At 48.2% G+C, this 144179-nt stretch overlaps 1 protein-coding gene across 1 annotated transcript; it reads left to right on the forward strand.

Annotated features, from left to right (window-relative positions):
• The first annotated feature begins 3004 nt into the window (after positions 1–3004).
• On the forward strand, positions 3005–96233 carry Tgfa (transforming growth factor alpha). Its single transcript, XM_041635581.1, is given in 8 exon segments — positions 3005–3016; positions 3136–3282; positions 3400–3646; positions 38912–38965; positions 80509–80626; positions 89943–90092; positions 91377–91486; positions 91929–96233. Coding segments are annotated over 8 exon segments (846 nt in total). The 3' UTR covers positions 91937–96233.
• The last annotated feature ends 47946 nt before the right edge of the window (positions 96234–144179 follow it).

The following is a 144179-nucleotide window of genomic DNA, read 5'->3' on the forward strand; positions in this document are numbered from 1 at the left end:
TGTTTCCAACATCACTCTTGCCCTTTGCTTCCCAAACCTCATTATCTAGTCATAAAAATAAACTGGAAGGAGTCATTGTTTAAAGAACTTGTCACTCAAGCATAAGGACTGGAGTTCAGAGCCCCAGAATCCACATAAACACTGGGTGATGTAATAGCCTACCTGAAATTCCAACCTTGGGAGGCAAAGAGGTATCTCAAGAGCAAGCTAGCTACAGGCCAGCCCAATCACTGAGCTCTGTGTTTGATTAAGACACCTTACCTCAGTGAACAAATGAATTAGAAGGACAGTGGATGATGATTTCACCTCTGGCCTCCACATGCATGCACAAATGTGCACAGACACCCACACACATGCACACACAATACACACAAAAGCATACCACACACACACACACACACACACACACACACACACACGCAAGAATGAAAAATAAACCTGAATGTTCTAAAACCTCATTGCACCAGCTCAAGAAAATCTTGGGGGATAAGGAGTGATTTTCATGTATTGGAGCACACTCTAAGCAAGGCACCATAACATGCTTCTGTTGTCCCAGCACTACAGAGGCTGGGGCAGGAGAACTGAAAATTCCTGGCTGTGTAACAAGATCCAGGCCCAGAAGAGAAAGACAGAGAGGGAAAGGGAAGAAGGGAGAGTTGGAAGAAGGAAGGGAGGGACAGGGGGATGGAAGGACAGAAGGAAGGAAGGAAAGAAGGAAGGAGGGAGGGAGGGAAGGAAGGAGGGAGAGAAGGAGTAAAAACAGAAAGAATATGCCTGGCGTTGTGTACTTTTGAGTTTGCAAGCTAGCAAATTATCTTTTTTTTTTGTTAAAGAACTTTTCAAATTATATTTATTCATTTTATTGCATGTGTGCTTTGCCGCATTTATGCATATGTACCATGTGCATGCTTAATGCCCACAGAAGTATTAGATCCCCTGAAATTGGAGTATGGATGGTTTTGAGCCACCATGTGGGTGCTGGATACTGAACTCTGGTCCTCTGCAAAAGTAACAAGCGTTCTTACCCTCTGAGCCATCTCTACATCCCTACAAATTATCTTTTGATTAAAAACACTTTCCAGCCCTTCAGGGTACCAGCCCACTTGCTTGGTTCTGCCAGCCCCAGCATTGTGTAGGCAGCGGGCAGAGGACCAGGATAGACCGATTCCCAGACAGCCACAGCCAACCACAGCCTTCGCCTCTCTGCGCATGCTTCAGGGAGGAGACAACCAGTCCCCAGCCCCGATTCTTTCCTTGCCTCTTGTGGCCAAAAACACCAGGCAAGCTCCAGGGCAGGTTCAGGTCAAGTCGAAGAAAGCGAGCCCCTATGCTGAAGACCTCAGAAAGGAGCTATGCGGTGGGTGGAGGGATTGACTGACAGGCGGACCCTCAGCAGTCACAGCATAAAGCGGTGACGGAAGCAGCACAATATTGTCTGTCAACGTAGGGAAGGGATGGTTTTCTATGTGAGTTCACGTCCTTTTTTTTCTTTTCTTTTCTTTTTTGATTTTTCAAGACAAGACTTCTTTGTGTAGCTTTGGAGCCTGTCCTGGAACTTACTCTGTCGATCAGGCTGACCTCAAACTCACAGAGATCTGCCTGTCTCTGCCTCCCGAGTGCTGGAATTAAAAGTGTGCACCACCACCGCCCAGCAAGTTCACATCCCTTTCAAAGTACCTTTTTATAATAGAATAGTCTGTATCTTATGGTTCAGATCTTAAATGCCCGCCTGCCTCTGAAACCTTTTATGACTGGAAAGCTGGCTCAGTGGTTAAGAGCGCTTGTTCCTCTTGCAGAGATTATGGGTTCAGTTCCCCCCCTCCACACACACACACATGCTATGCATCACCATCTGTAATTCCAGTTCCAGGGATCAGACGCTGGCCAGATACACACGTACAGTGAGAACCCTTATACAAATAGTATTAACAATTTTTTTTTTCAAAAGAGGCGCTTGGAGCTGGGTCTGGCCATGCAGGCCTTATAATCTCAGTACTTTGGAGGTAGAAGCAGGTAGATCTCTGTGAGTTCAATGAGACCCAGTCTCCAAAAGAAAAAATCAATCAAACAACCAGTCAATCAATTAATTAAAACAAAAGAGATGCTTGGATTTAACACCCTTTCTCATAAAAAAAACTTGTTTGTTGCTCGCTTGGACCCCCCCAGTGGGCGGCGCTAGTGAGAGATGGAGGAAACTCCAGTAGGTGGGACCCTATTGGAGGAAGTTAGATCAATGAGAGTGTATCCTTGAAGGGGATATTGGGACCCCCTTCCTTGTTTTGGGGCTGCCGAATAATGCTCCCCACTGTGACGTCATTCCTCTTGACAGGCCCAAACCTATAGGGCAAGTGACGATGAACTACAACAGAAGCCCAACTCTTCATTTTACATTCCTTAACTGAAGGATGGTTAACACAATAGCCACACGTTGGGTCCAATGGCTTGGGCCTCCTTTTGGAATAGTGGTCCCTCTGTCCTTACAATAAACTGGAATTTTTAACCCTGAGACCTTTGAGCATCCAGCTAAGCAGACAGCAAGCGAATTCCAAGACAAACATGCCCTAGCACCAATGTTCCACCCCCAAGGAGCGTGAGGCCTCTCTGGGGCAGTGAGGCGCAGGAAACAGAGGGGGTCAGTCTGACAACTGTGGCTAGTCTCTTTGGGGCTATTGTCCCTCATGGATGGTCCCCCAAACACACATGAGCCATCCTTTCTCCACCCAGAAAGTCTTCCCTTCCTGTGTTCCCCTCTCCTAGTCCAGTATCGAGGGCCAGGTCAAAGTTATATAAACCTTGAAAGGGTCAGCTAGCTGACCCCCACCACCCACTCCCACTTTGTCCTGCACTGAACTGCATGCCGTGTTCCGGCTCCCGCACCCCTGAGACAGTAGGGTTGAAACGTGATTAAGTTCGTGGTAGACTGAGTCCCTGATCTTCACAATGTATCTGGGAGTGAAGGGTGGTTTTGCCCCTGGTTGGTGCAGACGTCCCAGAGCCAGCAAGGATGGAGGAGCAGGTGGGAATTCACGTTTAATTAGTGTTCGGCTGCCTATGAAGAGAGCGCTTTTCTTGGGTCAGTCCCTGTAGGGTGACTGGCCCTGTTCAGGAGTTGTCTTGGAGCAACCTCTGGCGCAGGTGACTAGATCCTGGGCGACTCCGCTCCGCCGCCTACAGCCTAGACGCAGCTACTGCGCAGGGGACTCGGGCGGCGACCCTGGGCACGAGCACCGCGGGGAGGTGTCTGAAGCCCAGCGCTTCCTGCCTGGCCCTTGGCCCAGGGTGGTGACTGGCTGTCGCGAACGGGGCGCGGGTCCCCGCCCCCGGCTCCCAGTCCCCACCCCTGCGCCCTCCGGGGCGCCCCATCTCGGGAGGGTGGTCCGCCGCGCCCCGGTCGCCTAGGGGCGGAGAGGTGGCGGGAACCTCCTTCCCGTTTCCGCCGCGGGCAGCGTGCCGGCCAGTGCCACCGGGAGGCGCGGTCGTCCCTCCGCCCGCGCGCCGGGGGCCGGCCCTGCCGCCTGCGCCTTTTTCCCCGCGCTCACCGCGGCGGCGCGCGGTCACTAGCCAACCGCAGGGAGTGCGGTGGCTGCAGCGCCCTGCGCTCGGAAGATGGTCCCCGCGGCCGGACAGCTCGCTCTGCTAGCGCTGGGTACGTAGATGACACCCGGTGTTCCCGGGCCCACTCCAGACTGCTCTCTGTGGTGCTCCAGAGTCCGCTTGAGAGAGGGGGATGTTTGAAGTGGGTGGGAGCGTGCGAACGACCGGGAGTCACTGTGAACTGTGAAACGGGGGACAGTCCTGGCGAGGTGGCCACCGGGCGGTGAGATCCGGCTTGAACTTTACTCTACGCGACGTCGGCTCGCCGGTGCCCACGCCCTCCTGCCTACCTGCTTGTCACGGAGCCGGGCTTCTCCGGAGCCGCCTGAGAGCAGGGTGTTTGAGTGCGACCCTCTGGGTGGCCCTGGCTTGAGCCCCTTTCTTTTCCCCGGGGTGGGAGTCCACGTTCCGGGGCGCCCTCCGCCTTCGACTTCAAGCTCTCCTAGGCGTTGGGGTGGGTTTGGGCTTTTTGTGCGGATTAATTGTTCTGTTAATGAGCTTCCCTGGAAGCCATAATGTCCCTGTCAGAAGAGGCCGAAGTGACACCTGAGCGTGACCAGTTTCCTCAGAGTTGGTTCTTGGACATAAACGGGGGTGGGGGAGGGGACACGCGTCCCGGCGTGTCTGGGAGGCGGGAGAGCTTTCCCGCTCGCAGGTGTGTGCTTTGGTAACCGGTCTGTCCTTGACATGTGTGTTCCCCAAGCGCAGTGTGCACTTTCATCTGTCTGGTGCAGGGTCTGTGATGTTTGACAGGGTGGACAGAGGCACCCAGGTGTCCCGGTCATTGCTGCCGCCTTGTGAATATTTTCTGGTATCTTCAGCATTTAAAAACCCTGTAAAGTGGCTGAGGCTGTAGGTCAGTGGGCCTTGGGAAGGATCCCCAGCACCATGTAAAGCCAGCTTTTAACCCCAGCGCTCCGAAGGGAGAGGCAGTGGGATCATAAGTTCAATACCATTCTTATCTACATAGCGAGTTTGAGATCGCCTGAGCTCGTGAGAATCCGGTTCTAATTATTAATAATTAAAGCCCTGTAAAGTGAGATACTCGCTCCTGGGTCAATAGAGCCCAAAGGGAAGCTTGGAACTCCCCTCCCCAAAATATGCGCAGAGTTGCAGCCTGTCCCAGCCAAGGAGAGGAATGGCTCACAAGTCCCCCCTCAATCCTGCCCTGGGAAGTCTAGTCCTGCTCTGGGGCAGGAGGGAACACATCGAGAAGTTTCTAGGTGCTCCCTCACCTGAAGCGACAGATAAGGGCAGATTTCTTCACTTGTTCGGTTGTATGCTAACACCAGTTTTCCCTTCAAATACATCTATTTAAAGCTGTGAAAGTGGGGGTGTTGGGAAGCTGGTAGGTGTTTCCCATCCCCCTCCCACCCTGCCCAATAGTATTTACTAGCTAGAGCACCATGAGTGTTGCCAAGCAGTTCTGATTCCTTCACTCATTTGGCTTCTGCACCCATCTGATGAAAGAAGGGGCCATCCTTGTTCCCATTTTATAGAGGAAGGAAGGACAGGGCAAAGAGCCGCTGTCCTAGGTGGACCAAGAAGTGGAACGTCACCTCACTGTGGTCAGCAGACCAGTCCCATCTCAGGGATTTTGATGTGGCTTTGAGAGGGTGTAGAAAACTCTAGAACTCACTGTTCGGTGTCTTTGTGGTTGAGCTCTAGGGTGGCAAGGCTGTTTTGATTCAGTGAGAACTGAGGCAGAGGCGCCTGCCAGCAGCTGGTGACAGCTCCCCAGCCCCTAGCACTCCATGGAGCCGCATTCACACCGTGCATGTTCTGCGTGTTCTGTTCAGCGCCCTCTCTGCTTCTCTGAGAGAGAGAAAAACAATTATAAACCTGAGATTGACCAATCTATAAAAACCAGCTTGTACTGTTCCAGAATGAGTAGTTAAAAAAATGCGTACTGGCTTTGTGGGAGCCTAGGCAGTTTGGATGCTCACCTTACTAGACCTGGATGGAGGTGGGGGGTTCCTTGGACTTCCCACAGGACAGGGAACCCTGATTGCTTTTCGGGCTGAGGGGGGGGGGACTTAATTAGGGGAGGGGGAGGGAAATGGGAGGCGGTGGCTGGGAAGAGACAGAAATCTTTAATAAATAAATAAATTAAAAAAAATAAAATAAAAAAATAAATCTTTAAAAAAAAATGTGTGTGAAAGGGAATTAATTTACACCAGTGAGGATTTCTTTTTATTTAACACTCTTTAAAAGAAAAAAAAAATCACAGCCCTTAGGTGTATGCCTTTATTCAAAAGGCTGCCTCCCACATGTCTTTAATTTGTGGTATTTCCTCTGAAGCTGCGCTTTCTCTGATTTTTCTTAGACAGCTCCAGGCAAATCAGGCAGTATTTCATTGATAAACACGGTCTAGAAAACCCTCAATTGTCCTGAGAGAGGCCTGGATGTTAGTAGAGGCTCAGGCTTATATTCCAACACTTATCCATGTTCTGGGGGACAGAGTGTGGGCAGTGTGGCCCAAATGGCAACTTTAGAAACATGACCCAGGTTCCTGTGATAATGTCCACCCCAGGCAGGGTTCTCCTCCTGGGCATGGCACCTCCTTTGTGTCCAGGGAACAAGAGGTTAAGTTGTGAGCATTACATAGTATTTCTGTGCCTTGTTTTTCCTCTCTGTGAAATGGGCTACTGGATAGACTTGATGCCTGCAGACTAATGTCTGGTATGCAGTAAGAGCTTAATTAATCTCAATGCCACCCATCCCCTTGTTGTTGGTACTCGGAGCGCCCGAGAATTCTAGATGTCGGGGCAGGTTACGTGGGTTCTATGACCCACAGGTCACCACCTGAACTTGCCTCAAGCTCCGCACCCTGTCTCTGCCAGAAAACCTGCCCGAGTGATTTCTAGTTGGTGCCACCTGGCAGGCGACACACTCAAGTAAGCCTCGGCGTTCTTCCGTTCGTTACAAACCAACAAGTTTTCCTGGTCAGGGTCTGTGCCTGCTCCTTAGTGCTCAACCAACAGTCGTTTCCCTTCTGTGAAGCAGGAATAATAAAACCGGGACCTGGCGGCCCAGAGCCCCAGGCTCCGCCTCTGCCACCGCAAAGGCGCTAAATAAACGCTGCACTGGAAACCAACCCGATTCTGTGACAGTGAGGGGCTTTCCAACTCAGAGATAAAGCCTGTTTCTGCGGCACTTTCCCTAGGTGAAGATTGGACTGCAGAGAAGGCGGTCGTGGAGGTGAGCAGGGCTGTGACCTTGTTTAGGGTTCGTGCTGAAGGTTCATCAGGGAAATGTCCTCTTTCAGGCCTCCACTGTCCACCCTTCACAAGTCCTGAAAGACTCATGCCTTCCGTACCGGGCAGTTAGGGTGTGCTCGCTGGCAGCGAGGCCTGGAGAGGGGGGTAGATAGATGCTGGTATGGTGCTCTCCCAGCATTTGGTTTCCTCGAGACAAGGTGATCTTTTAAGTAATGTGTCTTGCAAGGGAGACTTTTCTTATAGGAGTAAATGATGCTTTGCACTCTTGTTACTATGGTAACCCATGACAAACAGATGACTTTTCCATGGGATGGATCTCCAAGGACCTTTGCAATATGTGTTTGGAACAAGGCCCCCGTCACCACACTGCCCTCTAAAGCAGGCAGGCATCAGGTCATCCCACACTAAAAACCTTTCTAGCATCTTCTACAGCAATATGCTTCGGTCAGAACCATCTGGAATCCTGGGGAGCACAGGTGGAGGGGTTTGCAAGCTCCGCACGACCTCACATGTGATCTGTGTGCCCGGATCCTCAGACAGGTGCTGTGAGGACCTTCTGCCTTCACCCACTGCCCTGTGCGTCAAAGCCATCCTCACGATTGTAAGTGTGTTTGGCGACTCACGAGCTGTCATTAAAGCTGCTTCCGCCTGTGCTGCTGGCCACGACAGAGTTGGAACCTTGCTGAGAGTTCACAGTTCTGCTTTGCCTATGGCCTGTGTTAGTGAACATCAGCTTGCAACACTAACCATTTCATGCCTTCTCTTTTTAAATTTTGACTTACTTTTAGCATATGAGTGTCTTGCCTGTGTGGACGCCTGAGCACCGCATGCACACAATCCCAAGGAGGCCACAAGGGTGTCAGGTGCCTTGGGACTGGAGTTACAGTGGACTGTGTGCCACCAGATAGGTGCTGGGAACTGAACCGATATCCTCTGCAAGAGCAGTCAGTGCTCTTAATCTCTGAGCCATCTTTCCAGCCCCATGCCACACCTGGTTGCTAATTGCAAAAGTGACTTGATGTATAGCTTTTTCAAATATTCTAATCATATAATTTTAAGATATAAACTTAAATATATATATTTCTAGATAGAGAGGGCTTGGGAGACTTTTCTGCTGACTTTGGTTTGCATTATATTTTTGTTAAGATTTTTTAAAATTGTGTCTCTGTGTGTGTTTGTGCGTGTGTGTGTGTAGATTTGTGCACATGGGTAAAAGGCCCATGGAGGCCGGAACACAGTATCAAATCCCCTGAGCTGAAGTCACAGGTGGTTGTGGGCCACTCATGTGGTTACTAGAAACTAAACTAAACTCATGTGCCCTGTAAGAGCAGTGGGCTCCCTTAACTGCTAAGCCATCTCTCCAGCCCCTTGGTTAGTTTTATAATGTCTCCTAGGGCAAATGGCAAATACAAAAATCTTCCCTAAAGTCAGGAAAGCCAGAAATCTAGCTGGCAGAACCACCTCTGAGCGTCAGCTCAAACACAAAGGGGTGTGCTTCTTTAATCCACATGCTCAGGTCTAGGCACCCCTACCTCTCTCCAGGGTGGAACTCACTGAGTAGACATGGCTGGCCTTGAACTCACAGAGATCTGCCCGTTTAAAGGCATGTGCCACCACCGTGGCTAGGCTAATTCTTTTGAAGCATCATGAATATGACCTAAGAAATAAAGACTGTTACCTGGGATTACGAAAAGCCAGAAGCTTATGGGAACCTAATTGTGCTCCATCTAATACTGGTTGGTCTTAAGCCTGAGGAAGCTTTTTCTAAAAAACAAAACAAAATACCAGCACGGAGTCATCTCCTGGTCTACTGAATTCTGTGTGTTGCTGTATCTATTATTTTTGGAGCGGTAGACTGAGGCAGGATTTTTCCGCATAGCCCAGGAATGCACCATCCTCCTGCCTCTGCCTCTTGGGGGCCAGAGTTACAAACGCATGCTGCCTGAAAGAACTACTTTCCTCACTTGGACCTTTAGCTTCTCAGTTTCACAAAGGCGGAGGAGTCTGCCCCAGGAAGGACTCTGACATGGCGCTCCTTCAGCTCGCTGGCGCTTGGCTGTTGGTTTAATCTTCCAGCGCTCACCTTTCCTGCCTGGGAAACAAATGGCAGCGCCTCAGCCTCAGAGTCTGGCTCATGTCAGCCAGCTCATTCCTCTTCTCTACAGGTTTCAGGCTCCTTGTTCTTCATCCCTGCCTTGGGAACCTGTCAGCATGACCTCCGGAGTGTCTACCTGGGACACTCTAAATATGCCTCGGCTGCCAAACACCAGCCAGGGCTGTCAGCATCCATCCCAGACAGCTCTTTGATAATCAAGGGTAGGGTGGTTGCAGGCAAATTCCCATGTCACCAATGTCGCTCTTCTTTGGATGTTTCTTGTTGTTTTCAAAAAATTGATTATGGGGCCAATGAGATGGATCAATAGGTCAAAGTGATTGCTGCAAAAGCTTGATGAACTGAGTTCAATTCCCCAAACCCACACAAAGATGGAAGGAGAGAACCGACTTTTGAAAGTTTTCTTTTTGGTTTGCATGCATGCATGCACACATGCAGTAATAAATAATTTTTTAAAAAATATGAAAAGTAGATTTGAGACTAGGGGGATGACTCAGTCAGTAAGAAAAGTTCTTGTCTTCTGAGAGCCCAATTGGGTTCAGTCCCCACATCTTATGTAGCATGAACAGAATAAACTCGTAACTGTAGTCTGGTGAGGCTGAACTAGGTGGTTCCTGTGGGCTCCGTGGCCAGCCACCCTTGCTAACTGGGTAAATGCCAGGCCAATGAGAGACCCTGTCTGATGGAGATATGTGGTATCCTGGAGATAACACTTAAGGCTGCCCTCTGGCATCCACATGCTCATACACACACACACGCACACACACACACGCACACACACACACACACGCACACACACACACACGCACACACACACGCACACACACATGCACACGCACACATGCACACACACACACTCACTCATGCACTCACATGTGCATAAAAACAAATTCTGACATGCCTTTATGATAGCAAAAACCTATTTTACTCTTCTGGAATATTTGGAATATTATAGGAAGATGAGCAGTGTTTGGGTAACCACACAACATAACTACAATTAACACTGCATTAGAGCCAGTGGGGGAGTGTGGGTCAGTGTTAAGATGGATATGAATCCCAATGGGTTCATGATGTGTTTATTAGTTTGAGTAGCTCAATCATTTATAATAAACACTTTTATATGACTCCTGGGTAATATATACCAATGTCTAGTGGCTGAGACTTTCTTTCTATTTTTCACACACACACACACACACACACAAAACACACACATGTCTATGCATGTACGCACACATACATTCATAGTACAACATAGCCAGCTTTCAAGGGCTTTGACCTCGTGGCTTGCCTCCAATCACTCTGCTAACAAAGAATCCACATGTTTTGTCTTGGGAATATCAACTGCTACAACACCTTCCGGAAGTCACTGTAGCCATAGCGTTCGATCAGGTACCAGCAGGCCTAGCTTGGTAATGCACCCGGCCCACGTTCCCACCTATGCTACAGAAATGCTTGTAGAGATGCAGGCAAAGAAAAGCGAACGATGCTGCTTGCTGAACTGTCTTGATGCTGGAGTTATTTGAGTGAGTGAGTTCTCCCTGTCATCACCACGGTGATTCACTAGGCAACTATTTGATGAGAGTTTTCATAATACACTCAAACTTGAAAGGTGAGTTCCTAGGCTGAACGTGCTGCGCAGTGCTCTGGTTTCAAACAGTCTTTTAAATTTTTTTGTGGTAGTGAGGGTTGGACCCAGGGCCTCATGCATGCTTCCTCAAGCACTGGTTCACTTTCTTTTGTAACAATCATATACTAAAATTATTAAACTGACAATGTCTACAATCTGCAGAGTCAGAGCTACAGAGGTGACTAGGTGGTTAAGATCATTCGTGGCTCTTCCAGAGGACCAGAGTGCCGTTCCCAGCACACACGTCACACAGCTCACAGCCATCTACAATTCCAGCTCCTACAGACCCTGCTCAAGGGGCTCCAGCATCCTCTCCTGACCTCTATGCACATAGCCACACAGAAATATACACATTGCATAAGCAAATAATAATCAGAGTCAAGAAACTCACCTTACAACAGACATATTTATACAGAAATGCTGGATTCCTCTTTGATTATTTAAGATAAGTTCCCAGAAACTGGCCTTGCTTCCACCTCGTTCCCGCATGCCTCCAGTCTTCTACAACACCACACCTTAGATCTCACATCTGACAGGTTTGTTGGAAGGAAAAGATCTCAGCCAAATTCTCAGCTTGGCCCTTTAGTGGGGTAAGTTCATGCATTCATACACCAGGATCCACATCTTAACACTTTTAAAGTGTCTTTGAGTTGATCCATAACCCTTTCTTGGGGGCTCTAGGAGAAATCATGTCTCTCCACAGCCTTTCCCAGCCACGTATCAGAGCGTTCTCCTCCATTATGTATCCCTTACTGTTTTGGCAGGGGCATCTTTGTGAATCTATAGTCTCGGCTTTCCCTGTGATGCTTGGGTTAAATATTTAGGAAAAAAACCTTCCTGAATTCTAAGATAAAACAAGTATTTTCTTACTTTTCCCTTCCAGGTCTGTAGTAAAATCATACATTTGGTTGAGATATTTGATATAGAACTTATTCTATGGTAGAGAATATGGCGTAAGAGTGTGACTCATCTTCCATTTATTTGTTTGTTTGTTTTTTGTTTGTTGTTGAGACAAGCTCTCATGTAGCCCAGGCTAGCTTCAAACTCAACTGTAGCCAAGGATGACCTTGAACTCCTGACCCTCCAACCTCCACCTCCCAAGGGTCTGGGATTACCTCTGCCCACCACCACACCTGATTTCATATTCCACCCTTTACAGACAGCCTAGCAGTTGTTTTGGTTTATCCTTTGTACCATAATATCCCTTGAAAGATCATTATTTAAACCATTTGCTAAGTGCTTTCAAGCACACGCATCAAGCTAGAATTTCAGTTTGACTCCATAATTGTGCATTCTTGCCCTAACTGCAAACATTTTCTGTTTCCCAGCATGGATTCTGATGGGGCCCGAGGTCAGCCATGAGAAAGGCAGTCCCCATCTTCCCATCCCTGAGTTAGCAGCGAGGCATCTATCTCCCTGCTGCCGACTCCGACACATGAGGGCTTTCGGTCCCTCCATATTTCTGTTTCAATGCGCTCTGCCAACTCTAAGCTGCCTGCAGTTGATTCCCTTCGTGTTTCAAGAGAGGAGACTGTGTTCCTGAACAAAGCCTCCAGCATTCTTTGTGTTTTGTCTGTCCCCTTTTTTACATGGTGCCAACTAGAATTTTAAGAAATTTAATTTTTTTATTTACACGTATTTAGTTGATTTATTTATGCTCACCTGGCAGATGCGAGTGTGGAGGTCAGAGGACAGCTTGTGGGAGTCAGCTCTCTCCACTGCATGGCTTCTGCAGATCAAACTTAACTCTCCAGGCTTGGTAGCAAGGACCTTTGCCCACTGAGCCATCTCTCCAACCCTGAAAAGCAATGTCTTTTTTTTTTTAAGCAGTAGATATTCTTGGGTATATTTTCCATGGATTTACTAAAAGTATTTATGGGGTTAGCTTTTTGTTTCATGTAGGCTTATGTGTACATTTAAAATACACTTTATAACTCATTGAGAGTCAGCATTTTTTCCCTTGGTTTCCAAAGCAAGAGGAGATAATTTGAGGTGAAGTTCAAGTGTCTTTAGGACACTTGACTCAATTGTGTTAAGACAATCTTTCAAATCTTGAAATAAGCATTGCCATCAGTATGACATTATTTTCTGTAAATGCTGCTAGGTTTGATCCACTGCAAAACGTCTGTGCATATAGCTTCATTCTTTTAAAGATTTTTTTTTTGTGTTTTTATTAGTGTGTATGTGTGTGTGCGTGCCATATATGCAGTACTCATAGAGACCAGACAAGGGAGTCCGACACCCTGACCCTGGAGTTACAGCACCCTTAACACCCTTTCTTTTCTTAGGTTTTGGCACTTGCTTTAAGTGAGCTTCATAAAACAATGTTTTAACGATTCCATGATTTTATGTTGAAGGTTGAAATGATGTAGAAGTCACAATCTCATGAAAGAGGGATGTGAATGGCAGGTGTGGCTCTGGACCTTTTTAGTGATTGGTTCCAGGTTCCGATTGGTGGGAGCTAGAATAGGAATGGCCACCATAAGTTCATATATTTGAATGCTTAGTCACCTGGGCGTGGAGCTGTTTGAAAGGACTACAAGGATTAGAAGGTACAGCCTTGTTAGAGGAAGTGTGTCAGTGTGTGTGTGTGTGGGGGGGGGTGTTTCTAAAACCCATGCCAGGCCTAGTGTCTCTCTCTCTCTCCTTCCCTCCCTCCCTCCCTCCCTTCCTCCTTCCCTCCCTCCTTACTTCTCCTTCTCCCTTCCCCTCCCACCATGCCACCCCACGACAGGAAGCAGCTCTTAGTTACTGCTCCAACACCATGAGTCTCACCATCTTTCCCACTAAGATGATATTGGACTAAGCCTCTGAAACTGTAAGCAAGCCCCAGTTAAATGCTTTCTTTGATAAGAGTTGCCTTGGTTGTGGCGTCTCTCCACAGCAACAGAACAGTGACAAAGACATTTTTTCCTAAGTCAGTTTTGATAATTATGACTTTTTCTTAGAATCTGTTCATCTCAGGTTTTCAAACTTTAGGGTAGATTTAGAAATAGTTTTTTTTTTATTTTAAATGTTTCCCTTAGAAGCTACCCTTTAGCAGAGTAAATAACAAGTGAGCACCAGGGCCCCCAAATAAAATAGATTTTAAAATTTGTTTCTCTTGATGATATTGAGTAGAAAAATCTTTTAAATTATTAAATAAAATTCAAGAAAAATTTTCATAGTTGATGCTGTTCCCATAAGTCCAGGAAAATGATTTTGTTTGTAGAAAGTACTTAGTGGGTTTGTTATCAGACACTGTTTCTGATTTGGGGAGTGTCTGATGTAATGATTTCCAGAGGCTTTTAGAAGCCTATGTGTCTATGTGGAGATCAGAGGTCACCTTTGGTGTCATTTCTTAGGTGCCATCTACCCTTTTTTTAAGTTCTTTTTTTAAAGACTTTATTTTTATCTTTTATGTATGAGTGTGTGCCTACCTGAATGTATGTTTATCATATGTGTGCAGTACCTGCCAAGGCCAGAAGAGGGCATTATATCCCCTGGAACTGGATTTATAGATGGTTATGAGCTGTCATTTTGGTGTTGTGATCTGAGTCCTCTGGAAGAAAATGAATATTCTTAATTACTGAGCTGTCTCTCTAGCCCTTATCCTATAATTTGAGACAGGGTCTCCGTCACTGTCCTGATGCTCACTGATTACATTGGGCTGACTAGCCAATAAACTCCAAGGATCTTTCTGCCTTTACCTCTCCATCACTAGAATCACAAGAGTGCATTACCATGCCTGACTGTTTTTCAGTGGGTGTTCTGGATTGAACTTGAGTTTTCATGACTGCAAGGCAGGCACTTTGCCAACTAAGCCATCTTCTCAGTCCCACCATAAGCTTTAAAAAGCTTGATACCCTCCCCAAATGCTGCTGCATCTATTAGATGCCACTATTACACAGACAGGGCTAGGGTGTGGACTTGTTGCTTGTTTGTTTGTTTAATTTCTTTTATTTTTCTCATCAGTACCTCCAGACACAAATATTTGGTTCTTGAAGCAAGAGCCTGTCTTCAGTTTGGGTTCTCTGGGTGCTTTAACCCAAGTCTGAATGACGTAAATCAGCAGTTGTCTGGGCACCAAGAGGATAACTGTGTCTTCATCAGCTACCAGCCATCATGTCCAAACTAAAGCATTTTCTGTCTCATTACTGTGCCTATAAAAGGTCCCAAGGATTAACCAGCTAAATAACACAGTGACGCGGGATCTACCATCACTGATGAATGAGGGGTTGGCAGAGGAACACCCCTCCTTTCCCACTCCTGGGCTTTGGCAACCAATAGGGAACATTCAGAGTTAGGGGACTTTGGTTGAGTTTAAAGAGAGAGCTTTAGTCCTGCATCTCCACAGCACTGGTAGCGAAACAGGACTGGTCCACTGACTGCCACCAAGCTTGACTGGAAGCTTCGGTTTGAAGCCTTCTTGCTAGTGCTGGTTTTGCGCTGGGGAATGACATCCGCAGGCCTGTTGGTGAGCTATACTTACTCCATGCAGCAGATTTAAACAATGACAGATGTTTTTTGGCACATTGCAGACTCGGGTGTTATAATTAAGGTTTAAGGGGATGAGTCATGGGTCCCTACACTGGGATGAAAGCTGGCCTGGAGCCTGAGTATTTCTCAGGGATGTGAGGTCAACTCATAGATCATACAGATGGAGACTCCTTCTGGGTTTGGACTCTCTGTGCCTCAGCCTCCACTTCAGTGCCCTCTAAAGGAAACCCCTCAAACACACACACCCCTGGTGCTATCTGTGTGTAGGCCACTTCCAATCTCTGGTCCTCATGTCCCTGTGGCTGTCACCTCCCAGGTGAGCTGGCCAGGACCTCCCCTCTGCCACTTCCGATCTCTGGTACGCATTCCCTGTGGCTGTCACCTCCCAGGTGGGCTGGCCAGGACCTCCCCTCTGCCACTTCCGATCTCTGGTACTCATGTCCCTGTGGCTGTCACCTCCCAGGTGGGCTGGCCAGGACCTCTCCTCTGCCGTCCTCATTAAGTCTGCTGAGTCTTTTTCCAAAAGGAAACAGAAACAAAAAATCCACAAACAAGGGGATCTAAAAACACCCCAACATGGCTCTCCAGAGACCCCCAGTTTCCTGCTCTTCACTGCATGCCCTTCTGCTGGACATGAATATAGAGATTTGTAATTTCATCTTTCACCAAAAATGGCACCTGGGAGATTCTATTTTAAAAATCTGTCACTCACAAGGCACGAGGACAATACTGCTACAGATGTATAAATACCTCTATACGTCCATTTGATGGGTAACAGGTATTCTACCACATCCGTCATTTAATTATCTGTCCCTATTGATGGGCATGGGTTGGCTTTTGGTTTGATTTGGTTTGGTTTTTTTGAAACTTTTAAATATGCAGACCCAAAAGTTCTTGCAGTTAAGTTGTGAGCCATCCAAGACGGGCACTGGGAACCCAAAAAGGTTTCTAACTGTTCAGCCATCTCTCCAGCCCCCAAGCATCACACGTTTTCCTCTTAATATGATTTGACACCTGGCTTCCTGAGACGCTGAGCAAAGCCACTTTCCCGTCCCTATGAGCGAGTGCCGCCACTCAGCAAACTCGCCTTGGTGAGCACTATCGTTTCAAACGTGAAATGCTGTTGTCATTCACACGCCACTGGGTGTTAGCACGGCCGAGGTGATTTTCTTGTGTCCATGGTGCAGTTGGTTAGTTGTTTCCTTGTTGACCTGTGAACAGTTTTCTAAACCATGCATTAAGTGTTGTTTGCATTTCCCCTTTTAGACTTGTGTTATCCTTAGATTTATAAAACGTGGCTTCACTTTTGCTTTGGTGTATGGAGGCGTGGAATCAGCTCATAATTTCTGGGTGCTTCTGCTTCGGCGAAGCCTAGGGCTAAGGGGAAAAGGGTGTTCTATGGCTATTTCGTGTGTCATTTTCTCTTGGACTTTTATGATGTTCATTTACATTCTTTTGGAGAATGTGCTTGGATCTGAGGTCAAAGTCTAATTTTTTTTATTTTTGTCAAATACTGTCTCCGCTGTTCTTTGGTTGCTGGATAATTTCTTCTGCATTTATTGGTTTCAAATTCCACCTTGCCAATTCATTCATAGGAGATGTGGGTCTGTCTGCGGTGTTTGTTCTGTCCCACAGTTCTAAGGACTGGGGCTATAATGCACCACCCTTGTAGGGACTAGAGTGGACGATTGCTCCCGGGGACTGGGACAGGGCTGAGAACTGGAAGGTCACAGTGTGTCACGAGGATGTCCTTCTTTTCTCACTCTGGTGACAAGAGTTTCATCTCCTGACACCCCTGTGGAGCTGGAGAGCTGCTTCCATTCTCCTCCCTGAGAGCGGAGGGTCGCTCCACCCTGTTACTTAGCTAGAGGCTGGTGGACATTGGGTCTCATTGCCCTGAGAGACCCAACAAGCCTGGTTGGATCCCTGATAATCTTTCTCAACTTTGGGCTTTCTGGGAATTGGAAGCCATGTGGCAGGCTTGCCATCCTCCATGGAACATTCTGGAGAACTGAGACTGTCTTCCTTCTCATTTCCCCCTCAGCTGAGAGCATATGGTGTCTGCCCTGGCCCACTTGGGACCCCAACCCCAACCTGGTACATCTCGTTGGGACATGGATAGATCGGGCATTCAAAGGGAACTTAAAAGACTTAAGTCATGACACTGATTCTCCACTAAAACAACCTCCGACAGGGTGGTAGCTGGGCACACCACTAATGCCAGGACTCAGGAGGCAGAGGCAGGCGGATCTCTGTGAGTTCAAGGCCAGCCTAGTCTACAAAGCAAGTTCCAACATAATCAGGGCTACACGGAGAAAGCCTGTCTCGAAAACAAAAGAAATAAATAAGTAAAATAAGATAAAATAAATCTGAAAATTATTAAAAACCAAAAACCTCAGGTACATTAGTGAAAGGAAAGCAAGACTGCAAACGCTAGGTTTTCAGTGTTTCCACTTGTCCTGGATTAAAACAAGACTTCAGAAAGATTGCCATCTCCCTCCTTAGCCAGTTAGTTAGAGGACTCGGGGACAGACACATCTCTTTGCAGTTTGGGGAGAGTTGGTGGAAACTTAGAAGACTTCCCATCCTACATGAGTGACTAATTTTCAGGAACTCAGAGGGGAACACTAACCAAAACGAGGTCATAATTCTTCTTTCTCCCTGTCTCTCTCCCCCTCTCCCCCTCCCCCTTCTTCCTATGAGATGCAAGCCCGGAGGGCAGCCCCACACCTTCCTTTGTGGGGTCTGCAGGCACCCTTCCCTCTGAGCTCCGCGTTCACTGTGTCCTACAGACTTCAGTGAGCCGAGTTCCCATTTGCTTCAGAAGCGACTTCGTTTCTCCATAGCCCTTCTTTGACCCAGGCTTTGTTTTGGAACGTGTTGTTCAAGCTCCAGGAATTTGGAGATGTCCAGCTATTTAAAAATTATTTTTATCATTTTTAATTATGAATATATGGGAGCATGTACACGTGAGTGTTATGCCCACAGAGGCTAGAGTGTAGGATCTTCTGGCGCTGGAGTTACAGGCGCCGGGAGCTGAACTTGGGTCCTCCGCGAGAGCGGCAGGCACTCTTAACCACTGAGCCATCTCTCCAGCCTCTAGCTGGTTTCTGTTGCTGACTTCTAGTTCCACTTGGTGTGGATTTCCATTCCTTTCCGTTGGTTGTGTTTAATGGCTCAGAATGTGGTCCATCTTGGCGAATGTTCCACATGAGCTGAGAAGATACTGTGTATATGGCAGCGTCTAAAGATGCTCATTCTATCCATTGATGGATGGTAACTTTTTTTGAGACAAAATCTCATGTAGCCCAGGCTAGCACTGAATTTGTTACGTAGCTGAGTGTGGGCTTGAACTTCTGATGCTCCTGCCTCCATCTCCCTCTCAAATTCTGAGATTACAGCAAGCACCTCCACAGCAGGCTTGTTCAGAGCTGGGAACACAAGCAAAGACTTCATCCGTGTTAGGCAAGCCCTCTGTCAACAGAGCTGCATCTCCAACCTGACTGAGGATGGTCTTTAGATAAACACTGTCTTTGTTGGTTTCTGGTCTAGATTTTTGAAATGTCCAACAGCCAACGGTAACGTCTATACCCTCTTTCAGTCCATGAATTTTGCTACACAGATTCTGCACAGCAATATTAGGGATTGTGTGACTTCATCCTTCAGATGATTGAGGGGCTGGGAATTCCAGTGAATCGAGTTCCCTCCTCTATTATATTTTTATGTTTATTGTGGAGAAAGAAAAAAAGAACAAAAGGTTTGATTCCGACTTCCTGGACTAAGGCTCTATTCAGGTTAAGGTAGAGGGATAACGGAGCAGTTCTGCACCAGTGAGCCACTTGAAAGCCGAGAGAGACGCACCCTTAGGAAAACAACATCAACCGGTTATGTAACGTGAGCATGGCTTCCTGGGAACGGCCCCTTTCCCATAGTGTGCAACCAGGGAAAATAAACAAAACAGCCCTTTCAACTAAATCGCCTTTTTTTCTGGACTTCAGATTAAAGGGAAGCAATGGGCTCGCACTGCTCCCACCCCAGGTGGGGTCATCTACATGATCAAGCAGCCCTGGTGATTGTCGTGGCCCAACTCTTATGTGCCACTGGGTACTTAATTTACCCAACAGAGCTGTTTCATCCATGGGATATTACAGAGCTAGTGAGGTAACAAGGAACACACCGTCAGTCAGCCATGATGCAAGGGAGGCATGTCTTCAGGTTATCTCACAGGTTATCAGTGCAGTTTGGCATATAACTGTGTTGAGCTGGACTTGGTGATGTTGCAAAGGGAACCATGACCTAGCCCTGGCCCCCAGCCATGAAATGTCTTGCAGAAAGCGACATAAGTGGACATGGGGGCTTTTACAAATGAGCATAAAGTATAGGATGGACCTTGGGCTCAGAAGAGTGTCACAAGAGTACCTAAGGAGACAACACCTGCCCTCTGAAGTCCCCAAAGTACCTTAGCTACAGAACCCTATGACCCCACCTAGCAGTACTGTGAGACATGGTGGGACCCCCAGTTTCATAGATGAGGGGACCGAGGCACAAAAATGTTAGATGACTTGCTCAAACTCCTGCAACCAGCAAGTGCCAGACCCAGAACCAGGGTTTGGATCAAGAACCCTTATCTGCTGTTCTGCCTCCTAACCTACTTCCAGTTCTCTGCATCAAGTCACAGACACCATGCAGGCTGAGGCACTGGGCACTGAAGGCTGTGCAGGCTGAGTTACTGGGTGTTGAAGGCTGTGGAGGCTGAGGTGCTGGGCACTGTAGGTTGTGGGGGCTGGGGACTGTCATAGAGAGCTGTGGCAGTCAAACCCCAGGTCGTATGTGAGGTGTCGGGCCTGTGTGAGGGGCCGTTGTTTGGCTGACCTCGGTCTGTGCTGTCAGGCTTCTTTCAGGCTGCCATTCCCACCTTTGCACCGAGTCAGACCAACCTCTCTGCAGGTCAGCATGCTAGCTCCGAAGGATAGCGAGCTGCCACTGCTCTAGACCGCAGAGTACTATAAACAAGCTAGGAGTTCAGGTTCAGATGGCGCATGCTCACCTGAGGTGCCATTGGATGTGTGTATTGTGCCCAGGAACTTAGAGTCAAATTGTTAGTGGGATCCTGTTTGCAGTTCTACTCTGAATTTTTCAAAAGGTGTTTGTCTGAAAGGGTGTTCTCTTCCACTGGTTTGTACAATCTGTCACCCATGAATGGCAACAAAATTCGCAGGGCGTGATGTGCAGGCCTTGTGCTGCAAGCCTGGCCTCCCCTCTCCTCCCCCAACCCCTAGAACTTTAGTCAGTGCTTCCTCAAATCATCCTGGAAGCCCCCGAAGCAGCTTTAACACCTTCACGTGAACACCTGCATGAACACCTGCGGTCCTTCACAGCCCAGCTAAAGATAAAACCTGCCCTAGCTGGTGTGTTAATAGCTGCCCTTCCTTTCAAACTCTGCACCCCCAGCCCAGGGATGCTGCGCTCCCTGAAAGCACAGGCGCTGCTGATGCCTTGAGCAGCCGATGAGAACAAAGGAACATTTGCTGCTCACGCCTACACGGGAGCCTGGTCCAGCTGGTGCATTTTTTTTTCTTTTTCCTTTTTTGACAGGCTTTGCGTATCAGAATAGACAGACACCACAGAATCTGATTCAGGTTAGGGCCCCATGAAGGCATTCTACAAATGTTTCTCAAAAGTGGTTAGGGTTTTGGTTTTTTCTTTGTTTTTTTTTTTTTTTTAAGTACACATTGGCACATTGATTATACTGGTGGGATGGACCCCTTCACAATGAGCAAGTGTCTGAAAAAAAACTAAAAGGTTTTTAAAAATCTGAATCTTGGGACAAGAGAGCTGGCTCAGCAGTCAAGAGTACATGCCGATGTTTAGATTTCTGGGCACCAACACCGGGTGGCCTTAACTCCAGTTCCAGGGGGATCTGAAACCCTCTTCTGGCTTCCACAGACAGTGCACTCGCATGCACACACACACACACACACGCACACACATTTAAAAATAAATCATTTTTCTTAAAGTATTGATCTTTGGACCTAGTAATCCATTTCTGGAGACTTAGCCATAGAAAAGTATTAGGACCTGCCAGTAATGAATCTCATACCTGCACATTGTCTCAGGGTTTCTATTGCTTCAACGAAACACCACGACCAAAAAAGCAAGTTGGAGAGAAAAGGGTTTATTTGGCTTATATTTCTACATCACTATTCACGACTGGAGGAAGTCAGGACAGGAACTCACACAGGGCAGGAACCTGGAGGCAGCTGATGCAGAGGCCGTGGAGGAGTGCTGCTTACTGGCTTGTTCCCGTGGCTTGTTAAGCCTGCCTTCTTATAGAACCCAGGACTATCAGCCCAGGGATGGCATCACCCATCATGGGTTGGGCCCTCCCCCATTGATCACTCATTGAGAAAATGCCTTATAGCTGGATTTCATTATAGATGTATTTCCACAACTGAGTCTCCTTCCTCTCTGATGACTCTTGTGTCAGGTTGACACCAGACTGGCTGGGACACACATTAAATCAATCAATCAATCTTTAAGATTCTAGTACTGTACGTGCCTGTCATCCTAGCGCGGGAAGGCTGAGAAAGGACCATTATCAGTTTAAGGCTAACCTGGGCTACGTAGTAAGACCTTCCATCTCGTACTAGAAAGGATCTGTATAGTGTGGCCTTAAGTGGCCTTATCAGAGCATCATTTTCCAGAACCATCTCTCTTTAAGTTATCCACTTAGTTAAGGTAGGCCAGGTCTACTGCAGAGGTATCTTGCTGGTGACTGTGGACAGAGCCCACTCTGCTGGTCTAGCCTGAGCACACATCCTTCTCAGATGCCACTCTGCCAGAGCAGGGATCTCCATCTCGGCGGGTTTGCCCCATGACTGCCAACATCCATGCTCTTCACCCTGTCACTTGTCCCTGACCTGACTGATACATCTTCCTGGAGGGAGATTCGACTATCTGGACTAGAGCCACTCTGATTAGTTGAAGCCTTTCATCATCTCAGCTGGGACTTTTGAGTCCGCACAGCACAGGGCTGCTGAGTACGAAGGAGAGAAGGCCTGGGGAAATAAGCCTCACTTTCCAATAGGAAGGAAAGCCACTGGCTTCGTAGCTGTGCAGTTCGAAAGATCAAGAACACGACTTTCCTGCTGGCTCCTGTCCTCTGTGGGGAATGCCCAAGGTCAGAGAGCAGCCTGCAGTCAGACACCCTGAGCAGGCCAAGGATAGAGACGGGATGTCCAAGGACAGACCTTTTTATCTGAACCCTCAGCCTTGAGAACTAGATTGCAGTCACGTGGGGTTCGTTTCTTATCCCTCGAATGTGATGTGATGCAAGCCTTCCCTTGTGTGTACTTCCTTACACGAGGCAGGCACAGTGTGTGCCTGGTGTCTAACTGGCAGTTCACCCCATCCTGACCAGTCTAGTCCTTTTCCCTGGGGTTGTCAATCATCCCCCACCCCAGGGACTGAGGCTGGCCTAGCCAAGGATGCTTTCTGGAGCCACGATGACCTCTGCCTCGGCTGAGGGTAGACCAGAAGTGGACAGTGGCCTTCCCCTTGGCCTTGAAGATAGAGTCATTTGCTGTGTAAAGCCATGCTTAGACTCCAAGAAGGTCGTTTCAAAGCACAGAGCGGTGGTTCTGCTCACTCGCTCAGAGTCTGCTTTCTCCGCTTTCATTTTGTGCATAAATCGTTCAGGTGCTGCTCCATCTCTGCAGATTGTCACCCGAGGAGCTATTTTCAGAGATCTCTAGAGCTTTGTTCCTATCTCAAAATCTTTGTTTTGGGGAGATCAGGGAGTCAGCATGAATGGCTATCGATATTCAGCCCAACAACCCCCTGTGTTGGGGCGGGATTAGAAGAATCCTCTTCCAGTTAGCAGTTACACGGACAGGTATCTGGGTGACCACGTCTGTCTGAGAATGGGAGGGACAGGTGGCTTTGCTTCTGCTTTTAGTCTCAACTTCCATGGTAATATTTCACTATTGGCCAGCATTTACCTCCAGAGACTCTCTTCATCTTCCTCTTCTTCCCACCCCACCATCTCTGACCCCATACCACTAGCATAGCAGCAGATGGGGGTATTTTTTGTTTTGTTTGTTTTGTTTTGTTTTGTCTTAGCACACCTGGGAAACAGTTTCTTAGAAGCAACTGTTTAGATGACTCTGAGAGCTGTAGTTGAATTCAGTAATTCTATGATTGATTAGTAATGTCTGCTGGGGATCCAGCATAGAGGTGGCTCTAAGCATGCAACCTATTTCTATTACTGCTCAATATTATGGTCCATTTTTACTAGCATGAGAAAAAGATGGATTTCCTAGAACTGAAAGTGTTGTTATTTATGCTTCTTATTTTTCATGTTTTCCTTATTTCTTTGCTGCTATGATGAAACATTGATAAAAACTTGGGGAGGAAGAGGTTTATTTGACCTACACTTCCTGATCATAGTCTATCACTGAGAGAAGTCAAGGCAGGAACTCAAGACCGAAACAATCATAGCTGACGAAGGAAATCTTTTTATTGGCTTGCTCCTCAAATATTGCTCAAATACCTTCTTCTATAGCCCAGGCCCACCTTTCCAGGGATGACACAGCCCACGGTGAGCTGGGCCCTCCCACATCAACCAGCAATCAAGAAAATTCTCCCCAGACATTCCTACGGGCCAGTCTGATGGAAGCAATTCCTCAGTTGAAATTACCTCTTACCAGACATGTGGAGGTTTGTGTCAAGTTGACAAAAACATACTAAGACACCTGCCTTGTTACTATTTTTTGATCAGTACTTGGATATTTTAAAAGATGGTTTCTAAATTAATACTTGAGCCATTTAGAGGTACTCCTGCCTATACAAGACTAGTATCCCAACAGGGCACAGAGCCTGTGAGGGCATGGCCTCACCTCTCACCTTCATGATGCTCTCAGGTACTTGCTGTCATCAAAGTCAGAAGCAGGAAAGGGCAGAATGTTGGGTACCAAGACTGGATTGATAAGACCTCAGGCCTTCCTGTGATACCAGCAGGAATGTTCTGATGGCCTCCTACCAGAAGGGACTCCGGACTCTACCGTCTCTATAGGGAAGGACTCCTTTCCCTTGAGGACATTAGCACTTCATCAGTAGGGACAGCTATCTGTTTCTCTCCACACGCATATTTCACAAGGGACAAAAGGAACTTGAGACTGCACTGGTACCCATGGTCCTGGGGGCTGCTTCAGAGCCAGTGTCTTTAGCACAGGGACACGCAAGGCAGAGCATCATCTCTGAGTCTTGTGTGTTTGCTGCTGACTGAACTCGGGCCTCAGGTTAGCCCTGGGCCTGTTTGCTGTGTCCTTCCCTCTGAGTCTCAAGTGCCAGCCCATGGTGGTGATGAGGTCACCACCAAGCAGGGAAATATTCGGAGTGAGCCTCCAAAAAGGCTTTGGGTTGGCATCATAGTTCAATGGGAACCTGGCCTGGTTGTCCCTGGGGATCTCACAGGGCAGAGAAGGTGGCAGATGCTTCCGTGGCTATAGTTCATATTATGACAGAGGCTGTGTAAGGTGCCCACTCAGGAGCCCTTCTCACGTAGCGGGAAGACCAAGAGGTTGACTGGCCACTATTCTTTGTCACATGGCAATGACAACAGATATAAAAGTGCTGGCCAGGCCCTGAGAAGGAATGTGTATGAGAGTCCCCAGGAACAAGGTTTGTTACCCTGGACCAGGATGCTGGATTCCCTTGGTGTATCCAAGGCTTCTAGCGTACCTGTCTGTGTCCATCAGCCTCCCCTCTAGAAGGCTTCTCTGGAAGGCTCCTTGCACACACATCTGCCCTATCATCCCTGATGCCTTTTCTGCACCCGCTGTCCCCAGGGATTGGAGCTTTCTTCTGCTCCCCCTTTGTTGACATGTTCTGTGATTAAGCATGGTGTGAGGATGGGTGGTCCCGACAATGGAACTGAGTCACCAGCTGAAGCTACCATTGCGTGTTTCCAGGATCCCCACAGCAGCAGCTTGCTAACACAGCATGAGTGGCCCAGGACTGACAGCAGGTGGCCGAGCCTTGCTCGCTGTTCACTGTCGGATGCCAGATAGAATCTAGGCATAGATAGGCTGGCCTGTCTCCACCTCCACAGTCAGGGAGCCAGGGGTCCAAGATGCTCGTGTCTCCCCCCCCCCCCCCAAGCACAGTAGAGGCTCTGCACGTTTGGAAAAGCCCACCCAGCTCTTCAGCCTGTAGCCTTTCGGAAAGGGGGGCCTTCTGCCTGAAGATGAGCGACTAGACAGTTAGAAGTCTAGTCATGCTGTCATTGCCCATGGATGTTTCTGCTTGGTCTGCTTTATAAATTAACAGGCTATTGTTTAGAAGCGTTTCAGGTGTAAAGAAAAACAGAGCAAGAATCCAGGTCTCCCATACGCTTGCTTGTGTCTCCTGCTCCTTCCATTGTCTGGTGTGTGTGACTGTCGACACGCCGATGCCGACACATTATTACCAAGTTAGTAGTGTCTAGCTAAAACTGCTTTAAAGATCTATTTTATTTTTAATTGTGCTGTGTTTGTGTGTGTGCATGCACATGTGGACGCAGTGCCCTCAGAGACCAGAAAAAGGCATTGGTTCCCAGGGAGAAGGAATTACAGACCGTTGTGAGCTGCCTGCTGGGGTGCTAAGAAACAAACCCAGGTCCTCTGTAAGATCAGTATGCACTAAGCCTCCTCTCCACTGTCAGTTTAACTACAATTAAATTTAAGTTACAAGTCCCTAGTTGACGTTAAGATTCACATGTGGTAGTGTATGTTACATGAGCTTGGAAAGATTTATCACGATGATTGCCATCTACCACTGAAGCACCATTCAGTGTGGGTTCAAGGCTTCACAAGTCCCCTGCCCCCTGCTCCCCTTCCTGACCTCCTAGCCACCGTGGATCCTTCCAGAACCCTGCACTCGTCTTTCCTGGTTCACGTAGGGATTCCCAGCCATTTCCAGCCCAGCTTCTTTTACTTCTGGACCCTTATGGTATTCAGACTCCTGTCTCTTGAGAGCATCGTGACCTGTTTGTCTCACTGCTCTAGAATACCACGATTTACCTCTCACCTGTGAGGGGCTTTGCAGCGGTGTCTAAGTTCCAGCAGTTAACGGACAGCTTCTCAGACACTCTGCTGAAGGCTCATTTTCAACTCTATGGCTTGGCCCCATGGCAGGAATCAGGTGCCCAGGTTGTCGTCTGGAGTGGCCTCATCGCCTCAGCTTCTCTGAGATGGGTCTGTCTGTTAGGCTGAACTTGAGGGCACTCCAAACAGGGGTGATCCAAGACCCTTGGCCTGTGCATGCTCCTCTGGGCTTCAACATGGAGTCCTATCTCCTTCCCTCCTTTTCCCCATGAACTCCCTGTTGTCATGAGATTTGAATCTTCCTCAGCAAACATCCTATGTTCCTATTCCTTCTTCTCTCCCTGTTCTTTCCCAACAGAAGCTGAAGGGGAGGGGGCATCAGGGAGTTCCTGCCTCACCCTCCATGGCGTCTTCCATAACCTGAAGGGTTCCAGCTATGACTCTGGTTTCCTTTGCAGTGTTCTAAACTACCATTAACAAAAGGCACATGGCATCGTCTGTCCACAAACTGAGTGGGCAGTGTGCCCAGTTCCTTGCCAGTCTCTCCAGGGTCCACAATGAGACTTGGGGAGCGTGAGTCAGAGCATGTAAGGCACCAAACGGCGTTGCCACATGTGGCCATGACAACCCAAGTGGCCTGAGGACAATACACCAGGGTCCCCAGGCTGGGCTGTGGACCAGCAGAGCAGAATGTTGTGTGCCTTGAGAATCCGATAGTCTCTGGAATGGCCTTTGTTTGTGACTAGCCAGCCTCAATGCTACACGGGCAGGCTTTGTGCCCTTAAACCCAGATGCTTTGGGTTCATGAAAAAAAAAGTGAGACAGACAGGTGCAGACAGTTGGACAGGGGATGGAGTCAATGCTGGGAAGACCAGGGGTGCCCCATGCTCTCCCAGGCGGGAACCCCATAGTCCCAGTATAACCCCTGGGAGACCATTTGCCAGGCTCTGATGAAGTAGGTACTCGTCAGCTCATGTGACTGTCCCTAGCTCCTTTCTACTATGTGCTGGCTCCTTCTGCTCAGGCACGGCTCTGGCTGAATGACCTGAAGTGAAGGCATCCTCCCCTTTGGGGTTGAGAATGTCTAGAAAGACCAATTACATCCTAAAAGCCACAAAGTCCAATGCACTACAGAAATTTGGTACTCTTGGCTCACCCACTAAATACCAAGAGTGGCCCTTGTCATTGCCACAGTAATGAAACCCATCCCCTGTGAGATTCAGAGGACCCTGGAGGGGTGTATTGCCCGTGGGAAGAAGCCCTGGCTGGAAGGGGAGGGGATTGCTAGTCAGAGTCTTCTAGCAAAAGGCAGTAAGCCAGATATACTCCTACCTCCCTCTTCCTTTCAGCGTGAGCTTTTCTCTCCTGTCCTTTCCTTTCCCTTCTGGGTCATTCCTGCTCCTCACCTCTGGGACCCTGCCAGTGTGCACTATAAAGTGGAACCAGCAGAGCTTCAGGGCGCTCCCCACAAGCTGGTGACCTTCTAAGGACTGCTTCTTCTTCTCTGTGACCATGCTTCCTAGTCAGCCACTTCACTCATCATCCCTTCCTCCCAGCTGCCTTCATACCCAGGCTAATACTGCATTGATCTTAATCCTGCCAAGTTATACTTGCATCTGTATTGGCCGAAAACTTCCGCAGGGTGGTGCCACGGTGTTCTGAGTCTCGGACAGTGGTGGCAAGAGATGTGTTTGCTGCTTACTTGGGGAAAAGGATTGTAAACAGTCCTTGAGGACTTCCACGCTCCTGGCCCGGTGGGATAGGTACACATGGGCTAGCCTCCGGAAAGAAAATATGCCCGGCTAGTTCAAATCTATCATCAGACTAATTTGCTGGGTGGTGTCAGGATTGAAGGATGGTTTGAACCACCACATGCCAGGGAGTCTGAGATGTCTCAGTGGACCTCACAGATGGGGAAGGAACTCATACCATCCATGTTGGACCTCGAAGACTGGAAATAGCTTCCGCATTTGCTGGCAGCAAGTGTCCTCTGTCTGTAGCAGCAGGAGCACAGAACAGTTCCACTCTTAGCAACCCAAGAGGTCCCTTCATTTTCCCACGCAGGTGAAGCCAGATCCTTGGCTTTGACATAGTAAAGATTTTCAGGGTGAGCCAGGATGAAGCAGAACTGAGGTTTTAAGTTATTTTCAAATATAGAATTTTTTAGGAAGCTCATAAAAAGATACATCTGAGCGTGGGGGGTGGGCTTCTCTGAGAGAGTCCCTTTCGTAGCTTTTACAATAGTCATATGCAGGATTTGGGTGTTTTTGAAGTTGTTATCATCAAAGGGTGGCTAAGGAACCAGAGTGAGGTCACACATGGTTGCTGAGGACAAGATCACACTTGATAAAGGAAAAGTCTAGATCATAGAGCTATGGGAAGGTAGGCTATCGCCAGGAAAAGTCTAGATCATAGAGCTACAGGAAGGTAGGCTATTGCCACTGTAAACAAACAGACTAGTTAGAGATTTCCAGAAAATGGAAGAGCGGTATGGCCCTGCCCAAAGTCCTACGTGTTCAGGCCATAAGCCTGGCTCACTGTTCTGCTTACTGATGTTTTAAAGCCTCCCAGCAGGTGTACACTGCGCTGGAATACTTGCTTCTTGCCTGGCGAGGGGCTTTAGACGCTGGAGTGAAGGGCTCCTTTCCCTGTCTTTCTAGGTTGCCCCATTCTCTGCCTATTTCAGGCTCCAAGGCCTTGGGCCCCATAGTTGGTACTATAACCTCGACCACTTGAGCCCCAACCCTGTGTCTGCCCACTCCCCCAGGCTTTTTCTCATCCTTCTAGGACCCTTTCCAGAGACGCCTTGAGGTCTGACTCAATGGCAGTCAGCTGGCATGGACTTTCAGAGCCCTCAGCCTGGCACAGTGTCTTTGCCATTCAGCCCTGGTAGAGTCTGTTGGTGACTCAAGATTTGGGGACCCCAGCCAGCCCTGATACCTCACCGTTCCAGGAACTCAGATGGGGGTGGCTGGAGGAGCCCCTGAGGAAGAGGAAACTTGACTCAGGACCCATCCCAGATCCAGAGATGGGCTCCCTCCTGGCAGAGAAGGGCATGGCACAGATCTTGCAGATAGGCCTTGCCAAGGGCCTTCCTTGCCCCAGGACACACACACAGCTCTGAATCCTGGCAAGTAACCGATGGAGCCGGAGCTGTGTTGTCAGGTGTGTTTTCTCTTCAGCCAGCACCAGTGAGCAGCATAGTTAGTTGTGCTCGTGAGCGGGTGAGGGGTCAGAACAAGGAGGGGGGTCTCTGTGGCAGTGCAATATGTCTCGGCTCACACATGTGGCCTTAGGAATGGAAGTGTCTCAGTAGGACAGGGTGGGTCTCCTGCAAGCACCTCTTCGGCTCTCTTGTTAGCCGATTCTCACTGTTTATTTACCTTGACCACTTTCCAGCACGTCAGGATGCACCAACTCCTCCTGCAACTGGGTCGACTCTCTGCCCAGCTCATGTCTGTGATGTCACTTTTAGGCATTTATTAATTAGGACCTAAACTGGAAACAGCTCAAAGTACTCGGCAAACATTTATGCTTGACCTTTGACACAGGGAAAGAAAATTACTAAGTAGCTTTTATAAATCTGAGACTATGAGGTCTGGGCTGTGAGAAACTGGGAGAGAGAAACTGGGAACCCCAGATGGTCCGTGTGTAAAATCCAAGTGGGATTCTTTGCTGGTCCTGGTCATGAGCAGCCGGTAGCTCAGGGAAGTCAAAGGACCTAGTATCAGGCATGTGTAAGAAGCAGGCATTGAGCTGGGCTTGGAAAACTGGATGGGATAACACGGGGAGCAAATGAGCTAGCATGTTTAGGCAACCTGGACCAGCTGGGTGCCATTGGGAAGAAAGAACAGGAAGAGTGAGAGCCTCATGGACCTGGCAGGAACTCCACTGATGCTTCAATGTGGCTCCCCTCTGTGGGGGTCCCTGGGCACACACTGGTCCCACTGGCTTCCATGGGCTTTGCTCAGGACTCCTTAAAGGCGTCCAAGTGAGCTGAGAAACTTCCCTGGGAAGATTGGGGGTCCCCGGGGAGAGAGGAGATCCTCTGCATCATGACTTGCTATGAGACAAGCTAACACCATTGAGTAGCAGATGCATTCATTTGAATTTTAACCCAATTATGGGTTTTGTCTGTGGCTGGTCAGCCTAGGCATTCGACAGGCAGGCTCTGTGCTTGCAACCCCAGTGCTCTGAGCTGGGGCAAAGAGTGAGATAGACAGGCACAGACAGATAGACAGGCACAGACGGACAGATGGGACATGGTGGGAAGAGCTGACAGGCACAGCTCCCTGGGGCAGGTCGATCTCCTTACTCCCCCTTGAGCTCTTTCTTCAGAGACCACTTCTAGAGTTCACTGTGATGGCTTTGAAAACTGGAAGGGTGGCTTCCTGCAGGAAAGGGACTGTAGGCTGTGAGCAATGGGCCTCTTTGTCCCCCATCTCTCCAGCCCCTAATTGGCCACCATAATAGATGCTCAGTCACCACTTGAATGAATAAATGGTCAGGATCTAAGCGTGCTCCATTTCCCCTGAAATCTGAATAAGAAAGAAAATCTAGAAACGTAAGAAGAAAGGAGTGTAAGCAGAGAATTCTGGGGAAGGGCAGTTTTCTGGACCCCCCCTCCCCCGGCATGTTCCCCATCATCACCTCCAGCTTCCTTCCCAATAGGGAGACAGACCTCTTAGAGAAACTCGGTCCAACCAAAGTGGGCGCCAGACGTTAGGCCAAGTATGGGGACAGTGGGCACAGGGAACACCACACCACTGGGACAGATGGGTAAGTGGGACAATCTCAAAGCCACAAGGGGATAGGAGGAGTGAACCAAAAAAGACATTAATGTTTGCCACAGGTGAGCCGGTCTTTGAGAGGCAGACGTGATTTCCACCGGGGTGAGGTGAGCCAAGATGAGAGAGCAGCACGTGAAAGACAGTGCTACTGTCCGTGCCCACATACGAGTCACGTGTAGTTCAGGGCACAGCGTGCTGTTCTGAAGCTTGTATCCGCTGTGACCCAGGTGATTGGCAAGCCATTGGCCTAAGCACCATTGATAAGAGCAGTCGAGTGTGGTGGGGCAAGCCCGAGATCCCAGCACCAGGGAGATGGAGACAGGAGTATCAGGAATGCAAGGTCTTCCTTGGTACATAGTAAGTTGAAGGTCGGTCTGGGCTACCTTAATTATTAAAACCCACCCTGTCTCTAAAATAAAATAAATGGGAAGAAATTCTCACTCAGTGCCTTCCAGGTTTCTGGAAAATCCATTAATTCTTGCGTCACAATGACTTTGTCCAGGAGACAGAATTTGTGGCCTTTTACAGTGAAGGAAAAGAGGCTTCCACAGCTCCACAGAGGTCAGAGTTGCAAGGACCCCCACGCATGGTAGCCACTAGGATAGGCAGTGGGAGCTAAAAAGAGGAGGTACGGGTGTTTGGGTGCAATACCAATGGAGCCTGGTGACTGGGGAGGGGGTGAAGCTTTGCTGTTTGTTGCGGGAGAGACTAGCCTTAAACTCACAACATAGTCACTGAGGACTACCTTCATCCTCCTTCAACCTCCAGTCATGCGCCACCACACCTGGCTTTTCAGGCTGTGTATTTTTAAATCTGGCTCAGGGCTTCAGCCTGGGCTGTGAGTTGGGGAAGGAGCTGGTGTGACCTGTGGCCTCCTCTGCCCTCTCTCAAGTAGCAGCATCCAGAGCAAAGGTGGGAAGGCCTTGTCAGAAGAACCAGTTTGGCATCTGCTGGTGCTGTCTACAGAGGTGCTGAGGCCTGGACTGGGGAGCCCAGCGACACAGGGATGGATGAAGTGTCTGTGTGGGGGATGATTGTGTTGAAGGGCTTGGGCTGGATTGCAAAGTAGAGGGAGGGGCTGACCTGGTCCTCAGTCCAGCTTAGAACAGGAGGAGGTGGAGGAGTACAGGAGTTTAATTTTGACCTTGTGACTTGGAGAGCAGGCCCTGGTGGAGGGTGGGGCTAGAGCTGTGTTGAGATGGTCTAGGTGACTTCAGCAGCTCAAACCACAGGCCTCTACTGCAGTGTGATAGTGGGGACACTGCCGCTGCCCCGTGTGTCTCAGATGTCTAGAGGGGAGATCTCAGATCTCAGATTTCCTTCCTTCCTTCCTTCCTTCCTTCCTTCCTTCCTTCCATCTTAAATTATGTGCGTGAGAAACCTGAGTGCAGGTACCCAGGTACCATTGGTTCCCCTGGAGCTGGACTTACAGGAGATTGTGCGCCACCTGACTTGGGTGATGGGAACCAAACTCAGTGCCTCCGAAGGCAGTGCCTGCTCTTAACTGCTGTGCCATTTCCACCCACATCCGTTCCTCCTGCATTTCTTTCTCTTTCTCTTTCCCTCCCAATCTGACCCTCTTCTTGTTGTTGTTGTTATGTAGTTGTTTGCTCAATATTTGACTCATTAATATAAGTAGACTGTGGCCTTTTAAATCCTCAAAAGCAAGGTTGGTGCCCTAACACCCTTGGGCTTTAGCCAAGTGACCCTGGCTCTCAAGTAGTCCCTTGTTGAAGTCCTTTCTGGACATCCTGAAGGAGAGCAGGATGGGTGACTGTTGCTCCCCCTCTGAATCCTGGGGAGTTCTGTGGAGTGAAGAGGCAATAATCCGGCAAAGCAGGTCAGTAGGCACATTGTGCTGTACGGAAGCGACATGCCCACTGCACTTCACCTTCGCCATAGTCCCGTGAGGAGATTCCCTTCCTGTTTGACAGAGGGATTTCAAGGCTTAGCGAGCTTAGAGTGTGTCAAAGTCTCCTGGGCACAAACACTCAGGTCTGTGGCAAAGTCAAGGCACATGTGAGTCAGAATTCAGAAGGGGCAGAGCTATTGTGCCCAACCCCTCTGCTGTCCTTCATCTCCCTGTTCCTAAGGGTCTCTTCCATCCAGAAGGACATAGAAAATTGCTATGAACTTTCAGTGACACTGGAGGGTGAACTGTGACACCAATGCCATACAGTCACCAGAAGGTAGTGCCTTAGACTTGCCAATGTGCAATTAGCTGCTCGAGGGACCCCAGAGGAGAGTAGAACAGGCAGCCGAGGACCCAAGGTCGCTGACTCTCTTGAGACCGCTGGATAGATTCGCAAGCCATCGAGTCTGTACTGAAGATACAGAAGTGGGAAGTACACCGACCTGATATCTCCTCCAAAGCCCGATAATTTCTATTAAAGCACCCCTTGCTGAGGCTGTGTACAGGTAGTCATTATGCCTGGTCCCCAATTCCAGGCTGCGGACTTACTCAGAAGGAGTCAAAACATGGTCAGTTGTCCCCAGCTAGCCGACTTAGAAGGTAGACAGCCCTCTGTCTTTGTAGCTGCCTGTAAATTGGAGACTCAGCCAATCTAACCAGCTGTGCCCCCTAAAGAGACAGTCCAAGATTGAAAAAGATGTAACTGGCCCAGGCATGGTGGTACAAGCTTGTAATCCCAGCTCTCAGGAGGCTGAGACAGGAAGATTGCTGTGAATTCAAGACCTGCCTGAAATATGAGGTAGAAAAGAAGGAAGAGGGAGAAAGGGAGGAGAGGGAGAGGAGAAGGACTTGCTGAAGAAAACAAGGTCCTAAACAAACCTAGACTCTGGTCTCCTGTCTGCCTGTATTCCCCATTCTAAGCATGCCTGACTTTAGCTGAAAGGGAAAGGGGTATTGGTGTTTTGGGGGTGATGTTTTTATTTTTTGGTTTTTCTTTTGAGTTACAGTCTCAAGTGGCCCATCTGTGCTAGAATTCTCCACGTAACTGAGGATGGCCTTGAACTTCTAATGCTCTCACCTCAATTTCCTGAGTTTGGGGGCTACATACCTGGTTTTATGTAGTGTTTGGGATGGAACCCACAGTCTGGTGTTCTGCTGGCATTTCTTCTCACCTCCAAAATAGGAGCATCATACAGGCTGTAAACCTACAGTCCAAAATCCACAGTGAGGCTTCAAGCAGAAGATTCCACATCTGACCTTCTGGAGTGGGTCACAGTCATCAGGCAGGCACCCTAAAATTACTGAGCCCAAAGACACTGAGTCTATTCATAGGAGATATATATATATATATATATATATATATATATATATATATATATCTCATGTATATGAAACAAATTAATTTTCTGTTTAGACTTTGATCCTGTTTCCAAAATATATCAGAGTCTACATACAAATATTGCCAAATAAAATTCAAAAAATTTAAAAAAATCTATATATATTGGGCTGGGAAGATTGCTTGATCATTAAAATGGTTGCCCTGCAAGTATAAGGCCCTGAGTTCAACCCCTAGAACAAAGCCAGATCTGATGACCTGTGCTTGTAATCCTAGCATAGGAAGGTGGAGCCAGGCTCCAAGGAACTCACTGGAGCTCCAGGCCAGGGAAAGGCCCTGTGTCCATACAAACTAACAAGGGACTGGAAAGACGATGGTCCAGCAGTTAAGAGCGTGTCTCAGTCAGGGCTTCTACTGCTCTGACAAAACACCAGGATCAAAAAGCAAGTTGGGGTGTGGGGGGGGGGGGGATGGATGGGTTTATTCAGCTTCCACTTCCACATTGCTGTTCACCACTAAAGACAGTCAGGACAGGAACTCAAACAGGGCAGGAACCCAGAGGCAGAAGCTGATGCAGGGCCACAGGGGAAACTGCTTATTACTGGCTTGCTCAGCCTGCTTTCTTATGGAACCTAGGACCTCCAGCCTAGAGATGGCCCCACTCACCAGTGCTTCCCCCACCCCCGCCCCATTGAGCACTTGAGAAAACGCCTCACAGCTGGATCTCATGGACGCACTTCCTCAACTGAGGTTCCTTCCTCTCTGACGACTCCAGCCTGTGTCAGGTTGACACAAAACCAGGCCATACAGAGAGAGCACTTGTTGCTCTTCCGGAGGATCAGGCTTTCAGCCTTGGCCCACATGGGAGCTCACAGCCATCCATAACTCCAGTTGCATTCTGCATCAGGACCCATCGCCTGACACAGCACTGACCTTTGCCAGTGAGTTCCCCACCAAATTCTCTTCCCGGATATCAAGGCCCAGCCTGATTCTGAAAGATTACTCTGGAGGTAGGGTGGCTGCGGCAAGAGCCTTGTGTCCCATGGGGCCATCTATCTAGTGACTCATTCCTGGGTCTCTTGTCTTTCCAAACACCTTACCTCACTGTCCCCAGACTTCTCCCTGTCCTGTCTGGCCAGTTCCTCCAAGGTTCCTCTGCAGCTTTGCCTGGTATCCTCGGGAGCTTGTGCATAGCACCTCTGGGAGCAGAGCCAAGTGTAAGCTGACACCTCTTCCCAGGGGAGACAGGGAAGTTCTTCTCTCCTGGGGAATTTGTGGGTCTGTGCCAACAGGGCCTAGGATCCTGGTTACCCATTCACAGGTATTCTTGTGCCACCGGGAGCCCTACAGACCTGGTGCCAAGCTGCAGGGTCCCAGAGGAGGCTACTCACCTTCCTCCTTGGTTCCTCATCTTTTCCTCATGGTTTTCCACCTCCAGTGAGACAGAGAGTAAGAAGGGGAGACTAGCAGTGCCCCCCAAGTGCTCATGCATCCCTCTGTCCCACCCTAGGGCAGCTCCTGCCCACCCCTCCCCTGTGCTATTGTTGAACCCACGGCATCAGCTCCCAAAAGCACCTGCCGTGACCATGATCCACCTCCCCATCTTTCCTCAATGCAGAACTTGGCCCAATCTTGTCCTTCCTCTAAACCCAGGCATAGAGTTCCAAACACGAAATGTGGAGCTCTTGCTAGGTTCTCCCCGAGCAATCAGTGCAAGGGACAGGAGCTAGGAGCAAACATGGGCTACAACAGAGGCCAGGGCAGGACACACTCACCTCAACTGGTGCGGCCAGGAGCCAGAAGATGCCCCTCTCAGGCCTGAGTACTACAGCCAAATGCTTCCATAAGAGGTGATTGCCAAGTGATGGCAGTTGAAGACAGGGGATCCTGTCTCAGACAGAAAGCCCAGCTTGGGTTCCTGTCCAGACTGTCTATCTCAAGAGTGGGGCTGAAGCATGGATGCCCCTGCTCTGGGACCCAGGGGAACAGGAATGCCCCGCCTCTCTTAATGGCATTTCCCACTTTTCCATCATGGCTAGGCTTGCGGGTGAGAGCTGCACTTCTGCAAACTCCCAAAGCATGGGTTAGCCTTGTTGACCACCTTGTCTCTGTCACAAGTTTCTGAGTGGCAGACAACGGAATTACAAGCATGGTGAGTTCACCCTTCCTTGAGGGCAAGCCCTGGGTCCCAGGTCTGTGTTGGGAACAGAGACCAGGCTTCCCTGAGGAAACACTTCCGTTATGTGTGGCTTTTCTCTCAACACCACCCTCTGCCCTTCTTTTCTTTTTTGAAGACCGCAGTCGGGGTTTCCCACATTGGAGCTAGTTAGACAGACTGAGAATGAGAAGCTGACAGAACAGCCTTGAAAGGATTCCTGTCCCTGAGGGAGGAGAGCTGGCTGGGTGGCCCTACAGCCAGCCTTCCCATCCCCAGGACCTGTGCCAGGTGGCTTTGATACTCAGACTAGAGGAACTTATGGCTCCCGCCTTCTGCTGAGCCTCAGCCTGGACTGTATCTTTCTGAGCTCTGGCGGTGACAGCCAGCTCTGTGGTGGCCCCTTGGCTTCTCAGAGCCTCGTGTCTGCCAAGGCCACACGTTCCTTGAAGGCCTTCAGACACCAGGCCACATGTACGGGGGCTTCTGGCTCCCCAGGGTATGCAGATGGAACACCTCAGGCCTGGCTCGTGGGGAAACTGAGGGCAAGGAGAAAAATCCCAGGGGATGAGGCTGTAGGCTCTGCGGGCCTGCCAAGTCTGTGGGTTAAGCCAGGAGGGTCATACAGGTGGAAACATCCCCGCTGGTGTGCCGTGACCAGACAGGGCACATTCACTCAGCAGTGTCTTGAACATCTCAAGTAAGAAGACTCAAGTTTCAATGTAGCACAGAAGTTTGGGCAGATTTCTGAATCTTTAAGCCCCTGTGTGCTGGGCACCCCCACAGGCAGGAGGACTGGCGGGAACTTGCTTCTAGGGTCACAATAAGAAGGAGTTGAGAATGTCTGCAGAAACCTGCGCAGGTTGTGGGACCCTGGCACCACACCTGAGAAGAGAGGCTGAGCCTCGTCTGCCTGGCCCAGGCCCATAGCGGCTAGAGGAAAGTCAAGGCATCATGGGAAATGGGGGACAGAAGGTGGCTAGGATTCTCACCGTTCTAGAATCATGAAGAGAAACAACGTGTTGTTCGTTCCTCAGAGGAACACACGTACTTTGTGGCCATTAATTACTTCCTGAAATGCCTTCATGAGTTTGGCAATTGGCAGCTGGCAGGTGAGAAGGAGAAGGGGCTTTGTGCCAGGTGAGGGACGGGCCCCAGCGCACACCCCATCTCCTGTCTTTCCTCCAGAGGCTGGCAGGGCCAGACTCAGTGCTGGGCTTGTGCTATTCGCCCTGACAGGCAGGGTTCAGGCAGGGAGGAGACATAAGGATCACTCAGTGGTTTGGGGACAGTTGCTGACAGGCTGGTCATGCTCCCTGTCCTGAAGTATGCCAGGCATCTCGTGTCAGCCTTGACTGATTACGGGTCACTGACTGACTTCAGCCCAGAGTGGTTTGTGGCAGTGGCCACAGCATCAGGACGTGACTGTCCCATAGTCTGAGGGTACAACCCCTAGCTTTTTCTGGCTCTGGCAGGAATGGAACCCTGGGTGTGAACGTGGCAGATGTCCCTTTGAAATGTGTCTGGGGAATCCTATGAACACGTGTAGAAAGGGAACACCTCCTCTGAGAAACGGGGGCCCACTCTTGGACCTCAGAGGTCACGTGGGTCCTGTGCTATGTTAGAAGGGCAGAAAAGACCTAACTCGATTTCTGCAGTGGCTTAGGGAATCAGTCTTCTAGAATAGTCTGCCTGAGGCCCAGCCTCCTCTGGAGGACTGCCTGAGCCATCTCTTTGCCTTTCAGATCAGGGAAGTTAATTCATGATGATGGCAAAACTCACAAGAGCTTTCTTCTTTACAAGAACTCACTGCTCTGTTTCTAGAAACGTCCACCACCATAACATGAGGGCTCATGGGGATCACCTATGGCAGAGGTGGCTTTACAGATCACAGAGAGGCCCTGCACGTGTGCCTTGCTGTGTAGTCTTGGCGTCTGTGTCTTGTGAGGGAAGTCAAAGGGAGCCTTGGCTCCCAGGGTTCTGCGTGCTGCCATCATGGGGTTTCCGTCCATGGGTCTTTGGCCCTCCCATGCTCAGCACCTATTGAGGCCTTGACATACCTGAACGCACCTGTGACGTATCAAAGAAGAGTGCAGTGACAGTTCTCCCCACTGTCCTCAGCCAGGCTCCTCACACATCCCGACTGCGGTGGTGCAATGCTCTTGGGGTCACCATCCTCCTTGGCTGGGGGCAGCCGGTCCTGGGGAAGCAGAGTTCCTTACTAGACCCCAGCTATGTCTCAGTGCATTGCTTCAGTTACTGCTTAGAGGGAAGCCTATCTGCCCCTGTGTGAATATGGGGGGCTGGACCCAATCTGTGAGTATCCTCACACCCAGCAGACAGAAAACTCTGCAGCAAGTGGGGAGAAACTGCAGCCAGAGGAGAACACTATTGCTAGCCCCCTGTGCGCCTCCAACCGTGAACGTATTTCCCCTGGTCTTGGCACAAGGGGCCCTGCTTCCATTTTGCACTGAGCCCTCAAAGAGAAGTAGCCAGACACACTTGTCGGCCCCTTAGTAAAATTCTGAAGTCTTTGCCTGATCCCCAAGGAAGTTCTTTTCTGAGGTGACACTTACCTGCCCTCTCTGCTTCCCCCACAGGTTTCGTGTTAGCTGTGTGCCAGGCTCTGGAGAACAGCACGTCCCCCTTGAGCGGTGAGTCCATCCTCCCTGGGTGTGCATGGGGTGTGGATCCTGCCTCACTTCTGGAGAACCCTCTCCCTGGGACACTCGCCTGTCCTTGAACCTTCTGCATCTCCTCCGGGCAGGAAGAGGGGAGCCTACTAGAAGGCTTCACCATGGCCCAAGGGCGCTATGCAACCCCCTCAGGGGCAGCCCATTCACAGAACCCTTCACCTGCTAGACAGCCAGTGTGGCAGGTGAAATGGGCATGCAGGCCCCCAGAGCTTGAAGCTGTCCATACTTTACCAACCGTGTGATGATTGGGTTTCCGAAGCTCCTGTCCATTCCTGCCCAATGATGGTTGCTTATTTATTCTCCCCACAACCGCCCTCCTATCTCCCACCCTCTCTGTCAGTACTTCCGAGAGTTGGGAGACAAAGCCCTCACCATCTCAATGTCCAAGGGAAGCCCCTTCTGTTTCACGGGCTCCTAGCTAGTCGCTTCTGTTTGTACACGGTAATGGTTGTCTTCGTGATTTTGATTCCTGCTTTTCCTGTGTGTCGGGACACAGGAGTGTGCATTTATTAGGTACTCTTGTTTGTGTGACAGGCATTTACCCACTAAGCCATCTGGCAAGTACCAGATGCCATAGCAACATTTACAGCCTGGCCTTAAGGGAACTTGGACGTGAGACCAGGCGGGAGTAAGTGCCTCCAGGCCGTTCCATGAGGCTGATGCTGGCGTGTGGCCCTGCCTCGCACTCTTCTAAAGCAAACTGTGCACCTGAAGCATGCAGGCTTCGGGGCTGGGTCAGCCCGGCCAGCTACTGGGCCTCTCGGTTGAGACAGGTTGGGATGGTGGCGAATGCTGAGGTGGCTGTCAGTGGGAAGGATGCACTTGACTGTGGTACCCCTTCAAGTCTATTCACACAGACAAAGAGAGTCTGGTGACATGAGTCTGCTCCCTCTGAGCCCTGGAGTGGCTCCTGATGAGCCTCTTCGAGGTGCTGTAGGCTCCCTTGGCAGACCTGATCATTCAGCCAGAGAATGACAGACTAGCCTCCATCTGATGCCCCAGTTCCCACTTTCCCTTCTGGATTTGCCCAACCCTTCTCACACAGAGGCCCCCAAAGCAAGTGCACCCCCTGCTATGCTGCCTGGACTCTATAATGGCTGAACACCCATGGAGGCTCAGGATGGCAAGTCAGTACAGAGGCCACACTGCATTGTACAGAAGGCCCCAAACAACATCCCCTCTGGGGACAAGCGAGGCCGCTACCTGTCTGACAGCTGGCTGCTCTCGGTTGGCTGAATGATTAGATGTGGGACTGGCTCTCTTTAGTTTTACACAGTCTAGAGCCTGGGTCCTGGGACTCGGGAGAAGAGGCCAGGAGTCAATTTCAGTGGTGACTATGTCGTGGTCACCTCTGCAAAGGCCGAGGTTGGGTGACTAAGTAGGGCTGCCTGCCTCCCTCTCTCTTCTTTGCGGTGACCTCATCTATAGGACTGCTTGGTTTGTCCCACCCCTTTCCGCCATCCCCAGGGCTGAAATTCTGCACTGGGGGTGGCTCAAATGTGCCTGTGCACGCACGTTCAGGTACATGTGTGCATAGGCGTGCATTTGTTCATATACTCGTGGAGACCAGACGGCAGCATTGAACCTCATCCTTTGAAACATCGTCCGTCTTTTCTGAGATAGGATCTCTCCATGGTTAGGAGCATCCCAGTTAGGCTAGACCAGTGAGCCCCAGTGATCCTTTTGCCTCTGCCCCTGAGCACTGGATTAAAAGCACTCAGCAGCCTCTTTCTTTTTAGCATGAGTTCCAGGGATTGAACTCAGATCCTCATGCTTAGACATAGGCACTCATTGGCTGAGCCGTCTCCCCAGCCCTCAGTGTTAATTTGGGATTATTTTGGTGTTTTCTTATATTGCCTGATACGTGTATTTTTTTCTTTAGTGATTATGTCGGTGTTTTCTTATGTTACCCGATTCAGGTATATTTTTTTCAGGTGAACTCTGTTTTAGAAATTTTATTTATTTATATGCTAAGTGACTTCAATATCTAAGTTTTCCTCCCTGGGTATTAGTGGGCTCGTATACTGAATTCCACAAGCATCTGTTAGGTGTTAGAATGAGGAATTTCAGGATGGTAGCAAATGGGCCCAGCTCTCCACTTTGTTGATCGGGACCAGAAGCCAATGGACCTACATTTGGTTTAATACATCCCTGAGGGACAAGCATGCCACAAGGGCCTCTGGCAGACCTAGAGCGAAGCCCCAGTATTACAGAGAATTGTGGAGAGAGAAAATTGCAGACGCCAAGTGCCATCAAGGGTGGGACCCCAGTTCAGCAGAACACAGGGTTTGTCCTTTTTCTTTTCTTCTTCTTTTTGGCGGAAGCATCCATGCCATTAGAGCAGTTGCCCTTGGCTTTCTTGGTAAGATCTCATTTTGTTACTTTCTCTTAGATCACCAATTATGAAGGACAGAGGGTGGCAGAGGTGTGGGAAACTGAGTTTCATCAGTAAAGGCTTCACTGGCATTTACTTTGGGTGGAACAGTGGAGAATATGGGGCCTTGGAGAGGAGGCCAGGATCCTGTGTGGGGCCCACTTGGTTTTAGACTTTCCAAATTCCTGAGCAGGTTAGTCCTCAAGTGTTTGCTTAGATTAGTTTCACATCTGTGGGACCAGGCTGAGTGATGGCCTGAGAATCTCCACATGGCTGTCCTGGTGGACGCGGAAAGGCCTTGGAGGGCTCCTGAGGATGCCTTCAGGCTCTAGGGAGCATTGCAGTCAGTGATCATGTCGTAAGGCCTGCCCTGGGCTGGGTCGAGAAGTGGCACTGTGATTGCCTAGCAGATTCACCCTCCATGTCCACAGGTTCTGTGTTGTTCAATGTTTTATTCTTTGGGCTTTTTAAGGGGCCCACCATTCAGCTCCCAAATAAATCACACACGGGGCCTATTCTTAGGAATGACCAACCTTAACTTGACTTGTTTCTTGCCAGCTTTTCTTAAATTATCTTGACTACCTTTTGCCTCTGGGCTTTTGCCTTTTCTTCCTTCTATGTCTCTTGCTTTCACTCTTAGTCGGCGGCCGGCCTGGCCCCTCATGTCCTCCTCTCCTTGTTCTTTAGCTCCTTCTCCTCCTCATTGTTTCTCTGTCTATTCATTCTCTCTGACTGCCAGCCCCACCCATCCTTGCTCCTGCCTTGCTCTTGGCTGTTCAGCTCTTTATTAGACCATCGGGTGTTTTAGACAGGCAAAGAATCACAGCTTCACAGAGTTAAACAAATGCAGCATAAACAAAAGCAATACATCTTTACATCATTAAACAAATGTTCCAAAAATAATATAAAATAATATTAAAATGATATTCCCCAAAAGTTATGCATCTTAAAAGCCAAAGGATAAATGGCTCAAAATACCTGGAAAAATGGCAAAATACTGAATATGTATAGACTTGCTTCCCCAAGGTGTCTACAAAAACAGCAACAATATGGCTGCTATTTATACATTATTTTGCATATTATAGTAATGCAGAGGTAATTTTAAATGCACAGGAGGGGCTAGGGAAATGGCTTGGTGGAACTGTGAAGATCAGAGTTCAAATCCTCAGAACCCACTTATAAAATGGTGGTTCCCTGTAACCTCAGCACTTAGTAGGGGAAGACAGCTGATTCCTGGGGCAAGCTAGCTAGACTAGCTGAAAGGGTGAGTGACCCTGCCTCAATAAATACAGTGAAGAACAGTCCAGGAAGACACCTGATGTCAACTTTGGGCCTGCACACACACACACACACACCTGCACACACACACACACACACACACACACACACACACGTACACACATATGCGCACAGAAAAAACAAATCTAAAAAATGTGTGGGAACATGAGTGTAGTTTCAGTGTACACCCTACACTATTTCCTGGAAGGACTTGAGCATCTGTGGTTTCAGTACGGACTGGTCCTTCCTGGGTACAGAGGGACAGCTGCATTTGATTCTCTTAGGATGCTGCATCTCAAGGATGCTCTTGTACCTTCAGATTCTAACCGTCTGGTTGTTAAAATCCTACAAAGAATCGAAGATCTCTGCCTGGCCCTCCAGGAGCCCACACAACGGGTGACAACACAGTCTGTGGCCTTTCTTGGGAGTGTCACTGGATGCTCAGTGTGTCACCTAGACCATAAACTACCACACGAGTGAAATCAATATTCTGAAATGAGGAGCATAAACTTTTATCCTCGTCAGTTGTCTGTTTATAAAACATCGTCTGGAGGCAGATGAGGGCGTCGGCATTCACATCCTAGAACACAGGCTACGCCCTCCTCAGGAAAAGCTCCCACCTATATTCAAAAGGCACTCGCTCTTCAGTGCCCCCTTTAAAAGGGACAGAATGCACCCAGACACAAAGCTATCGGCAGCTGCTTGCCTCACCCTCAGCAATGCTACACTTTCTCAGGCCGTTCATCTGGTTCTTTTCTCGTGAGACTCACTGTAATGACCAAGAAGGTGTGGTGAGGGCCCCTCTGGGTTCCTGCCTGCTTGCACGCTCTCCAGAGTGACTGTCTGCGCCTCGGATTCCTCCTCTTTCACCTTTGGCCAGTGTCTTTGGACACACACCTGGCCTCTCAGCGTGTTTGTCAGTTTGTTCAATTTAGTGTCGGGAAGACTATTCAAATATGATAAACACAGATGCTTCACCATGGAGTTCTTCATAGAGCATGCCACCATTCCCACTAGCATGGGGAGATAGTGACCAGGTCAGGCATCACTGGGGACTGTAGACTCCAGTCTGTTGAGATGAGAGTCCCGGCTGGGCTGGACAGAAGGAGGGCATGTCGGATTAGAGGGGAAAGCCTTTGAAGGCTTTGCTTGTTTACACAGCCAGCCAGCCAGGGCTCTCCTCAAGGCTCACCTCCTTTAACAAAAGCTTTTCAGAACTTCAAACTGCTTCCCCGTTCCATTGTCTACGGTTTTCCCACATGTGAAGCTGAAGCCATTCTAAAATTAGAAGGCTCACGTGTTCGAGCCAGGTACATGGTTCACCTGTTTCAAATCTGCGTCTCACACAAGAGGTTTGCTGTGCCGGGTTCGAGAGGAAACCGCACACACCTGTGAGTGGTTGCCTAGTGCTTGCATAGAGGAGCAGAGGGATGGAATGAGAGTCTTCCTGCCTCCCAGGGTGTGGCCTTGATGTCATCTACTTCCTCGTTTTACCTGCGACTTGTGTGTCTATGTGTGGTGGACATGCCTGTACAGGTGTGTGCTTGTACACATTGAGACTGGAGGCTGACTGACATAACTTCAATTGCTTACCACCCTTTCCCCCCTGCCGCTTCTTAGATTTTTCTCTCAATTTACAGTCGCGGGTATGTGCCTGCCTGTGTTTGTTTACTGGGTGGGCATAGGAGTTTTCAGAAGGCAGAAGAGGTGTCAGTCCCCTGGATCTGGAGTTACATGTGATCATGAAGCCACCATGTGGGTGCTGGGCACTGAACTCCAACTTTAACCCCAGTCCTCTACAAGACTGTACGCATTCTTAACTGCTAAGCCATCCACCTTATTTTTGAGAAAGTCTCTCACTGAGCTGAGAGCTTGTGGATACAGCTAGATTGGCTGGCGGACAAGTACCAGGGCCCTTCCTGTCCCTGCCTCCCCAGTGCTGGGATCTCAGGTTTGTGCCTCTACACCTGACTTTTCACAAGGGTGCTGAGATCGGGACTCAGGTCACCGTTTTTTCACAGCAAACACTTTACCAGCTGAGCCATCTCCCGGCCCTCCCTGTTACTTTTTGCAAAGGAAATTGTGCTATGCCTGTTGGTTTTCAAACAGCCTTCTCTGGGAGAAAACAAAAACAAAAAAACAAAAAACCATGGAGAAGGGTTGTTCCCCAGACTCGCTGTCTCAGAGACACTTACAGAGCCCTAAACTCTCCCTGCACCTTGATTTCCTATCAGCAAAATAAAGGAATGGAATCACATCGGTGACTTTCAAACCACAGGTCACAGTATAGCTTTAGTAGGGGCATGAACAACACTTCAAAGGCATTCATGGACTCCCTAGAGGCATCAGGATGCAGGCATTCATGGACTCCCTAGAGGCATCAGGACGCAGGGGAAGGACTCGGGTGTCAATCCTTGTCTGAGACAGGGTCTCTTTGCTTTTTTTCCTGCTGTGTGCCAGGCTAAGAGGCCTGTGCGCTTTCAAGGATTCTCCTGTCTCCGCCTCCCATTTGCCCCACGTGGGAGCAGGACAGCAGATCACTTACGACATGCTCACCTTCATCAGGCCTTTCCAAAACCCCGTACCTACAAGAACAGTAGCTCTCCTTCCGTGCAGATATTTCATTAATTTCCATAATATATAATTAACTTACGCAAATACAATAATGAGTACAACTGACATGAACAGGTTGGAGCACAAACACAATGGCCAGTGGTAAACATATAATCTAGCTGGTAAGAACAGAAATAGGCTGTCAACTATGGAAGCCGCCTACCTGAGCTGGTGCTGGCTGAGGGCCTTGATCCAGTGGTGCCAGGAGACGAAGGGGAATGCTTGGCACTGGGTGTGCTAAGGGCGTGTTTTAGTAGAGCTGGGAAGGACAGCCATCATCTTTGGAGGAAGCAAAGCAAGCGATAAGATGCTTAGAATTTTAGAATCTGGGGCTGCAGAAGCCTTACTATGTTGTTGTTTTTAGTGTTTAACATTTATTTCCCACACACTGTTGAGAACATTCTGTGAACCAGGCGTTGTATGCAGCCCTGAAGAGAACTAAGTGTATGTCCTACCAGAGAAGGGCATCTGATCAGCCAGGTCGAAATGATGATTGGTCTGGTCTGGTCTGGTTTTTAGAGACAATTGGCCTTGACCTTTGATTTGCTGTGTATTTGAGAGTGGTCTTGAACTCTTGATCCTTCTGCCTCCACCTCCCCAGAGCTGGGATTGTAGGGATGTGCCCTCATGCCTGGCTGATGGTGATTGTGGCATCCCAAACACAGACAAAGCCGGGACACACCATGATAGACTTCTCTGAAGAAAGCCACACTTGTAAACTCCGGATACTCCATGTTCTTAAGCTAGGTTCCCACGGGAATAGTTATCACCCATTGCAGTCAGTTACACATTGCTAAACTGGGTGCCCAGCTGGCTTCCCTCTGATTGGCATCTCTTCCCAGTAGTGGCCGTGACACAGCCAAGGAGAGCATGTCTGTCTCTCTCACACGCAGCAGTCCTGCCAAAAATAGAGCCCAGGTCCTACAAAAACATCACCTTCCCTCCGTCCTCCTGTGCAAAACATGGCTACTTAGAAGAGTTGGCCCCAGAGTTCTGTTGGGAAAATACTGGGTACCCAGTTGGCCCAAGGAACACAGATACCAAGACACATGCAGAGATCCAGAGGTCACACATGGACTGGGCCATTACTCTGTCTTAGATGAAGAACATCCTAAGGCCAGCCCTCCTGTGTCTGCCTTAGTGAAGTCCAAAGAAGAACCTGATTGCCTTGATACTTTGGAGCTTTAGAAGCAGGAAAGGATGAAAGGGCCAGAAGGCAGTGAGACCTGAGGAAGAAGGCAGATTTCCTAGTTAGACCTGGAAGAGAGGAGCCTGGCATCCCAGGTCCAAAACGCCCTGGGAACTATTATACAAAACATATGTTTGCTGAGCAATTTACTGCCTTCCAGGCCCTGATGTCAATTGGACACAAACTAGAATTGCCTGAAACTAACTTCAATGGGCAATTGTCTTTATTAGGCTGGTCTGTGGGCATGTTTGTGAGGGCTTGGTTTGACTGTTAATTGACGTAGGAGGGTCCAGACTGCTGCAGACAGCACCGTACCAGGCCAGTGGTCCTGGGGTATATAAGAAGGCTAGCTAAGCGTGACTCTGAGCCAGTCAGCAAGCAGGGTTCCTCCATGGCCTCAGCTTCCTGTTCCTGTTTGCCTTCCCGCCCTGACTTCCCCCAATGATGGCTTGTGATCTGGAAGTCCATGACTGAGTAAGCCTTTTCTTTCTTCAAGACCTTCTGCTCCACTGGAGACAGACATCATGGATTACTGCTGAGCTGACACATTTTCAAGAATGATAGTAGAGTTTGGGACCTCTCCTGTATATGTTACATGATGGCAGCATCGATTGCCAATAGGTGTGCAAGCCAGTGTGACCTTTATGATATTGGCAGATTGTGATAGTGTCTTCCTATGTAGCCTAGGCTGTGCCTTGAGAGCAGCTCAGTGTTAGCCCGTAAGTAATAACTTTAACATTGTTCATACCCTACAACCTCACTGTGGCTCTTCTATATAAAAACAATGAGAAGTTAGGTTGTTCCTCACTGGAGCAAAAGGAGTCTTTGAATGTCCAGAAAGGGAAGCAGTTCCAGAACAGGTAGGCAGGTGGTCCCTCAAAGCTGTCCAGGCGAGGGGGATGGAGAGATGATTCTGGTCGAGAGCACTGCTCTTCAGAGAATCTGAGTTCAATTCTAGTACCCATGCGGCAGCTCACAAACCCCAGTAACTTTAGTCCAAGGTTTACCCTCTCACCTCTGAGGGTACTGCATGCATGCGGTGCACATACATGCCTACAAAACACCTGTACACATTCATTTTTAAATTTTTAATTGTGTTAATGAGTCAGGCATGGTGATTCATGCCTGCGATTCCAGCACTTGGGAAGCTGAGGCAGGATTTTGAGGTCAGCCTGGGCTACAAAAGAAACCCTGTCACAAAAAGAAATTAGGCGAAGTCTTGTGTATCCCAGGCTAGCCTCGAACTCACTTATATAGTTAAGGATGACCTTGACCTTCTGGTTTTCCTGCTTCCACCTCCCAAATTCCAGGGTTACAAATATGCTTTTAAAAATTCTTCTGATGAAGCAATGAAAACAGAAGATATGCATGATGTTCATGTAGAAAAAAAAATGAAATTGAAAGATCTACCTCAGATTTACAAATGATAGGCCCAGAAGCGAAAGTCAAGGGCGAGCAAGTTTACAGCGATCATGTCCAGTTGATGAGCTTGTCACTCCCTTCGTCCTGGGTGTCTAGCAGCTTTGGTGATCACAGAGCCTGGTCCAGCTGTGCTGTCTCCAAGCACACCCCCCACTAGCATTGGTCAAGGGCCTCTGCCCTGTGCCCTGAACCCTACCTAACCCCCAGGTCCCAGTCCCATACAGCCCTCCCGGTGGCCTTGGCATCCAGCTGAGTGACTCCTCACCAGTTCACCTTCATGGCCCTGTGGATCCCACATCACAGTCCTCTTTTAGAACCCAAATGTGGGGGTTCCTAGGTCCTGACGCCTCAGCTTGAATTTTTTGCTTTACAACGTCTTGTGCTCGGTAGCAGTGATTGAGTCGCACAGGACACTTAGCACTTCTTAAGAATTTGGCTTATCAAGTAGATGTTCAAGGACAACTTTGTAGAATTTGTTCTCAATGATTACGTCCGCACAGGACCCAGGGCACAAACTCCAGTCCTCAGGCTTGTCCGGCAAGCTCCTTAGCAGCTGAGCGGTTTCACCCACCCCCAGGTCCTCGGCGCAGTGTTATCAGGTGGGCCCTGTGTTAGATGACTTTTCTAGCTCTGGGCTAATGAAGGCAGGAGATCGGGGTACATTCAAGCTCAAGCGGTTGGCAGCGTGGTCCATCAAAACGCATTTTCAACCTCTCTTTCCTGTGTGTGCCGTCCACCTGGAGGTCACCTCATTGCAAGGGGAGGAGTCATACACTGGAAACTTCTCCCTTTTAACAGAAAAGTGGAAGATGTCCCCAACCCTAGGGACATCTCTCATCCATGAAGACAGACTGAGGACAACCGGGAGAAGCTGAGGGTGGCGTGGTCTCCCTGTGCCAGCTCCTTCCTTGGTGGAGTTCTCCTGGGCTGTAAGGATGAGGCTTTTGCTCTGTGTGTGCACTGGAAGGGTTCCTCCCACATTGTCCCTTGCCACCCACTGCTGTTCTCCATGCTTTGTGTCGTTGCTGGAGAACCAGGTCCTATGAAGCAAGACCGTCTTTATGAGGCTATTTTGTCCCTTGTCGTTGAGCGCTGAGGCTGTGGATCTGCCCCTTCAGTGCTTTGACAGACGTCTCACTGAGTTCCCACAGCATGGGGCCTGTGCATCTGGGTTCTCAGGCTTCAGTCACATTTTGCTAGAGCTTGGTGGGGCTGAGCAGCGCTTGCTCTTAAAAGCTAAGATGGTCCCACTTTTGAGTGACAGTGCCCCATCCCTGGAGCCCTTGCTTCTCTTCAGCTGAATTCTGGAATGAGGCAGGTCTGAGTCTGAAGTGAACTAGAGCTGGCACCTCAAAGTCCCCTCTCTCTGTTGGCCTCTTGGGGATGGTGGGAAGTACACAGTGGTTTGGAGGCAGGATGGTAGCTTTGTTTCCTGGGGTCTCGAGCTGGAATCCCCACTTCTAAGCTGTGGAGCCTCGGAAAGTGCAGTTCATAGATTCATCCTGAATCTAGAGTCTTCTCTTGAAAGTCATAGCCCAGCTCCCAGATGTTTCGTGTGTCTGACCCTTTTGTGACCAGTTAGTTCCTTTGGCTAAAGTGTTTCTTGAATTCGTGAGCCTAGGAGAAAGGGGGTGAGATGGAGCAGAGCGGAGGCCCTGGACAGCATCCTTGCAACCCTAGCCAGAAGGGACATCTTTTCCTCCCCCTTTGTCACCTAGCTGCTCATAGCAGCCCTTTCTACGGTCCTTCTCTCATCTCTACCCGAGGGGCTTGGGTTGTGGCAAGAGCCCCTCCGCACCTTGCCCCGTAGATCTAGAAAGACGTTTGAGGTCTCAGAAAGGGAAGGTGTCACATGTCACTCCGAAATCTGCCACCAACGAATCTTTCCGATACTGTAACAGGCTATGACATGCCTCTATAAAAGTCCGGTATCTTCTATTAAAGTCAGTTTTCAGCACACTTTGCAACCAACACCCAGTTAAATAAAAGCCAGCCAGAGAAGGCAGAATTCTGAGGCCTGACCATAGGGGCCACTGTGGGCAGTTTCTGTCTCAACCCTGGGTCAGTACTTCATTCTCTCTCTCTTTCCCTCTCTCTTTCTCTTTCTCAACGGAGTTTCACACTGTAGCTCAGAATGGCCTGAAACCCATATGTAGCCTAGGCTGACTTTGAATTTGTAGCAATCCTCCTCCCTCAGCAAAAATCTAATTTTAATATCAAAAGCATGAACCCTACAGATAGTAACTTGATCTTTATTAATTACATCTCATTGAATCAATATACATAATTGCCCAAGCTACCATGAGAGTTCAACACGTCACAATGAACTTGTGTTTCTTGTTTGTGTTAAACTCATGTAGTCCCAATGTGAACTGACAGACCGTATTTGCTACGAGCTGGGTACTGGTCTGTCTAGACCATTTAATGTCTGTAACTCAAAGGAGGTAATTTTAGCAGCCGCATCTTGCACTTGGTAAAACTGAGGCACAGAAAGTTATAAAGCCCTTCCCAAGGTCACTGGAAAGTGGGAGATGTGGAATTCAAACCCAGAGGATAATGGAATACAGGGTTCTGAGTACCCTACCTCTGCTTGCACACACAAACACACACACACACAATAAATGCATCTAAAAATATAATAAAAATTAAAATTATTCATCATAACACAAGTGCTCCTTGGCAGAATCTCCTTGCAGGTTCTGATGAGACACTGGCAGGGGACCTGTAAACACTGGTAACCCTGGAGATGGCACAGTCAGTTGTCAGGGATAAAAGCAGTGTTCTCTTGGCTCTGCTTTAATGTGTGCAATGTCCCTGTCTGCTGGTCACCTCGGGTGACCACAGTCCAGGAAGTTTCTAGGTCAGCAGGATAGAAAATCAAACCTCCTCATTGTCTCCCGCTGACTCGTCGAAAAGATGTCTGAGTGGGGAAATCACTCACGTTTGACAGCGCTGTGCGTAGAACCTGGAGCCTGCAGGCCTGCCTCGTAAATGACTTTTTAAAGGCCTAAGTGGTACAGCTTTAATGAGTGACCATCCCCAGAACCCGTATGTCTTCCCCTGTCTGTCTGTCTGCCGTTCAGCCTAGACCAGCACAGGTCCTGTGGGGGTCTCTTCCTGTGAGTGTGACAGTCATGTCAGGACACTTGTGCAAAGTGGGTGAGCCTTGACAATTGCTGTGTTTTAAGATAGAGTCATTTGTGTGTGTGTGTGTGGCTGTGTAGTGCTGGGGACCAAATCCCAGGCTTTGGGCACTGCAGCCAAGCTCTCTACTGCTGAGCTAGGGAATTACAACCCCACCCCCAAGCCGCTCCCTTCTCCTTTTTCAAAGATGGGCATTATTTAGAATCTGGCTCAGGCCAGGCTTTAATTCCAGCACTCAAGAGGCAGAAGCAGGCCTGAGGATCTGAGCCATCCTGATCTACATAGCAAGTTCCAAGCCCGTCAAAGTCACAGAGAACTCAAAGAAAAACAAGAAAATAACTCAGTTTCTTCTGTCTCAAAGAAGAAGAAGAATATAGCTCAGTCAATGCTTTCTTTTTAAGTAAGAGTGTCTCCCCCTTATCCACCCCACCCCTCATTGCCCAAGTTATACGTGTGAGTCTTCCTAAATAGGAGACATTGCTGAAAGGTTCCAGACAGTCCCATATGACAGCCACACACCACTGGGGAACCCCATGCCATCTTTCTGGAGATTCTGTCTGCACAGAAACTAGAATGCTATAAAGTGTTCTAGTTTGCTATTTGCTGCTACGATAAACACCATGACCAAAAGTACCTTGGGCGGGTGTCCTGGTTACTGTGAAGAGACACCATGACCAAGGCAACTCTGTAAAAAGAAAGCATCAAATGAGGACTTGCTTACAGTTTTAGAGGGTTAGTCCATGGTCCTCATGGCAGGAAACAGACCTTCCTGGTGCTCAAGCAGTAGCTGGCAGAGAGAGATGAGACAGACACACACCTCCAACAAGGCCGCACCTCCTAATCTTCCCCAAATACTTCATCAACTAGGGACCAAGCACTCAAATATATGAGCTTATGGGGTTTGTTTCCATTCAAAACACCACCAGGAAGATGGCTTCTGAGTCTCCATCACATTCCATCCTTGGAGGAAGTCAGGGCAGGAACCATGGCGGAAGATGCTCAGTGGCTTGTTCCCTGTGGTTTGCCCAGGCTGCCTTTTTTGTACAACCCAGAACCTGCTTAGGATGGCATTAACCACAGTAAGTCAGGCCTTCTCATATCAATGATTAACCGGGAAAGTGCCTCGCAGACATGCCCTGGTCCAGTCTGGTGGCGGCAAGTCCTCTAGAGGCTGTCTCTTCCTGAGTGACCCTAATTTGCATCAAGTTTACAAAGACTAGCATGTGATATCAGAACTCTGTGCCTAGTGCACTGACCCCAGCAATAGGCTCCGCCCTGCCATCTCTTCCAGCTTATGTATGTGGTGGGGAACTCCGGTTCCCAGAAGCAGTGACCAACCATATCCTCACACCCTCTCTGTGACATTCTGCTTCCTGTGTGGCTCAAACTAAGCCACCCACAGGTTCCAGGAATGCTACTATCCTGCAAACTGGAAATGGCCCCTAAAGCCAGTTTTGATTATTTAAAAAAAAAAAAAAAGCATTGGCAGAGCTAATCATTAATACTAAAATAAGCTGGTTTTAATTATTTTCCTTCTTGTGCCTAATAATTACGCTCACTGTGAGTAAATGCAATAGCATTTATGAAGGACTTTGTGCACTTGCTATGAACAAATATGGTGGAAGGAGTTGCTCAGCCTGGACAGCTGACACTGCCTTCCTGGCGACTGCTAATGGCCATGCTGACTACTCAAACTGCAGAGGAATCCGTGTCCTTCCTGAAAGGTGGTGACTCTGTCACCCTGCCCTCTTACCTGGACCTCCCTTGCTTGGTTGGTCAGGACTGGAGTGGGCACACCTGAGGGGATCGGCCTCTGGAAGGCAGGAGGCAGTGGGGCCCTATTTCTGGATGCCATATTCCCAGGCACCGTTCCTCCTGAGTGACAGGCGTCTTAAGGCTTTTCTGGAGCTTTGCAGGGAGCTTTGGGTCAGATCTCTGTGGCTCACTTTATTGCAAACGGGATCGACGACCATGTGTGCAGTCACACCCCCATGCTCTCTGAGTGTGTGGAGATTTACCTTCAGGCCTAGCATGCTCAGGTCTGTGATAGATATGACGCTGTCTTGATAGGTCCGTGGGTAGGGAGCATTTTGGTGGGCTTTCCTTGAAGAGCAGTTGAAGGGGCTCCCGTAGCACACAGCTTTCTATCTGCTGCCCCTGAGATGGGTCCTTTCTCATTGTTTTCTGCAGAAGAACTCAGAAGTAACAAGGAAGGTTCTAGCAGGAGTTTATTTTGGAGGGAGCTCTAGAGGTTTGCTTGAACAGGATCACAGCGATTCCTGCTGGAGAAGTAATGCACGCATGTTCACCACTGGGCCTGCACTCCACGTGGACAAGGGCAGCTAGGAGTACCACCCAATATAAAACTGTAAACTTACTTGGACCATTATGGTAATTTTGTGATTTTGAGAGTTTTGTGATCTAACTGTACAGTTCTCCAGCATGGACTTTATAGACAGCTAATCGTTTTCCAGAATCAAAAGGTCAGACACATCGTAAAACTTTTAGTCTGGTTTTTACAAAACAATCAAAGCGTGCCAGCCATGATCAGACGGCACACGCAGGTACCAGACAGCAGTGATGAGGGTCTACCCAGCACCTCAGTGTCCACATTGTGGTTCAGGGAGCTCTGCAGAAGTGCTGAGACCAGGGTGAGAGCCAGCCGGCCGGGTCCATGCTCACTTTACCCTGGCTGGAAAGGAGTTCAATTACCATTTTCACAAATTAAACAATCACACGCCAGGAAAACACCCTTAACCCCAAAAAGTCTGTTAAAGATATGGAGAGCAGAGGAAATGGCTCAACGGGTAATGTGCTTACCGTGTAACCATGAGGACCTGAGCTCAGATCTCCAGAGTGCCTGTGTGTGTGTGTGTGTGTGTGTGTGTGTGTGTGTGTGTGTGTGTGTGTTACAGTCACACGTGGAGGTCAGAGGACAACCTTGGTGGTCAGTCCTTTCCTTAACCTTGTTAGAGACAGGGTGTCTTTCTACTTGGTGCTGCAAATGCCCTGCTGGGTGGCCCACAAGATTCGGGGATTCTCCTGGTTCTGCCTCCCATCTTGCTGTAGAAACTCAGGGATTACAGATTCATGTTCCCTGGCTTTGCCTGGCCTGTGCTCTGCAGGGAGCCTCTACGCCAGCTACTCTGTAGTTGATAGGGCAGGGGAGATGCTGCCATGGCAAATGCTGAGCTCTCTCAGCGCTTACCTCCCATCTCAGAGTCACCGGGGCATGACCAGCTCTTTCCCAAAAGACATGAAACCCCACTTTATCCCCCGTCAGCTTATTGGGAGCAACTAGGTCTCTTCTGGGGCTTTCCATGCCGGTTTACTGATGTAACTTTCCTTGTGCAAGTGCTAAAATGCTTCAATTCCCTCAGTTTCATTGTGTCTATTATAAAATTTGGTGGTTCAGATCTCTCCACGTTTAAAGGAACATTGTGTCTTTTAAAATATTTTATCTTGCCCTTAAAGGTGAACTTAGTGTCGTTGTGTCAAGTTCTCCCTTATCCTGGAGGTTTTGAAAGAGTAACTGAGTCTTCCCTTGATGGCAAATGTGCTAATGAGGATAATTCTATAGCATCGTGCTTCCTCATCAAGGCAGAATTTCTGCTAAATAAATTTACCTTAAAAGGAAAGATCCGTGGAATTCCACAAATAGATCCTGAGAACACCTTTTAAAGATTCTTTCCAAGTGTTCTACAGAATCTATATTTCAAATCTTTGAAGGCCGTTTTTCCCAGGATATTTTGGGAACTTTTTACCTTCTTAAATTTTTATGTATACAGCACAACATGGTGAATTATCATCTTCAAAGATGATAAATTTTGAAGTGTGTGTGCATGTGTATGCCAAGTTATGTTACGTATCGTGTGTGTGAATGCAGGTATCCAGAGGCCAGGAAAGGGCATCAGACCCCTGGGGCCGGAGTCACAGGTGGTTATGAGTCCCCACATGGGTGCTGGGAACCAAACTTGGGTTCTCGGCAAGAGCAGCAAACACTCTCAACTGTTGAGCAATCTTTCCAGCTCAGCGGTTTCAGGAAATACAAGCCTAAAGTCTTACCGTAGCTCATGGCCTCTTTTCATGTTACACAATGGAACTTCATGCCAGGAGCAGAAACTCACCCTCTCCCAATTCACCCTCCCTCAGCTCACCCTCCTCCAACTCACCCTCCCTCAACTCACCCTCCCCCAACTCACCCTCCCTCAGCTCACCCTCCTCCAACTCACCCTCCCTCAACTCACCCTCCCTCAACTCACCCTCCCTCAACTCACCCTCCCTCAACTCACCCTCCCCCAACTCACCCTCCCCCAACTCACCCTCCCTCAGCTCACCCTCCTCCAACTCACCCTCCCTCAGCTCACCCTCCTCCAACTCACCCTCCCTCAACTCACCCTCCCCCAAATCACCCTCCCCCATCTCACCCTCTTCCAACTCACCCTCCCCCAACTCACTCTCCCTCAACTCACCCTCCCTCAACTCACCCTCCCCCAACTCACCCTCCCTCAACTCACCCTCCCCAACTCACCCTCCCCAACTCATCCTCCCTCAACTCACCCTCCCCCAGCTCACCCTCCCCCAATCCTACATGGTTTTTTTTTTTGTATTACTACCATGGTTTTGAAGCAACTGACCTTCATCCTGACACTGAGCACTCTTCAAGGTCCCGTCACACATAACAAGATGACACATAACAAGATGACACAGGACAAAGAGGTAGAGAGCAGTTCATACCACAGTGACTCTGATACAGGAGGGTAAGCATCTGAAATAAACAAGTTTAGATTTGGAATCTGAGTGACATTCTACAGTAAATATTAGCAGATTGAAATATTTCAAAGATAGAAACATAAAATTCCTCTAAGAAAATATAAACGAGAGGCTGGGAACATAGTGCAGATGGCAGAGTGCTTGCCTTGCACGCATGGAGCCCTCAGCCTCAGGGCTGATCCTCAGCACCACAGAACGCAGGAGCACGTGGCTGTGACCTCCGCACTTGGGAGGTGGAAGTTCAAGGTCATCCTGTGCCAGATTATAAATTTGATACCACCCTGGATCATGTGAGAACCTATTGCAAAGATGTTTTTCTTACATTTATTTTATTGTATTGTTTGTTAAATATTATATACATTATATATTATATGTTTATTTGTTATATATTATATACAGTATATATTAGGGATTGGGAAGTAGGACCTTTGCCTAACATTTGTGAGGCCTTGAGTTTAATCCCCAGGGCCAGAGGGAAAGAGAATATTTATGTGACAAAAAGAGTAATGGAAGATTGAAGAAAATAAGCATGAAAATTATAGTTTTCTGAACACCATTGAAGAAGCCACTACAGAAAGAATCCATAGTAACTGTCTGTCGATACTTGACCCCTAAAAGGATTCCATACTTTAAAATATGAAATACTCGCTCAAAGCAATGGGAAAGTCTTGACATCCCCCTAAGAGGATGATCAGACTATCTGAATGGGCACGATAAAAAAGAACAACTCCCCAGGCCAAGAAGCATACAACAGATGTCCAGGCTTGAAGCCGCCAGAGATAGGTAAATCTTTGTGAAGTAGTGTTGGTGCACACAGTGGATAGAGTTGGAGACAGGCATTGTGGGTGCGTAAGCTCTGACAACTTATGATAAATAGCAGGTTGGCAGCGTCCATCACAGGCTCGAAGGGAAGCCTTTCTCACCCACTGGCTCACCTGTAAGAATTTACCCTAAGGAAATAAGCATTGTGAGGCTTTATGCTGACCTAGCTGGGGGCTGACAAGATGGCTCAGCAGGTGTAAGCACTGCAACCAAGGCTAGCAACCTAAACTCAGTCCCCAAGGACCGATATGGCAGGAGACTCCCCCAAGTGTCTTCTGCCACCACAACACATGTGCACCCTGCACACACAAAAACGATAATATGATAACGATGACTTTAAAGAAAAACTCGAAGTGCTGGGGCAATAACGGAGGTTGGGGAAGGACTGGGGTCTCCATGGGATGCCAGGGTGGACGGGCATGGGGGCCTGTGTGCTGGAGACCCTGACGGAGGCTGAGAGCAGCTGTGTATGAGTAGCACTGAGGCCTTTGGGGATTTATGGTTTAGAGGCTTTCCTCAGTCTTCACGCAAACTTCTCAGGTTCTTACCTTTCAAGTAACGTTGAGTTTGGGGTCAGATTTCTGGAATCTGGTTTTCCCATTGCAGCTTAGACTTCTGTGGTCTCAGCAGACAGTCACGTGTTTGAATTTCTGGGTTTTGCTGGGGGTGGACTGCGATCATCCGCACACAAGAACTTAAGTCTCTATTCACTTCTTGCTGCTTTGCCTTTTTAAAAAGTTGTCTCAGGGCTAGAGAGAGGGCTCAGCGAAAAAGAGAACTGACCACTCTTGCAGAGGGTCGGAGTTCAGTTCCCAGTATCCACATAGCAGTTCAACCATCCCTAACTCCAGTTTCAGGGGATCCAAGGCCCTCTTCAGATCTCCACAGGCACCAAGCCCATATGTGGTGCCCAGAAATACAAGCAGGCAAAACACTCATACACATAAAATAAAAATATTTTATATTTTTAAAGAAGGGTCATCACAGTAGAGTAAGTATTGGTACAGACAGCAGAGGGGAACACTTTTTATATGGTGTGACAGACATCCAAAAATGTCTACCCCTGGTCCCCAGAAACTATATGACTATGCTACCTCTGTGGCCAACGGGACTTTGCAGATGGTCTGCAGGACCTTGGAAGTGGGATTATCCCCCTTAGATAAACTGATTCTAGTCTCGAGGACCCTTAAAATGGGAAAATGAGGGCAGAAGCTCAGTGGAAGATGAGGCGACAGGAGCAGAATTGCTTCTCAAACTGAAGTACTCAGAGAGCTAGCTGAAGCGGCTGGTCACGCCTGCCTGGTCCCAGCCTCTTGACATTCGTGTCAGCCTGTGGCTTCCAGGACTGTAAAACAGTACATATGTGTGCTTTCTTTCTTTTCTTTCTTTCTTTCTCTTCTTTTCTTTTCTTTTCTTTTTTTTTTTTTTTGGTTTTCGAGACAGGGTTTCTCTGTAGCTTTGGAGCCTCTCCTGGAATTAGCTCTTACAGACCAGGCTGGACTCGAACTCACAGAGATCCACCTGCCTCTGTCTCCCAAGTGCTAGGATTAAAGGCGTGTGCCACCACTACCCAGCTGCTTTTTTTTTCATATGTGTGATTTCTAAGTCACTTACTTTGTAAACTTTGTCCTAGTGGCAATAATATTAACAAGGCATTTGGAAACAGAGAGCACAGACTGAATTTGAACTCGAGCCTTCCGTGTGTTTTAGGTGTCCTGGTAAGAGGCTCAAGGACCTAGAGCCCTCCCAAATGGACAGAGTGCCCTCTCTGGTCTCTGTCTTCATCTCTCAGGCTCCCTCCTCGCCTAGAGCTCTGTTTACCCCACTGGGTGCCTGGCTGTTGTGACACTGACAAGTGTGGGTGAGGCTGTGGAGGAAATTTAGCTGATTTATCTGGGAGGCATTTTCCTTTTTGGGGTGTGTGCTCAGATGAGTGGCATATTTCTCCGTGGAGGATCCTGGAACTCCTCTTCGGCGAATGCTGTGCAGACAAAGAGGGTTAAAAGCCATCAGAACCATGACAGACGGAGACCATGGTACATCTGACTCTGGGCGTGTACTCTTCAGGTTACCCATAGTGGTCCTAGATCTTTCTAGAACTGTTTCCTAGAAGAGCCTTCCTGCTCAAATTCATACCCCAGGTCGCTACAGATCATATAAGAGCAGACGTTTGAGATTCGGGACTGGAGAGACGACCGTTGCTCTTACAAAGGACCCGAGCTCCATTCCCAGAACCCATGTGGGGTGGCTCACACCTGCTGTGGCTCCAGCTCTGGGATATCTGATGCCTCTGGCTCCTCTCGCACCAGCACTTACACACACACACACACACAGACCACACACACAGACCACACACACACAGACCACACACACAGACCACACACACACACACAGACCACACACACACACACGCACACACACACAGACCACACACACACACACAGACCACACACACACACACGCACACACACACAGACCACACACACAGACCACACACACACACAGACCACACACACACACACACAGACCACACACACACACACACGCACACACGCACACACACACAGACCACACACACAGACCACACACACACACACACAGACCACACACACACACAGACCACACACACACACACGCACACACACACACAGACCACACACACAGACCACACACACACACACGCACACAGACCACACACACACACACACACAGACCACACACACACACGCACACACACACGCACACACACACACACGCACACACACACGCACACACACAGACCACACACACAGACCACACACACACACACGCACACACACAGACCACACACACAGACCACACACACACACACAGACCACACACACAGACCACACACACACACAGACCACACACACACAGACCACACACACACACACACAGACCACACACACACACACACGCACACACACACACACAGACCACACACACACACACACAGACCACACACACAGACCACACACACACACGCACAGACACGCACACACACACACACGCACGCACACACACACACACGCACACACACACACAGACCACACACACACACGCACACACACAGACCACACACACACACACACACAGACCACACACACACACACACACAGACCACACACACACACACACAGACCACACACACACACACAGACCACACACACACACACACAGAAAATAATAACAAAAAATTTTAAAAAGGAGTTTGAAACTCTAGCATCACCATAAAGCAGACATTCCAGGTTTGTAAAAGCCACTTGCCCAGAAGAGAGAGTGGGCACTGCTCCGTGTCCTCCCTGCTCTGTGTCCTACCTGGCCCACAGGAAACATTGCCGGGAAGGAGAGTTCCCATTCAGTGCTAGGTAACAGTATGGAGCTGTTGGGGGTTTCTACAATAATATTTGAATTTCAGAAAATTAAAAAAAAAATTGTATATTTACATCTTTCCTGGATACATAAGCACAGCCACCATAATAATCAGTATTCATTACAATTGAAGGTTGAATCTGTTCAACATAAATATACACACACTGTTCTTAACTTTGTGTCTGCAAGGAACCAGGATTGTCCTTAACAACAGACTGAATCAGCCTTAGACCCACTGTGAACAAACGGCTGAAGGCTTCACACAGAAGCCGAGTGTTTTGATGAGGGGATGACGTGAAAGGCACCTTTGTCTTTTGAGCATATTTGTAGCACAAACGGTGATTGAGAAGCGTGTGAGGGGATGCAGAGATAGCTTGTTAGCCCAGAGTGCGGAAAGGGTGTGAAATCAGTTAGGGATGTGAAAATCCCCCACTTTCTATGAGTGTGGTTCCTAAGCTAAAGAGCAACAAGATAAATGAAGCCTGCAGCAGCTGCACAAAGAAACAGGGGCAGCAAGGGCTTGCGTACTTAGGGCCCTGAGCTCTGACCAGCTCCCGTGCCAACCAGCAGAGTGACCTTAGACAAGTCGCCCGACCTCACCGTTTCCTTGTCTGTGAGATGGGAAGATAATACCTGCTTGTCTAGTGATGGTAAGAAGTAGGGCAGAGACTGACGCAGGTAGCCACCTCATCTCATCCTCGCCTGACCTCAGAGGACATGCCGTCCAGCTGCAGAGATGCCAGGGCCATCCTTAACTGACCATGCTCCGACACAGAGCCCATTCATACCATCCATCCTCTCCCCTGCCCCACCTGGGCCAGGTGTGCAGAAGGAAGTGTCCTGTTCACGTGCCCCATAGGATCATGGAGCGCCTAGGATCAATGTGACACCAGCTCACCCTCTGTTCCTCTCTCCCAAATCCTTGTGTTGGGTCTCTAGTCTTGTGTCCCTCCCTCCCACTCTCGATCCCTTTGTTTTCCTCTCCCTCAACTCTCCATCCATCAGCAGGAATGCAGGTACCCACATCCCAGACATCAGCAGGAGTGCAGGACCCCAGGTCCCCGGGCATCAGCAGGAGTGCAGGCACCCATGTCCCCCAGGAATCAGCAGGAGTGCAGGCACCCACGTCCCCTGGGAATCAGCAGGAGTACAGGACCCCAGGTCCCCGGGCATCAGCAGGAGTACAGGCACCTGACTTCCCTGGGCATCGGCAGGAGTGCAGGCACCCATATCCCTGGGCATCAGCAGGAGTGCAGGTCCCCAGGCGTCAGCAGGAGTGCAGGCACCCACAGCCCGGGGCATCAGCAGGAGAACAGGTCCCCAGATCCCCAGGCATCAGCAGGAGAGCAGGTACCCACGTCCCCAGGCTAAAACTTGCTTCTACACATTTCTCTTCTACAGCATTGAGCCAGACTTGGGGGTGGGGATAGTCTTGAAAGTCTCTGCATGTGGAGAGGGCCCTTCACCCAGCAAAATGAGCCCTTCCAAAATGAAGGCAGACCCAACAGGGAAGGGGCCTGGCCAGTGGAGAGGGTGAGGCCATCTTGTCTCAACTTATACTTGTGTCTTTTGAATTTTTAAAAAAATAAAGGAAATGAACGTTTTTTTAATTTTTGAAATTAAAGTATAATTGCATCAATTTCCCTCCAACTCTTCCCATGAACCTCCTTTGTTCTTTCTCAAACTCATGGCCTTTATTTCTTCAATTGTTGATATAGATATTCCTAAACATACAACTACAACCTGCTCAGTACATACACTGTTACTTGTATGTATATGATTTCAGAACTGGCCACTTGATCATAGGTAGCTGGTTTGGGGGCCCTTCCCCAGGGAAGACTATTTCTCCCTCTCTCCGCATTCTTTAGTTGCCTGTAGTTCTTTATCTAGGGTTAGGGGCCCATGAGTTTCCCCTTCAGTGTTAGCATGTCTGCTGGCGGTGTCCTTTACGGGTCATGTTTACAACGTCACAGGGATGAGACTTCATGAGTGTAGCTTCTCTGACATTTCTAGGAGACAAAAATCTCGCAGCAAACTTCCTGTTCTTCAGGCCCTGTAATCCTTCTCCCCCTCTCTTCTGCTATGAACATGTTTTTAAACTCAATTTTCCAAACTCAGACATGGTGGCCCACACTTGTCATCCAAATGCTGAGGAGGCAAAGTCAGGTGGGTCCCTGGGGCTCACAGTCCATCCAGCCTGACCTACTTAGATAGTACCAGGCCACTGGCAGGCCCTTTCTCTCATCGGCCCCAGGAAAGAGAGTGGCACATGAGGAACCACACTGGGGTTGTTTTTTGGCCTACACACACACACACACACACACACACGAGAAAGAGTTTCCTACAAGCAACCCAAAGGGACCTGGTGGGCACTGGTCGTGCCATCTTGAACAGAGTGGCTGCTTTTGCATATGTACATTTGGAGTGACTTCTGGGTTGTGTCATTCCGGGAAGTGTGTTGGGTTGTTGGAGCCTTGCACTTGCAACCTAGGCTTTCATTACTTTCCTCTTCCCATTCCCCACCAACTTGCTGAGTTCTGGTGGGGCCCTGGGAGCTCCCAGGGCTTCCTTTGGGGGTAAGAGGTCCGGTAGGGTATGACCTCCTGCAGCCTGCAAATGCGGGCCAATGGGATTCTAAAGATGACATAAAACTCAATACCACTGGGTGCCCTCGTGCTTCCCCGGGCTTTCTGAATGGCTTGGATTCAAAGGCAAAGTGCTAACTCATCTGCATATATGTATCCTTTGTTGGAAAATCCCAGAAGCAGGTAAAGCTGAGTCTTGGGAAGCCCAGGAGGAGTCACAGTTGGGGGGCGGGGGGGATGGGCTGAAAGGGTGTCCTTCCACTGCTCGCTGATGAACTGAAGGTAGAGAGGGCGATTGATTCACAGACCCTTATTTACTCTACACGATGCTGAAAGGCATTTGTGTTTTTTGGAAGTTCTGCCCCTTGGCACAGAAATAAAACCTCCTTTCTAAGCCTGAAAGATTGATGTCCAGCTACAGCAGAGGAGGTTGTGCGTCAAAGGAAAGTCTGTGTAGTGTGAGTGAACACTAGGCCTTCCACCCTGCCCAGGGAACTCTAGTGCACCGCACGTTATCAGACTAAAATCCACCGTGTGAAAAGAAAACCGAGCTAAGGACACCAAAACGGTCCAGTTCACCGAGTCAGAAAATCGCTGTGTGGAAAAGCCGTTTTTCAAAACGTATTCACAAGGAAAGGATGCGGCGGGTGGGAGGCAATGTTGTCTCTGAGCTGCGCTGAAGAACAGGTTTCAGTGATTTTATTTTCCTCTTCCTAAGTTTACTGACACCATATGGTAAAGTCACATCCGATGAGCTGTTCTTATACCGTCTGGTTCCCAGTGAGGTCGGCTGTGATGATTTACACATCTTTCTGTGATTCCATTTAGAGCCTGGAAAGGAAGGTCTCCTTTTAGTTTTCCTTCTTGTTGTTTGCTTGTTTGTTTGTTTTAATCTTTTTATATGCACCCTAAACCATTGCCTCTCGAACTTTTCTACATAGTAGTCACCCCAAGGAACCAGCTATTGTCCTGGCTGTACCTCAGAACAATTAGGTCATTATTCCGGGTACGGGGGTGTACCCAGACTCCAACCTGCACATGGCTGAGGCTGAGTGTGCCTGCGCATCTCGTCCCTGCTTGCTGCATGCATGGCACTGTTTCTGGGGTGGTTAGGACACAGCTCTGGGCTGAGGGGAAAGCCTGACACTTTCTGGCAAGTCTCTAAGCTGCAAGATCCCACACTGTACTTGAGAGTACAGAGCCAGAGACGAGGCCTTAGACAGCCATAAGCAGATACCTCGCAGTCTCTCCTTGGTCCTTTGACTGCTTTCTCCAGTTCTGATAAATAGCAAAGCCACCAGGACCTGCGTCTTCCCTTTCTTTTACTATGAGGTGTTTGGAAGCCTCAGAAAGAAGGTCGGTTTTCCTCTGACATTACCTGGTGGTTTTCCTATCCCTGATAAAGTCTGTGCCCTCCAAGGTGGAAGCTGGGGCTTTCTGGCCTGCAGTGGGTGGTATGGGCTGGCCAAACAGTGTTTCTGTGCTTGGTGACTGCCAGGTTGTGGGAACTTTCCCAGGAGGCCCAGGGAACCAAAGTCCCGTGCTTCTCGTGGTGGAGGAGGGATTTTAGTAAACACTGCGTGGGAAGAGGAATGAAATAGACAGAGAATGAGGTTAAGGAATGGGTGTGTGAAATGCCAGGCTGAGTGAGGCCAGGGTGGCTAGGAGCGACATTCCAACACCCACCTCTCTCCAGCAGCTGGTGGGAGTAGACACTCACCTGCTGGGGCAGCTCAGCCCGAGTCTGGGAAGCCAGGTCCCATCTCCCGAGGTCAGGCAGGCAGTACTGGGCACTGAAGTCTACCTGCCTCCTGGTATAGCTCTCCACGGCCCATCCAGGCTTCCCTCTGGGCCTATAAGGGCGGGGCAGGTGCCACCTATGTCCCTCACACTCGCCTCTTTACAGAGAGTTCGTGCCCTGGTCTGTCTCCTGGAATGGGAAAGTCCATCTCCTCTGCGTTTCTCTGGCCCTCTCATCTCCTAGACAGACATCAAGACCAAGGTCCCTGTGTTAATGAGCCCAGGAAACCTGAGGACCAGCTAGGGCTGTCTGCTTTAGGCCCTCAACCACTCTGAGGGGGCGGAAACTGTTGATGCGCAGCCAAAGAAGTTGCTAAAAGGAACAGACTAGGAACCGGTGTAGGGGAGCACACCTGTAACCCCGCACTCCGTGGGGCAGAGGCAGAAAGCATTGCACAAGCTTGAGGCCACCCTGAGGTTACAAAACGAAGTCAGGGCCAAACTAGGGCTAAAGAGTGAGTTCAAGGCCAGCCTGCAATACAGAAGGAGACACTGACTCAGCAAAAGAAGGAAAGGAAGAAGGGATGGAGGGAGGGAGGGAGAAAGGGAGGGAGGGAGGAAGAAAGAAAGGAGGGAGGAAGGAAGGAAGGAAAGAAGGAAGGAAGGAAGGAAGGAAGGAAGGAAGGAAGGAAGGAACTGGCTGTGAAGACTTATTCCAACTTGGCCTTCCCACACTGACTCTCTAGTAAAAAGTCATCCTGAGTTTGTGTTGTTCAGTCTCACGGGCTCTCATTTTCTTCCTCGTCTTACTTCTCAGCCCTACACTCTTCCTACAGAGAAAGGGAGAGAGGAAAGAGAGAAAGGCCACATTTTCTGTGCCTCAAGAGCCACATTCACACCCCCACCTGTCTCTGAAGTGCCCACCATTGTAAAATCCACCTAGAATTCACTAAGACATACGTGCCTGTGGGGCTTTGCCTTCCCTCAGAGAGTTGACCCTCCCACCATCTTTGTTTCTGTAGGTTTTGAGACAGGGTCTACATGGGTTAGCTGCCCTTGTCAACTTGATACAAACTAGAGTCTTCTTGGAAAGGGGAACCCCAGTTAAGGAATTGCCTCCATCAGATGGCCTGTGGGCAAGTCTGTGGGGGCATCTGTTTGATTAGTGATTGATCTGGGAAGGCCCCACCCACTCTAGTGACGGCACCCCTGGATTGTATAGGGAATCAGGCTGAACCATCCATGGCAAACAGATCAGTAAGCAGCACTCCTCCATGGTCTCTGCTTCAGTTCCTGTCTGGAGTGCTTGCCTTGACTTCCCCCAGTGAACTGAGACATGGGATATATACACCAAATAAGCCCTTTCTTTCCCAAGTTACTTTTGACCGGAGTAAGTTTGAACATGGTGCCATGTAGCCGTAGCCCAAGCTGGCCTCAAACTCACTATGTAGCTGAGGCTGACTTTGAGCTTCTGATCCCCTTGCCTCAACCTCCCAAGTGCCAGGATTACGAGCGTGTACCACCCCACTAGATTTATGCCATGCAGTGCTGGTAAGGGAACCCAGGTCTTCGTGCAGGGTGAGACCTCTACCAACTGAGCCCCACCAACAGCCTGTCTCTCTTTCAACTGCCTTAGCATCTGTAGAGAACCTCCTCTGTGTAGACCTAATACTTTATTGTTACAAAGAAACAGAGCCAGGGAAACCAGTGACTTGACCAACATCCTCAGGATGAGCTTGGCAAAGCAGTCACCAAGCCAGGCCTTTGGTTGTTGTTCCTGCAGCCCTGGTTCACCCCGCCAGTCTCTGGTTCTCAGCTCTGCAGTGGCCATGATGCCCGGAGGCCTCTGCAGAGTCTGAGCAAATGGTTAACAAGGACTCCAAGGCCATGACCTGGAAGTAATAACTCCATGTGGTGGAGCTTCATTGTAGATCACAGCTGAACCATGGCCAAGGGGGAAAACCCCTTGTGTCTCTAAGTAGAAAACAAAGTTCTAATTGGGCCAGTTGTCCCTAATGTGTGGTCTCAGTTCCCTAAAAAGATTTGGAAAATCGGGAGAATCCTAAAGTTGATGTAGAAAAAATAAATAGGTGAAAATGTTCAAACTGTTTTTTTAAAAAAAAAGTGAGGAGACAGTGGCTGAGAGACGACTCAGCAGTCAGCAGCACTGGCTGCTCTTTCTGAGGACCCGGGTTTGGTTCCCAGCATCCACATGGCGGTCACAGGCCATCTGTAACTCCAGTTCCAGGGGATCTGAGGTCCTCTGCTGGCTCTGTGAGCATTGCATGCACATGGTGCACAGGCATGCATGCCGGCAAAACAGCCACACACATTAAAATATGTAAACTACGTAACTCTTTTCCAAAACTGGAAGAAGTGAGGTCAGGGGACAACGACAGATCATATTACCAGGCTAGAACCAGAATCTCAGTGGAACTGGACAGAACCAGAAAGTGAGTCCTGACCGGGGACAAAGGTAGCAGTCTAAATCAGGAAGGAAACGAGGAGCTATTCAATAAATGGTTGGGAGTGATTGGTGGGCCACTTAGAAAATAATAAAGCACACTTTGAACACTAAAATAAATTACAGATGGCCTGCATTTGTATAAACAACCCAGTGGTAGAAACGCAGGTAAATATTTATATAATTTCAGGGAAGGGAAGGTCTCTAATTACAAGGTCAAGGTGTCTTCTGCATCAACAAAATGAAGACTCAAACCACAAATTATTTGTAGTATGCATAACAGGATGCAGAATTGTTATTCTTAGTAGCTTAAAGAGAGCTTATTCAATAAACAAGAACGGGTTTGTCCATAGAAAAACAGGCAATAGATAGAGCTGGCTAATTAAAGTCAAAATTGGAGAAGCTGAAAATCTTGAGAAAAAATCTGCATCCGAAGTTACAGAGATGGTGTTGTAAAGATTCCCATACAGGCTCAGTCGAGGGGCCGGAGAGATGGCTCAGTGGAGGGGCTGGAGAGATGGCTCAGTGGAGGGGCTGGAGAGATGGCTCAGTGGAGGGGCCGGAGAGATGGCTCAGTGGAGGGGCCGGAGAGATGGCTCTCTGGTTAAGACCACACTTCCTGAGGAACTGAGTTCGATTCCCAGCACGTATGTCATGAATGTCACAGCTTCCTGTAATTCCAGGGGTCTGACATCTCCTTCTGGTCTCCAAGGGCACCCACATACATGTGCAAAGACCCACACACAGATTCGTATGTATGCACACATTTGATTTATTTAGTTTTTAAAAAGACCTTGGCCAAAAGGGTGACAGCAACGTTGACAGGAGCCTGAGGAAACAACCCCATCCTTTGAGGGGGTCACTGCAGCGGCTGCAGCTTGACCAAAGACCTCGGAAGTCTTAGAAGGGAGGATCCCTTGTCACACTGGTTCTTCTCGCAGGAAGATAACCATTAGTGCACACAAACAAAGATGTATAGCAAATGCCAGGTGTTTGCTTTAATCCCAGCACTGGGAGGCAAAGGCAGGCAGATCATTGTGAGTTCCAGGCTGCTTGATCTACACAGGGTGTTCCATGCCAGCTGGAACTACTTAGTAAGACCCTCTCTAAAGTGTGTGTGTGTGTGTGTGTGTGTGTGTGTGTGTGTGTGTGTACTGTGGAGGGTCCATGGGACCCAAAGAAGTAGGTATGCCAAAGGAGACATCAGTCACCGATCAAGTTTCCTTCTAACACTTGAGTTGAATGGAGGTTACTAGGGTTTGGATCTAAGACACCCCTCACAAGCTCGCACTCTGAGTGCCTGTTCCCCAGGTGGTGGCAGTAATTTGGGAAGCTGTAGAATCTTTGGGAGTTGCCTAGCTGGAGGAAGTAGGTCACTAAGAGTGAGCCTTGGAAGATTTTGGAACAGCCCTACCTGGTTCTGGAGCACCGGCTGCTTCCTGATCCGCCATGATGTGAGCAGACTGTACCACATGCTCCCAGCACCACCATGATGACCAAAACCATGAGCCCTAGTAGGCTTTCCTCCTTTACAGTTGCTTCAGGCAGGCGTCTCAGCACAGCGACAGAGAGCGTGAGTTGGCAAGGCCAGTCATTTCTGCCAGCTTCCTGCCAGTGGCTCAGTACGCACAGAGTAAAGTGGATGGTTAGCTTCCTCGGTGTTCCCTGTGGCTCTCTGTGAACCAGGGGCTTTCGGGTGACCATGGCTCTTTCTTCTCTGTGCTTTCTCTCTTGAGTGTGCAGCTTTGAACTGAATGTTGCCTTGGAACTTTTGAGTTGCTTAAAATGAAAAACAAGGGCAGGAGGTGCAGTGATAAGAGCACAAGGGAGATTTTCTCAGATGCTCTCGGAAGAGCTGGGTGGCCGCGGTCAGGGTCTGATGCCACTGAGTGGCATGTAGACAAGGATCAAAGGAAGCAGGCCACTCTGTCCTCTGTCCCTGCGCTTCCTTTCCCTGAAGGCCACCACAGAACAAGCCAGCGCATTTGCTGTGTCACCAGCCCGGCTACAGAGGGTGCACAGGCAGGAATGGCTGGGCACAGAGGGCACATAGGCAGGATTGGCTGGGCACAGAGGGTGCATAGGCAGGATTGGCTGGGCACGGAGGGTACACAGGCAGGATTGGCTGGGCACAGAGGGTACACAGGCAGGATTGGCTGGGCACAGAGGGAGGGTACACAGGCAGGATTGGCTGGGCACAGAGGGAGGGTACACAGGCAGGAATGGCTGGGCACAGAGGGCACATAGGCAGGATTGGCTGGGCACAGAGGGAGGGTACACAGGCAGGAATGGCTGGGCACAGAGGGCACATAGGCAGGATTGGCTGGGCACAGAGGGAGGGTACACAGGCAGGATTGGCTGGGCACAGAGGGTACACAGGCAGGATTGGCTGGGCACAGAGGGTGCATAGGCAGGAATGGCTGGGCACAGAGGGAGGGTACACAGGCAGGATTGGCTGGGCACAGAGGGAGGGTACACAGGCAGGATTGGCTGGCACAGAGGGCACATAGGCAGGATTGGCTGGGCACAGAGGCTGCACAGGCAGGATTGGCTGGGCACAGAGGGTGCACAGGCAGGATTGGCTGGGCACAGAGGGAGGGTACACAGGCAGGATTGGCTGGGCACAGAGGCTGCACAGGCAGGATTGGCTGGGCACAGAGGGTGCACAGGCAGGATTGGCTGGGCACAGGCTCTTCTCCTCAGGCAGGAAATGTCTCACAAATAGAACCATGAAGGACTGATCCACTCCACAGGCAAACAAAAACAAGAACTTCCTTACTCAGAAGTCTGGGGAAAGAACTTTAGGACACGTTCAGGTTTTCTCTGTGAGAGCTGTCAGATACTGCCACCTTGACACCTGAGAGCATAGGTAGTCCTGGCTTCAAGGTCAAAAGCTAACAGTATGGTTGTGGCACGTGACCTCCTGTGGGAGAGGATGGTGCTGCTGGGAGTGCGTGATTATCTAGTCTCTCTCAACAGTCCATCTGAAATGTTACCATGCAAAGCTACCAGAAAGGAGCTGCTGAGGAACAAAGATTCAACTTGAAATTTTAGCCCAGCTTCTGCACTATGGACATGGTATGGGGATGTCTTTGAAAATTTGAAATAAATCATCTCAGTGAATTGAACAGGTCATGTCCTAGCCTTAAGGCTGTGGAGATTTGGTGAGATGAATTCTAAAGCCATACCTTCTTGTGAGGGTTCTTTTGGTTACAGCAGTCAGTCTGCCACCTTGAACCAACACAGGCTCACAGGAAGGCTGTGGGAGCCACATAGTCAAAAAGCTGAGGAGCTGTGCTTGAAATGAGTGATAATCCATGAGGTTCCTGGAGCCAAGATCGGGGATTACAGATTCCATTCTAGAACACAGTGCTCGACATGCCAGCCTGCCAGGCACAGCGTCGTCTGCTGCGTGTCTTTCTTCTCAAGATCCGCGGTACAGGAGAGAGGGCATGTGGCTACATGTAACCAGTGTAAACCTGTAGAGCAGAAGCGATTCACTAAAGGGAAATCCAGTGCTGTTAGGAAACCGGGGGGCTTTCTGCTGGGAAGCCCCAGACAGACAAATGTTGATGGACAGAGACATGGATGTCTGATCTATGATGAAGACATGGGTGTCTGATCTATGATGGAGGCATGGATGTCGGATCTGTGGCAGAGACAAGGATGTCTGATCCGTGACGGAGGCATGGATGTCTGATCTATGACGAAGACATGGGTGTCAGATCTATGACAGAGAGATGGGTGTCGGATCTATGACAGAGGCATGGATGTCTGATCTATGAGGGAGGCATGGATGTCATATCTGTGGCGGAGACATGGATGTCTGATCTGTGGTGGAGACATGGATATCTGATCTGTGTCAGAGACATGGATGTCGGGTCTATGACAGAGGCATGGATGTCTGATCTGTGACAGAGACATGGATGTCTGATCTATGATGGAGGCATGGATGTCTGATCTATTATAGAGACATGCATGTCTGATCTATGATGGAGGCATGGATGTCTGATCTGTGACAGAGGCATGGATGTCTGATCCGTGACGGAAGCACGGATGTCTGATCTATGACGAAGACATGGGTGTCAGATCTATAATGGAGAGATGGATGTCTGATCTATGATGGAGGCATAGATGTCTGATCGATGATGGAGACATGGATGTCGGATCTGTGATGGAGGCATGGATATCTGATCTATGAGTTTAAAAATCAAGGGCTGAAGAGATAGCTCTGTGGATAAAGGGCTTGCTGTGCACACCTGAGATTCCCAGCACCCACACTAAAAATAATAATAATAATTAAAAAAATAGCAGTGTATAGGAGTCAAGGTCTTTAATCCCAGTGTTTGGGGAGTGGGGAGGAAAGACAGGAAGATTGCTGGAATTCATTGTCCAGCCAGCCAAGCTGGATCGGTGCTTCATTGAGACCCTGTCTCAAAACGTAAAGTGGATTGTGATAGAGGAAGACAGCAACATCACTCGGTGCATGCACACATGTACACACACACACACGCATGCACATGTGTATACACACACACACGGGAGGAGAGTAAATTCATTTGTTAGAGCACGTGAGATAAAGTTAGTGCAAGGCTGGGAAAAGGCTGCCGCCTCTGCGTATACTTTGCTTTCATATGTTCTGTTGAGACAGAGGGTAAAGACGTAGAAGTCTGTGCACAGGTTACGGTGAGAAATCACCCAAAGTCAGAAGAGAATTTGCTCATCAGAAGCCCAGACGGAGCTTCGCCACGATGTCCTAAGGGAACTTCCAAGAACTTTCTGTCTTTGCTGGTGATCTTTTTTTTTGTGTGTGTGTGTTTTTTTTTTTTTTTTTTTTTGAGACAGGGTTTCTCTGTGCCTTTGGAGCCTGTCCTGGAACTAGCTCTGTAGACCAGGCTGGTCTCGAACTCACAGAGATCCGCCTGCCTCTGCCTCCCGAGTGCTGGGATTAAAGATGTGTACCACCATCACCCAGCTTTGCTGGTGATCTTTAAGAAGTAGCCAGTAGAAATGATTGCTCAGCGGGTGGGAAAGACAAATCTGTTTCTGAGTTTAAATCCATAAAAATGCCCCAAGATTCTTTAACATATAGATAAGAAAACTTGATATTCCCAAGTAAATCCAAGACTTGTCCTGGCTTTGGTTCCTTGACTTTGGGTAGAAAATTTCTTCACTGAAATATGCAGCCTTTGTCTGAGACCCAGCATGTCTGGGAAACGATTAAAAAGTTACAAGTCCCTGCTGTGGCTGGGACCTCCCAACATTTTATTCCTTAAGAGCAAAGTTCTGGAGTTAGAGAGATGGCTCAGTAGGTAAAGTGCTCAGTGTACAAACATGAGGACCTGAGTTCAAAGCCTTTGCAGCCATGTCAAAGCTAGGCTTAGTGCCGCATGACTGTAACCAGGGCTGCGTGAAGGACAGCCATGGGAGGGTACTGGGGCTGACTGACCAGTAGTCCATCCGAAACGGTGGGCTCCTGAGTAACAATACTCAAGGTTGTCCCCTGGCCTCACACACAAATGGACACGTATGTACATGAACCCACACACACCCCACAAGCACACTCACACACAAGACACAAGTGTCATTAGAGATGGAATCACATAGGTGCCATGGCCTTCAGAGCTTGTACTTTTTTAAAAATTGTGTGTGTGTGTGTGTGTGTGTGTGTGTGTGTGTGTGTGTGTATGCATGAGTGTGCCACATGAGTGCAGATGCCCTGGAGGCCAGAAGAGGGCATCAGACTCCCTGGAGCTGGAATTACATGTGTGAGCTGTTGATTATGGCTGCTGCAAGAACACTAAGTCCTCTTAACGACAGAGCTGTGTATTTAGTCCCATGGCCAAACGTCTCTCATCTGAACATGTTCTGACTCCACTAAGCAATTATAGGCTCTCTACATCCGTGGATTGTGTACCACAGATTCAGCCAACCTCCACTTAAAGACACTTGAAAGAAAATTGTACGTGTGCTACACTCATAAGACTTCCTGTCACTACCCCCTAACGGATGTGGTACAGCAGCAACCCAATTGTGCCTCATTTCCACCGCACTGGGCACTGTGCGTGGTCTGGGAGCAATCCACGCATACAAGAGGACGTCTGGGGGTTCTAGTCAATTCCGCAGAACTCATAAGGGACTTGAGCATCACACTCATGGGTCTTGCCGTTTTTAAGATTCCTGCGACTGCAGGAGGAGACAGCACCATTCTCCAGCTTTCCCTGTCAGTGACAGAGCCTGAGGGAGTTCCATGGTTTTGTTGTTGTTGTTGTTGTTGTTGCTGCTGTTGTTCAAATTCAAACCCAGACTCCTACAGCCCAGTTTCTCTAGCCCTACATACAGCCTGTGGTTAAGACAGTAAAAATAAAGCCAGGCTTTGTGCCCCAGTCCCATGAAGTCTGAAGCTTCGGTGTTGTTTCAGACTCTTAAAGTGATCATCTTGTGAAATATAAAAAAACTACAAAAAAAGCCACAGAGAAACCCTGTCTCGAAAAAGCAAAAAAAAAAAAAAAAACTACAAAAGAAGAAAATTACCCATAATGCCCTCCCAAAATCTCTACCCTTCCCCTTGGAACGTGATCTTGACAGAAGGTCTTTCGTCTCAGGCAGCTCCTTGACGCCAGTGGCACACTCGAAAGGGACTTACTCTGAATCCCAGGCGAGCCTCAAACCCACGGCCCACCCCGCCTGAGCCTTCTGCATGCTGCTGGGGTTATTATACGCTCACATCACCATGACTGATCTTACTTTTATAGTTTTTATTGTCATTATCATGACTACATTTTATTTATATTATGCCCACGTCTGGGTGTGCATATACACGTGCTGTGGGACATCGGGGAAGGTCAGAGACCATCTCGTCTCCTCCCACTATGTGGATCCGTGGATTGAACTCAGGCCGTCAGTCTTGGTAACAAGTCCCTTTCCGCACCAAGCACCGCAGCTCCTACTCCGGGGATTTTAAGGGCCTCTGAGCTTGGTCCCCAGCCCACCTCTTAGCACCCCAGTCCCCTCGCTCAAACTTCGACGCATCACCTGCCAACGGAAACTTTGTGTTCAGATTGCATAAGTCACCTGTGGGAGGGTCTGAGGATAGGGGGTGTGGCTTGGCAGTAGAACGTTAGTCTCAGATGTGCAAGGCCTTGGGTACCATCCCCAAAAGTTCTGAGGACACAAAACGTTGTAGAAAAACCGCCATCTTCGCTGTGTTTATAACCCTAGATGCAGGGGGTTTGAAGGGATTAGGGTTCAAAGATTTAGGAGGAGGGAGCATTTTCCCCCCAGGGCTGAGTGAGGGTTTCCTGCCAGCCACGCTACCTAACAATTTTGGTATTTATAAAGAGAATAGAGACTCACAGAGCTGGCAAAGGCAGGTAGCCCTGGGCCCTAACGGGACTCTTCCTTCCACAAAGCTGGGGCAGAATTCCCCGGCTGGCAGGGCTCACCTGGCTCCAGGAGCCCCTCCTATCCTGATTTGGAGAGCTCAGTACAGGTATACCCTTGTTGGCTGCACGAATGGAAATCAGAGGTGAAGTGTATTCAGAGCGCTGACTGACACCCAAGAACATGAAACTAGAATAAGGGACTTTCTGCTTTAAAGATGTGAAAGAAGCCATCCTTCTGTCTGAAATCAAATGTTCAAAACACTGAGGTGGAGGACATTTGGCATCTGTCTTCAAAGCAAAACCATGACCTGCTTTTTTTTTTCCTTTAAAATTACCAAGGCTTTGGTATAGACAAAAAGAAAGACCTGTAGGCTCAGCCCAGGGTCTCATGGAACAATAACAGCTGTGGGAAGGGAGCCATCTGTCCTCTGTCGTCCTTAGTCCATGATCTAGAATGCAGGTTAGTATAGGACTGGCCTTCCCTTCTCCGAGGGATGCAGTGTCCCCAGCAACACCGGGTGTACAGTTAGGCGGTCTGCTGAAATCTGCATATTGTGACTTTGGTGGGACACCCGGAGGCAGGTACCATCTTACACTTCATGTTAGCTCACTGACATTTTATTTTAGGCTTCTAAATTTTCTTTGCTAATTAAAGCCATTTGCTTTGGGAATCTCAGCCCCTTTATCCTAAAACCCTCCTGGAATGTCTTGGTAGCCCCAGGATCGTTTATTCTCCGAACGAGTCGTCTGTGTGTGATGGTGCCCACTAAGGACTTCTTGCCTCTCTTCATACATAGCCACACCCTGAAGTGACAGTCAGGTGTCAGAGGAAGAAGCCAGAGTGACCACCCCTAAATTCAGGTCTCAGCTCTGCCCTTTACTGAGTGAGCGGCCTTGAATCACCGTTTCCACCCTCTGATTAAATTCCCTCATGTTGCAGAAGGGATAGCAATGGACTCTCATCGTGTTGAGTGTGGTGCCTGTAGATAGACAATCCACCAGCGGCTACTGTTAGTGACATTAGCTGTCACCATCATAGCTCAGCCTCAGAAAACCCAACTGGACTAAAACTGTAAACTTGGGTCCCTCAGCGACAACAGGGCCCTGGCATGTCTGTACTCCAGCTTCCTTCTTAAGATGGAAAAACGCTTCAACGTGATGCCACCTCTGCCTCTGACTTAAAGTAAGCACAGCAGGAGAGCCCCTCCCTCCCAGGTGTGGTATCGCCAGTGACACCCTAAAGCTGACAATGGACCAAAGTAGCCAGTATCTTTGTAGGACGGTAGAAGATGCACTTATCTTTGAACTTGGTTCATTCATATAGCTTGGTTTTGCCTGGAGCTAGAAATGAGCAACTGAAATCAAATTGGACCAGTTGTTCCTGTGTTGTCCCCCGGGGTCTTACTTTAAGCTGTAGAAACTATTCTGGCTTCACCCATGCCTGCCCTGAACCAGAAGCTTCCGGTCTCTTGGGCATGAATGCCATGCTGCACAGAGGTTCGGTGGTCATGGCTGGGGCCCTCAGCACACCCCAGGTACTCCTCAGTGAACGGTCACTCATGAATCTAGAAATCTCTGTGCACCTGTGTATGGCTCTGGCCGCTGCTCCTTTGAGCAGTTTCCTCCTCTTGAGAATGGCAGAATTTTCTCGTTTCCTAAAGGCGTCTCTTCTGCTCAGAGCCGCGTCTGTTGGTACTGCCCTTCCCTGCTGCTCACAGGGACTTGTCGGTTCTGATCATGCGCCTCTCGGCACTTGCCTCCCCAGACTTGGGCAGCATCCTGACTCCCTAAGCCTTTCGTTTGCTCCAAGTCAGAGAAAAACAACCCAAGTGTCTAGTTCTAGCACCGTCTAGCCGTCTGGAAGTTTATCTGAATGCTGGTTCTGCGTCTGAAATCCTCTAGCTGTACAGTGGTGCGAGACTGGCCAACACAATGAAGAGCCCCTTCTCTTAAATGGGAGTCTAGGAGGGCGCCCTTCAGAGGTCCTAAAGTCAGTTTACAGGCGGGGAACTGACGGAGCCAAGCAGGGTTGAAGTCAGCCAGTACAGGAAAGACTGCTGAAGGATCTAGCACGTCTGTGTCCTGGGGCTCAGTCATAGGAAACACGTTTACCTTTACATGTATTTATCACATGGGTGTGTAGGGAGAGTGTGTACCATAGCACACGTGTGGAGGTCAGAGGGCTCCCCTCCCCTCATGTGGGTCCTGGGGATCCAACTCAGTTCTCTGGGTTTGGCAACAAGCCAGCCCTTTTACCAGCTGAGCCCTCTCACTGACTGGCCCGTTTTCTCGTTCAAGTAAAGGAGTCTGTCAGCGAGCATCCTGAGAACCCGGGACTCCCCCTTACCAGCTGACAGAGCCTGAGAATGAGACATCACTAACTTCAGCAACAGAAGAGACATGATTGCTTTTATATCCTCAGATGACTCTTAGCTTTAGCTCCCTTGAGGCCTGCCTGCCATCTTGCAGGAGTGGCCCTCGCTGGCTGTCTTCCTGGAAGGGATGCTCCTCTGTCTGGTGACAGTCAGTGGTATGACCACACAGTGCGGATGGCATCCTTCCTCTTCAGAATTATTTGTAGAGTTCCACTGAGCTGGGCATGGTGACTCATGGCCTATAACCCAGAACTCAAAGAACTGAGGCAGGAGGATTGCCGTGAGGTTGAAGTCTGCCTGGGCTAGAATGAGATCCTGTCTCAAAAAAACAAAGGCTTGCTCTCCCCCACCCCCAAGTGCCCCACTCACTAATGGGGACATGTAGGCTGGGGCCTGTGACCTGGGCCATTCACCCCTAACCCCAGTGTAGCATTTCTTCCCTCTTGGGAAGGCCTCTACTGTTCCTTTACTTGTGGCACATCTGTCCTGAGCAAGGAGTCCCAGCCAGGCCTGCTGCCCTGAACCCATCCTCCCTGACCATGAGGCCTCTAGCCTGGCCACAAGGTGAAATACTCATCTAGCCCTGCAGGGGGCACCCTTCTGGCGTCTGCTTTTCCCTGGCTATGCATGGGGGAGGGGGGGGGTGCTGCTGGGGACTCTCATATTCATTAATTTAGCTTTCCTCCCAGACATCCAAGAAGCAGTAGTCAGCCCTGCTATTGTTGCCTCTGACTGCTAGCCTCAGCAGATGATCCTGTAGATGTCACGTCGAAACTGTCGGAAAGTTACTTGGCCTCCTGGAGGAAGTGATGAAAGAGCTCTGAGTGATGTCAGCTTTACAGCAGGCAAACACCACATCTGGGGAAAGTGAAGCACCACAGCCTCGCAGGCCCCCAACTAGCTAGACACACTGGCCAATTAGGGCTGCTTCTCGGGAACACTCAGGGGTGTGGCTGCAGCAACCCTGGCGCACCCCCACTCTAGCTCCCAAAGACACTGCAGATGGTGTCTGCCCAGACTTCTGAACCCCCTGGGGGTTGAAGCAGGGATTTCCTCATCCCCTGATGACTATTCCAGACTCTTTCTGTGAGCTGGGCCGGGCTCTAGGCCCTATTAGTGAGTCTGTGGTCTCTCTTTCCCGGCTTCCCCAGAGGACAGTGATGTCTGCAAGATGAGCGTCGGGTCTCCAGGATGTAGGGGCCTCTCTCCTCAACTTCACGACAACAGGAACTGAGCAGTTTTGAAACTCCAGCTTCTAGCAAGTGCAGGTGCTGAGCTGCTCCCCAACCAGAACATTTGCTTTTGCTATCAGCCCCAGAGCTAATCAGACTTGGTGCCTGGCTGAGATGGCCCAGGGCAGGGAACTGGGCCAGCCCGCCCTGCCCTTTGTGTGCACTAGAGGGACAGCCCTCCTTTGTATGCTGCCCAGTATGTCACCCCACCTTTCCTACCTGAGCTTGTTCTTAAGCTTTCCTTCATCTCTTGATATTGTATTGAGATTTTAGACAAAGAGAGAGGAGGGGACAAGGGGAAGAGTGACAGGTGTGATGTACACACCTAGAACCCTAGCTCTCAACTAATGTAGGAAGATTAGCATAAGTTTGGGGCCAGCCTGGGCTACATAACCTGAGAAAGAAAGAGAAAGAGCTGGAGATGTGAGTCAGTGGTTAAGATGTAGTGATGCTCTGCCAGAGAACTCAAGCTCAGTTGCCAGTACTGGCATTCACTTACACACATACACACACGCACACAGACACATGCACACACTCACACACACAGCAGACACACACACAGCAGACACACACACACACAGGCACATGCACACACTCACACACACACAGACATGCAGACACACACACAGACATGCAGACACACACAGCAGACACACACACACACAGACGTGCACACACGCACACAGAGACACACTCACACACACAGACATGCACACACACAGAGACACACACACTCACACACACACACAGGCACACGCACACACTCACACACACACACAGACACACACACACAGACATGCACACACACAGAGACACACACTCACACACACACACACAGGCACACGCACACACTCACACACACACAGACACACACAGACATGCACACACACAGAGACACACACACAGAGACACACGCACACTCACACACACAGCAGACACACATACACAGACACACACACATACCTTTTCATTTAAAAGAACAAAAGGAGAAATAAAAAGCTGAGAGACCAAACCTTGGGGGAAGATATTGGGAACTTGGGGTCTCCTCATAAACTTTCTTAGATAAACTAGAGGCAATGTCCCCCCCAACCTGAAGTGGAGATGGTACCCTGGCAAGCCCATCTTTGGTCTTTGCCCTTGACACGAACGAGCCCTCCCCAGCCTTCCCACCTTGAACATCAGTAGGAATGTGCTTGCCTGTGAATCTGAGCGCACACTGAGGTGTTGTGGGGGGCCACACACACTTCTGCGGGTCCCAGACAAGGACGGTTTCCTGATCACCATGGGCTTCACACTTGACTTTAGAACAGGAATGTAAGCCCACAGCGTGTCGCTTGGTGGTGTGTGTTTTTATGACTCCCGATGGGTTGAGGATTAAGGATGCGTGCATGTTCGTCTCTGGGGTGGCTTTTATTGTACATCGGTGGTTTCGGTGGACTACTTTCATAATCCAGAAATCTGTGAAGTTTCTAGTAAAGTTTCAAGAGCAAATGTATCACTGTAATTAAGACAAAAAAATGTTTTTAAATAAACTGCTGTTTAGTTGTAACATGGGCTTCATCCTTTCTGATACCTTTGCCCTGAATAGGACAGAGGGCATTGGAAAGAACTGGAAGCATGCATTCTAAGCAGCAGGGCAGGTAGGCGTCTGTATGAAGGACCAGAGTGGGCTGGAAATGAAGCCAAACTGTAGCGTGCTGGCCTGGTTTCGTCCCCAGCATAACATAAACCAGGTGTGGTGTCACACTCCTATAATCCCAGCACTTGGGAAGTGGAGGCAGGAAGAGTTCAAAGACAGCACGCTTACACAGTGAGTTCAAGGCCAGCCTGGGCTACATGAGGAAGAACCAGAAGTGTACACTCTGTTTACAGCGGGTTTCTTGTTCTCACCCTGTGCTCAGAGGACTGAGAGCCGGTGTCAGCCACCCTCACTGTGCCTGCTACTGGAATTTCTTTATGGTGTGGACTCCATGAGATGCCCGGGGGAGGGGACTCTGGCAGGCGCTTCCGCGGGGATCTCTGGGACATTGTTGAGGAGGTTATCTGCCATTGTTCACTATGTCTTCTTCAATAGCTCTCTGGACAAAGAAGCGGGAAAGTTGAGCCCAGCCTGCCTATGTGTCTGTATATTTATGTCCGATGAGCATCCTTGTTCATTCTGCCACGAGGCATAGAGCGCTGCCCCGACACCAGTGATGAAATCACAGTCCTCATCGCTACGCCTTTTTGTGTGGGTACCAGAGCTGAAACTCGGGTACCCGTGTTATACAGCAAGCACTTTACCCACTGAGCTGTTTCTCTAGCCCCTTTTTGATTTTTAAGACAATGGGATCCAACTGGCCTCAAACTCAGTTTATGGATTAGGTTGGCCTTGAACCCCTGACCCTTCTTCCTCTACCTTCTGAGTTTTGGGGTTACAGCTGTGTGCTGCCACACCCAACTACCAACAAATTATCATTAGGGCTATTATTTAAAACAAAAAAGAACTTCTTTGCAAAAATTACTCTAACTAGCTATCTTTGAATTATACCAAAGCCTTTGGAGAAATTCTTTTATAATCTTAGAATAATAATCAGACTTCTTGATGAAGACTCTGGGCCCTAGCTGGGCATTAGACAGTTGAGAGTTCTGCAGGGGGTGTTGGGTGGGGACAGAAGTCCCTCCCGGGTATGGGCTGTGCCAGGTCTGACCTCCGTCTCTTCGCCCCAGCAGACTCCCCCGTGGCGGCTGCAGTGGTGTCTCACTTCAACGACTGCCCAGATTCCCACACTCAGTTCTGCTTCCATGGAACCTGCAGGTTTCTGGTGCAGGAGGAGAAGCCAGCGTGTGTGTAAGTATCCCCTAGTCTCCAGAGGGCAGTCAGGTACCCAGTGAATAGAGCGTTTACTTCTATGAAGCTGGCCAGGGATCTGAGACCCAGAGGACGGAAGCTGAAGGGTGAGAGCTGCCAGCCCAAGGTAGAGGAGGAGCCCCAGAGGCCAGAGCTGGGGTCTGTTTTTAACAGAATCTCTGACTGGAGTTCCTGAGGGAAGGCACTGACCTGGGTACCTGCACCTCTGTAATGAAGTTCCCATTCAGCCGACACTTTGTATTCAGCCTGGGAAGTAGCTGGAAGGGATGCAAAGGGTCAGTCCGCATGCACACCTGGGTGGCTCCCGTTTCCCTGGAGCCTCACAAAGTATGGCCAAGTGCTGAGCCTTCTCAACACACAATGAGGACTGGAAAGATGGTTCAGAGGGCAAGGCGCTTGTCACTTATGCTGATGAGTTCAGATCCCCAGAACCCACATAAAAGCCAGATGCAGTAGGGTGCATGTCTGACAAGGACACACACACACGCACACACACACACACACGCACAGCCACTGGTAACTGCCATGGACAGTGGAATCAGAGAGAAAGACCGTGGAGGAAAGCCACTTAGTAGATGTGGGGCTGACCAGGACAAGCAGCAAGGTGTCCAGACCCAGGGTTCCAGTGCACAGCAGGGAGGCAGCAGGTGCAGTTGGAGGCCAGGACCTGTTGGGAGAAATCCCTTACCCTCTGGGCAGCGGGAGCCTTGTTAGGTTCAGAAAGGGATATTTGCAGGTGTTCATCTGTCTGTGGCAACTGTGACAAGATGGTCATAGGTGGGTCTGTCACAGAACTCACCTCAAGTCATCAAGCTCTCCTATTTCCAAGAAAGGACAGGGCATTTTCCTCTGGCAGGTGAGCCCTACTCCAGAGAAAGGTCAGGGCTGGTCCTACCCACTCTCCCAAGCCTTCTTCAGGGCCAAGGGCCGAGATTCGGATGCTCTGCCAACCTTGGAAAGCTGAGACCATGGAAAACAGTGACCACCCTCTTCTCTCAATTTCCCTACTGGATCTTGGTGGCCCAGGGGTAGTATCCAGGCAGCAGACATGTTAATATGACAGGTGACACTGTGTGTTCTTCTCTGGTGGCTCTAAGTCTTTATGTGCATTTTAGAAGTTGGGCTTCACACTTTCCAGCTGGTGCTCAGCTTTCCTTGCCTTAACAGGAGACACAGTGCTGGTCTGACCTCCCACAGACCACAACTGCCTATGCATAGCCCAGCCACGGCTACCCACGCATCACCCAGCCTCGGCTGCCCACACATCACCCAGTCACGGCTGCCCATGTATCACCCAACCATGGCTGCCCACACATCACCCAGCCACAGCTACCCACACATCACCCAGCCACGGCTGCCCACACATCACCCAGCCACGGCTGCCCATGTATCACCCAGCCACGGCTGCCCACGTATCGCCCAGCCACGGCTGCCCACGTATCGCCCAGCCACGGCTGCCCACGTATCGCCCAGCCATGGCTGCCCACGTATCGCCGAGCCACGGCTGCCCACACATCACCCAGTCACACTTCCTCACCCAGCCATGGCTGTCCTCTCCAGGTCTCTGATTCCCACCTTTCCCCAGTGTTGCCTGACACCAAAGCAGAGTGTTGAGTGTTGGTGTCCATAACCTGCCACCAGCTCTATCTGCTTACAGTCACCCGATCTCTCCAGACATTCACATGGCCCCTGAGTGCTGTGAATGATTGGCCTTTAATCCTCAGAAGGTCCGTTTGGCAACAGAGACTGTGGGGTACATGAGGGCCATGCCCAGCCCTCAGCACAGCACTCTGGGTGCACAGAGCTAGCATGTCTAGCTAGTTGTCGGGCCTGGAGACCTGGTGAGGTTTGCTTCTCTATCCCTTCTGGTGTATTATCTCTAGGACACAGGACCACACCTTGCTCCTTTTTAATATTTATAGTAACCAGAAGAATGTTCTAGCTACCTAATTCCCACCAGACCAGAAACTCTGAGTCTCTACTGAGAAAGTCAGAACATTCTGTCCCCGCTCTAAAGAACCTCCCGCCTTTGAGGAGTTGACACACTCAACATTCTGGTCAATAAAACTGACAGAGCTTGAGGTAGGGCCCCATCTGTCAGGGCCTCGTAAAGAAGTCCAGCAAGTTGAGAGTGTAGTGCAGAGGCAGACACTGCTTCCTAACATGCTCTCCCAGAAGAAAAAAGTCATCAGAAATCCCAAAGTGACATTTCATACTCTAAAACCAAACAATGAAAATACCACTAGTCAGACACTGCGAAAATCATCCTCAAACGTGTTTGCTTCAGATGAGTCCAAGATTGTTCCTCTGAACATTGTGAAAATCTCGCTGGCAGGACGATATGCAAAAGCAGAAAACTATGGCGATGTAAGGTCAGGGGCAGCCCGCCCTTTTCCCAAGGTGCCCTGGGCAGGTGGCGGCAGAGTCCACACAGGTGATAATGTGAGGAACCACAGGAGACTGAAGTTTCCCATCTGTCCTGGTGACTAAACCCTGACAGAGACCCCAGAGCAAAACATCTCTGTCAGTCAAAGAAAACATTCCCCATCACTCTGCCTTCCCTGGCCACTCTGTCACCAGAGACAGACACCTAGAGAGAGCGGACCACAAGTGGCATTCCAGCACAGACAGGCAGCCTTGCAGCCACAGGAGACCAGATCCAGGTGGCACAGGAGCCCCCACAGGCAGCTCTGTTAGCATCTGAACACCAGTTGTGGGGGAAGGGTAGCATGACATCACACCACACCCATGACAGGACGCAAGAAAACTATGCCTTGGTTTCGTTCTTGCCCCCCTCCACCCGAAGCAGACAGTAAGGGTCTCTTTGGATCTGGGGGTCAGATAGACCTGAGTTAAAATCCAGATAAGTGTCCCATACACTAAGTGGCCTGGCCCCATTTAACCTCAGATTCCCCTCGGGGACCAATACCTCAGAGACGCATAGTAAGGACTTCGTGGTGATTGCCACTGTGCCTCTGGACACTTGCGACTGTTCACATTCATTGACTTAATTAAATAGGGTTTAGTTTTCTGGTCCACGACTGCCTTTTAAGCTCTGAACACCTAGAGGTGGCAGGAGGCGAATTCTGTAGTCATCACTGAAAACCTCCAGGAGACTGCCAGGCCCTGTTCCCATACAGCATAAGCCTACAAGGCTTGCCAGAGGGGCTCACACAGGTGTCACCTTCCCATGGCTCAGGGTCAGCGAAGGCATCCCAAGAGACCCTTGACTCTGAGCTGCAGAAGAAGCCCTGACCTCCCAGCCCCATGGAAGAAAAAATAGGAGCAGGTAAATCAGTCCTTTTTGTTGTCTCTGAGCTGTGGATGGAACCCAGCCCCCCGCCACACACACACACACACACACACACACACACACACACACGTGCCGAGCAAGTGATCTGCCTCTGAACCACACCCAGCCCTGAATCCATTTCTCCAGAGAGCAAGAAAAGGTGAACTCAGTCCTCATCCCACCAGTCCTAGGGAGTCCAGTCCCAGCCCAGCCCGGCATGTTAAGCACAAGTTGATAAAGAACAAGTTCGGAGACAGTGTCACCCTGGTCCTCAACCCTCAGGCTCCGATGCATGCCTTGAGACAGGTGCTGAGGGACTCAGCAAGTCACCAGGCCCGCAGCCGCCTGCCAAAGAACACAGGACAGCATACAGAGACCAACAACGTCTCCTTTGTGAGTGTGTGTGTGTGTGTGTGTGTGTGTGTGTGTGTGCGCGCGCGCGCACATGCACACATGAATAGGCAGGATCAAGTTCATGTGTGCATGTGTGTGTGGAGGTCAGAGGTCAATTTCAGCATTGTTCCCTAAATTCTGTCCACCTTGTTGGTTTGGGATTTTTGTTGTTTTTCAAGATTATCTTTGTGTGTGGGATGTGTGTGTGTATGCCTTCAATGGCCAGAGGAGGGTGGCGTTGAATCCCCTAGAACTAGAGTTGCAGGCAATTGTGAGGAACAGTGTGGTTTCTGGGAAATGAACTTGGGTCCTCTACAAGAGCAGCAAGTGATCTTCACAACCGAACAATCTCCCCAGACCCACCTTGTTTGGTGAGACCAGGTCTCTCGCTGGCCTCATAATGAACAAGTTGTTTCGGCTGGCCAGCCAGCCGGCCCAATAATGCACCTGTCTATGCCTTCCTAGCTCTGGGATCCCAAGCATACTCAAGGCCCAGCTTCATGTGAGTTCTGGGGGGCCAAACACAGATCCTCCTGACTGCCTAGCAAAAACTACCACCCAAGCCAACTCTCAAACCCCTCATTAGTTTTTGAGACAGTCTCTCACTGACCCGGAGTTCAGCTGGACAGTGAGCCCGGGAATCTGCCTGTCTGCTAGGACTACAAGCACTCAGCACCTTGATTGGCTTGGGATCGATTTCAGGTCCTCAAACTACAAGGCCAGCAAGCCCTTTCCAACAGAACCACCTCCCCACCCCTGCTGTTGAATTTCATCCTTCCCAGAGACATAGCCTGTGGGCTTCACACTGCTCTCCACAAAGACAAGGCTCCTTTAGTGCTCTCAACTGGGGGCGGGCCTTACCGGCACTTCATCTTCACGATGCAGAGTCTGTGGTAAAGAGCTGTTACTGGCTCCAGGTTACCCAGACAGGAAGTGAAGAAAGGGCTTTGAATCCAGGCCAGTTTGGCTACAGAGCCTGTGCCAAGTTGTGTATACCTCTGAGCTCTTGTCCTGAGGATGTAATCGGAAATACAAACAGAGTATCTTTGAGTACAGAGATAGTGCCCGGCCTTCTGCTTATCACACCTGGCACTGTCTGTGTGGAAAGAATTTGGTGAAACTAAAGCACAGAATTACTGTGCTCCATTTAAAGTGGCTTTGCAAAGGAATTTTGTTTTCTGTTTTGGTTTGGTTTGGTTTTTTTCAGGTGTTGCTAGGAATTGAACCAGGGTCTTTGTGCATGCTAGGCAAGCACTCTTGCTCTAAGCTACATCCTCAGTCTGGTAGAACTTGAGATTCTGGTTTGAGGTTTCTTTTCTTATTGGGTTTTGTTGTTGTTTGTTTGTCTGTTTGTTTGTTTTTCTCTCTCTTCTACAGTTTTACAGTTTCACACATTTATATGAATTATAGTCGCTTACAGACACACACACACACACACACACACACACACACACCGACGCCATGGCAGTGGTATGAACTTCTCTATGTTTATTACATTTTTTATACTTCCCAATGTGCTCAAATCATTCCTTTCCTAGTTGGGGAAATTTTTCCTTAAGGAAAACCTTAACATTTGACAGCTGCAGTTTTTATATTTCATAATATTTTTAAAGAGCATTGTGAGCCAGGAGGTGTAGGAACTTAGGGTGACCCAAAAGCTATCCTTAGAGGAGAAGGAGAGGTGCCATAGATGGTTAAAACAGAGGGGCCTGCAGTTAAAACTCTTAGGAAAAGCTCCAAGGTAACTGGCAGCCTTAACCACCAGCAGGCCCGGCCCACCCCACCCCCTGCTAGAGGCACAGGAGAATGGGGGTCCTCAACACTTATCTGCAGCCCTGTAGTCCTACAGCCCAGCCAGGCACCCTCTCTTCTCTTCCTTTGTGGTTGTTGTTCTTGCCATGGGAAGCAGCCTGGGAAGGGTCTGAATTACTGAATTACAGAAGACAGACAGCATTGCAGACATTTGTGTCTGACAACCAACCATCTCAGGCCCAGCAGACCCTCTCTGCGTGTGTACATGGTCCCCTGAGGAAGGCGCCACTCTCATGTCTTCCCCCATTGTCACCACACTTATGTCATTCAGAATCTTTTCATAAAGGGGGGTGCAGCCCCCTCTATCCCTCGTGTCCAGTGCCTGGCACGGAGCTTTTCTTACAGCTATCACTCTGGGACAGTGCTGAAGGAGGAAAGGGAAGGAAGGAAGCTAGAGAAGGAGCCAGTGCATTTGAACTTGGTTCCAGATTCCAAGCCAGTCCTACCTCTGCGCTCCTCGGACTTGTATGCATGCTAGGGCCACCCAGGAGGCCAGGTGGCCAGAGTGAGGGTATGGCCTTGGACCCAGAAGTTTCTAGAACTCCCAGGGGACTCTGCTGTGCCTGCCAGAGGTAAGGCAGCAGAGTGAGGCTGTGACTCATCTGTCGCCAGGTGAGGTGACACTCCGCCCTCCTTATGTGGCTTGTGCTTAAAATAATCAGCATAATGAAGCCTAATATTAGAAGACTAGAAACTAAAGAGAAGATGAGCTGTCAAGTCTGATCTTTTTCCCCACTCAAGGAACTACTGAAACACAGGGCATTTTGTAGGACAAGGCCTGCCCTGCAGGAGCGAGGGGCTGGGGAAAGAGGGGGGGGCACAGGTGGGGCTGCAGGCGTTCAAAGACGGACAGGGTCTGGGAGGAGCTGCTGAGCCATGGGAAAATAGACAGGCTGGCGAGTGGGTGAATCTGTGCAGAAAGCACGTGGTTTCTGGAGAATGTGGTCTGTGGAAGGCAGTGTGGGAGAGTCAGGGATGTATTCCAGGTGTCCGAGAACCTGTGTGTGACCACTTGGGCTAGGAGGGACCATGTGGGCTGCTTGACCTTGCAGGATGCTAGGAGGGAGAGATTAAGACCCTGTATGGAGGAGATGTCAAACATCACAGAAAGTCCCCTCTAACTCGGGGACTCTGGAAAGTAGGGACATCCGGGAATAGAGTTAGAACTTGAGATTGGGCTGAGAGAACCTGACCAATGTTCTCTAATCATGGACAATTCAGATTGGGTGGGCCCAAGCCAACAGCTGATCACCAAACAGTTCTGGGGGTTGGTCACTGTTGTTTCCCCCATCTGCCACCAGGGAAAAGGCCAGAGGCTACTCAGTAATCTGTCTCCTCTCTGCCTCCCCCCAGAAAGGCAGTGGCTACCCAGTGAATTGTCTCCTCTTTGCCTCCCTGCAGGTTTTCTTTTCTTTTTTTTAATGGAACAAAATCTTGTCTCCATCCCACTGCACTGAGCCATGAGAGTCCGTGTAGACAGCCCGTCTATCTACATGAGAGTCCGTGTAGACAGCCCGTCTATCTACATGAGAGTCCGTGTAGACAGCCCGTCTATCTACATGAGAGTCCGTGTAGACAGCCCGACTATCTAGGTCCTCAGGGCATTCTTCTATTTCCCTGTTAGCACTGCCTAACTTTCTTAGTTACCAAGGACACAAGCTCTTTACAGCACGCTTAACTTAAACTCCAGTCTTTTCTACTTTTCAAGATAAGACGCTAAACCATAAGCCTACCATCTGGCAAAGGAGAGGGAGCCAGCCCCCAGTCTTGGACTTGGTACAAATGTCCTTCAAGTCCCGAGAACAGGTGCAGGAAAGTGTGGCTCGGCTTTTCCATAACAAGATTAAACGAGAAAGCACACCAAACACAAAGTAACCCCAACCAAAGAACAAGTAGCCAAGCCTGGTGGTGCACGACTGCCATCCAGGCATTCGGAAGCTGAGGCAGGAGGATCATGAGTGTGAGCTAGCCAAGGCTACAAAAACAATAATAAACTCAACTATCTGGGCTTCAACTAATAGCCACCTTTGGGTGATTCGGCGAAGGGTGTGCGCACCATATCTCAGGCTGCCATTAGCCTTAAACCCACTACAATGCCCAACCCTTCAGCATCCAGATGCTGATGTTTAGCCCTGGACAGAAGCCATGATCTGAGAAAACATGCCCTGTTTGTCCTGTAGCTCCATGAGCCTTCGTGAGAGCTGGGCCTGGGGGCTGAGGAGACTGAACTCAGGGATTCCACCTGGGATGGCTGTGGAGCCAGCCTGGCACAGCCCCGGGTACCCCAGGGAGGGCCTTGTCCTTCCTGTGTTCTATAAAGCCCGTTTACCTGACAGCTGCAAGTTAAAGGTAATTCAAGCATAGACTTAAGAATATTAGCTACCTTAGCCATAGTTTAAAATGTATATAATATAATGTAAATTTGATGTGTGATGTGGGGTTGCTCCTCAAGGAAGCTTCCTGCCTGAGAGAGCTGGAACTCAATATTGACATTGAGGATTTTTAAAAAGGGACCATGGTGTCACTTTTCTGTTAAAAAGAGTCGCATGCTTGGAGGAATGCCAGGAAAGCAAGTGGCCCATGTCTTGTCATCACCAGCGCATCATAAAGAACCATCCACTAAGCAACCCTGTGCAGACAGGAGGCTGCCTTTGGCATGGCAGAGCCAGAGAAGCTGCAGGTGCAGCCAGACCAGGAATGAATGGGCTGGCGATGCACGCACCAGCATGCACGTTCACACCTGACCTCATTAATGTCTTCACGCACTGTGTGGAGGTCAGGCGTGTTTCACTGGCTGCCAACACACAAGATCTCACAGGAGTCCAGAGGCTTCTCAGCCCTGATGTGACCAGGTGACAGTGCCAGGCCCTCATCCCTTCCTGGAGGGACCAGATGATGCACTGAACCAAGCAGGAAATGGACTTGGTGAAGAAGACAGAAAAGGCAAGCACCAACTACTCATCTAGTGTATTTTTTTCATTCAAAATTCTAAATAAGCAAATTTGGTTTTAAAATAACCTGGATTTGGGCTAGGCGTGATAACACGTGCCCTTAATCCCAGCACTTGGGTGGCAGAGGCAGGCAGATCTCTGTGAGTTTGAGGCCAACCTGGTCTACATAGTGAGTTCTGGGGCAGCCAAGACTACATAGGAAGACCCTGTCTCAAGCAAACAAACAAACCTGAATTTGGAGCTGAGGAAACAGCTCAGTTGGTAAAATACTTGCCACAAGACTATGAAGACCTGAGTCCAGATTGCTAACTCCCATGGGGGAAAGTGGTGTAACGACTTATTTAACCCCATAGCCGAGGAGACAGAGGCAAGGGGATCATTGGAACTTAGTGGCCAGACAACCTTGCCATATAGGGGAAGTCCAGATAAAGTAAGGGACTCTGTCTCCAAAATAAGACAAAGGGTGATGGAGAAAGATACGAAACAGTGACTTCTGGCCTCCACAGATGTGCACACATCCATCCATGCACCTACACCAGCATGCACACACGCATGAGCATGCACACACAGAGCTTCATTGCCTACCAAAATGAAGTTCTTGTCCTCAGTGCTCGAGAGTTAACACAGTGCAGAGATCCCAAGTGCTCCCTTGGTGAAGAAGGGGATCAGTTTCCCCTCCCCTCAGCAAGCAGCAGCATGGTAAGAAAGAGGCCTCACGCCTGGGTCTCCAATCACAAGGGAGACGGAGGCCCTTTGGGACTTGTCCAACAAGCCCAGGTCCTTCCAGCTTAGCTTGGGTAAAGAAGCCCCTCTGTCAGAGGCAAGCTAACATTCCTTTCTCCCACAGCTGCCACTCTGGGTACGTGGGGGTTCGCTGCGAGCATGCGGATCTCCTGGCCGTGGTGGCTGCCAGTCAGAAGAAACAGGCCATCACTGCCTTGGTGGTGGTCTCTATCGTGGCCCTGGCTGTCCTGATTGTCACCTGTGTGCTGATCCAGTGAGTATTTGCCACCCCTGTGTTCATGTCCCCCAACGGCCTGCCTTGCCAGGAACAACTAGAACATGGCCACACAGAAGAGCCACATTGTTGTGACGTGAGAGTGACGTCAGCTAAGAGGGTTAACGTCTCTCCACCCAGTGTCAGGCAATACGTGCAAACACCTGGAACACGGGTGGGCAATAGCAGTGGTTCTGGGCTCTTCTAGAAGTCATGTCAAATCAAAGACATGCCCTACCCCTGCCTGTGAACCCAGAGCCTTCTGAAAACCTGTGAGCTGGGCAGGGGCTTTGGAGGGAGCTGGAAACAGCTCAGCGCCCCTGGTCTGCAGCAAAGCTCTTCCTCCCTGCAAAAAGCATTTGATAAATTCTGAAGTTACGTCAGGGGCTCCCGGTGCTATTGCTGCACCCTGGTGTCCTCACCCTCGGCGCCCTCCCTCTTTCTCCACCACCACCCTCTTGTCCTCTAAACTGTATCCTCCAGGGACCTGTGTTGAGACCCAGGTCAAAGGAGACTGCAGGAGTGTCTTATCCTATTAGCTTGTCCATAGCTGCCCACTGACCTGGCTGGTACAACCAGAGCCCTGGATACACAGTGTTGGATTCCCAGCAGCTGACACCAAGCCGGACTTCATCCCTGGGATGGTTTATTCTAAGTCAAAGGGCTCAGAGGATCCTACCTAGTTTGAATTGGCCCAAGGCGCTCTTCAGTTAAAGGCAGCCTGTCAGCACAGTTCAGGTTGACTGAAGGCTGGGACTGCAGAAAGCACAAAGGCTATTTTGATGAGGCTGGATATAAAAGCAAGGCCAGGCTTTTGTCCTCCAAGGCTGGCCAGGTTGCACACAGGCCAATAAGAGACACTGCCCTGGTGAGTTGCTGATGATCGGGCATCTGGGACACAAGCCCAGGGATGACTTGGCCACCCCTGAAGCATGATGGCCTCCAACCCCAGGGTCTGCTGGTCTTAGTCCTCATGTCTGCTATAAAGCCATTGCTACACTGGCAGAACTTCTCAGCTGGCCCAATATGGAGACAGCAAGCAGCTAGGTGGCTGTCCCCTCAGCCAACTAGGGAGTCTGGAGCCAGGTGATCCAGGGAGTTCTAGGCAGAGCTCCAGCAATAATGGTGGCCCTGTCTGTGCAGCAGCCAACAGGTTCTTTGAGGCTGGTGGGTAACTGTCCGGGTCCTCAGGGTCTGGCGTGGCTGATGAGTGAGAACCCAGGGCTGCCCAGCTGGGCTCCCCTGCCAGGCAGGTGCAACTCAACCTGTCCCTTCTGTCACCAGCTGCTGCCACATCCGCAAGCACTGTGAGTGGTGCCGCGCCCTTGTCTGCAGACACGAGAAGCCCAGCGCCCTTCTGAAGGGAAGGACCGCTTGCTGCCACTCTGAGACAGGTACAAAACAGTTTCTCCCCTTTTCTTCCTGGGAAGGTACCCTGGGTGGAGAAAATGGCCACCATTTTCCAAGTTGGCACAGAGGTGCTGAGACCAAACAGGAGGGAAGCGAAGGGCTGTTTCTCCCTGCCACTCCTGACAGGAAAACCAGTCATGGGTTTGGCTGAACTGCAGCCCTCCTGACAGAAATATGTCCCCCAACCTCCTGGCTACTCTAACTCATCTTTCTCCATTACAACCCCACCCCCTCTACTGTAACTCATAGTCTATTGTCACTGAAGGCGTAGTTTCAGAAACTGATGCCCCTGAAGCTGGCCTAGAACTGGGCCTGGTTCCTGAGAGACATCGGTGACATTGGATGATGTTGCCCCAAAGTCTCTGTCCCCAGCTTGTCTCCCCAGCTTGGACCCACATCACTCACTCTGTCTTCCTTCTCTGCCAGTGGTCTGAAGATCCCAGAGGAGGAATTCGGCCAGGTGACCTATGGAAGGCCAACACCAGAAAAGCTTCTTGGGACAATGCCACTGGCAGTACCCACGTTCCTGGGACCTGCTGGCAGACTTTCCCTGTGCAGGGCACAATGCCTGTGCGGCCATCTATCCTCTATAGGCCTTCAAAACTGTGTGGTAACTCTGTCTGCCGGGCTTCCTCAGTGCACCCTAGAGAAGAGGCCAGTAGACAATGTTTCAAGACAAACTGAACGAGAACCTCAAAGGGCTTCCTGGCCTTCTTGCTAACCCACACCAGGCATGCACTTGGGTTGGTGTCTCCTGCCAGTCATGGATACCAGGCTGTTTCTTCTCAATGGGCCATCTGGTCCCAGCAGAGACTCCATGGTTGATGTACAAAATGGACAAGGGAGAAGCCTATTACTATATGAAGACAGCGTGGCCTCCTAGGACCCTTGACATCTCCTCAAGCTGTTGCCAGGATGTGTGTCTTATTTATTCGATGGATAATGGTTTTATCTTTGATCTCTTAAGTCAATGTCAGGCATCCACATTAACGATACAAGAGCAGCTGACTGTGACGTTACACCAAACAGAAACGTCCAGCCACTTTGATAAAGCCCGACTGCAGGGAGAGGTGCCTCCCAGGGGCTGTAGGGACAGAGGCCAAAAGTGACTCTGATGGGAACAGAACTGCTATTTGGAGGCCATGCCCTCTAAGATACAAAGCGGAAAAGTCCCCCCAGATACACATGGTCGCAAAGTTAGCAAGGCCAGTGGCAGAGCCCCCTCCCACGGGGGCAAGAGCACAAAAGAGCCTGCGGGGACACCTAGGGAGGACACACATGCCAGTGCTTGGCTAAGTGGATTAACTTCCTCGTGAGCTCCGGCATTAGCAGCAAGTTATGGGCCAAATCCATGAAGGGGACCAGCCCTTTATTTTCCATGCTTTTGCCTTGGTTTTTGCTTTATTTTCAGAAGGAGAAACTTAACTTTCCTATTTATTTTCAAGCATTAGGATAAATATCCCACTGTTGGATTTTGTTTGTTTGTTTTGTTTTCTTCCCTTTCAGAACGTTGGCATTATTAACAAAATTGCTACCAAACCTCTCCACTCCCCTCTGGAGAAGGAGACCTGAGCACCCTAGGGTGCTCTGACCCATTGGGCTCACCCACATCCCTGGGCTGCTCGGTACTGTCTGGAGACAGAATGACAGTTAGTATATAACGCTGCTTAGGGAGGAGGACATTGTCTAACTCAGAAGTGTAAAGCCCGCCCCCATCAGCCACCTAGAACCTCTGACTCTGCCTCGGGAGAGGGCATTCGATACACCAAGTCGATTTGGTTTCTATCAGAAAGTTTGCTTCATTCTTCTTCCATCCCACCTTTTTCTGTAGATTTTTCTCTTCTCCTAGGATCTAGGCATTGATCTGCCCCAGGTCTTAACCCTGGCCTGCTCTCCTCACAACAACTGAAGCCCCAAAAGAAGAAACTGGGTCTGTCCGGAGCTGTCCTCTAGCTACAGAGCTGACGCGGCTCCAGGCATAATTCATCACTTTTGTTATTATTATTATTTTGGTTTGATGTTTTGTTGTTTCTTTTTGTGAGACAAGTTCTTGCTGTATAGCCCAGGTTGACCTTGAACTCAAGGTGCTTCTGCTCCAGCCTCCTGCGTTCTAGGCTTATAGGTGTGTACCACCATGCCCAGCAGAGTTTTTCAGTTTTTAAAGAAAATAGGTTAAGTTTGCTTTCCTTGGGTTATCCATGTGGGTCAAGGTCGGGTGTAGCCTGCTGCTCAGAGACCGATCAACTACACTGGACCTTAGACCTCTATTGGCCCCAGCATTTTCAGTAGGACCCTGCCTGAAGTCCTGACTCATGGGGACCTACACAAATGAGGCACAGGGCTTGTTTTCATTTAGTGCACACCATTACCTTCAGATGACAGATCTTCCCTGGTCTGCTGGAGGGTCCTGAACATCTGACTTCTTTAAAGATTTTGAACTGACATCAAAGTATTGATGGGAACTTCTTCACTAATGTCCCATCCTAAAGATGTCACCAGGAATTGTCATCGAAGACTCAGCAAAGGTGGGGAAAATTAGGATGGACATATGATGGTGAAGGCGGAGGATCCCAGGGAGGACCTCAGCTTGGGGGTCTGAGCATCCCAGTTCTCAGGCCCAGCCAATCACAGCAGCCAGTAGCCCTCCTGGTGCCTATACATAAATGCAGCAGCTCAAATGCCCCTAGAAGTGCCTTCCCAGCCAGGTCTTTTGTAAAACAACGGGTCTGAAGAGTCAGAAGCTAAGGCTAGGCTGTGATGAGTCTGGCTGGACATCGTTCCTGCCCCAACAGATGACAGCCCTGATTTTTGGTGACTGATTTTGGAAGACCGATGTTATTTTCCTCCCTGGGCCATCTCACAACAGAGATAGCCCTGATTAACTTTACCAGCGCTCTCCTGCCAGTTCACACCATGCTCTTCACAACACCCTCCTGCCAGTTCACACCATGCTCCCCACAGCACCTCCTACCAGTTCACACTGTGCTCCCCACAGCACCCTCCTGCCAGTTCACACCATGCTCCCCACAGCACCTTCTGACAGTTCACACCATGCTCCCCATAGCACCCTTCTGTCAATTCACACTGTGCTCCCCACAGTGCCCTCCTGTCAGTTCACACTGTGTTCCCCATAGCACCCTCCTGTCAGTTCACACTGTGCTCCCCACAGCACCCTCCTGTCAGTTCACACTGTGCTCCCCACAGCACCCTCCTGTCAGTTCACACTGTGCTCCCCACAGCACCCTCCTGTCAGTTCACACTGTGCTCCCCACAGCACCCTCCTGTCAGTTCATACTGTGCTCCCCACAGCACCCTCCTGTCAGTTCACACTGTGCTCCCCACAGCACCCTCCTGTCAGTTCATACTGTGCTCCCCTCATTGCCCTCCTGTCAATTCACACCATGCCCCCTACAGTGCCCTTCTGTCAGTTCACACCATGCTCCCCACAGCACCTTCCTGTCAGTTCACACTGTATTTCCTGGCCCTCTCTTGATGTTCAACACAGCTATAAACAAGGAGTAATCCTCAGCAGCCACACAGGACAGCACAGTTGTTCAGTGACTCAGGGGACAATGAACAGCCCCACAGAATGAATTGGAATTAATTCCAGGGACATCAAGATGGCACCATGAGTAAAAGTATTTGCCAACAACCCTGAGGACCCGAATTCAATCCCTGGGACCCACATGGTGGAAGGAGAGAACACACACTCACTAATTTTTAAAAATAAAAATGAATTTTTGAATTTTAGAAAGGCTGCCACACCTCTGGTTGTAACCTTGAACACACCATAGGACACATTTTCTCCATGGAAAAAATACAGTGGCAACTCCAGCCTGAAAGACAGATTCCAGATGGACAAATACAGAACCAAGCCAGGAGTCAGTTTGTCATGTGTCCTAGAAAAAGGGTGGGACCAATAGTCCCAAAGTGCGTTTTCTCCCACTCCCCCCAAAAAAGGGGCAGGAGGCAAGATTGGTCCTAAACACGCACACTGGCGAAGGGTGAGGCTCTGGCTCTAAGGCTGGAGTCGTGGGTTGTTCCCAAGTACAGAAAGTCACCTGGAGTCCCCAGGCCAGCTTTCCTAGCGACTGTTAGTTACTGGGTGAGCCAACAGCATTCTAACCCTGCCCACAGGCCCAGTCCTGTGGTGAGTTCTAAGCTTGTCGCTCCCAGGACCAAGGAGAGGCCATACTAAACAACACATATGGTTTTTGACACAGGGTTTTACTCTGTAGCCCAGGCCAGCCTCAAACCCTGCCTCAGCCTCCTGGGTTACAGGTGTATGCCACCATGCCTGACTTACGTTTGTTTTTAATGTTCTGGTGTAAGATTTATTCCCTGAAGCCATTTATCTGTCTCAAAGACCTAGTGTTGCACACACTCGTGCACATGATTACACACAGAGAGAACCGAACAGCAACTCCTCTCTGTAGAGTAGTAACTTTATTATAAGGAACCTGATGCTGTCTTAGAACTCATCATTCTGACTTCTGTATATGATGCACTGAAGGTTGATATGTAATGTTTTAATTTATTTTATGTGGTAAGTTAATTTTGGTTTCTGTAATGTATTAATGTGATTAGAAGCTTTTTTCCTTAATATCTGAATTATACTTAAAGAGCAGTGAGGAATATAAGATACTGTTGTGGTTTTCAGAAGTGTGTATTGTTACTCAGTTGTATTGTACCTTGTTTGGAAGGATGAAGGAATGAACTTTTTTTCCTAAACATCAAGACTGGCGTTTTCCTTTAATGTGGCTGAAAAAATTTTTATCTGCAAGTGTGAATAAGGGGAAAAACAGTAGGTGATCTTTTTATTAAGGTCTACTTTTATTCTTAATTGTGTGTATTTATTCATGTGTGTCTATGCAGAGGTATGTGCACATGAGTGCAGTTGCTCTCAATGGCCAGAAGAGGGCACTGGATTCCCCTAGATCTAGTGTTACAGGAGCTGTGGGCCACCTAACATGTTCCTGCCTGACATGCCAACACAGGTCTATTGAAAGAGCAGTAAACTCTCTTAAGTGTGAAGCCATTTCTTGAATTCTAGATGATCTTTGTAGGAATCCTAAACCTGATTGTACTTGACCCCTGCCTGCCTAAAGAAATGAAGTTCTTCCTAATACCTGGAGGGAAAACAGTGACCCTTCATCCTGCACTGAGAGAAACTGAGGCAGGATGGCAGCAGAAAAGGCCTCTGGGTTATTTCCTGACAGACTTCATAGAAACCATGAGATTTGAAGGTGAAGAGTGTACAGATGGCTCTGTGGTCAAGATTAATATTCCTGAGAACTGTCGGGAATGTAGAGCTTGGGGTGCAGTATACTAAACTCTAGGGGTACCCCTGCTCCTCTGCTTCTGAGTCACTCTGATGCCACACCCCAGACTAAGACCCTGTGCTGTAGGACCCTGGAACCATTTCTGTGTGAAGCTGTTTTAGGGAAAGTTTTGCAGAATCCTGCAGAACAAAGAAACTCATTTACCCTGTGGGGTTTGTCCTAGTGTCCTTTCTGCTGTCCAAAAACACCCTGACTCAAAGCAGTTTAGAAGAGAAAAGGCTTGCCCAGATTTCAGGTCACAGTCGTGAGAAATGCCAAAGCAGGAACTTGGAGCAGCTCTTCACATCACATCGATGGTCAGTAGCAGAGGCATAAAGAACTCAGTAAGGTCAAGGCCAACCTGATCTACAGAGCAAGTCCCAGAACAAAGAGAAACCCTGTCTCAAACCACCACCACCACACCCCAAAACAAAAGAGCAGAGGGGAAAGCACAGGTGCCACTTTCCCGGGGTGCTTCTGCCCAGCTGACTTTCTTTGTCACTCTTACACAGTTCGGGGCCCACCTCTGCTGCCACATTGTTCGGGGTGAATAAATCTCATCTTAAGGAACAAACAAGATGATCCCCTACGGACATGCCACAGGCCAACCTGATTTAGACAACACCTCACTGGGACTTGCTTCAAGAGAATCTAGGCTGTGTCAAGCTGACAGAACTAACCAGCAGAGACCTGCAAAGCACAGCAACCCAAATGCCGAGGCTGCACCTCTTTGGCTCTTCTCTGCACAGCCTAGAGGAAAGTGCACACAGGCCTGTCTGTCTCTTATGCCTCATCATGAAACCCACTGTTGGTCTCTAACAGTGGGGAATGCCTCTAGAACGGTCCACCCAGTCCCTATAAGTCTTTGGTGAGCCCTCCCCGTGTCTCTCCAGTGCATGGCCTTGCATGTACAGCTTAGAAGCTCACAGCCAGGGAGCGGGAGTCAAAGAGTTGCCAAATGGCATGGATGCTTTTCAGTGAGAGACAGAGCTATAAAGATCCACGTGTGTGATCCCGAAGTACACCTTGGCCAACCAACCTTGAAGAAAGATGGAAGCTTCTGCAAGTAAGGCCACTGGTTTGTGCTCAATGTTATGCAGAAGTGGACCACAGCTTTACAGGAATTTTATTCTTAGGCAATAAAAATAAATGGAGTTTTTGTGCTGAAAGGGAAATGTGAGGGGCGGGGAACAGCCTCTTTGCAGGAGTGCTGGGTCTGCTGAACATTCCACACCGAGGTATGCAGACACCCAGGAACTCCAAGAGCTCCTGCTGCTAGGTCCTCCTCAAGTCCTGCAGGGATCCCCCTGGAAGAGAGGGGAGCTGGAGCACTGCAGAGGAGCCTGCACCACCAGCATATGGAACACGGCAGGGCAGGATATGGAAACATCCCGGAGGACACGGCAGCATTGAAACGTCCCACCGGGACAGGAAAAAAAGAGTGGCCTTTCCCCTGCAGTGTGCACAGCCTCCACCCAGGGTGTGAGACTTCTGGGTGCCTTTCAGGAAGGGGACCCAGAAGCCAAGTTCTGGGCATGCATCCTGTTCCTCCCCACCTTGCCACTCTGGGGCTTTGCTGGTCCTTCTGCCTCCAGTGCTGTATGTTCAGTTCCCGCTCACTCATCTGAGGAAGCTGAGCTAGGGCAGTCTCCTGCATGCACATTCTGGTTCTTAGAATAAAAACCTAAATGTGATCCTAAATGCCTTGAGTATGTGGCCCAACTCAAGCTCCCAGCTTCCAAAGACCTTCAAGGTAAAAGAAAGCACAGAGGGGCGGTGTCAGGAGCATCCATAGAGCCCAGGACCTAGGGGCCACCTAAGCAGATGATAGCATCACCATGTCAGGTGTTTGTTGTTTTCTCTTTTTACTATTTTGGCTTCTTAGCTCTTTTGGGGGATTTGTCACCCAGCTCCAAAATAAATCACACATAGAAGGTTATTCTTATAAATGTCTGGCCTTAGCTTGGCTTGTTTCTAGCAAGCTTTTCCCATCTATCTGTAGTAAGGACGCTGCTTGTTTGTTCCCCAGCCACCTGGCAGTTCAGCCCTGAAATAATCACACAGAAACTGTATTATTTAAATCACTGCTTGGCCAATTACTTAAGTGTATTGCTAGCTAGCTTTTACATCTAGAACTAACCCATCTCCATTATTTAAGGTCTACTGACAAAGTTTCAGCATGTCTGTCTCTGGCGGCAGCTCCATGGCTTCTCCCTTACTCCTCCTTCCTTCCAGCATTCAGTTTAGTTTTCCCCGCCCACTTCTGTTCTGCCCTGCTCTGCTATAGGCTCAAAGCAGTTTCTTTATTCACCAGTGGTATTCACAGCAAACAGAGGGGAATCCCACATCATCTATCTTTTGGGCTTTTATCTTTCTCTACATCTGTATACTTTTTCTTTCACCCCTACTCCATGGTTGACTGTGTGCTGGATGGCTGGCCCCTGATGTCTTCCTCTCCTTGTTCTTCTTCTCCTACCAAATTTCTCCTCCTACTTATTCTCTCTACCTGCCAGCCCCACCTATCCTTTCTCCTGCGTAGCTATTGGCCATTCAGCTCTTTATTAGACCAATTGGTTATTTTAGACAGGCAAAACAACACAGCTTCACAGAGTTAAACAAATGCAACATAAAAGAATACAACACACCTTTGCATCATTAATACAAATGTTTCACAGCATAAACAAATGTAACACATCTTAAACTAATATTCCACAATACACGTTAGAGTGGTTAAGGGCTGAGGAGATGGCTCAGGGGGTAAAGCTCTTGCCACACAGGAGTGAAGGCATGAGTTCAAACCCTCAGAACTCACATAAAGCTGGTTATACCTATAACCTCACTACTCCTAAATGAGATGGGAGGTAGAACCAGCAGAAACTCTGGAAGCTCACAGGCAAAGTGGCATGACCATACTCACCTCACATACACACACACACATGTGCACACATATACACATGGACACAAATACACCAGATACACACATGCACACAGACAGACAGACAGACAGACACACACGTGTACATACATACATGCAAACACACACATACACATGCAGGCAGCTCAGGAACCTGGCGTGTGAAGCTCATGGCCAGCATGGGTCTTTAGTCTTGCCTCCTTCCTCTACTCTGGTAAATTGCGTCTTCGCATACATTAGAAACACGCCCCAGCATCCTGTGATTTTCTTCTAAGGATCTGTAGCTTTAAAGATCAAGCAAATACTGCAGGGCTTCATCACAGCTGCACCCAAGTACTTGAGTGTAGACTCAGGTGCATCCTGGGAGATTTCCATCCTAGGAAGGAATGTGCAAAAGACTGGATTCTGGTTGAGGCCGTTAAGCTCCCATTTCAACGCTGTGGCTTTTAGTTGGCTCCTGAGAAGACACAAACCACCTCAAAAGCATTTGGTCCACAACTAGAGGTTTCCTTGAACATCTACTGAAAATTCTGACGTAGGAAAAAGGCAAATCTCAAAAACCACTCTTTTTTGAGACAGTATCCCTAGGTTGTGGTTGGCCTGGAACTTACTATGACAACCAGGCTAGCCTTCAGCTTACAGAGATCTCCTTACCTCTATTCTCTTCTGAGTGCTGAGATTAAAGTTGTGTGCCACCATGCCTAGCCCATTTACTGTGAAAAAAAAATTTAAAGATAGTATTTCTCCCTGGCATAATTTAATCTCTAAAACAGATAAACTGAAACTAGAAGTTAATCGTATGAATTTAACTGACTACAATTATAATTCAGTGGAGTCGAGTAGAAGGTGAATATTTCAGCTATTGAATATCTTCAGGAGTCCTATGAGATGGGACAGTGACAACCTGGATTTGGCCCCTAGGACCCCCTTGGTGGAAGAGAAAACTGACCCCTACAGGCTGTCTTCTGATGTCTCTTCACTTCTCATGGTATGCAACATGCACACACACACATACAAAATACTTTCAGAAAAATTATATATTGGCCCATAATGTAAAAGACATGATCTCTGTTGTTTCTAGCAATTAGTTACTATTCCAACTATGTCTAGAATATGAACTAAGACACCTGCTGTAGTTTCTTCGGGTTCTACCTACTCTGACCTGAGGATGACTGGACCTAACTCTAACCACATGGGCCTATCCTTCTCTTCTGCTTTGTTCTTTATCAACTCTGTAACTATTTTATGTATGTCATATAGTCATCCATTCAATTTGTGACTGCTTCTCCCATAGGAACAAAGACTTTGGGGCCTTCACTCACTACTGTGTCTCCAGGAGTAAAATTAACATCTACCAGATAAACCACCTAACAAATATTTGTGGAATGGAAAAAAGGAAAAGAAAAGATGAACAATGATGTGGGACGTCCTTCTGTATATGTGTTGCTTTATTGGCTAATGACTAAAGCTGTTTGGGCCAAGGGTTTAGCAGAGTCAAGCGAGGTGGGAAATCCAAACAGAGATATACAGAGAGAGTGTGCAGAGTCGAGAAGATGCCATATAGCTGCTAGAAGACACAGATTCCAGAACCTTACCGCTAGGCCACAACCTCATGGTGATACACAGATTAATAGAAATGGGTAAATTCAAAATGTAAGGGCTAGCTAGAAATATGCCTGAATGATTTGCCAAACAGCGTTGTAATTAATTTAGTTTCTGTGTGATCATTCAGGTCTGGGCAGCCGGGAAACAAACGAGCACTCACTGAGTAAGAACAACGGCTGCTCTTCCAAAGGACGCCAGTTTAGTTCCCAGCACCCATGTAGGGGCCCACAGCTGTCTGTAATTCAAGGGCATTTGCACCCATGTGGACATTATGTGCACACAAACACGTGTACACATAAGTAAAAATAAATCTTAAGATGAATAATTTTGGTCAAGCAAAAGATCAATGTCAGAAGCCCATTCATATTTTTCTAGTTAGCATTTTAGTAAAAAGTACAGTTAAATAAATTAGGCAAGGAAAAATACATAATCACTGTCTTAGCAAGAGTTTCTATTGCTGCAACAAAATACCATGACCATAAAGCAAGCTGGGGAGGAAAGGGTTTATTTATCTTACACATCCACACTGTAATGTGGGATTCCCCTCCACATGTTATGAATATGTTTTATTACCATTGGTTAATAAAAAAATCTGATCTGGCCTGTGGCAGGGCAGAATATAGCTAAGTAGGAAAACTAAACTGTATGCAGGGAGAAAGAAGGTGGAGTCAGGCAGAAGCTATGTAGCTCCAAGAAAGCAAGATGTGAGGTAACAAACCACGAGCCTTGTGGTAATATATAAAATAATAGAAATGGGTTAATTAAAATGTAAGAGCTAGCTAGTTATTTGGGTCTGGGCAGATGAGAAACGCAAGCACAGTCTCCATTTGCAACATCGCTGTTCATCACTGAAGGAAGTCGGGACAGGAGCTCAAACAGGGCAGGGACCTGGAGCAGGAGCTGATGCAGAGGCCGCAGAAGGAAGCTGCTTGCTATGGTTTGCTTCCCTTGATTTTCTCCAGTCTGCTTTCTTATAGAGCCCAGGACGGGCAGCTCAGGATGGCACCACCCTCCATGGACTGGGCCCTCCCCCATTGATCACTACTTGAGAAAATGCCTTACAGCTGGGTCTCATGGAGGCATTTCCTCAGCTGAGGCTCCTTTCTCTCTGATGACTCCAGCCTGTGTCAGGTTGACACAAAATCAGTCAGTGCAATCACTATCTATAGTCAGAGGAACAATCAAAATTTGAGCACTGTATCTGGCTGAAGCTCAGAGGCAAAATCTTCTCTATAATTAAATTAACTAAAGAAAAAACAAAATAAATTTTCAACTCAATAATTTATAAAATGAACTGACAAACCGCCCAAAGAAAGAAAAAAATAATAAAGACAAAACAAAGAAGTAAGGAAAAATGGAAAAACATTTGACCTGATATCTCAAAAACTCTTTCTTTGAGAAAAAAAAAAAAAAAACTTCAATTCTAGAGTCAACCAGATGGATCGGTGGCTGAAGGCTCTTCCTGCCAGGCCTGGCAACCTGTGTTTGACCCCAAGACCCCATATAATGGAAGAAGAGAATCCACTCTGCAGGTTGTCCTTTGACCATGTTTGTGCTGCAAGGACACACACACAAAACCACATAAATAGATGAAAAACTTACAATAAAAACCCATCCAATCCAAACAGGAAAAGAAAAGAAGATCCCCAAAACTCAGAACAGAAATGATAGCACACATTTGGAGTCACCCAGGAGACACAGCTTCTCTGCTCATGATGTCTAGATCCCCGCAAAATGGCAAATTCCCCACTAAAAGTAGAAGTCACCAACAGTTACTCTGCAACAAGCAGAAACTTTAAATCAATGAGAGGCTAGGTGTCTAAGGAAATTCTGAGACACGTGTCTTTCACAATCCCCTTTAGTGGACAGCAGGTCCCCACTAGCTCACTAGACACTCTCCTTTCCTGCCCTCGCCTTCTTCCGGGTTCATCTTGTCCACCAGGCAAAGGATTAATGCCCAGAATTTATAAGGAACTCAAAATACCCAGCAATAAAAAACTAAATAATTCAACTTTAAGATGGCTAAATGATTTGGAAAAAGATTCCTCAGATGACACATAAGCCAAGAAGAGCATGAGAAAATAGCCACCATCACCATTAGGGAACTGTAAGTCAAAGCCACAGTGAGGTACATAACATCCTACCCAGTCTGAAGGGCTAACAGGGAAAAGAACACACACATACATGAAAGCATGCTGGCAGGTGTGTAGAGCAAGGGGACCCCCATACAGCTGTCAGAGCGTAGATGGATACAGCCATGTGGATGACTAGGGGACTAAAAGACGGCTGTTGGTATAAACGGATAAACCATTGCAGGTTACGCCATGAGAGTCTTCAAAGAAACAGCACTGGAAAAACCATAGTGTTAGCCTTCACTGTCAGCTTGGCCACATTTACAATCATCTTGAGATACCCTGGGTGTGTCAGTAAGGATGTTTCCAGAGAGGTTTAACTGAAGAGGGAAACTTACCCTGAAAGTGGCTGGCAGCATCCTCTGGGCTGAAGTCCTAGACCAAATTAAAAGGAGAAAGGGATCTGAGCACTCTTCATTGTGGTCTGCTTTCTGACTGAGTCGTGCACATATGTGCACGTGTACAAGTGCACACACAAACACGCACTCAGGCCATGCATACACTCACACACACATAGGCACACACACACATACACACATATACACATACACACACATACACACATACACACACAGGCACACACACACAAATAGAAAGAAATACTGTCATTTAAAAAAAAGTATCAATCCCATGCATGAGTATTCAGATGTCACAGGTGGCAGAGAGAGAAGGAGACTACGGCTCAAACTCATTGTAAATGATGATTTAAAGACCTAGGTAAAGGTTTAGATTTTTGCACTGATGTAAATAAAAGCACAGGGATTAAGGGAACTTTTCCTCAAGCCACAGTGGCGCAGATACGAAAAACACACTCTATATAATCCATCTTGGTCCTGTGTATGGGCTTCTGTAAATCCTGCCTCCACACTGTGCATCCTGGGTATGTAAATTAACTTCTCTGGCCTCCATCTCCTCACAGTGGAATGAGCATATTGGCCATATCTAACTGAGGAGGTTTTGATCAACTTGAATGAATTATCACATAGAACCTCAAAGACGGGAGCAAGGCAAAGGCTTAGTGAGCCTTGCTTACCCTGAGTATTCTCTGTGACACCGTGTGTATCGTACCTCTGTTTTGTTGGTTTCGGCTGTATTGATCCCCGGAAGCTGTGTTATACACACACAAAGAAAGAAGTCTCTCATCACAGGTGAACTGTGAATGAGCGCGCGGGCTAGTTCCCACTAGACACACGTGTCTGTGAAGGCAATGCAGTGGGGACAAGGGTAGCCAAGGAACATAAGGAGAGCTGTGCCAGGCAGGTGTCATCACACCACCTGCCTGGGACGTGCATTCAGGCCTGTGCCAAGCCACTTGGTAGTCATTGCACAAGGGGTAGGAACGCCCTAAGAGAGACAGGGGTGCACACAAAGCAGGCCCAGTGTGTGAGCCAGAGGGCAGTGGGGTGTGACAAACACAGTGATGAGCTCAGAAGGCTGTGTGACAACCTTTTTCCCAAGATGTTCCTGTAGCATTGCTCATGGCACCCTGTCCAGCTGGTCCGTAGGGCCTGCCCTGAAGCCACAGCCAGAGTTAGCGGGGCTGACTGCTGACGACAGGAACCACCCCTCAGCTAGCATCCTGAGGGTCCTCAAGGAGCTCAGCACCAGCCCCGCACCACCCTGCTCCTCCCTCCCCCCCCCCCCCACACACACACAACCCTCGCATCACCAGTCAGGTCACCTGGGCGAGAGGAATCGGGAAGCAAGGGTAAAGACGCTCCTCTCATTCAAGGAGCCAGGGACACACAAGGCTTGCCTCTGGGAAGACTCAACACTGAGTGAGCTACTCTCATCTGAAAGGACTCCCTCTCGGGGCACACCTGGAGTGAGGGTCCACTTCCAGATCTATGATGCCTGTTTTAGCCTCACTCCCTCCAGACTAATCTGTCCCTTGTGACATTTCTAGACCCAAGGGGTATAGGCGAGGCCACACTGTAGAATGACAAGCGAGAGTTCTGCATAAGACACATGGAACAGAGCCGTCACCCAAGATCTCAGAGGAGATATCATTCTGACAAAATAAGGATGTTCTGGGCTGCAGGAGACATGGCCTGGTGCTGGGCATATGGCCTGTCATTCATATAAGCTTTCAGGGATCTTGTAATGAGTGGGGGAGGGGGATGAGATAGAGAGGGAAAAGGAAGTCTGTCAGGAACGAGCTTAATTTTCTTCTTTGCATTTTCCATACCATGTGCTTCATCTTTTCATGTGTGTGTGTGTCTGCGCGCGCGCGCGCGTGTGTGTGTGTGTGTGTGTGTGTGTGTGTGTGTGTGTGTGTCACATGTGTGCAGTGCTGCTAGAATCCAGAAGAAGGTGTCAGAACCCTGGAACTGGAGTTCCAGGTGATTGGGAGCCTCCATTCTGGGTGTTGGGAAACAAACCCCAGTCCTCAGCAAGAGCAGCACTTGCTTTTAAACCTGCTAATCCAGCTCTCCAGGGCTGGTTTCCTTTGTTTGTTTGTTTGTTTGTTTGTTTTATTTGTTTTGTTTGTGGTGTTTGGGGGATTTGTTTGTTTGCTTGTTTGTTTTGAGACTGTGTATTAAGTAGCCCGGGTTTGGCCTCAAACTCACTGTGCAGTCAAAAATGACTTTGAACTTCTGATCTTCCTGCCTCTACGTCCCAAATGCTAAGATAACAACCAGGTGCCCTCCCACCCATAAGAGTTGTTTTAACCAGATTGCAGGCTTCTGTGGTAAGATGGCCAAACCTGTCACCCTCATAGTGCTCCAAGCATTCTGCACAGCAAGCAATCAATCTGTAGCCATTTCCTATAGACTGGCACAGGGCCAGTTCACTGTCTACCTCCAACTTCACCCGTTATCTTCCTGATTCAGAGGCTGAGAATTGAGAGCTTACTATTTTCCTTTTTACATGAAAAAAAAAAAATAAAGGCAAATCAAGGTATTCATATGCATTAAGAGTTTGAAGGCAGGCGCTGTGCAGTGGCACTTTATTCACAGGCTTGACCAACCACACCTTGAAAGACCCAACTGTCTTCCAGCTTTCAGCCCTGCCCACCTAGAGTTTCAATATCTCCCCTCATTTCTGCATCTCAGAGGTGCATCTATGAGAAAGGCTCTCTTCCCCATGTGTCTCCCCTGGGAAAGGACAGCCTTTCCAGAACCTTCCTCCAGTGTCCAGCACCCCTTCCCTTCAGGTCCCAGCAGCCTAAGCCAATCACTCACTACCATGGATGGCCCTGCTCTGCACTTAGAGCCGGCAGCCATGGCTACTCACGTGTGAACACATGAACAAGTGGTAGCAAAGCAGCAAGAAAGAAGCATGGGCGCTTCAGGACAGACAGGAGTACTCGCCACCCGAGCATGCTCGTCAGCGCCGTGCTTATGGAGCCCGTTTTCCCCCAGAGCCAAGAGGTCTGGCTGTCTTAGGTGGTTTTTCATTGGGTTTGGCACAAAGGTAAAGTAAATGGACCCAAAACAGGAGAATGAGCGGAATGAACGAATGAACAAAGACAGTTAACTGGGTGAGCTGTAGGGGGCAGTGAGGAAAAGAGGCAGGGACAGCAGGAAGGACAAGGGATGGACAGCAGAGACTAGCTCAGCCCATCCCCTGCAGATGTGTGGACACTGAGGAAGCTTGATGGTTTGCTCTGCAGCTCTGATTCTGGAACTGGGCTCAGTCACTCATTACTCTGACCACAGGGCTCTCTATGTTGGGGTACAAGAATATACTCTCTGTGAAGCAGGAAAGAGTCCAGTAACAAAGCTAGAGTCAGATTGTTGTAAAATCTGGGTGCAAAGTGCACTGAAAATTCCTACCTGTAAGAGCCCTGTGGACAGAAAGGGGTTTGCAATTGCTCTCCCCAGAGTCAATCCCCACAAATGAGCATCCCAAAGCACTGGGTCTCAAGCCAGTAGGGAAGCAGAGAGGGTCTGTACAAGGTGAGTTTGAGAAAGCCCTGAGTGTGTGTGTGTGTGTGTGTGTGTGTGTGTGTGTGTGTGTGTGTGAGGAACCAGAGGTCTGTCTCAGGAACCATCCACCTTTTTGGTTTGGTGGTGAGAGAAGGAAGCAGCTCACTCCAGACCCTGGCCCGAGTCAGCCCCTCAGCACACTGACAAGAGCAGAATTGCCTGGAGAGATGGCCTTCTCTCCCGACAGCTGTGCCAGCTGGGCTTCGTCAGCTTGATACAAACTAGGACCATCCAGGAAGTAGGAACCTCGACTGAGGAAAGTCCCCAGTAAGATTGGCCTGTAGGCCAGCCTGTATGACATTTCCTTTAACCATTGACGTGGAAGAGTCCAGGGGACTGTGGGTGATGCCACCCAGGGGTAGGCGGTTTTAGCAAATTGAATGAACCATGGGGAGTGAGCCAGTTAGCAGCCTCTCCTCACACCCATGGTCCTTCAGTTCCTGCCCTGAGTCCCTTTCTAATGGACACAGCTGTGAGAGGGAATAGCCCTTTCCTCCCTCAAGTGGCTTTGGTCATAGTGTCTGTCACAGCAACAGGAAGCAAACTAGAACATCAGTGGTCTTAGCCAACACTGGATCCCGCACGCTGCAGTACTGACCCACCAGGCAAGCCATGCCCACTGGTGCAGTGGTATCACGGCCATTACTGGGGCAACCACCTGCCTTCTGATTGGACTGGAGGCCTGCTCCACAGGAGGGAACTCGTGAATGGCACTGTAAACCTGGTCAACAACCCACGGCTGTGGGGATCCTAAGCCTTGGGGGAACTCGCTGGCGTTGTTCTGTTAAACAGTCACATTGCCAAACGGCTTTCTAAAGGCGTATGGTTTTCAGCCATTGATTCTGCTGCTCCCAGCCCCCGGTCAGAGGAGCTTCCCGTGACAGTGGGCAGTGGTTAATGCAGGGACTCACACTGGCCAAGGTGATGAGAATCAGAGAAAGCCAGAGCTCAGCCATCGCCAGGACATCTATATCAACCTTCTCCAGTCACAGCTCAGGGAACAGCAAGGAAAGAGGGGACAGAAAGAGCGAGAGCTGGAGGATGGGGAGGAAGGCTGCGAGGCGCTGACTTCTGAACATGGCGTGGCTGTTGCATACATGAACTCACAGGGTCTGTAGTTACCTGGGCAGAACCAAACTCTTCAAAATTCCAGCACGGATTGGGAGATGCACAGGGGCCCATCCCAGATGAGGAGCTGGTGATAGCCGATGGCTGCAGATGGAGGGAGAGCCGTTTGCCTTTGGGACCAGTGGCAGGTTGTCTGTGCCCCAGTGGTGGTCTCACACCCACGCACATAGGGAAGCACCCATAGGGCTCACTGGCTTTCTTGTTTTGTTGCTTTTTAAAAGAAGGTCGTGAAGTCGGGAGGTAAATATTTTGGGAGATCCTAGATGAAGTTGGATGAGAGGAGAGGAGTGACAGTTGTCTATGACCAAAATATATTATATGCGCATTAATTTTTTCAGAAATAAATTAGATAATCTTGTAAAGAAACATTTTATTTCAATTTTTCCTGAGTATGTCTAATTTTAATTTTATGCGCATGAATGTTTTGCCCATGGTTATGTTTGCACACCACATGTGTGTCTGATACCCACAGAGGTCAAAGGATCCCTTGGAACTGAAGATGGTTGTGGGATGATATGTGGCTGCAGGTAACTGAGTATATGTCCTCTGGAAGCTTAACCATGGAGCCATCTCTCCAAATACATACATATATAATTATATATAATGTGTGTGGTATGATAGTTGTAATTGCAGCACTGGGAAATGGAGACCAGCCTGTTTCAGACACACATGTATATGCAGACACATGCACACACACACATATAGACACACACTCATATGCACACACACACACACACACTCACTTGAGCATACATTTAGACTAAGCTCACTCAGAACCACAGTTCTTCTGATGCTGAGTTTCACTCTGAGCCGTCCTCTCTCACCCTTAGATCTAAGCCCTGCACCTCATAAAATCACCCTGCAATTTTGTTTGAAAGAGAGTTAGGTAAATAAGTAAACCCACTTGTATATGTCATTTAATTTTTAAACTTTGCTTAATTTCTAAACGTTTCTGTAAATATCATCCTTTGAGCAATGTCTGAGACAGATGGCCTGAAACCCACATAAAGGTGGATGGGGAAAACTGACTCCATGAAGAGTTCCTTTTGCCTCCATGTGCACACCATGGCATGCATGTGTGTGCGCGCACACACACACACACACACACACACACATGCACACACACCATACAACAATAATAAACAGATATTTTAAATATATATGTGGGGAGAGAGGTTGAGCACACACAGTCCTCTAGACACTGTGGTTCTCACAGTGAGAGTCCCCACTACAGCTACAGCTTCACCTTTTTAGAAATTTAGAAATTAATTAGAATGCCGTCTGTCTCTGTCCCAGGCCTAGTGAATCAGGACCCCACTCTGCCGCTTTAAGTGACACAGTTCTCATAGCATGCCTATCAAAAGTAAGAACGTGGCGCACGCCTTTAATCCCAGCACGCAGGAGGCAGAGGCAGGCGGATCTCTGTGAGTTCGAGGTCAGTCTGGTCTACAAGAGCTAGTTCCAGGACAGCTAGGACTGTTACACAGAGAAACCCTGTCTCGAAAAAAAAAACAAAAACAAACAAAAAAGTGAGAGCATTGACTAGGACTGAAAAGGCACCTATACTCAAACATATACATCATACATAGCAATAATTCATATCTACTTAATTATACATATGGAGACATAGATACACATATGGAGTACTTCTGTGCTTCACCTGAATAAAATTCTACATGCAACAGGGCATGGCAGCGTATGCCTGTGATGTCAGGACTCTGGAAACTGAGGCAGAAAGATTGGCGCCATTTCAAGACCACTCGGCTCATACAGCAAATACCAGGCCAGACTGGACTATGGAGCAAAACTGGGTTAAAAAAAGAAGAAAGCAGGAAGAAGAGAAGAAAGAAAGGAAAATGAGGGAAGGAAAGGGGGGAAGGAAGAGAAGGGCAAGGAGGGAAGAGAAAGGGGAAAAGAGGGTAGAGGAGAAAAATCCAACTTATAAGACCTTCAGTTTCATGACTGTCTCCACAGGCAGAGACTTACATGCCAAGCGATGCCTGCCGTCATGGGAATGAGCCAGGAACACGAACTTGAGGAAACTGAGGAGAGAACTCCCTGTCTGAGTCTTGCACACCTACCGACACCAGGTGACAGCAGCTGCTGTGCCCACTGAAGCCATGAGGAAGGCAGGCTCTGTCTTAATGCCCACCTGAGGGCACACCACAATGAGACCAACTCACTTCCACCCTTCAGAGACATCACCTCACAAAACTGGCCCCTTCGAAATGGCCCTGGCACATGTCTGCCAAAATGACTTTGTGTGAAATTCTCAAGGATTAATGAAAATGTTGCCTTAAAAAAATTACATTTGCCAGGTATCATTATTCTTAGTACTCAGGAGGCAGAGGCAAAAGAGGATCTCTGTGAGTTCCAGGCCAACCTGGTCTACAGAGTAATTTTAAGGCTACACAATGGGACCTGTCAAAAAAAATTATATTTCGTATGTATCTGTCTGTCTGCCTGCCTGTCTGTTCATATGTATGTTGCTCTTCGGAAATCATCCATGTCTTATTTTGGGGCCGTCCTCTCATTGGCCTGGACGGCACTGAGCACACCAGGCTGGCTGCCCACCAGGATTAGGGTCACAAGCAGACATGCCACGCCCAGCTTTGTAACAAGATGGCTTTCACACAGAAAAACGCCGAACCTTGACTTAGCCGGCAGAGGCGCTAAGGAGGGTTTTCAGGCCCTTCCCGAGTCCTCCGCCTCCAGCCTGCTGTGTGTGCAGTGTCTTCTTTATGGTCTGTGAAAGGCTTTCTCCTCGCAGCCTTACCTCCCTGGCCTCAGACAACAAAGCCGGCTTTGCTGTTAGCACAAAGTGCTTGTTGCTTTCTTGATCCCTGAGCAAACCAGAATCCAGAGAACAATAATGCAGGCTTTTTTTTCTGTTCCAATAAAAGAGAGATGACACAGAGACCCGGGGGCGGCAGCTCCCCGGAGTGTGTTTTGACAAAGAAGTCATCGCTGTAAGCACACAGTAAACAAGCTCAGAGCCCAGCACTGTGGCTCTGGATTCAGTTGCAGGCTGGGAGTGGCTGGCAGGCGCTCAGCCTTACATTCAGAAGGCCTCACAGCTACCTGTAGAGCTATGTCTCATCCCCGGCCTGGACCACAAGCCCTCCGAGAGTCTCCACCTGGAGTCCTGAAGGCTACTGGGAACGGTACAGGTAGATTTGAATTTCCCTGATGCCAGACCTTCCGCAGGGTTGAAGAAGGGCCTAGGAATGACTCTATGGCTTTGTGGACCTTTGAAAGTTGTTTGTTTTGCCATTCCGAGTAAGTTCAATGAGTATCTAGGTTTAGGAACCTGTTCTAGAGACATCTGAAGTATTTCTCCTTCTTTGAAATTTTGAACCTCCCAGACAGAGCCAGTATCACATACCACCCAGGCCTTACCTCTGCTTTTCCTAGACACCTTCTAAAGGAGTCCAGGCCAATCTGAAACCATTCCAGCAGGCTGCCTGGTGTCTAAAACCAGGGATAGTGCCAAAGGGCAAATACAAGTGCGTGCGTGCGTGTGTGTGTGTGTGTGTGCATTTGTGTGTGTGTGTGCCAAATGTATAATTCTTTTACAAATACATTCCATGACAAAGTTCGATTTATAATTTACATAAGAGATGCGCAAACAGTACTCTAGAGAGATGGCTCGGCAGTTAAGAGCAAAGAACCAGAGTTCGTTCCCAGCACCCACGCTGAGTCCTTCAAAAGCCCAGTGTCTCTACCTCCAGAAGTCTGACACCCTCTTCTAGCTTCTGGGGGCACTGTGCTCGTATGCACGTACCCCTCCCACACATTCGGACATAATTAAAAATAAGTTGTTTGAAAAAGAAATTAACAAACAATAATAGAATAGATTTCAGGACAATGTAATATAAATTGCATAAAGATGGTCTCTCTCTCTAAACGGCTTGTTTCTGTTCTCGCGCTTCTCAGCAGCATGTGAGAACAAAGTGTCTGTCTGATGAAGCTGTGGCAGAGATTTAGGCCCCTTGACCTCATGACACCGTGAGGAGGAAGGTGGTGAAGCGGACTGGTCAAGAATGAGGGAAAGCTAAAACGTGAAGCTACAGCTGGAAGAGGTGCCTGTGCCCTTCTCCATTGCTGCTCACCCCTCAGAATGGGAGAAGAGGTTAGACCAACAAGGTCCTGTCTAAGCTTTGCCCTGTGCCAGTACAAGTCCCCAGGCAACTGACAGGCACTTGAGCTTCGACCTCAGCAGCTGCAAAATGGAAGCAATAATCTCTGCCCAGATCAAGTTGGAGGACGGTAAGGGCTAGGAAGGCTGGAAGTGTGTACAGAGCCCCAGCACAGCTATGCTGGTTACTCCTAGGCCTCTGCACAGACTGCCCTCCCGGGTGCTTCTCTGATCGGCCACACGGTGACCAGCAGCCTCAGCTCCCATCCGGTCACTCCTCCGGCTGTAAGCTAAGTGATATGGGACAGAAAGAAATATGAGTTTAGAAAACATCTTTGCTTTTCTTCATATCTATCATACTTTTCATTTAATATATCTATCATGCCTTTCAGTGAATATATATATATGTCTATATATGTCTATATGATTAATGTTTAAGTTTTTCACAATGAACAATGAGTTTTTCCTGAAGTGACATTTGAAGTTTCCAGGAAGAAGATGGGGCCTCACAACAACTCTACCTGGTTGATAGGACGTCATGATACTGATAGCGCTACTACAAGACCCGTTTTGGGTACCAGCTGCACAAGACGATCCCAACTTGGTTAGCTGAAATGGTGCACATCTTGTACAACATTCTGGCCAGACCTCCACAAAATACTCAGAGACTATTTGCAATTTTAAAAGACATTGATCTTGAAATTTAACCATCATTTTATTTTCACAGGATCCCCCAGAAAGAACGTCGCCCCCATGACAGCTGGCAGTAATTCTAGAGGACGATGTCCCCTCTCCCAGTAAAGTTTGCCCCTGGGTTTAGGGACATCATTTAGGGGTTGGGAGGTTGGGGGAGGAATTTTATAAGCTCAGGGATCATTTTGAAAAAAAAAAAAAAGAGGGATGATGGGATAATAGATTTGTAATTGTGAGTTACTGTTTTTAGACAAATATATTGGTATAGATTCTTGTATATTGATACAAAGTTAAATTATATTGACTATTGTATGCATGCATGTTTCTACCTGTTTAAAACATTTTTTATGTATTGACATATATTGTATTGATATATATATTGCATATATTTACCATATTGCAGTGTACATTTCTACCTCTGATTAAGATACTTATATAATGTTTGTGTATTGATATATATTTACCATATTGCAATGTATATTTGTACAGTGTTTATATTTGGAGGTCATTGTCCTCATTTGTTTCACAGTTGTTTATTGTCTTAGTCTTTAAGTTAGATAGATATTGAGAATTATATAGATTAATAGTCATCTAAGTTTGTCATTTATAATTAGACTAATCAGGTTCTTTAGATATATAGAGATTATACTCAGTATAGATAGATAATCTTCAACCTCTTCAAAGAGCTGTAGAAAATGGCCTTTAATCTAACTCAGAGTTTCGTGATAGTGAGACACAATTGCTCTTTGCAATACCGCTCTATTCCCGAGAGAATGTTGAGCACCAAAGACACTCCACCTGGAGCCTTTCTATTTGGCAGAACTGGCCTTTGGGCAAAGAAATACCCATACCTCAACCACTGACAAAGATACAGAGCGTGCATCAATGGATAAAACAGGACTGTCATATCCTGCCAAGACAGGGTAAGATAGTTTTGAAAAGTTGCTTGCCTTTGAAAATGGTATGTCAGTTATGTTAGGCCTTAGCCAAAGTTGGTTGCTTCAACGCTGCTAACGTGACTTTGGGTGATTGCCCAGGTAGCTAGTTGTCTCTGTGATTTGTTGTATGTTTTGGAAGTTGTTTTACTGAACTTCCTAATTACCCAGGTAACATTATTTCCCTTCTCAGATCTTTGATGGGGTTGAAGACTATATAAATGTAGTTACTTTCTCTCATGACTTGGCCACGTTATTTATTATACAAGACCTAAGCTAGTTAGAATAGGATATTTGTACTTATTGTATATAATTTCATAGTAGGTTTAGAACTCTCTTATTTAAACAAAAGGGGGAGGTGTTGCGGGAGGTCCTCCCACTCCTCCAGCCTATAGCCGCTGAGATACCAGCCCATTGGGGCGTGGTGTCTCTCTCTTTAAAAAAGCGGCCACTTCCCTCTCCTCTCTCTCTTCACTTCCTGCTCCACCGGCCACTAGACTCCCTTCCTGGTTGTGCTGAGGGCTGACGGTGATCTGTAAGTTTTTTTCCCTTTAAATAAATACCACCCTATTAATCATAATTCCAAACTGGTGTGGCATTGTTTATGACTTACACCTTCAGCTAGGTATTCTAGTTTCGTTTCTGTTGCTGGAATAAAAAAAAAAAAAGACATCCTGACAAAAAGTGACTTAGAGGAAAAGGGAGGGTTATTTGCCTCATGATTCCAAGTTGCCACCCATTACTAAGAGGAAACCAAGATGAGAGCTTAAAGCATCACGCCTATGGTCAAGAGCAGAGAGAGACAAATGCACCCGAGCTGCCCACTTGCTCTCAGACAGTCCCCTTCACTCTTGTGTAACTCAGGACCCCCTGCCTGGGGGATAGTGACACTCACAGTGGGCTGGGCCAAATGATGATCAAGACAATCCCCACAGACACACACTCAAAGGCCGGTCTGATTTACACACTTGTGTGTCCCCGTCCATCCTGAGTGCCACTGTCACTTTGTGCTCCCACATATATAACAAGCATGTTCCCTTCCCCTCCTGACTCTTACATCTGCTCCTGGTGCTCTCCTAAGACCGGGGCATGGAAGACCCACCTTTCCCACACCTCACAAATCACGTCTTTGTCTTTTGAGAGAGCAGAACTGGGGAGCAGGTGAACCACACACTATATGCCATGCTCCCTGGGACCTCTGCCCTCACCACCTCAAGAACAGAGCAATGGCTGTGGTCTCACCTTTGAACTGAGCTTCCCAGGAATTCCAAGTTCTCCTTCCAGGGTCCATCCTCAGCCCTAGTGAAACCATGTCCACGTCCTGACTGTCCTCAGAAGGACTGTTTATCCTCTAGAAGTTAGTTAGCTCCTTTGAGAGCAGCTTCTGAGAGACTCAAAGATGCTCAGTGCTGTTTTCAGTCTTCAGCCGTCTTCTCATTACAAAGACTGTAAATAACGAGCTGGTGAAGCTTCTGTGTTTCTAAGAGGGAGATCTCCCGTGGCATCTCCTTGTTGGAATAGAATTTAGGCTGTGTGGTGGCATCAGTAATCCAGGACTCAGGACCCCGAGGCAGGAGGACCAGTGTAAGTTAGAGGCCAGCCTGGGCTGCAGAGTGGCAACTCTATCTCAAGCAAAGGAAATAGAGCCAGGCAGTGGTGGCACACACCTTTAATCCCTGCACTTGGGAGGCAGAATCAGGAGGATCTCTGTGAGTTCAAGGCCAGCTCTACAGAGTGAGTTCCAAGATAGGCACCAAAGCTACACAGAGAAACCCTGACTCGAAACTACCAAAAAAAAAAAAAAGGAAATAGAATTCAGAAATTCTCCATAAGCTGAAACATGTTGACACATCTTTCCACAATTTTATTAACTATACAAAACACCCTGATCATGCTGTGCTGATATCCGATTCATTTCCTAATCTTTCTTAAACCTTATGTGTGTCTCTGTGTGTATGTATGCACGCATGAGTGAGTGTCGTTTTCTGTGGAGTCCAGAAGAGGGCGCCAAACCCCTTGGTACAGGAGTTAAAAAGCTGTGGCACACGGCCTGATATGGGCACTGGGAGCCCAACCAGATCCTTTGCCAGGGCCCCAAGCACTCTTAACTACTAAGCTGTCTGTCCAGCCCCAACTTTGAATCTTAAAAGATGCTTTCTAAACAGACTGGTGTTTCCAATGTTCCCTTTCTGACAAATACATCCTAGTTTTCCATGGCCATGACTCTGTGACACACCCCTTGGTCCTAAACTGTGGTCATGGCCATCAGCTGGGACAATCTGACAGGCATTCCCACAGAACCCCAGAACACTCCTGAAGACATGAAAGGAAAGAAACGTTGAGGACTCTGGCAGACCCAGCTCCTCCTGGCATGCCACCAAGCAGCCCCCTGCAGGCCCCAGCAACACACAGTACCCCTCATTCAGAAATGCAGCTCCCCAGTGTGTGCAGGCTGAAAAATACAGAGGAAGTCAGGCACAATAGCACACATTAGTAACCCCAGCCCTCAGAATGTTGAAGCAGAAGAATGGCAAGTTAAAGGCCAGACCAGACTCCAAGGTAAGACCCTGTCTCAGAACACAAAGGGCCCACTGGAGTGAAAGCCGCCCTCCTGGCTTCTGTACCTTACTGGTCTTCCCTGCCATGGTTTGCCCCCCTCCTTACTCCTCCTCCCAGGGGTGAGGACATCAGCCCTATGGTTTCTCCAGTGTGCAGTCTGACAGAGAGTTCTGTGCCCACACAGGAAAGCTCTGTGTCCCACTGCCTACCACAGCCTTCGATAGAGCCATACTAGGAAAAATCTCTAACAGGTAACGGGGTAGCTAGAGGGAGTGTGGGTTGGCCTGGAGCAGTCCCCGGATGGAAAGCCTCAGTCTCCTCCTCCAGCCCCACTTCAGAAACAACTTAAATAACCGCTTTCATGTAGTCTGATGGAAGCCAAGGACTGGGAAGTTCCCAGCTTCTTAGACGAGGCTTTCCTGCTGTTTCAATGGCTTAGTGTTCAATGGCTTTGACTGACCCAAAATCAAACTATTAATCAACAAAAACATACTGAGCACTTAACTGTTTCATTCCCTTGCAATGGATTTTTTTAAAAACATATCCATTTCTACAGAGATGCCAGCAAAGCTTCCAGTAGAAAGAGACAAGGTGAGAAGCAGAGCCCCCCTGACTCCAAAGTTGGGGAATCTGTAATTTAACTTGTTCAAGGTTATAAACCTGAAGCTCATAGGTTAGCTTCGGGTAGACCCAGTGATCTTCAAAACATTGAAATTTAATATTGGGGCTGTAGAGATAACTCAGTCAGTAAAAGCTTGCCTTACAAGCTTAAAGATCTGAGATAAAGCTCCAGAACCCCTTTTTAAAAAGATTTAAAAAAAAAAAAAAGTCAGGTGTTTGGCTGGAGCAAGTACTGCCCGTTCAGACGACCCCGGTTTGATTCCCAGCCTCCACACTGGGCAGCTCACAAATGCATGGCACTCCAGCTCAGTGGAATCAAAACTCTGGCCTCTAAAACACTTGCACTCAGTGCGCTCGCTTTCTCTCTCTCTCTCTCTCTCTCTCTCTCTCTCTCTCACACACACACACACACACACACACACACACACACACACACACATAATATTACAAATAAAATAATTTTTCATTTTTTAAAATTTTATGTATAGGAGTGCTGTGTCTTCATGCCCATGGAAGCCAGAAGAGAACATCAGATCCTGTGCTGGCTACTTTTATACTTTTATGTCAACTGGACACAAACTACAGTCACTGGAGAGGAGGAAGTCACAAATGAAGGAATGTCTCAAAATAAGATCAGGCTATAGGCAGACATTTTCTTAATTAGTGATTGATGGAGGAAGGTCCAGCCCATTGTGGGTGGACCATCCCTGGGCTGGTTGTCCTGGGTTTTGTAAGCAAGCAGACTGAGCAAGCCAGTAAGCAGCACCCCTCCATGGCCTCTACATCAGCTCCTGCCATCCAGTTCCTGCCTGTCTGAGTTCCTGTCTTAATTTTCTTTAATGATGCACAATGATATGAAAGTATAAGACAAATAAATCCTTTTCTACCCTACTTGATTTTGGTCATGGTGTTTCAACACAGCAATAATCAGCCTATCTAAAACAGATCACCTAAGACTGGAGTTACAAACAGTTGTGAACCACCGTGTGGGTGCTGAGAATTGAACAGGAGTCTTCTGAAAGAGCAGCCAGTACTCTTAACCACTGAGCTATCTCTCCAGTCCCTAAAATAAATCTTTTTTAAATGTTTTAATTTATTATTCAATTTACACGTTATGGGCATTTTTCCCACATGTTTGTTCACCAGTGCTGATACTGTGGCCCAGACCTGGGTCCTCTAGAACAGTCTGTGCTCTTGACCTAAAAGAAATCGAAGGAGGCCGGGCGGTGGTGGCGCAGGCCTTTAATCCCAGCACTCGGCAGGCAGAGACAGGCGGATCTCTGTGAGTTCGAGGCCAGCCTGGTCTACAAGAGCTAGTTCCAGGACAGGAACCAAAAAGCTATGGAGAAACCCTGTCTCGAAAAATCAAAAAAAAGAAAAAAAAAAGAAATTGAAGGAGAAGAAAACAAGAAGGAGGCTAAACATGGTGGCACATTCTTTTAACCCCAGCACTTGGCATACGGATCTCTGTGAGCTCCAGGCCAACAGGGCTACAAAATGAGCCCCTATGAAAACAAAACAAAGTAACAGATGGGAGTCCAACCTATCCTGTCCCTGGGAAAGTAGAGAAAGGACTGTCCCCCAGACAAGCCAGTCTAGCCAAATCTGGGAGCTCCAGTCTCAATGACAGACCCTGTCTCAAAAGAAAAGGAAGAGAGTGACTGAGGAAGACACCAGTGTCAACTTCTGGCCTCTACATGAACATGTATGTATACACACATCTATACATAAACACACACATGCGCACACGCCGGCAGAGGGAGAGAGAGCACTGAGTACCTGCCCGCAATGACTTCTCTAGCATCACAGACCACATCTCAAACTGGAAAACAAACAAGACCTTCTTCCTTAAATTACTTTTGCCAGGTGTTTTGCCGGAGTGTCAGGAAAAGTAACTAACACAGAGACCTAATGTCTGGGCCTGGATGCCAGGGGCCACCCCTGGGATCTAGAACTAGGATGTAAAGTCTACTCTCAGAGGCAGAAGTGCCTTCGGGAGAGCAAACCTCCTGAGACAATCTGCCCTCATGTGACATGGGTCAGTCACACAGCTACAAAGGCTGCTTGCTTCCTGTGCTCCCTGCTGCAAGGCTGCATGGACAGCCACCTCCATCCGCACCGCCTGGGAATCCATGCAGCATTTGCTATACTCTCATCAGCCATAGGCACCGCAGGGGGTTGAGAGCAGGATCATTTGCCTTACAAAGGACTCTTTGGACAAGTTTTGGGTGACCCTCCATCCATTCTGCTAAGAGTTTCTCAACAGCCTGACACCCAGGCTGTTCCTACATAGTTCATTTCCTCCACCTTCCTTCTGAGGACTCTCTCAGTTACCTGTACTTCCTCTCCTTCCATCTCTCTAAGCTGACATCAGCACCCATAATATAATGCAGGGTCCACCAGAGAAAACAGACCTCACCTGAAACAACCCAGGCCCAGCAGGAAGGGCCAGGAAGGGCCTTCGCCCATGGCCCACATTCTAGGGAAGATGCCTGAGGACGGGATTCTCAAATGTCCCTGGAGCTAGAGCAGGGCTTTCCTTTCTGCTTGTGTGTATGTGCACCAGATGTTGTGTATGTGCACCAGATGTTGTGTATGTGCTCCAGATGTTGTGTATGTGCTCCAGATGTTGTGTATGTGCTCCAGATGTTGTGTATGTGCACCGGATGTTGTGTATGTGCACCAGATGTTGTGTATGTGCACCAGATGTTGTGTATGTGCTCCAGATGTTGTGTATGTGCTCCAGATGTTGTGTATGTGCTCCAGATGTTGTGTATGTGCTCCAGATGTTGTGTATGTGCACCAGATGTTGTGTGTGTGCACCAGATGTTTGCCTGGCACTTGTAGAGGCCAACAGAGGACACTGGATGCCCTCGAATTGGAGGTACAGGTAGTGTGGGCCACTGGAACTGGAGGTATAGTAGGCCATGAGCTACCATGTATGAGCACTGAGAACCAAATTCAGGTCCTCTGCAAGAACCCCCAGCCATCTCTCCAGCCCTGTCAGACAGCAATTTCAAAATCCAAACATTTTAACATAAAATCTGAAGATAGGCAAATTTTATACTTACACGCTGAGGAATGAAAATGGAGGAATATTAAAAATGCACCTTCCAGATTCAGTGAGATTCCAGATTCAGGTTCACTGCATGAAGGTGCTGGCCACTAAGGCAAAGGACCCGAGAGGTATAGGAAGACTCCCACAAGGAGTCTTCATGTTCTGTGGCATGTGAAAGTCTCTCTCTCTCTCTCTCTCTCTCTCACACACACACACACACACACACACACACAAACACACACACACATACTCACACATGCACACAGTGATAATAAGTAAGAATTTATATTTCTATGTGGAGATGGACCCGGGAGGAGATGAAAGAGGAGTGAATACAATCAAAATATAAAGTATGAAATTCTCAAAGAATTCACTTTTTTCCCTAATTATAAGTAGTAAATAGTTCTGGGGGAAAGGGGTTCTTCCATGAGGTGGCCTTCTAGTCATGCAGAGAACTCCAGTGTGTAACTTTCTGAGTCCTCACCGTGCTGGGGTGTTTTTGATGATACAATAGCTTAAAGGCACCTATAAGTGACCACAATAAAGTCATCAGTTCCCTAGGCTATACTTGGACAGATCATTTCTTTGGGCTGTCATCAGTGACTATCTGTGATAAATATACCTTTGCTCATGTTTCCCCTGGAAAAGTAACACCATTGCCTCCCAACAGCACCATGGAGTAGGAGCCAAACTTTAATGCCTGGTCCTTTGGCAGATATTAAAAGTCCAAACTCTAGCAGCCCAGACACTGGTGGGCTGTGCCCAGTGCTACCCGAGGAGCCCAGTGGAACAGAATAGGAATACTGCTTTAGGAACTGTGGTCCTCAGACCTGACTATACATCATAATCAGCTGGGAAGCTTTGACACACACTATGCTTCATCTCCACCCAGACCAAATCAAAGTCCCAGGGTGGTCCAGGCATCCCAGACTCCCAGACCAGCTAGACAAATAGTGCCAATGTCAAGCCTGGCTTCTGGGGCATTAATGGAACAAATACCGTATCACCCAACCTCGGGCCAGTGTTTTGAGAACAGCCCACCAGCAGTGAGCAAGACGTGGAGAAGCAGGCCGTGGTTAACCGCACCTTCCATTTTCACAGGTGCTCAGCCAAAAGACCTCACCTGCATGCAGACACGTTCTTGAAGCTTCCCAGGCTGGACAGCCCTGACACCACAATACTCTTTGTATCTCAGCCCAACTCTTGGCAGAGAGAAGTCGAGTCTCACCCGAACTGGCCCTCACTGGCTTAGTGCCCTTCACCAGGGATGATTTTGATGCAGATCTTTCCCTGTGGAACCAGAGACTCCTTCCTGCCAAGACTAAAAGTGAGCCACAGTCACTTCCCCATCCCTCCTCCCACTCAGCAGCTACCAAGCTCTTTCCACCGCCCTGGATTTTAACAATTATGAAAAAGGAGAGTTGGGGCATATATACAGAAGAGAGGATCTGATTTTAATCCCCATAACTGATGTAAAACCAAACAAACAAACAAAAACCTGGCCTGCTGGGACTGGAGAGATGGTTCGGGGTTAAGAGGACTTACTGTGATCTGTAACTCCAGTTCCAGGGCATCTAACCTGTTCTGACTTCCTGCAGATCCTGCACCCATGGAGTCACATGTATACACTCATCTAAACACACCTGGAATTTAAAAACTAATAAAAAGGAAAGGAAAAGTGGGATGCGACAGTAGGGCTAATACTTGAGCACTGAGGAGGCATCACCAGGAGGGCCCCTGGGACTTGACAATGGGCCGGTCTCACCTACTTGGTGAGCTCTGAGTCAATGAGACACCCTGTCTCAAAACTCAAGGTGAGGCTGGGGAGCTGACTCAGTTTGCTGAGTCATGGACATGATGTGTCCCCTCTATATGCTGTGAATATGTTTTATTGTCATTGGCTAATAAAGAAGCTGCTCTGGTTAATGAATTGACAGAATATAGCCAGGCTGGAAGAGATACAGAGAGAGAGTAGGCAGAGTCAAGGAGATGCCATGTAGCTACTGCAGGAGGAAGGCACCAGAACTTACTGGTAGGCCACAGCCTTGTGGTGATACACAGATTAATAGAAATAGGTTAATTTATGATGTAAGAGCTATATACACATAATCTTTTAGCCAAGCAGTATTGTAATTAATATAGTTTTTGTGTGATTATTTGAGTCTGTGTGGCCCAGAAATGAAAGAGCAGTCTCCTCTTACAAATGGCACCCGAACCACTGGGGCTAACATGCATGCCCAGCCACACACTTTGGGTCCAGGTCCTTATACACCCACTCAGGGTTAGGAGAAAAGTTGCTGAGAGCATGCCAGCAGCTCAGGACTCTGCCTGGGCAACCTGTTGGATTGGGTCTGCTAGGCAGGCACAGGCAGGAGAGCATGGCAGATTCACACCACCATACACAGAGATATTTCCAGGCAGTGCAGTGTGACGCATGACAGATTTAGCTTCTTCCCCAAATTGAGGTGGTTAGTACGGTTCCTACCCGGCAGTCCCAGAGCTGGTGGTAAAGGTACCACTGCCATATTAAAAGCTGAGAGAGGTGGAGCCAGCATCCAGAGCCTCTGCAACCACACTGCTTACCATTTTAAAATGCTCCTTGTCAGAAAAGTATTTCAGATATGCAATAGGACAGATTCAGACATAAAAGACCACTACATAAGAACTGTGTTCAAAAATGTATATAAGCTTGGGAGAGAGAAGAAAAGAATATAGACAGTTACAAAATTAAATAGTTTTAAAAAATAAAACAAAATCTTCAAAGAGACAGTAAAAGTAATAAAAATTGCAGATCATCAGAGATTAAAGGAATAAAAGAATAAGCCACATAAAGGTGGAAAATGCACAGAGAGTCTGGATTATGCATATTATTATGTTTTCTTTGAATTTTTTGACTGCAGAGAGACATTTGATTCTGGGGGCTGCTAAGGTAAACCAACATATATATTTTAAAGGTATCTTGACTTCAAATTTGAGACTAAGGATATGTTACTTTAGAAAAGAGATTCTGCTTTTGTTTCCACAGAGGATGAAAACCTGTGGATTCCCTCTAGGCTAATGTGGTTTTATGGCAAAAAGATCCTCCTGAAAATTCTCCATGAACCCTAAAATTACTTTGCCCAACAAACAGCAGAAATAAGTTTGGAGAGAATAATGCCCAAATTCCTGAAATGATTGTTTGTAAACGTTTATTTTTCATGTAAAGGGGGTTGATTGTAGAATAGACTTGTCTAGGACTGGAGCAATGACTCAGCAGCTAAGAGCACTTACTGCCCTTAACAGAGGACTCGGCTTTCCCTGGATTGCTTTAGGCTTTGCTGATGTCTCCTCTTCCAATCTGCTACGTTACTGTCATGGTGTGAATGAGAATGGCCCCCATAGGCTCATATATTTGAATGCTTGGTCATCAGGGAATGGCACTACTTGAGAGGGATTAGGAGGTGTGGCCTTGCTGAATGGGAGTGGCTTGTTGGAGGAAGTGTGTTACTGGGGGTAGGCTTTGGGATTTCAAAAGCCCAAGCCAGACCCAGAGTCTCTCTTCCTGCTGCCTGCAGATCTGAACATAGAACTCTCAGCTCCTTCTATGTGCACCTATGTGCCGCCATGCTCCCTGCTGTGATGAAATGGACTAACCCTCTGAACCTGTAAGCCAGTTCAAATCAAATGCTTTCTTTTATAAGAGTTGCTATTGTCATGGTATCTCTTCACAGCAATAGAACACTAAGACAGTTACTTTGCTTATATCTCCTGACCTTGGGCCTGGTTCTAAATAGTTTTCAGACTTTCTCTATTGTTTTGCACTTGTTTATTTATTTGTTCATTCATTTATTCATCTATTTATTGTTTATTTATTTATTTTATATTATTTACACATGCTACAGTGGGTATGTAAAGATCAGACAGTAACTCTTGGGAGTCAGTTCTCTCCTTCCACAATATGGATTCTGCAGAGCAAGCTCAGGGCATCAGGCTGGGCTGGAAGCACGTTTACCAGCTATATCTTACCAACCCCTTTCATTTTTTTATGGTCTTGACAACTTTGAGGAGTATTGGTCTGGTGTTTTATGGAAACACCTCTGTTGGCATTGCTCTATTGTTTTTCCCAGAATTGAACCAGGCTTATGTGGTTTAGGTTGGATCATCTTCAAGGTGGGATGCCATTCCCATCTCACCAGTCATGGGGGACACACTAACAATGTGCTTGACCACCTGGCTGAGGTCACGTTTGTTGGGGTTTCTCTTCTTTAAAGTTACTCTTTTCCTAACTTTGAGAGAGTGTCACAATTTAGAAGAGAATTATAAAGTATGGTTGAACAACAACCTGTATTAGAGCTCTCTAAAGAAACAGAACCAATAGGACGACTTTATTATTGTTATTATTATTGTATCAACTTACTTCAGAATAGTAACAAGTTATCTCACCTGAGACTGAGAATGCTCAGTCCACAAAACTGGGTCAGCAGTGGCAATCCAGTGCCTAGAAGGTTCTCAGAGGGCTGCTGATCCATACTCAACGACAAAAGCCTGGAAGGCTAGTCCATTGAAGACAACAGCAGCAGCAGTGACAGCCTGAATCACCTCAGTGGCAGAAGGGGAAGCTGAGGGGGCAATAGTGAAGACTGAGCTAGCCAAAATCAAGCCACCTTCCTTCCTCCATGCCCTTTAATCTGGGCCGCTACCAAAAGGTGCTTCCCATGTCAGGATGGGTCTTCTCATGTCAATCAAGGCGTTCAGGGCAGTCCTTCAGGGGAAGCTCCCTTCTCAGGTGATTCTAATTTGTGGTGACTTGAAATTGTGGTTAAATGAACGGTGGAAGATTACCATAATTATCTACCTGAGTCTTCGTGTGATCACAGGTATCCTTGCAGGAGGGGGCAGGATGAGCAGACATTGGAAAGGGGGCAAAAAGGGGACCACAGAGGCAGAGAATGGACAGGCGCCAGCCATGACCTGAAGCTGGAAGGAGAGTAGAAACATATAAACAGTATAACAAAAATAACTTTAAATTTGTATCAATATTCCAAAATCCATGCTAAATGAAAAATACCTGAGATCAATAGTTGTCTTTTTATCCAATGTTTCCCTAAATGATAACAAACATCCATAACCCACCAAATAACCAAACACCACCCATACCCCAACTCTTGGGAATGCAGGAATCATTTTCTCTAGACAGTCTCCTGTTTGCTGTGAGTGAAGGCATCTTTAGGGGACCCTGAGAAAATTTAGATAATGATGAAGTCCTGGGAAGACCAGTGGTAAACTCTGTTGATAGACATTACCTGTCAAGAGTTAGGAGATTTTCCCCAATCAAACCCGATCCTTATGAACCCTGAAGGAACCCACAGCCTCCCTTTCATTTCTTGTAGAAATAAAAGCAAACTCTCTTCTCCAAATGCATTTTTTAGTTCCCTTTTAAAGTTAAGGAATTCTTAAAATATCTAGGCTGGCTTATTTCAGCAGGCCCTCTTTCAATCTCATATCTCTTAGCTGCTGTCTTTTGCTTATCAGCAATCTAAAATTTAAAATCAACACCATAACATACAGGATACAAACTCTCTCTGTGTTTTCCCATCTTGCATGGCTTTTTTCTTTTATGTTACTTTTACTTACTCTCTCTTTATTTTTTTTAAATAAACCTACATTTTTATTTATTTATTAAATATACAGTGTTCTGCCTGCATTTATGCTTGCAGGCTAGAAGAGGGCACCAGATCTCATTACAGATGGTTGTGAGCTACCATGTGGTTGCTGGGACTTGAACTCAGGACCTCTGGAAGAGCAGGCAGTGCACTTAACCACTGAGCCATCTCTCCAGCCCCTTACTCTCTCTTTAAAGACTTTATTGTTTAAACTATTTATTTCTTTTTTCATCTCTTCTTTCTTACACCTACACACACTGTAAAGCACACTGGAACCTATTTAAAGGGTTTTTTTTCCCCATCTGAATCTGTCTTTACTGTGTATCTCTAGTTGTCTGCATGAATAGCTATGTGACGGGCTCTGCCCCACTTCTCAGTCTGCGAAAGTGAAGCCTAAAGCTCTTGGCCTGGTTGGATGTGCAGCTGACCAGGAACCGAATTCAACCCCCAACAGTGGAATGCCAGTGCCTGCACTGTGGCAGGCAACTTTTTACTTAGTTTTTTTTTTTTTCCTACTTAATATACTGGCTACTCAAGGGCTCACTGTCCAGCAGAAACTCTTTTTTTTTTTAATTTATTTATTTATTAAGGATTTCTGCCTCCTCACCGCCACTGCCTCCCATTTCCCTCCCCCTCCCCCGATCAAGTCCCCCTCCCTCATCTGCTCGAAGAGCAGTCAGGGTTCCCTGACCTGTGGGAAGCCCAAGGACCACCCACCTCTATCCAGGTCTAGTAAGGTGAGCATCCAAATTGCCTAGGCTCCCCCAAACAGCAGAAACTTTTTTTTTTAAATATTTATTTATTTATTATGTATACAATATTTTGTCTGCGTGTACGTCTGCAGGCCAGAAGAGGGCACCAGATCTCATTACAGATGGTTGTGAGCCACCATGTGGTTGCTGGGAATTGAACTCAGGACCTTTGGAAGAGCAGGCAATGCTCTTAACCACTGAGCCATCTCTCCAGCCCCAGAATAACCTTAAATTTTTTTTTAATTTATTTATTATGTACACAACAGTCTGCCTCCATGTATGCCCGCATGCCAGAGGAGGGCGCCAGATCTCATTACAGACGGTTGTGAGCCACCATGTGGTTGCTGGGAATTGAACTCAGAACCTCTGGAAGAGCAGCCGGTGCTCTTAACCACTGAGCCATCTCTCCAGCCCCAGCAGAAACTCTTAAAGGAGCCATATGCTTTTTTCTTCCAGCATTCGTAGGGCCACATTGGAATGTCAAAATGTTGTTTTTTCCTCTTTGCCTTTTGGGGGGCCCCACCACCCAGCACCCAAACAATCACACAGAAACTTATTCTTTCTTATGAATGTCCGGTCTTAGCTTGGCTTGTTTCTAGCCAGCTTTTCTTAACTAATTATCCCATCCACGTTTTGCCTCTGGGCTTTTACCTTTCTCTATTTCTGTATATCTTTTCTTTCCTTCTTATTCTGTGTCTGGCTGGTGGCTGGATGGCTGGGTGGCTTGGTGGCTGGGTGGCTTGGTGGCTGGGTGGCTGGGTGGCTGGTCCCTGGAATCCTCCTCACCTTCTCTCATTACTCCCTCTTCTGCTTTTCTCCTTCTATTTATTCTCTTTCTGGCAATTCCACCTATCCCTCTCCTGCCTTGCTATTGGCCGTTCAGCTCTTTATTAGTGTTTTAGACAGTCAAAGTAACACAGCTTCACAGAGTTAAACAATTGCAACAACACAAAAATGCAACACATCTTTGCATCATGAAACAAATATTCCGCAGCAAAAACAAATGTAACACATCTTCAACTAATATTTCACAACACAAACCTGTGAGTTTGGAGTAAGTACTATAACTATCTTGAAGTAGACATGGAGTACTAAATGTCATTATAGCAATAATACAAAAATAATCACACAGACATGCAAACTGCAGTCTATTCTCAAGACATGCAGAGGGTGGCTCTAAGACCTTCTCATGGACACTGGTAGCCACAGATGCTCAACTCTTTTAAGAGGCACAGTATTTACTAATAGCAAGTGTACACACTATTTTCTTATTTTCTGTGTGTGTATCTGTGTGTGTGTGTGTGTGTGTGTGTGTGTGTGTGTGTGTATTCAGAGGCAAGAAGTCAAACTTTGCCATCATCCTCGGCGCCATCCACCTTGTTTTGTGAGGTAGGGTCTTTCTTAGCCTAAATCTCACTGATTCAGCTATGATGGCAGGTCCCAGGAATCCACTGTTTCTGCCTCCCTGAATATATAAGGGACTGAGATATAAGCATACACCCCCAAACCTAGGTTATTTGGATCATCCACTGAAGGCTAAGGCTCACATCCAAGCCCAGCTTTTTTATGTGGGTTCTGGAAATGGAACTCAAGTCCTCATGCTTGCTCAGCAAGCACTTTAGCAGCTGAACCATCTCCCCAGACTTTCCAATCTACTTTAAGCCATTTTTACATTTTAGAATACGTAATCCAATATAAGCCCTATGTAAATAGCTGCTATACCTATTGTGTGTGTGCATGCACATGTGCACTGTGCATCAGTGTTTCTATCAGTCACTTTACTGCCCCAAGGGGCAGGTGGGGACAGGGTCTCTTACAGTACTTGTAGCCCACTGAATGGCTAGTTGGCTGGCGGTAATCCCAGGGGTCCTTCTGTTTCTGCCCCCTGCACTAGGATTAGAGATGGGCTCACTGTATTTTACAGCTGCTGGGGCTCTGAATTCAGGTCCTCGTGTTTGTACAGAAGGCATCTCACTTCCTGAGCTCTCCCTAGCCCTTCTATAGTGTATTATTTAGAAAATAATGACAAGAAATAATTCTATACAGATGTGATTTTTTTTTCAGCATTTTAAATCTTCATTTGTTTGGATCTAGGTCCACAGATAATGGAGGACTGACTGTAAATTCTGAACTTAAATAGACACACAGATAAGTGATGTCTATGAAAAGTTTGTCAGATGTTCACAATAATTTAAGCTAATGTCTTGGCCTGTTTGAAGGGCCTTATGCCTAAAAAGCCTGATGATGACCTGAGCTACATCCCCAGGACCCCATAAAGGTAGAAGAAGAGAACCACCTCCACAAAGTTGTCTTCTGACCTACACATGTATAGACACACACACACACACAATACCCACGAACCACTCCCACACCCAAGAGCATGCATGTACACGTATACTTGTAAGCAAAAATTCCTAGAAGAAACTGTTCGCAGAGGTTGATTGACAGATAGCCAGAGTTGTTACACAGAAAAACCTGATGTGGGAAGTCCTTCTGTATATGTGTAGCTTTTATTAGTTAATGAATAAAGAAGCTGCTTGGGCCTATGACAGGGCAGAATAGAGCAAGGTGGGATGACTAAACTGAATGCTGGGAAAAACGGAGGCAGAGTCAGTGAGATGCCATGTAGCCACCCAAGGAGAAAGACATCCAAGTGCCAGTACTGGTAAACCATGAGCCTCGTGGTAAAATATAAAATAACAGAAATTGGTTAATCTGAAATGTAAGAGCTAGCTAGAAATATGCATAAGTTAATAGGTTGAGCAGTGCTTTAAATAATACAGTTTCTGTGTGGTTATTTTGGGTCTGGGCGGCTGGGAAACAAACAAACAGTCTCCAACTACAAAAACCTTGTCTTGAAAAACAAAACAAAATTTAAAAAACTCAAACTTCATGATGGCAATGCACACCTTTAATTTCAGCTCTGGGTGACAGAGGCAGTCAAATCTCTTAGTTTCAGGCCAGTTTGGTCTACACAGGGAGTTCCAGGGTGGACAAGGCTACACAGAGAAACCCTATTATGAAAATCCAAAAAAAAAAATTAAATTAAAAAAAGAGCTTCAGGATGTGGAGAGACAGAATGTCACAAAGTCCACAGCCGTGTCATCACGGTCCATCTTTGATGCCCTTAACGGCCAATTATTGCCCTCCTCTGTGCCTCACCTAACATTTTTGAGACCATTGGATGGATCATTTGAAATGTACCAACAGACCCCTTCCTTCCCAACCAACCAGAGCCTAGAGCAGAGTTCCCCCACTTTTCTGGGACCCATCTATGCATACATACCAATGTTTTTGAAAAGTGTGTTATTTTATGACTATCTCTGTTCTGTTACTATCAAAGGTTCGTGAAATTGCTACCTCACTGGAGCACAGAGCTTAAGGAAACCTAATCTGTGTCCCCAGGCCATCACTCCAGAATGGAAATCTCTATTCCTCTGTGGTAAGAGCTGTTTCGTGCATACAACTTTTCAAGAGTAATAGTCTCTAAAGAATAAAAGTTAGGAGATGGAGAGATGCCTCAGCTGTTAAGAGGACTTGTTATGATTGCGGAGGACCAGAGTCCAATTCCCAGCACCCACGTGGTGGTTCACAATCCCAGTACCAGGAGTCCGATAACCTCTTCTGGCTTCTATAGTCACAAGGAACTCATGCAGTACACTTGCGTGCATGTAGGCAAAATACCCATATAACTGGGAAAAAATTCTTTTAAGAACGGTGGTCAGTCTGGTCTCAGTGGACGTCGGTGATGGGTTCCAGCCACACCCACAAGGTTGAGGAGCACAGAAGCTGTTGATCACTTTCTTCATCAAGTCCTCAGGGAAAGCCGCTCCACACCCGCCCATGGTTCCCCACTGAAGTCCAGCTCCTTCCAAACAAGGAGCAGAACACTTTTGTGGTTTTGTTTCCTTTTCAGCCTTCCAAAGGCAGAGAGTGTAGGTTTCCAAACCGTTTTAGCATTCAGTGTTCCCACCAGACCGAGAGACAAGGAGGTTTCAAAAAATGTTGGTCCGTGGGAGAAGACTGAACGGGAGAAAGCCAGAAGCACAGGCCTGAGGTGCCCTTCAAGGGACAGTAGTTTGCTATGAACCACCTGTCTGCCCAGCACACACTTCTCAGCGAGGCGGCTGTCACAGCCATCTCCAGGGGCTATGGAGACAGCCTATGATACAGAAAGGACACGGGCATGCATTTTGGCTGTTTATCTCACCAATTGAGGAACCTTGAGAAGACAAGGTACCCTGAACAGAACCACTGAACAGAAACCATGCCTATGTCCCAGACTATGTGCAGAGCAAGCAGAATCATGTGCTTCCCAGATCACGGTGGGGCTAGCATCCCTTCAACACCTACCTCCACCACCACTACCACTACCATGGTTTTGTGCTTTTTTTTAAGGTTGTTTAGTAGTTTTATTTTATTTCATTTATTTATTTCAGTTTTTCAAGACAGGGTTTCTCTGAGTTGCTTTGGAGTCTGTCCTGGCACTAGATCTGTAGACCAGGCTGGCATTGAACTCACAGAGATCCGCCTGCCTCTGCCACTGGAGTGCTGGGATTAAAGGTGTGTGCCCCCACCGACCGACTGCTCAGTAATTTTAATATAAGCATAAGCTCTGGAATCAGAGATTCTGTTTCAAATCCCATTTCTACCACTGAATCTCAATTCCCGTCTGTAAAAAGGAAGAAACTGAATACGTGAATAGGATTAAAATTAAATTTTAAAAAACTAGAATATACGTATATGCATACATATACATATTCTAGACTATATGTATGAATGAGACACTGGTGCTGAGAACACTGGACTCAGGAGGGCCAGTTACTACTGTTGTATTGTTATATTCTAACCACACTGGTTGATCAACGTTCATCACAATGACTGAGGTCCAGAAAGCTGAGGTCGGTCCTGAGCTCACTTTGAGCGGACCTAGAACATGCTAGAGATCCAGCTGGTCAACCCCAAGTGGCTTCCAAGCATCTGTCACTCCAGCCCAGAGAAGTCAATAACCTCTTCTGACCTCCACAGACAATTACACTCATGCACATACCCCCCACACAGAAACCCAGACACAGAATTAAAAATAAAAACAAATGAATTCTTTTAAAGTTAAATAGAACAATCATCTTCCCTTGTTTTCTCACCACAGTAACTTTTAAAACATCCCATTTCCCAGCTGAGGGAACTGAGCCTGAGTGATAGTGACTTGCCCGCTCTCATGGAACTGGTAGCTTTCAGAGAGAGTGGGTTCCCTGACCTCAGGTTATACTTAGCTTCCTGTGCCATCAATCCCAAGCCAGAAATGCCAGCTTCGGATTGCAGCAAATCAAACTTGAAAGACCTGGCAGGCAGCGCTGCTCCTGACCCCCAGGCACTTGGCCTTGACTGGTTTTATTTCCAGAGGTGCCTTTCTGTGCGTGGGGGGAGGAGGGAGTTAGCATATTTCTGTTTAACTAATAAACATGTGCTTCCCAAGGACTCTGCAAGCAGCACGGAGGCCAGCCCAAGTGGGAGGCACAAGGAAGCATTGAGTGGGGCGGAAACATCCGAATTTTATGGCAAAGAAGTCCTTCAAAACTTAAGTGTTGCTAGCATGATCCCAGAAGGAGGGAAAGGATATCTTCCAGGCTCTCTCACATTCAGAGGCACTCTGTATTCCAAGGACCTGAAGACTATAGGATACAATCAACCAGAAGACTGGCCTGGGAGCCCTGTGTGTGCACAGGCAGGCAGAGTGGCCTCAGCCCCCAAGGGCTTGGCAGCTGCATTCTACCGAGGGGGAAATGTTCCCAGAGCCATCATTACCATCAGAAATGACTTTGTTGGTTTAATTGCTGCACATAAATCCTTCTATGTTTGTTCCAAGGGATCAAGGACATCGCCCATTGGCTGCTGAATCCTCTCCTCCTATACCAGTGTCCAGCACAGAACAGGGACTGGTTAATACTCTCTAGAGATACATGTGAGTCACCAACGGTCCTGTATTGCCGTGGTCATGGCCTGGGAGCCTGCTGCCCAGTGTGCTTAACAGTATCTACCCTACTCATATTTGATGTTTGTTGGCTTTCAATAACAAATAGTATAATTCACTTATTTTCCCAAAAGCCCAGTTCACTCGGTACACCAGACTTAAATGTTCTCATGATAATTCCTATTGACTGTCACTCAGCGAATGGTGGGTATGTGCCCTACATATAATATCTCACCGAGTTCTTAAAACAACTCCTAGATTTACATTATGATCTCTGTGTTACTGAGGAAGAACTGAGGCCTGGACTGAGGAGCTGACTCACAGATTAAAGTGTTTTCTATGCAAATATGAGGATGGAAACCAGGACCATCATAAATGGCTGGTCTAGCATATGAGTTTGAGGCCAGCCTGGTCTACAAAGTGAAGAAAGGTGGGGCTACAGAGAGCAATTCTATCTCAAAAATAAAAATCTGGATGGTCCTTTGGAAGGCAGAAATAGGGGGATCTCTAGATCAAGCTGGTTAGCAAAACTAGCCACATGGGCCAGCTCTGGGTTTGATTGAAAGGCCCTGCCCTAATTAATAAGGTGGAAGCATGATGGAGAATGAGATCAACCTTGGGCCTCCACATGCATACACATACACACATACACACCACATACATAAAAAATGGACAATGGATAAATAAATAAAAATAGGAAAGAAAAATTGGAGTTTGTAAATACTACAAAACTTTACCTAGATTCAACCTCTCTCTGTCTCTATCTCTCTCTGCCTCTTTCTCTCTTTCCTCTTCTCACCCCTCTTATTAAAATTCCACAAGCACAAACCTCAGCCCCAGTTCTTTCAGAGACTCTAGGTTATTGAGTCCTCTGCTAGGAAGGGAGCTGGCCCTGCGTTCACCTCTCCCATGTGAGAGCGGTCCCAGCGCTGAGATGGAGACTGACCGAAGCAGTCCTTACCTGTCCAGGAGCAAGATGCAGGCTGCTGAAAGAAAATCAAATCTCCACTCTGCGATCTCCCCTTGGTAGATCCTCCTGCTTCTTTTGTCTGCCTTGGGAAGATATAAGCATTGGTGAGCGTGTTTAGAAAGTGTCCAGAGCTCTCATCCCAAGGCTCCAAATCCAGGATTCCCAAAGCTAAGCATCTTAATGAAGACTCAGTTATGTCTCAAGTCCTATCCTTCTGCTAGAGAAAATGGATTCTTTCCAGTGATATTTTATGTGGTGATGATGCTGTGGTCTCTGCTGTGATGGGCATGGATTAGTGTGCCCCACAATGCCCGTGCTTGAGGGTCCCAGGGCTAAGAGGTGCTGAGACCTTTCAGAGATGGGACATTGGGCATACAGGAACAGAGTGTGGCTCCCCCTCTCCATTTCTTCTGGATCACTGCCTCCATGCAATCTCTGCCTCTAACAGGTACCATGATGTCGCAAAATGATGCAGCCAAGGGGTCCTCACTGGGTTCCAGGCAGATAGGTCACCCAGTCTTAAACCTTTGACCTTCAGAACTGTGAGAGGAACAAACACCTCTTCCTTATGATGTGTCCAATCTCCACAACAGAAAATGGAACCTTTCCTGCTCCTGGGATGCTCTAAGGAGAGTTGTTCATAAGAATTCTGTCCCAAGCCGGGCGGTGGTGGCGCACACCTTTAATCCCAGAACTTGGGAGGTAGAGGCAGGCAGATCTCTGGGAGTTCGAGGCCAGCCTGGTCTACAAGAGCTAGTTCCGGGACAGGCACCAAAGCTACAGAGAAAGCCTGTCTCGAAAAACCAAAAAAAAAAAAAAAAAAAGAATTCTGTCCCATTAGATTTGTGGTTCCCCATAATACCTCGAGAACTTATTCTACCCTGCACCCTCAAAACTCACTGGGTCAACCATCCCAATAACTGCTCTCCTGGAGAGAAGCTAGGTCAGGGACCCCCATCGAACGTTTCAGGGGTGTCAGTGACTAATTCGCTAGTTTCAGAAGAGCGTTTTCCGGAGAATGCCTATGTGAGCTTCTGGAGTTATACCCTCTACACACCTAGTGACCTCCTCAGAGAGGGCCATGTGATCGTCCTCAGCTCTCCAGAAGGGCTGACCTCCAAAATCAATCTCACTTTGGCTCCATTGGCAGAGCAGTCCAGCTTGGGTGCCAAGGAAGTGGCCGTTTGACTGGGGGCGGGGTGTGAAATGTGCAGGAGAGGACATGTAACTGCAGCTGGGCCTAGTGGTGGCATCAGAGTCTGGAAACCGAAAACAGCATGGGGAGGGACTTGTTTTAAAGCCACATCACACAGTCCAAATTAAGCAGGCCATTCTCAAGTCCAATTTCCACCTCTGATCCTCTCTCTACTAGTCCTTACCCTGCCTGAGAGCTTCCTCACTCCACAATGTACCCCACTTCTCCAAGGGCTCATAGTATCACCTAGGCTGTTCACAGACACCAAGGACAGATCAAGACCCATTCCTCCTCTTTGATCTTTCCCAGAACTCTCTGGCCACCTCCTCCTTTCCCCAGTTCTGGTGACTTAAGTCTTGCAGCCTTCCTGATGAAGCCTCTATACAGGACACGGAAGAAAAAAACTTGCTTTCGTCACCTGCTTGTTCTTGCTCTTGCTAGCAAGTCCATTCCTTCACTGGCATTAGAACCTACTTCAGGATTTTAGCATATATTGAACACCTGAACACCAGCAGAGACATCCAGCCTTGTGAACAGAACAACTCCTGGATTCTTGAACCTTCTGTTGTTAGACAGCCATCGTTGGATTAGCTGGACCACAGCCTTTAAGCCATTTAATAAGTGTGTGTGTGTGTGTGTGTGTGTGTGTGTGTGTGTGTGCACTCTATCAATTCTTTTCCTCTAGAGAATATTGACTAACACAAGCCACCCACCCTTTTTGTGACAGGGTCGCTGTGAACAAGTATCTGACAAGACAGTGAGGGAGGATATCTCCTGGCTTGCGGGGCGAGGGGTACAGGTCATCGCGGTAGAGAAGGCGTGGTAGCAGGAACCGTGGCCTAAAGAGTGTGAGGCTGCTCTCTTCCATCTCAGTGAGCAGAAAGCAGGTACTCAAGTTTCCTCCCTTTCCCTCTGTTCCAAGTTTGTTTTCTGTTTTTATGTATGTGTAAGGTATGGTGCACTTTTGGCATGTGCGTGGGTACACATGCAAAGGAGTTTATGTGTATACATGTTGGCATGCGAGAGACGTTAGGCGTCATCCTCCATGACTCTTCCACCTTCTTCACTGAAGCAGGGTCTCTTACTCAAACCCAGGACTCACTGATATGGCTAAGCCCTAACATCCAGTTTGCTCTGAGAAATCCCCATCTCCACCTTCTGGTGCTGGAATAAGAGGCAAGATGCCACTCTCACCAAATAGTCTCATGGGTCTCTGGGGATCTGAACACAGGGCCCCATGCTTGTGTGGGAGATGTAAGTGTTGTGCCATCTCCCCAACACACTTTTATTCAGTCTGGGGCCCCAGTCCATGGGGCCACCCACATCGGTGGTAAGTCTTCCCTCCTCAGTTAAACCCTTTGGAAATGTCCACACAGACACGCTCAGAGCTGTGTCTCCTAGGTAATTCTAAATCCACTCAGGTCCACAATAATGAAGACCAACCATTGAAGAAGTCATCATCTATTGGAGCTGGGAACTTCTGCTCTACCCAACAGGGACCATGGCTCATTTGTCTTGCATACTTTCAGCTTATGTTGTGTAGGGATCTTGTTTGTGTTCCTGGGGAAACTGTGAGCTCCCCGGAGCATAACTGGACCATATGTGTCTTTTGTTTATGCCAGTGAACCCCTTATGGTTCAGAATTCTTAGGAACTGTTTAAGTTTCTGGAGTGGCACTGAACTGAACAGAATTAGATTAAAGAAAGACAACAGCAAAACATGACGCCACCAGGCACTGGTTGGGAAAGTGGCTGGTGGCTTCCAGTTTCAGGTGAGTTGTTGTAGGACAGGCCCATGATGTCTGATGAGTTATGCACAGGCCAGTTCCTGTTAGAGCAGATATGCAGATAGTGCACTGCATAGCTCTGGCTTGGGCTGACTACATGCTCAGAGAGGAGGAAGAGGATGCCCGACAGGTTATTTGGATGAAGACTCAAAACTGAATCACAAAGTGAGCCAGGTTCCAGGTTGGCAAAGCCTCACTCAACCAGGGGATTTGCTGCTTATTAATCCACACCAAGAAGGGATACAAAGCATCCACACTCACCTGCTGGTGATGGACCAAGGAGGGATACAAAGCATCCACACTCACCTGCTGGTGATGGACCAAGGAGGGATACAAAGCATGTCCACTCGCCTGCTGGTGATGGACCAGGAACCCAAGACCCTGGAAGCTGCATGACTCTGCAGGCCACAGCAACAGCAATAATGCCTCAGCTCCCAGCCCCAACACCAGCCACCCCCATACCCATGCAAAGGCACAAAACACAGGTATGATGCTCATGTCAGAATTCCCAGCAGTAAGGAGAATGGGGCAGGAAGATCACAGGTTTGGGGCCAGTTCACTACACAGTGGGACTCTATTCAAAGAAAAGAATTAAAAAGTGAAGTATAAACCTTGTGGTAAAACTTGATGGGGGAGCAGGATATCTGTGTGTGGGTGTGTATGTGTATGCACATGTGTGTACGTGTGTTTGAAGACCAGGGCTCAGCCTCAAGTGTCACTCCTCAGGAGTCACATGGTGGCTATTCTTGGTTGTCAACTTGACTACATCTGGAGTAAACTAAAACCCAAGCAGCTGGGTACACCCATGAGGGATTTTTTTCTTAATCAAATCATTTGAAGTGCGAATACCCCCTTTGAATCTGGATCTTTTGAGGTGAGAAGATATACCTTCAATCTGGGCCACATATTCTGCTGGAAGCCTCTATACAGGACACGGAAGAAAAAAACTTGCTTTCGTCACCTGCTTGTTCTTGCTCTTCCTAGCAAGTCCATTCCTTCACTGGCATTAGAACCTACTTCAGGATTTTAGCATATATTGAACACCTGAACACCAGCAGAGACATCCAGCCTTGTGAACAGAACAACTCCTGGATTCTTGGACCTTCTGTTGTTAGACAGCCATCGTTGGATTAGCTGGACCACAGCCTTTAAGCCATTTAATAAGTGTGTGTGTGTGTGTGTGTGTGTGTGTGTGTGTGTGCACTCTATCAATTCTTTTCCTCTAGAGAACATTGACTAACACAAGCCACCCACCCTTTTTGTGACAGGGTCTCTCCCTGGCCCGGAGTTTGCTAAGTAGCTGGTGAACCCCAAAGATCCACTTGTCTCTGCTTTTCATTGTTAGGGTTACAAACAGGCACCACCATGCTCAGCTTTTTCCTTTTCCCTTTTCCCATGGATTCTGGACTCAAACTCAGGTCTTCAGGCTTGGAAAACAAACTCTCCACCAGCCAAGACATCTCCCAAGCTGCTGGGACAACATCCCTTTGCAAGCTCACTGTGACTTGTAAAAGAACCCTCCTATAGATCAGGCAGAATTGTTGAAGGAGCTCTTGGTGACTAGAAGTACATGGAATGTTCATGTACTTCCATGGAAAAAGTCATGAAAAAGATCATGGAGGTATTTCTAATGCTCCCTTGATGTTTGCTGTCCCAGTAGGTTCCAGGCAAACTTGAACCCAAGCTGCCATGGCCACACAATGGAGTTCAACCAGCTGTGAGGAAATCTGGGTCCTGGAAGTTCCGGAGGCTGTGAGGCAGAGATAGAAGTGACGGCAGGGCTCCTTTCTCCTAGAACCTCTCTTCTAGATGCCTCCACGCCTTCACATACTCTTCCTTCTGTGTGCATGTCCTACAAGGACACCAGCCACAAGGCATGGGGACCAGTGACAACAGCATCACTCAATAATCTCCTCAAAGTCTCCATCTCTACACCTAAGGTACCAGTGTCTCCACTTCAACATAGGACTCTGGAGAGAGCACAGTTCGGCCCAGAGCACCCAGTCATGTCTTCCTCTGAATATTCTGGTAGGGGTTGTCAAAATGCTCCCAATTCCACCAGAATGTCTGGGCTAGTGGGGTTGGACAGCGAAGGCGAGGGTCCCTAAAGTCCAACAGCCAGAACAGGACCGAGCCCTGAGGAGTCACCAACCATCACTCAGAAGTCTGGCTGATCTAGACACCCTCGTCACATTTTTCTCAGTGTGCTCCACAGATCTCCCTGTGAAAATACAGAATGACTGGAGAACTTTCTAGAAGAACTGGGGTTTATCTGTACTCTGTTGACATGGAATGAGACTTGTTGGTGAAAGAGTGAGTGGCAACTAAGTGGGTGTGGTGGAACTCAGTACTCAGTGATCCCAGTACTCAGAAGATTGGAGGCAGGAGGCTCAGAAGTTCAAGGTTATCCGTGGCTTCATAGGGGATTCACAGCTCTTCTGAACTACAGAAGACCCTGGTTGTAAATTTAAAAAATTAAGTCAGAAGCTCAAGGTCAAGGTCATCCTCAGCTACACTTAAGCTCAAGCCCAGCCTGGGCTACATGAGAGGCTATAGTGAATGAGAAAGGGAAGGCTCCTCCATTGGCCTGGCTCCTCAGGACCTGACGTTCCCTGGGCTGCTGCCAGCCCAGGCACCAGCCCACACTGGAGACAAACAGGAGGAGGGGCTCCCTCCACTTCATGCTTCCTTCAGATTCTTCACATACCTGCAGCAGCTTCCTGCAGACAGAAATCTGCCTGCCTGTGTTTGCAAACTCAAGAAAACATCAGCATCCTGGCTGTTCCAGATCTCGGAAACTGTCTTCTGGTTCTTTTTTATTATTATTATTATTTTTAATCATAAAGATAGCGCATGAATCCTACTACACTGAGCCAAGTATTTGCTGTTTTTCAAAATAGACAGAGTGGGGTGTGTCATGAGGAAAGAAGAACTGGTACTCAAAAACAAAACAAATTAAAAGACAGTCCCAGGGCTGGAGAGATCACTCAGAGGTTAAGATTGTGCACTGCCCTTGAAGAGGGCCCAGATTCAGCTCCCAGCACCCATATCTGGTAACTCATAACTGCCTGTAACTCCACTAAAGGAGATCTGACATTCTCTTCTGACCTCTGTGGGCACCACACACATGCACAAATCCACACACAGAGACCATTGTTGTGGAATATTAGTTTAAGACGTATTGTTATATTTGTTTATGCTGTGGAATATTTGTCCAGTGATGCAAAGATGTGCTGCATTCTTCTATGTTGCTTTTGTTTAACTCTATACAGCTGTTATTTTGCCTGCCTAAAACACCTGATTGGTCTAATAAAGAGCTGAACAGCCAATAGAGTAATAGGTGGGACTGACAGGCAGAGAGAATTAAAGGGAGAAAAAGTCTAGCAAAGGGAGTGAGGAGTGAGAGAAGGAGGAAAGGAGAAAGCCAGGGGCCAGCCACATAGCCGGTCGTGGAGTAGGAAGGAAAGACATATAGAATAAAGAAAGGTAAAAGCCCAGAGGCAAAAACACAGTTAAAGAGAAACAGGATAATTTAAGTTAGAAAAACTTGCTATAAATAAGCCAAACTAAGGACATTTGTAAGTAAAAATAAGTCTCCATGTATTTATTTGGGAGCTGGGCAGAGGGCCCCAAAAGAGTAAAACAGATACATACCCATTAGAAAAGAGAAATCCACCCTCTTGTCAAGGGACTTGAGACTGAGGCAAGTTTGTCTAGAGACCACTGGGACAACAAACATCAAGGGAGCATCAGAAATGCCCCCATGACCTTGGCTGACTCACCAAACCTTACACAAATGAGCATTCCACCCACCTACCTCCCAGAGCTCGGAGAGCAGAGCCAAACTTTAGTTCCGCTCTGACTCTCGCTCTGACTCTCGGGCCAAGCAGTCTCGTGGCCTGCGTTTGTCAGAAGGACAAGGAAGCAAAATGCTAAAAACTGCCCACTCCTTTCTCATTCAACCCCCTTCCTCCCACCAGGGGCTTTCCTTTGCAAAGGCGGTGGAGCAGGTATGGAAGGTGACTCCCCAAATCTGGACATGAAGATGCCTTTGCTTCCTGCTAAGACAACAGTATGATCCATACCCCAGACCTTTACAGCAGGCCACCCAGTGTTCTCTATGGGAAGTGTGGCAGACTCAGACAGGAGACTGAGCCCAGTAGCTTGATCTAGCTAAGAGGACACACACTCCCCTCAATGTCCAACTACACACGACTTCAGCATAGGTCCAGAATAACTAATCCGTGATTTACTAGAACTTAAAGAGGAGAAATATGGACAAGAGAAAAGATTCGGCCAGTACAGTGTCTGCTGCCCTAGGATGAGGACCTGAGTTCAAACCTCAGCGCCCATGTTTAAAAAAACAGCAGCCAAAAACTAATTATGAGTGAGTACATCCCATGTTCATCTTTTTGGGTCTGGATTACCTCACTCAGGATAATGTTTTCTATTTCCATCCATTTGCATGCAAAATTCAAGAAGTCATTGTTTTTTACCACTGAGTAGTACTCTAATGTGTATATGTTCCACACTTTCTTCATCCATTCACTCATAATTGGTTTTTAGCCATAAATATAGGACATTGAGCCTATAATTTGTGATCCTAGAGAAGCTAAATAAGAAGGTAAACCCAAAGAAAAACATATAGTTATCCTCCTGGGCAAAAATTTGGAAACTGGGGGGTGGGGTGGGTGGGGGAAAGGGGAGATGGGGAGAGAAAAGTGAGAAGGGGAGGATAGGGAGAACTTGGGGGAATGGGATAGTTGGGATAATGGAAGGTTGGATATGGGAGCAGGGAAGTATATATCTTAATTAAGGGAGCCATTTTAGGGTTGGCAAGAGCCTTGACTCTATAGGGGTTCCAAGGGGTTCAGAGAAATGTACCCAACTAGGTCCTTGGGCAGCTGAGGAGAAAAAGCCTGAAATGGCCCAATCCTATAGCCATACTAACGAATATCTTGCATATCACCATAGAACCTTCATCTGGCGATGGATGGAGATAGAGACAGAGACCCACATTGGGGCAATGGACTGAGCTCCCAAGGTCAAAATGAGGAGCAGAAGGAGGGAGAACATGAGCTAGGAAGTCAAGACCGCAAGGGGGGCACCCACCCACTGAGACGGTGGGGCTGATCTATTAGGTGATCACCAAGGCCAGCTGTACTGGGACTGAAAATGCATGGGATAAAACTGGACTCACTAAATATGGTGGACAATGAGGGCTGCTGAGAAGCCAAGGACAATGGCACTGAGTTTTGACCCAACTGCAAGTACTGGCTTTGTGGGAGCCTAGCCGGTTTGGATGCTCACCTTCCTAGACCTAGGTGGAGGGGGGAGGACCTTGGACTGCCCACAGGGCAGGGAACCCTGACTGCTCTTTGGACTGGAGAGGGAGGGGGGAGAGAAGTGGGGCGTGGGGAGTGGGGGGAGGGAGAGGGAAAAGGGAGGCAGGGAGGAGGCAGAAATTTTTAAATGAAAAAAATTTTAATAATAAAAAAATTTAAAAAAAAAGAATGATTAAAAAAACAGCAGCCAAAGCCGGGCTGTGGTGGCGCATGCCTTTAATCTCAGCACTCGGGAGGCAGAGGCAGGCAGATCTCTGTGAGTTCGAAGCCAGCCTGGTCTACAAGAGCTAGTTCCAGGACAAACACCAAAAAAAAGCTACGGAGAAACTCTGTCTCAAAAATCCAAAAATAAATAAATAAATAAATAAATAAAATAGCAGCCAGCAGTATTGGTGCACACCTTTGATCCCAGCACTCAGGAAGCAGAAGCAGGTGGATCTCTGTGAGCTGGAGGCCAGCCTGGTCTACAGGGCAAATTCCAGGACAGAACAGTCAACACAGTTAACAAAAAAACTCTCAATAAATTAAAAAAAAAAACTGAGCATGGTGAGACACACATGTCTTCCCAGCAACTGGGGAGGCAAAGAGAGGGAGATGCCTGGAAAATTCCAGCTGAGTGGGAGATTCTGTCTCGACAAAACAAGGTAGGGCAGACACCTCAAAGGCACTTGCCGAGCAAGCCCGACAACCCGAGTTTAATTCCTGGGACCCATGCAAAGGTGGAAGGAGAAAACTAACTCTACAGATTTACCCTCTGACCTCCATAAGTGCACCATGACACATACACACGTGCACACACGCACACACATGCACACATATAATGAGAAAACGTGAAGCCTTGTCTGTGGGAAGCAGTGTGCTCTGAACACACGCCGAGAAGTGCTGTGCCTCTCTGTATAAGGACTCTCAGGAGAAGGGGGCTCCATAATGAGCCCCATGAGCCTTCCTGTCCCTTGCAGGGGCTTCTCCCTAGACAACTCCACACAACCCAGGGGACCGCAGGTGTCTACACTCTCTCTTGAATGTGAGGCTTCTCTGCCAAAACGCCAAGGATAATATTTACTCTCCACACTGGTTTAATCAAAGGGGCTCATTTTCCACTCCATGCAATCGAAGTGAAAGGATGCCAGCATAGAGCCAACATCCGTGCAATTAGACATCCCAGCTCCATGACTGGCTTTCAGAGCCCTGGAACGCTAGTGAGTTCGAAACAGGGAGGGGATGGGGAAAGCCTCCTCCGAAGTTATTCTCAGTTCATTTTTCATTCATTGAAGAAAAGCTGCCCACTGGCCAAATTCAGGATGCTATTATCCTAACTGGGACAAAAGCCCAGACCTAACACATGATAGCCGTAAGCAATGAGCAGGGTAAGATGAATCAGCCCGACTTGCTGGGATAAGGAACTAAGGAAGAGGCCCAGACCTGGGCAGAAGTCCCAGTCCTGCAAGAGAACAGGTAAAGAGAACATTCTTACCATGTCCACACTTCCTGCTGTGCCCAACCCCAGCCCCAGGCCTCCTGTGTATAGATGAGGTGAATAGTTGTACCCTGGCTCCATACCTCCTGTGTACAGATGATGTAGGGGGATAGCTGAGCCCTGCCCCAGCCCCTGCCCCTGCCCCAGCCCCAGCCCCTGCCCTTGCCATAGCCCCAGGCTTTCTGGGTACAGATGAGATAGGTAACTATGCCCCTACCCCAGCCCCAGGCCTCCTGTGTACAGATGAGGTGGGTAGCTGTGCCCAGCATGAGGCCTCCTATGTATAGGTGAGCTGCGTAGCTGAGCCCAGACCCAGGCTTTCTGTATACAGATGAGGTGGGTGGCTGAGCCCCCGCCCCCCACCCCATGAGGATACCAGGCCGACTGTCAGAAAGCCATTTGAGGAAGTGCTGGGAGAGCCTGACTGCATAAGCCAGAGATGCAGAGAAGGCAGTGACTGGCTGAAACCAGGAGTCAGGAGCTCAAGAAGAGGACATCTAAGG

The sequence above is a fragment of the Microtus oregoni genome, unplaced genomic scaffold (genome assembly GCF_018167655.1).
Source record: "Microtus oregoni isolate MIOR12 unplaced genomic scaffold, Mior012 000002F_ref0000024, whole genome shotgun sequence".
Taxonomy (NCBI): Eukaryota; Metazoa; Chordata; class Mammalia; order Rodentia; family Cricetidae; genus Microtus; species Microtus oregoni.